At 45.9% G+C, this 127,828-nt stretch overlaps 1 protein-coding gene across 1 annotated transcript; it reads right to left on the bottom strand.

Moving 5' to 3' along the window:
* Nucleotides 1–22,962: 22,962 nt before the first annotated feature.
* On the bottom strand, nt 22,963–103,336 carry LOC106591870 (bone morphogenetic protein receptor type-2). Its single transcript, XM_082963230.1, has 14 exons — nt 102,146–103,336; nt 90,591–90,770; nt 58,346–58,525; nt 56,498–56,602; nt 55,690–55,781; nt 49,061–49,291; nt 43,679–43,793; nt 41,282–41,439; nt 39,145–39,272; nt 38,981–39,000; nt 36,605–36,741; nt 29,946–30,127; nt 28,617–29,776; nt 22,963–26,563 (listed from the first exon to the last, which is right to left on the bottom strand). The coding sequence occupies exons 1-14, from the start codon at nt 102,234–102,236 to the stop codon at nt 26,355–26,357; spliced, it is 2,988 nt and encodes a 995-aa protein (XP_082819356.1). The 5' UTR covers nt 102,237–103,336; the 3' UTR covers nt 22,963–26,354.
* Between the last annotated feature and the right edge of the window lie 24,492 nt (nt 103,337–127,828).

The following is a 127,828-nucleotide window of genomic DNA, read 5'->3' as shown; positions in this document are numbered from 1 at the left end:
CTCATTACACACCACAGACCAACAAATATTATTTACATCATCAACATAGGAATCACTACAAAACTTATTGTATGACCTCTTATACACTATATTAGTCCCAGCCTGTGGAACTTTGGTTTTCCTAGATATGGCTGCTATATTGTGATCACTACATCCTATGGATCTGGATACTGCTTTAAAACAAATATCTGCAGAGTTAGTAAATATGTGATCAATACATGTTGATGATTTCATTCCTGTGCTGTTTGTAACTACCCTGGTAGGTTGACTGATAACCTGAACCAGGTTACAGGCACTGGTTACTGTTTAAAGCTTTGTCTTGAGTGGGCAGCTTGATGAGAGCCAGTCAATATTTAAATCACCCAGAAAATATACCTCTCTGTTGATATCACATACATTATCAAGCATTTCAAGCATTTCCAAGGGGTTAGGGTTAACCCTCCAAGGGGTTAGGGTTTAGGGCTAACCCTCCAAGGGGTTAGGGTTAGGATTAACCCTCCAAGGGGTTAGGGTTAGGATTAACCCTCCAAGTGGTTAGGATTAACTCTCCAAGGGGTTAGGGTTAGGATTAACCCTCCAAGGGGTTAGGGTTAGGATTAACCCTCCAAGTGGTTAGGATTAACTCTCCAAGGGGTTAGGGTTAGGATTAACCCTCCAAGGGGTTAGGGTTTAGGGCTAACCCTCCAAGTGGTTAGGATTAACTCTCCAAGGGGTTAGGGTTAGGATTAACCCTCCAAGGGGTTAGGGTTAGGATTAACTCTCCAAGGGGTTAGGGCTAACCCTCCAAGGGGTTAGGGTTAGGATTAACCCTCCAAGGGGTTAGGGTTAGGATTAACCCTCCAAGTGGTTAGGATTAACTCTCCAAGGGGTTAGGGTTAGGATTAACCCTCCAAGGGGTTAGGGTTAGGATTAACCCTCCAAGTGGTTAGGATTAACTCTCCAAGGGGTTAGGGTTAGGATTAACCCTCCAAGGGGTTAGGGTTAGGATTAACCCTCCAAGGGGTTAGGGTTTAGGGCTAACCCTCCAAGTGGTTAGGATTAACTCTCCAAGGGGTTAGGGTTAGGGTTAGGATTAACTCTCCAAGGGGTTAGGGCTAACCCTCCAAGGGGTTAGGGTTAGGATTAACCCTCCAAGGGGTTAGGGTTAGGATTAACTCTCCAAGGGGTTAGGATTAACTCTCCAAGGGGTTAGGATTAGGATTGACCCTCCAAGTGGTTATGGTTAGGGCTAACCCTCCAAGGGGTTAGGATTAACTCTCCAAGGGGTTAGGATTAACTCTCCAAGGGGTTAGGATTATGATTAACCCTCCAAGGGGTTAGGGTTAGGATTAACTCTCCAAGGGGTTAGGATTAACTCTCCAAGGGGTTAGGATTAACCCTCCAAGTGGTTAGGGTTAGGATTGACCCTCCAAGTGGTTAGGGTTAGGATTAACTCTCCAAGGGGTTAGGATTAACTCTCCAAGGGGTTAGGATTAACTCTCCAAGGGGTTAGGATTAACTCTCCAAGGGGTTAGGATTAACTCTCCAAGGGGTTAGGATTAACTCTCCAAGGGGTTAGGATTAACTCTCCAAGGAGTTAGGATTAACCCTCCAAGGGGTTAGGATTAACCCTCCAAGGGGTTAGGGTTAGGATTAACCCTCCAAGGGGTTAGGATTAACTTTCCAAGGGGTTAGGATTAACTTTCCAAGGAGTTAGGATTAACTCTCCAAGGGGTTAGGGTTAGGATTAACCCTCCAAGGGGTTAGGATTAACTCTCCAAGGAGTTAGGATTAACTCTCCAAGTGGTTAGGGTTAGGATTAACTCTCCAAGGAGTTAGGGTTAGGATTAACTCTCCAAGGGGTTAGGATTAACTCTCCAAGGGGTTAGGATTAACTCTCCAAGGAGTTAGGATTAACTCTCCAACTGGTTAAGGTTAGGATTAACTCTCCAAGGGGTTAGGATTAACTCTCCAAGGGGTTAGGATTAACTCTCCAAGGGGTTAGGATTAACTCTCCAAGGGGTTAGGATTAACTCTCCAAGGGGTTAGGATTAACCCTCCAAGGGGTTAGGGTTTAGGGCTAACCCTCCAAGTGGTTAGGATTAACTCTCCAAGGGGTTAGGGTTAGGATTAACCCTCCAAGGGGTTAGGGTTAGGATTAACTCTCCAAGGGGTTAGGATTAACTCTCCAAGGGGTTAGGATTAGGATTAATCCTCCAAGTGGTTAGGGTTAGGATTGACCCTCCAAGTGGTTAGGGTTAGGGCTAACCCTCCAAGGGGTTAGGATTAACTCTCCAAGGGGTTAGGATTAACTCTCCAAGGGGTTAGGATTATGATTAACCCTCCAAGGGGTTAGGGTTAGGATTAACTCTCCAAGGGGTTAGGATTAACTCTCCAAGGGGTTAGGATTAACCCTCCAAGTGGTTAGGGTTAGGATTGACCCTCCAAGTGGTTAGGGTTAGGATTAACTCTCCAAGGGGTTAGGATTAACTCTCCAAGGGGTTAGGATTAACTCTCCAAGGGGTTAGGATTAACTCTCCAAGGGGTTAGGATTAACTCTCCAAGGGGTTAGGATTAACTCTCCAAGGAGTTAGGATTAACCCTCCAAGGGGTTAGGATTAACCCTCCAAGGGGTTAGGGTTAGGATTAACCCTCCAAGGGGTTAGGATTAACTTTCCAAGGGGTTAGGATTAACTTTCCAAGGAGTTAGGATTAACTCTCCAAGGGGTTAGGGTTAGGATTAACCCTCCAAGGGGTTAGGATTAACTCTCCAAGGAGTTAGGATTAACTCTCCAAGTGGTTAGGGTTAGGATTAACTCTCCAAGGAGTTAGGGTTAGGATTAACTCTCCAAGGGGTTAGGATTAACTCTCCAAGGGGTTAGGATTAACTCTCCAAGGAGTTAGGATTAACTCTCCAACTGGTTAAGGTTAGGATTAACTCTCCAAGGGGTTAGGATTAACTCTCCAAGGGGTTAGGATTAACTCTCCAAGGGGTTAGGATTAACTCTCCAAGGGGTTAGGATTAACTCTCCAAGGGGTTAGGATTAACCCTCCAAGGGGTTAGGGTTTAGGGCTAACCCTCCAAGTGGTTAGGATTAACTCTCCAAGGGGTTAGGGTTAGGATTAACCCTCCAAGGGGTTAGGGTTAGGATTAACTCTCCAAGGGGTTAGGATTAACTCTCCAAGGGGTTAGGATTAGGATTAATCCTCCAAGTGGTTAGGGTTAGGATTGACCCTCCAAGTGGTTAGGGTTAGGGCTAACCCTCCAAGGGGTTAGGATTAACTCTCCAAGGGGTTAGGATTAACTCTCCAAGGGGTTAGGATTATGATTAACCCTCCAAGGGGTTAGGGTTAGGATTAACTCTCCAAGGGGTTAGGATTAACTCTCCAAGGGGTTAGGATTAACCCTCCAAGTGGTTAGGGTTAGGATTGACCCTCCAAGTGGTTAGGGTTAGGATTAACTCTCCAAGGGGTTAGGATTAACTCTCCAAGGGCTTAGGATTAACTCTCCAAGGGGTTAGGATTAACTCTCCAAGGGGTTAGGATTAACTCTCCAAGGGGTTAGGATTAACTCTCCAAGGAGTTAGGATTAACCCTCCAAGGGGTTAGGATTAACCCTCCAAGGGGTTAGGGTTAGGATTAACCCTCCAAGGGGTTAGGATTAACTTTCCAAGGGGTTAGGATTAACTTTCCAAGGAGTTAGGATTAACTCTCCAAGGGGTTAGGGTTAGGATTAACCCTCCAAGGGGTTAGGATTAACTCTCCAAGGAGTTAGGATTAACTCTCCAAGTGGTTAGGGTTAGGATTAACTCTCCAAGGAGTTAGGGTTAGGATTAACTCTCCAAGGGGTTAGGATTAACTCTCCAAGGGGTTAGGATTAACTCTCCAAGGAGTTAGGATTAACTCTCCAACTGGTTAAGGTTAGGATTAACTCTCCAAGGGGTTAGGATTAACTCTCCAAGGGGTTAGGGTTAGGATTAACTCTCCAAGGGGTTAGGATTAACTCTCCAAGGGGTTAGGATTAACTCTCCAAGGGGTTAGGATTAACTCTCCAAGGGGTTAGGATTAACCCTCCAAGGGGTTAGGGTTAACCCTCCAAGGGGTTAGGATTAACCCTCCAAAGGGTTAGGGTTAACCCTCCAAGGGGTTAGGATTAACTCTCCAAGAGGTTAGGGTTAGGATTAACTATCCAAGGGCTTAGGGTTAGGATTAACCCTCCAAGGGGTTAGGATTAACCCTCCAAGGGGTTAGGATTAAGTCTCCAAGGGGTTAGGATTAACCCTCCAAGGGGTTAGGATTAACCCTTCAAGGGGTTAGGATTAACTCTCCAAGGAGTTAGGATTAACTCTCCAAGGGGTACTATAGACACACACATCAAACGTTCAATTTATAATTTGTCCATTATGTGAGACATTCTAGTTGTGCAAATGTAAAGTTCATAATGCTGTAACCGCCCTGGCTAGCTACCATACCTAATCACCTTCTAACAGGGGAAGGGAGAGGAGATACCTGTTTATACAGTTATTACCACTATAACTATACCACTATACCCCTATAACTATACCACTATAACTATACCACTATAACTATACCACTATAACTATACCACTATAACTATACCACTATAACTATACCACTATACCACTATAACTATACCACTATATCTATACCACTATAACTATACCACTATATCTATACCACTATAACTATACCACTATAACTATACCACTATATCTATACCACTATAACTATACCACTATAACTATACCACTATATCTATACCACTATAACTATACCACTATATCTATACCACTATAACTATACCACTATAACTATACCACTATATCTATACCACTATAACTATACCACTATACCACTATAACTATACCACTATATCTATACCACTATAACTATACCACTATAACTATACCACTATACCACTATAACTATACCACTATAACTATACCACTATACCACTATAACTATACCACTATATCTATACCACTATAACTATACCACTATAACTATACCACTATACCACTATAACTATACCACTATAACTATACCACTATATCTATACCACTATAACTATACCACTATAACTATACCACTATACCACTATAACTATACCACTATAACTATACCACTATAACTATACCACTATATCTATACCACTATAACTATACCACTATAACTATACCACTATAACTATACCACTATACCACTATAACTATACCACTATAACTATACCACTATACCACTATAACTATACCACTATAACTATACCACTATACCACTATAACTATACCACTATAACTATACCACTATAACTATACCACTATAACTATACCACTATAACTATACCACTATACCACTATACTATACCACTATAACTATACCACTATAACTATACCACTATAACTATACCACTATATCTATACCACTATAACTATACCACTACACTATACACTATACCACTATAACTATACCACTATAACTATACCACTATACCACTATAACTATACCACTATAACTATACCACTATAACTATACCACTATACCACTATAACTATACCACTATAACTATACCACTATAACTATACCACTATACCACTATAACTATACCACTATAACTATACCACTATACCACTATAACTATACCACTATAACTATACCACTATATCTATACCACTATAACTATACCACTATATCTATACCACTATAACTATACCACTATAACTATACCACTATATCTATACCACTATAACTATACCACTATACCACTATAACTATACCACTATACCACTATAACTATACCACTATAACTATACCACTATAACTATACCACTATAACTATACCACTATAACTATACCACTATACCTATACCACTATAACTATACCACTATAACTATACCACTATATCTATACCACTATAACTATACCACTATACCACTATAACTATACCACTATATCTATACCACTATAACTATACCACTATAACTATACCACTATAACTATACCACTATACCACTATAACTATACCACTATAACTATACCACTATACCACTATAACTATACCACTATATCTATACCACTATAACTATACCACCTATAACTATACCACTATATCTATACCACTATAACTATACCACTATAACTATACCACTATAACTATACCACTATACCACTATAACTATACCACTATACCACTATAACTATACCACTATAACTATACCACTATAACTATACCACTATAACTATACCACTATATCTATACCACTATAACTATACCACTATAACTATACCACTATATCTATACCACTATAACTATACCACTATACCACTATAACTATACCACTATATCTATACCACTATAACTATACCACTATAACTATACCACTATAACTATACCACTATACCACTATAACTATACCACTATAACTATACCACTATATCTATACCACTATATCTATACCACTATAACTATACCACTATACCACTATAACTATACCACTATAACTATACCACTATAACTATACCACTATACCACTATAACTATACCACTATAACTATACCACTATAACTATACCACTATAACTATACCACTATAACTATACCACTATAACTATACCACTATAACTATACCACTATACCACTATAACTATACCACTATATCTATACCACTATAACTATACCACTATAACTATACCACTATAACTATACCACTATACCACTATACCACTATAACTATACCACTATAACTATACGACTATAACTATACCACTATATCTATACCACTATAACTATACCACTATAACTATACCACTATAGCACTATAACTATACCACTATAACTATACCACTATAACTATACCACTATACCACTATAACTATACCACTATAACTATACCACTATAACTATACCACTATATCTATACCACTATACCACTATAACTATACCACTATAACTATACCACTATAACTATACCACTATAACTATACCACTATAACTATACCACTATACCACTATAACTATACCACTATAACTATACCACTATAACTATACCACTATATCTATACCACTATACCACTATAACTATACCACTATAACTATACCACTATAACTATACCACTATACCACTATAACTATACCACTATAACTATACCACTATAACTATACCACTATATCTATACCACTATAACTATACCACTATAACTATACCACTATACACTATAACTATACCACTATAACTATACCACTATAACTATACCACTATAACTATACCACTATACCACTATAACTATACCACTATAACTATACCACTATAACTATACCACTATACCACTATAACTATACCACTATAACACTATACCACTATAACTATACCACTATACCACTATATCTATACCACTATAACTATACCACTATAACTATACCACTATAACTATACCACTACCACTATACCACTATACCACTATATCTATACCACTATATCTATACCACTATACCACTATAACTATACCACTATAACTATACCACTATATCATACCACTATACCACTATAACTATACGACTATATCTATACCACTATAACTATACCACTATACCACTATAACTATACCACTATAACTATACCACTATACCAATATATCTATACCACTATAACTATACCACTATATCTATACCACTATATCTCTACCACTATATCTATACCACTATAACTATACCACTATAACTATACCACTATATCTATACCACTATAACTATACCACTATACCACTATACCACTATAACTATACCACTATAACTATACCACTATACCAATATATCTATACCACTATAACTATACCACTATAACTATACCACTATATCTATACCACTATAACTATACCACTATAACTATACCACTATATCTATACCACTATAACTATACCACTATAACTATACCACTATATCTATACCACTATAACTATACCACTATAACTATACCACTACAACTATACCACTATACCACTATAACTATACCACTATAACTATACCACTATACCACTATATCTATACCACTATATCTATACCACTATAACTATACCACTATAACTATACCACTATAACTATACCACTATAACTATACCACTATACCACTATATCTATACCACTATAACTATACCACTATATCTATACCACTATAACTATACCACTATAACTATACCACTATAGCACTATAACTATACCACTATAACTATACCACTATAACTATACCACTATACCACTATATCTATACCACTATAACTATACCACTATAACTATACCACTATATCTATACCACTATAACTATACCACTATAACTATACCACTATAACTATACCACTATACCACTATATCTATACCACTATAACTATACCACTATATCTATACCACTATAACTATACCACTATAACTATACCACTATAGCACTATAACTATACCACTATATCTATACCACTATAACTATACCACTATACCACTATAACTATACCACTATATCTATACCACTATAACTATACCACTATAACTATACCACTATAGCACTATAACTATACCACTATAACTATACCACTATAACTATACCACTATATCTATACCACTATACCACTATAACTATACCACTATAACTATACCACTATAACTATGATCCACTATCTACCACTATAACTACTACCACTATAACTATACCACTATACCACTAATACCACTATACCACTATATCTATACCACTATAACTATACCACTATAACTATACCACTACCACTATACCACTATACCACTATATCTATACCACTATATCTATACCACTATACCACTATAACTATACCACTATAACTATACCACTATATCTATACCACTATACCACTATAACTATACGACTATATCTATACCACTATAACTATACCACTATACCACTATAACTATACCACTATAACTATACCACTATACCAATATATCTATACCACTATAACTATACCACTATATCTATACCACTATATCTCTACCACTATATCTATACCACTATAACTATACCACTATAACTATACCACTATATCTATACCACTATAACTATACCACTATACCACTATAACTATACCACTATAACTATACCACTATACCAATATATCTATACCACTATAACTATACCACTATATCTATACCACTATAACTATACCACTATAACTATACCACTATATCTATACCACTATAACTATACCACTATACCACTATAACTATACCACTATATCTATACCACTATAACTATACCACTATATCTATACCACTACAACTATACCACTATACCACTATAACTATACCACTATAACTATACCACTATACCACTATATCTATACCACTATATCTATACCACTATAACTATACCACTATAACTATACCACTATACCACTATAACTATACCACTATAACTATACCACTATACCACTATATCTATACCACTATAACTATACCACTATAACTATACCACTATAACTATACCACTATACCACTATATCTATACCACTATAACTATACCACTATATCTATACCACTATAACTATACCACTATAACTATACCACTATATCTATACCACTATAACTATACCACTATACCACTATAACTATACCACTATATCTATACCACTATAACTATACCACTATAACTATACCACTATAGCACTATATCTATACCACTATAACTATACCACTATAACTATACCACTATATCTATACCACTATAACTATACCACTATACCACTATAACTATACCACTATAACTATACCACTATAACTATACCACTATATCTATACCACTATATCTATACCACTATACCACTATAACTATACCACTATAACTATACCACTATAACTATACCACTATACCACTATAACTATACCACTATAACTATACCACTATACCACTATAACTATACCACTATATCTATACCACTATAACTATACCACTATAACTATACCACTATAACAATACCACTATACCACTATATCTATACCACTATAACTATACCACTATATCTATACCACTATAACTATACCACTATAACTATACCACTACCACTATACCACTATATCTATACCACTATATCTATACCACTATACCACTATAACTATACCACTATAACTATACCACTATAACAATACCACTATACCACTATATCTATACCACTATAACTATACCACTATATCTATACCACTATAACTATACCACTATAACTATACCACTATATCTATACCACTATACCACTATAACTATACGACTATATCTATACCACTATAACTATACCACTATACCACTATAACTATACCACTATAACTATACCACTATACCAATATATCTATACCACTATAACTATACCACTATATCTATACCACTATATCTATACCACTATATCTATACCACTATAACTATACCACTATAACTATACCACTATATCTATACCACTATAACTATACCACTATACCACTATATCTATACCACTATAACTATACCACTATAACTATACCACTATAACTATACCACTATACCACTATATCTATACCACTATAACTATACCACTATATCTATACCACTATAACTATACCACTATAACTATACCACTATATCTATACCACTATAACTATACACTATACCACTATAACTATACCACTATATCTATACCACTATAACTATACCACTATAACTATACCACTATAGCACTATAACTATACCACTATAACTATACCACTATAACTATACCACTATATCTATACCACTATACCACTATAACTATACCACTATAACTATACCACTATAACTATGCCACTATACCACTATAACTACACCACTATAACTATACCACTATACCACTATAACTATACCACTATATCTATACCACTATAACTATACCACTATAACTATACCACTATAACAATACCACTATACCACTATAACTATACCACTATACCTATACCACTATAACTATACCACTATAACTATACCACTATATCTATACCACTATAACTATACCACTATACCACTATATCTATACCACTATAACTATACCACTATAACTATACCACTATAACTATACCACTATACCACTATATCTATACCACTATACCTATACCACTATAACTATACCACTATAACTATACCACTATACCACTATACCACTATAACTATACCACTATACCACTATAACTATACCACTATAACTATACCACTATAACTATACCACTATATCTATACCACTATACCACTATAACTATACGACTATATCTATACCACTATAACTATACCACTATACCACTATAACTATACCACTATAACTATACCTATACCAATATATCTATACCACTATAACTATACACTATATCTATACCACTATACCACTATAACTATACCACTATAACTATACCACTATACAATATCTATACCTCTATAACTATACCACTATAACTATACCACTATATCTATACCACTATAACTATACCACTATAACTATACCACTATACCACTATAACTATACCACTATAACTATACCACTATACCACTATATCTATACCACTATAACTATACCACTATATCTATACCACTATAACTATACCACTATATCTATACCACTATAACTATACCACTATATCTATACCACTATAACTATACCACTATACCACTATAACTATACCACTATATCTATACCACTATAACTATACCACTATAACTATACCACTACAACTATACCACTATAACTATACCACTATATCTATACCACTATAACTATACCACTATAACTATACCACTATACCACTATAACTATACCACTATAACTATACCACTATATCTATACCACTATAACTATACCACTATATCTATACCACTATAACTATACCACTATAACTATACCACTATATCTATACCACTATAACTATACCACTATAACTATACCACTATATCTATACCACTATAACTATACCACTATATCTATACCACTATAACTATACCACTATAACTATACCACTATATCTATACCACTATAACTATACCACTATACCACTATAACTATACCACTATAACTATACCACTATAACTATACCACTATAACTATACCACTATACCACTATAACTATACCACTATAACTATACCACTATACCACTATAACTATACCACTATATCTATACCACTATAACTATAACACTATAACTATACCACTATACCACTATAACTATACCACTATAACTATACCACTATACACTATAACTATACCACTATAACTATACCACTATACTACACCACTATAACTATACCACTATAACTATACCACTATAGCACTATAACATACACTATAACTATACCACTATAACTATACCACTATAACTATACCACTATACCACTATAACTATACCACTATAACTATACCACTATAACTATGCCACTATACCACTATAACTACACCACTATAACTATACCACTATACCACTATAACTATACCACTATATCTATACCACTATAACTATACCACTATAACTATACCACTATAACAATACCACTATACCACTATATCTATACCACTATAACTATACCACTATAACTATACCACTACCACTATACCACTATACCACTATATCTATACCACTATATCTATACCACTATACCACTATAACTATACCACTATAACTATACCACTATATCTATACCACTATACCACTATAACTATACGACTATATCTATACCACTATAACTATACCACTATACCACTATAACTATACCACTATAACTATACCACTATACCAATATATCTATACCACTATAACTATACCACTATATCTATACCACTATATCTATACCACTATATCTATACCACTATAACTATACCACTATAACTATACCACTATATCTATACCACTATAACTATACCACTATACCACTATAACTATACACTATACCACTATATCTATACCACTATAACTATACCACTATATCTATACCACTATAACTATACCACTATAACTATACCACTATACTATACCACTATAACTATACCACTATAACTATACCACTATATCTATACCACTATAACTATACCACTATACCACTATAACTATACCACTATATCTATACCACTATAACTATACCACTATAACTATACCACTATAACTATACCACTATACCACTATAACTATACCACTATAACTATACCACTATACCACTATAACTATACCACTATATCTATACCACTATAACTATACCACTATACCACTATAACTATACCACTATATCTATACCACTATAACTATACCACTATAACTATACCACTATAACTATACCACTATACCACTATAACTATACCACTATACCACTATAACTATACCACTATAACTATACCACTATATCTATACCACTATAACTATACCACTATATCTATACCACTATAACTATACACTATAACTATACCACTATAACTATACCACTATAACTATACCACTATACCACTATAACTATACCACTATATCTATACCACTATAACTATACCACTATAACTATACCACTATAACTATACCACTATACCACTATAACTATACCACTATAACTATACCACTATATCTATACCACTATATCTATACCACTATATCTATACCACTATAACTATACCACTATAACTATACCACTATACCACTATAACTATACCACTATAACTATACCACTATAACTATACCACTATAACTATACCACTATACCACTATAACTATACCACTATAACTATACCACTATAACTATACGACTATAACTATACCACTATATCTATACCACTATAACTATACCACTATAACTATACCACTATAGCACTATAACTATACCACTATATCTATACCACTATAACTATACCACTATAACTATACCACTATAACTATACCACTATACACTATAACTATACCACTATAACTATACCACTATAACTATACGACTATAACTATACCACTATATCTATACCACTATAACTATACCACTATAACTATACACCTATAGCACTATAACTATACCACTATAACTATACCACTATAACTATACCTCTATAACTATACCACTATAGCACTATACCACTATAACTATACCACTATATCTATACCACTATACCACTATAACTATACCACTATAACTATACCACTATAACTATGCCACTATACCACTATAACTACACCACTATAACACTATACCACTATAACTATACCACTATATCTATACCACTATATCTATACCACTATAACTATACCACTATAACAATACCACTATACCACTATATCTATACCACTATAACTATACCACTATAACTATACCACTACCACTATACCACTATACCACTATATCTATACCACTATATCTATACCACTATACCACTATAACTATACCACTATAACTATACCACTATATCAATACCACTATACCACTATAACTATACGACTATATCTATACCACTATAACTATACCACTATACCACTATAACTATACCACTATAACTATACCACTATACCAATATATCTATACCACTATAACTATACCACTATATCTATACCACTATATCTCTACCACTATATCTATACCACTATAACTATACCACCATAACTATACCACTATATCTATACCACTATAACTATACCACTATACCACTATACCACTATAACTATACCACTATAACTATACCACTATACCAATATATCTATACCACTATAACTATACCACTATAACTATACCACTATATCTATACCACTATAACTATACCACTATAACTATACCACTATATCTATACCACTATAACTATACCACTATACCACTATAACTATACCACTATACCACTATAACTATACCACTATAACTATACCACTACAACTATACCACTATAACTATACCACTATAACTATACCACTATACCACTATAACTATACCACTATAACTATACCACTATACCACTATATCTATACCACTATATCTATACCACTATAACTATACCACTATAACTATACCACTATAACTATACCACTATACCACTATATCTATACCACTATAACTATACCACTATATCTATACCACTATAACTATACCACTATAACTATACCACTATAGCACTATAACTATACCACTATAACTATACCACTATAACTATACCACTATACCACTATATCTATACCACTATAACTATACCACTATAACTATACCACTATATCTATACCACTATAACTATACCACTATAACTATACCACTATAACTATACCACTATACCACTATATCTATACCACTATAACTATACCACTATATCTATACCACTATAACTATACCACTATAACTATACCACTATATCTATACCACTATAACTATACCACTATACCACTATAACTATACCACTATATCTATACCACTATAACTATACCACTATAACTATACCACTATAGCACTATAACTATACCACTATAACTATACCACTATAACTATACCACTATATCTATACCACTATACCACTATAACTATACCACTATAACTATACCACTATAACTATGCCACTATACCACTATAACTACACCACTATAACTATACCACTATACCACTATAACTATACCACTATATCTATACCACTATAACTATACCACTATAACTATACCACTATACCACTATATCTATACCACTATAACTATACCACTATAACTATACCACTACCACTATACCACTATACCACTATATCTATACCACTATATCTATACCACTATACCACTATAACTATACCACTATAACTATACCACTATATCTATACCACTATACCACTATAACTATACGACTATATCTATACCACTATAACTATACCACTATACCACTATAACTATACCACTATAACTATACCACTATACCACTATATCTATACCACTATAACTATACCACTATATCTATACCACTATATCTCTACCACTATATCTATACCACTATAACTATACCACTATAACTATACCACTATATCTATACCACTATAACTATACCACTATACCACTATACCACTATAACTATACCACTATAACTATACCACTATACCACTATATCTATACCACTATAACTATACCACTATATCTATACCACTATAACTATACCACTATAACTATACCACTATATCTATACCACTATAACTATACCACTATACCACTATAACTATACCACTATATCTATACCACTATAACTATACCACTATATCTATACCACTACAACTATACCACTATACCACTATAACTATACCACTATAACTATACCACTATACCACTATATCTATACCACTATATCTATACCACTATAACTATACCACTATAACTATACCACTATACCACTATAACTATACCACTATAACTATACCACTATACCACTATATCTATACCACTATAACTATACCACTATAACTATACCACTATAACTATACCACTATACCACTATATCTATACCACTATAACTATACCACTATATCTATACCACTATAACTATACCACTATAACTATACCACTATATCTATACCACTATAACTATACCACTATACCACTATAACTATACCACTATATCTATACCACTATAACTATACCACTATAACTATACCACTATAGCACTATAACTATACCACTATAACTATACCACTATAACTATACCACTATATCTATACCACTATACCACTATAACTATACCACTATAACTATACCACTATAACTATGCCACTATACCACTATAACTACACCACTATAACTATACCACTATACCACTATAACTATACCACTATATCTATACCACTATACCACTATAACTATACCACTATACCACTATATCTATACCACTATAACTATACCACTATATCTATACCACTATAACTATACCACTATAACTATACCACTATACAATACCACTATACCACTATATCTATACCACTATAACTATACCACTATAACTATACCACTATATCTAGACCACTATAACTATACCACTATACCTATACCACTATACTATACCACTATAACTATACCACTATAACTATACCACTATATCTATACCACTATACCACTATAACTATACCACTATAACTATACCACTATAACTATACCACTATAACTATACCACTATAACTATACCACTATACCACTATATCTATACCACTATACTATACCACTATAACTATACCACTATAACTATACCACTATAACTATACCACTATATCTATACCACTATAACTATACCACTATAACTATACCACTATATCTATACCACTATAACTATACCACTATAACTATACCACTATAACAATACCACTATAACTATACCACAATACCACTATAACTATACCACTATACCACTATATCTATACCACTATACCACTATAACTATACCACTATAACTATACCACTATACACTATACCTATACCACTATAACTATACCACTATACCACTATAACTATACCACACTATAACTATACCACTATACCACTATAACTATACCACTATAACTATACCACTATAACTATACCACTATAACTATACCACTATAACTATACCACTATAACTATACACTACCACTATACCACTATACCACTATATCTATACCACTATATCTATACCACTATAACTATACCACTATAACTATACCACTATATCTATACCACTACTACACTATCTATCCACTATAACTATACACTCACTACCACTATACCACTATATCTATACCACTATATCTATACCACTATAACTATACCACTATATCTATACCACTATAACTATACCACTATAACCTATAACTATACCACTATAACTATACCACTACCACTATACCACTATACCACTATATCTATACCACTATATCTATACCACTATACCACTATAACTATACCACTATAACTATACCACTATACCACTATAACTATACCACTATATCTATACCACTATAACTATACCACTATAACTATACCACTATAACAATACCACTATACCACTATATCTATACCACTATAACTATACCACTATAACTATACCACTATATCTATACCACTATACCACTATAACTATACGACTATATCTATACCACTATAACTATACCACTATAACTATACCACTATAACTATACCACTATACCAATATATCTATACCACTATAACTATACCACTATATCTATACCACTATATCTATACCACTATATCTATACCACTATAACTATACCACTATATCTATACCACTATAACTATACCACTATACCACTATACCACTATAACTATACCACTATAACTATACCACTATACCAATATATCTATACCACTATAACTATACCAATATATCTATACCACTATAACTATACCACTATATCTATACCACTATAACTATACCACTATACCTATACCACTATATCTATACCACTATAACTATACCACTATAACTATACCACTACAACTATACCACTATAACTATACCACTATAACTATACCACTATACCACTATATCTATACCACTATATCTATACCACTATAACTATACCACTATAACTATACCACTATACCACTATAACTATACCACTATAACTATACCACTATACCACTATATCTATACCACTATAACTATACCACTATATCTATACCACTATAACTATACCACTATAACTATACCACTATAGCACTATAACTATACCACTATAACTATACCACTATAACTATACCACTATACCACTATAACTATACCACTATAACTATACCACTATACCACTATACCACTATAACTATACCACTATAACTATACCACTATAACTATACCACTATAACTATGCCACTATACCACTATAACTACACCACTATAACTATACCACTATAACTATACCACTATATCTATACCTCTATAACTATACCACTATAACAATACCACTATACCACTATATCTATACCACTATAACTATACCACTACCACTATACCACTATAACTATACCACTATATCTATACCACTATACCACTATAACTATACGACTATATCTATACCACTATAACTATACCACTATAACTATACCACTATAACTATACCACTATACCAATATATCTATACCACTATAACTATACCACTATATCTATACCAATATATCTATACCACTATATCTATACCACTATAACTATACCACTATAACTATACCACTATATCTATACCACTATAACTATACCACTATACCACTATAACTATACCACTATATCTATACCACTATACCACTATAACTATACCACTATAACTATACCACTATACCACTATATCTATACCACCTTAACTATACCACCATATCTATACCATAATAACTATACCACTATAACTATACCTCTATAACTATACCACTATAACTATACCACTATAACTATACCACTATACCACTATAACTATACCACTATAACTATACCACTATACCACTATACCACTATAACTATACCACTATACCACTATAACTATACCACTAAAGCTATACCACTATATCTATACCACTATATCTATACCACTATACCACTATAACTATACCACTATATCTATACCACTATAACTATACCACTATAACTATACCACTATAATTATACCACTATATCTATACCACTATACCACTATAACTATACCACTATATATACCACTATAACTATACCACTATACCACTTTAACTATACCACTATAACTATACCACTATACCACTATAACTATACCACTATATACTATACCACTATAACTATACCACTATAACTATACCACTATAACTATACCACTATATCTATACCACTATAACTATACCACTATATCTATACCACTATATCTATACCACTATAACTATACCACTATATCTATACCACTATAACTATACCACTATACCACTATAACTATACCACTATATCTATACCACTATAACTATACCACTATACCACTGTAACTATACCACTATAACTATACCACTGTAACTATACCACTATAACTATACCACTATAACTATACCACTATACCACTATATCTATACCACTATAACTATACCACTATATCTATACCATAATAACTATACCACTATATCTATACCACTATAACTATACCACTATAACTATACCACTATACCACTATATCTATACCACTATAACTATACCACTATATCTATACCACTATATCTATACCACTATAACTATACCACTATACCACTATAACTATACCACTATATCTATACCACTATAACTATACCACTATACCACTGTACCACTATACCACTATAACTACACCACTGTAACTATACCACTATAACTATACCACTATAACTATACCACTATAACTATACCACTATACCACTATATCTATACCACTATAACTATACCACTATAACTATACCACTATAACTATACCACTATATCTATACCACTATATCTATACCTCTATAACTATACCACTATAACTATACCACTATAACAATACCACTATACCACTATATCTATACCACTATACCACTATAACTATACCACTATAACTATACCACTATAACTATACCACTATAACTATACCACTATAACTATACCACTATATCTATACCACTATACCACTATAACTATACCACTATAACTATACCACTATAACTATACCACTATATCTATACCACTATACCAATATATCTATACCACTATAACTATACCACTATAACTATACCACTATACCACTATAACTATACGACTATATCTATACCACTATAACTATACCACTATAACTATACCACTATAACTATACCACTATACCAATATAACTATACCACTATAACTATACCACTATATCTATACCACTATATCTATACCACTATATCTATACCACTATAACTATACCACTATAACTATACCACTATATCTATACCACTATAACTATACCACTATACCACTATACCTATACCACTATATCTATACCACTATAACTATACCACTATACCACTATAACTATACCACTATAACTATACCACTATATCTATACCACTATACCACTATACCACTATAACTATACCACTATACCACTATAACTATACCACTATAACTATACCACTATAACTATACCACTATATCTATACCACTATAACTATACCACTATATCTATACCACTATAACTATACCACTATACCACTATAACTATACCACTATACCACTATAACTATACCACTATATCTATACCACTATATCTATACCACTATAACTATACCACTATATCTATACCACTATAACTATACCACTATACCACTATAACTATACCACTATACCACTATAACTATACCACTATAACTATACCACTATATCTATACCACTATAACTATACCACTATAACTATACCACTATAACTATACCACTATACCACTATAACTATACCACTATAACTATACCACCATAACTATACCACTATAACTATACCACTATAACTATACCACTATACGACTATAACTATACCACTATATCTATACCACCATAACTATACCACTATACCACTATAACTATACCACTATAACTATACCACTATAACTATACCACTATAACTATACCACTATAACTATACCACTATAACTATACCACTATAACTATACCACCATAACTATACCACTATAACTATACCACTATAACTATACCACTATACCACTATAACTATACCACTATAACTATACCACTATATCTATACCACCATAACTATACCACTATACCACTATAACTATACCACTATAACTATACCACTATAACTATACCACTATAACTATACCACTATAACTATACCACTATAACTATACCACTATAACTATACCACTATACCACTATATCTATACCACTATACCACTATAACTATACCACTATAACTATACCACCATAACTATACCACTATAACTACACCACTATATCTATACCACTATAACTATACCACTATAACTATACCACTATAACTATACCACTATAACTATACCACTATAACTATACCACTATAACTATACCACTATAACTATACCACTATAACTATACCACTATATCTATACCACTATACCACTATAACTATACCACTATATCTATACCACTATAACTATACCACTATAACTATACCACTATAACTATACCACTATAACTATACCACTATACCACTATATCTATACCACTATATCTATACCACTATAACTATACCACTATAACTATACCACTATACCACTATAACTATACCACCATAACTATACCACTATAACTATACCACTATAACTATACCACTATATCTATACCACTATATCTATACCACTATACCACTATATCTATACCACTATAACTATACCACTATAACTATACCACTATAACTATACCACTATAACTATACCACTATATCTATACCACTATAACTATACCACTATAACTATACCACTATAACTATACCACTATAACTATACCACTATACCACTATATCTATACCACTATAACTATACCACTATAACTATACCACTATACCACTATATCTATACCACTATACCACTATAACTATACCACTATAACTATACCACTATATCTATACCACTATAACTATACCACTATATCTATACCACTATATCTATACCACTGTGAGGGTTAGGGTTACCAGGTATTAACTGTGAGGGTTAGGGTTACCAGGTATTAACTGTGAGGGTTAGGGTTACCAGGTATTAACTGTGAGGGTTAGGGTTACCAGGTATTAACTGTGAGGGTTAGGGTTACCAGGTATTAACTGTGAGGGTTAGGGTTACCAGGTATTAACTGTGAGGGTTAGGGTTACCAGGTATTAACTGTGAGGGTTAGGGTTACCAGGTATTAACTGTGAGGGTTAGGGTTACCAGGTATTAACTGTGAGGGTTAGGGTTACCAGGTATTAACTGTGAGGGTTAGGGTTACCAGGTATTAACTGTGAGGGTATTACCGAACCCTGAGTTCTTAATAAATACACCATTGTGTTTTGATACATTTATTAAAATGTTTTTGTTTTGTGTCAAACCTGTAGTGTTCATCATATTAACATAGCAGAGGTCAGAGTTCACCCTTACAGAGCATAGCAGAGGTCAGAGTTCACCCTTACAGAGCATAGCAGAGGTCAGAGTTCACCCTTACAGAACACTGAAACAGACAGTCCCTGACACACACTTCAGGGCCTGCATGGCACCCACCCACACACCCACCCACCCACACACATCCACACGGGACAGATTCACAAGACAGGGTAAAACCAGTTCCAGCATGATTCAGAAGGTTTGCTTTAAAAGACAGAGTTGGATTCCGAGCAGACAGAATTGTGGGAATCGGAGTTTCTCTGTTGAAAGAGTGAGGTGTAGTTCGTCCATTTCTGAACAGATCCATCCTGCTTCTCTTGATGTCGTCCCAGAATCCCAGTGTTCTCTGGCGATTAGTCCCTCAGTCCTGTCTGGCGATTAGTCCCTCAGTCCTGTCTGGCAATTAGTCCCTCAGTCCTGTCTGGCGATTAGTCCCTCAGTCCTGTCTGGCGATTAGTCCCTCAGTCCTGTCTGGCGATTGTAGTCCCCCCCAGTCCTGTCTGGCGATTAGTCCCTCAGTCCTGTCTGGCGATTGTAGCCCCCCCAGTCCTGTCTGGTGATTGTAGTCCTCCCCAGTCCTGTCTGGTGATTGTAGTCCTCCCCAGTCCTGTCTGGTGATTGTAGTCCCCCCCAGTCCTGTCTGGTGATTGTAGTCCTCCCCAGTCCTGTCTGGTGATTGTAGTCCTCCCCAGTCCTGTCTGGTGATTGTAGTCCCCCCCAGTCCTGTCTGGCGATTGTAGCCCCCCCAGTCCTGTCTGGTGATTGTAGTCCTCCCCAGTCCTGTCTGGTGATTGTAGTCCCCCCCAGTCCTGTCTGGTGATTGTAGTCCCAGTCCTGTCTGGCGATTGTAGTCCCCCAGTCCTGTCTGGCGATTGTAGTCCCAGTCCTGTCTGGTGATTGTAGTCCCCCCCAGTCCTGTCTGGTGATTGTAGTCCCCCCCAGTCCTGTCTGGTGATTGTAGTCCCCCCCAGTCCTGTCTGGTGATTGTAGTCCCCCCAGTCCTGTCTGGTGATTGTAGTCCCAGTCCTGTCTGGTGATTGTAGTCCCCCCCAGTCCTGTCTGGTGATTGTAGTCCCCCCCAGTCCTGTCTGGTGATTGTAGTCCCCCCCAGTCCTGTCTGGTGATTGTAGTCCCAGTCCTGTCTGGCGATTGTAGTATCCCCAGTCCTGTCTGGTGATTGTAGTCCCAGTCCTGTCTGGCGATTGTAGTCCCCCCAGTCCTGTCTGGCGATTGTAGTCTCCCCCAGTCCTGTCTGGTGATTGTAGTCCCCCCCAGTCCTGTCTGGTGATTATAGTCCCAGTCCTGTCTGGCGATTAGTCCCTCAGTCCTGTCTGGTGATTGCAGTCCTCCCCAGTCCTGTCTGGTGATTGTAGTCCCCCAGTCCTGTCTGGTGATTGTAGTCCCCCCAGTCTTGTCTGGTGATTGTAGTCCCAGTCCTGTCTGGTGATTGTAGTCTCCCCAGTCCTGTCTGGTGATTGTAGTCTCCCCAGTCCTGTCTGGTGATTGTAGTATCCCCAGTCCTGTCTGGTGATTGTAGTATCCCCAGTCCTGTCTGGTGATTGTAGTATCCCCAGTCCAGTCCGGTGATTGTAGTCCCCCCAGTCCTGTCTGGTGATTGTAGTCCTCCCCAGTCCTGTCTGGTGATTGTAGTCCTCCCCAGTCCTGTCTGGTGATTGTAGTCCTCCCCAGTCCTGTCTGGTGATTGTAGTCCCCCCAGTCCTGTCTGGTGATTGTAGTCCCAGTCCTGTCTGGTGATTGCAGTCACCCCAGTCCTGTCTGGTGATTGCAGTCCCCCCAGTCCTGTCTGGTGATTGTAGTCCCCCCAGTCCTGTCTGGTGATTGTAGTCCCAGTCCTGTCTGGTGATTGCAGTCACCCCAGTCCTGTCTGGTGATTGCAGTCCCCCCAGTCCTGTCTGGTGATTGTAGTATCCCCAGTCCTGTCTGGTGATTGTAGTATCCCCAGTCCTGTCTGGTGATTGTAGTCCCAGTCCAGTCCGGTGATTGTAGTCCCACCAGTCCTGTCTGATGATTGTAGTCCCAGTCCTGTCTGGTGATTATAGTCCCAGTCCTGTCTGGTGATTGTAGTCCTCCCCAGTCCTGTCTGGTGATTGTAGTCCCCCCAGTCCTGTCTGGTGATTGTAGTCCCAGTCCTGTCTGGTGATTGCAGTCACCCCAGTCCTGTCTGGTGATTGCAGTCCCCCCAGTCCTGTCTGGTGATTGTAGTCCCCCCAGTCCTGTCTGGTGATTGTAGTATCCCCAGTCCTGTCTGGTGATTGTAGTCCCAGTCCAGTCCGGTGATTGTAGTCCCACCAGTCCTGTCTGATGATTGTAGTCCCAGTCCTGTCTGGTGATTATAGTCCCAGTCCTGTCTGGTGATTGTAGTCCCCCCAGTCCTGTCTGGTGATTGTAGTCCCCCCCAGTCCTGTCTGGTGATTGTAGTCCCAGTCCTGTCTGGTGATTGTAGTCCCCCCAGTCCTGTCTGGTGATTGTAGTCCCAGTCCAGTCCGGTGATTGTAGTCCCAGTCCAGTCCGGTGATTGTAGTCCCAGTCCAGTCCGGTGATTGTAGTCCCAGTCCAGTCCGGTGATTGATTTGAGGAGAGGGTTGTTGTCCGATAGATTCCTCTACTAAATAGACTGTTTACAGACTGAATAAAATATTGACTTGGTGTCCATTTATAAGTGCAACACAGAGATTATATTAAAAAATGAAACAAGAATACAACAGAAGGGTTAAAAACAAACGAAAGCACCTAAAAGCTGTATCCTTTTGCACAATTTAAATCATGATACAAAAAAGGGGGGGGGACACAATCAATGAACAGCGCATGTAAAAAGTGGAAGTGGATAATTGAGTCTTTAAGACCATAGTTAGTCATTTCTGAAGCAAACTCCTTCTGGTGCTGAAAGACAGAGAAAATACAATGATTGTTTTACATTCTCAGAGCAGCCTCCCTCATGGTCACAGACTGGGATTAACTGGAGTAGACGACTAAACCCCAGTAAACACACAGACAAATGGAATGACTAAACCCCAGTAAACACACAGACAAATGGAATGACTAAACCCCAGTAAACACACAGACTAATGGAACCACGAGGAAGGGACGGCTGCATAGCTGGATTCAATTTAAAGCGAAAATCATCAAAAGACGCAAAGCGAGAGACAGAAACTGGACCGACTGCGGTTACAACACTCTGGATCGCTTCCTGCTGCCGTTACCCGGGAAACACTTCGCTTTCTGTTGTCATAGCAACACGACTGTCTGTGTTGTCCCTTCCCGAAAGGTCAGAGTTCAGAGGCGGGTGTCGCTGGGTTCAGAGGTCAGATAGACAGCGGAGCTGGACTTGGGTCGGGCCTGACCTTCTCCCCTGTTGTTGTTCACCTCTGACCCCCTGGTATCCGTGGAGATGACCCAGGTGGCTGGTCGCCAGCGCTTCAGGGAGTACGGAGTCTTCACACGCTTCTTAATCTTCTCCCCTGTTCCCTGGACCAACACCTCCCCTGGAACACAAACACAGGGTTGGGGTCAGGCTGAGGGTTAGGGTCAGGCCGTGAGAATTAGGGTCAGGCCGAGAGGGTTAGGGTCAGGCCGTGAGGGTTAAGGTCAGGCCGAGAGGGTTAGGGTCAGGCCGAGAGGGTTAAGGTCAGGCTGAGGGTTAGGGTCAGGCCGTGAGGGTTAAGGTCAGGCCGTGAGGGTTAAGGTCAGGCTGAGGGTTAGGGTCAGGCCGTGAGGGTTAGGGTCAGGCCGTGAGGGTTAGGGTCAGGCCGAGAGGGTTAGGGTCAGGCCGTGAGGGTTAAGGTCAGGCCGAGAGGGTTAGGGTCAGGCCGAGAGGGTTAGGGTCAGGCCGAGAGGGTTAGGGTCAGGCCGAGAGGGTTAGGGTCAGGCCGAGAGGGTTAGGGTCAGGCCGAGAGGGTTAAGGTCAGACTGTGAGGGTTAAGGTCAGGCCGAGAGGGTTAGGGTCAGGCCGTGAGGGTTAGGGCCAGACCGTGAGGGTTAGGGCCAGGCCGTGAGGGTTAAGGTCAGGCCGTGAGGGTTAAGGTCAGGCCGAGAGGGTTAGGGTCAGGCCGAGAGGGTTAGGGTCAGGCCGTGAGGGTTAGGGTCAGGCCGTGAGGGTTAGGGTCAGGCCGTGAGGGTTAAGGTCAGGCCGTGAGGGTTAAGGTCAGGCCGTGAGGGTTAAGGTCAGGCCGAGAGGGTTAGGGTCAGACTGTGAGGGTTAAGGTCAGGCCGAGGGGGTTAGGGTCAGGCCGTGAGGGTTAAGGTCAGGCCGTGAGGGTTAAGGTCAGGCCGTGAGGGTTAAGGTCAGGCCGTGAGGGTTAAGGTCAGGCCGTGAGGGTCAAGGTCAGGCCGAGAGGGTCAGGGTCAGGCCGAGAGGGTTAGGGTCAGGCCGTGAGGGTTAAGGTCAGGCTGTGAGGGTTAGGGTCAGGCCGTGAGGGTTAAGGTCAGACCGTGAGGGTCAGACTGTGAGGGTTAGGGTCAGGCCGTGAGGGTTAGGGTCAGGCCGTGAGGGTTAAGGTCAGGCCGAGAGGGTTAAGGTCAGGCTGTGAGGGTTAGGGTCAGGCCGAGAGGGTTAAGGTCAGGCCGAGAGGGTTAGGGTCAGACTGTGAGGGTTAAGGTCAGGCCGAGAGGGTTAGGGTCAGGCCGAGAGGGTTAAGGTCAGGCCGAGAGGGTTGGGGTCAGACTGTGAGGGTTAAGGTCAGGCCGAGAGGGTTAGGGTCAGGCCGTGAGGGTTAGGGCCAGACCGTGAGGGTTAGGGCCAGACCGTGAGGGTTAGACTGTGAGGGTCAGGCCGTGAGGGTTAAGGTCAGGCCGAGAGGGTTAAGGTCAGGCCGAGAGGGTTGGGGTCAGACTGTGAGGGTTAAGGTCAGGCCGAGAGGGTTAGGGTCAGGCCGTGAGGGTTAGGGCCAGACCGTGAGGGTTAGGGCCAGACCGTGAGGGTTAGACTGTGAGGGTCAGGCCGTGAGGGTTAGGGTCAGGCCGTGAGGGTTAGGGTCAGGCCGTGAGGGTTAGGGTCAGGCCGTGAGGGTTAGACCGTGAGGGTTAAGGTCAGGCCGTGAGGGTTAGGGTCAGGCCGCGAGGGTTAGGGTTAGGCCGTGAGGGTTAGGGTCAGACCGTGAGGGTTAGGGTCAGACCGTGAGGGTTAGGGTCAGGCCGTGAGGGTTAGGGTCAGGCCGTGAGGGTTAGGGTCAGGCCGTGAGGGTTAGGGCCAGGCCGTGAGGGTTAGGGCCAGGCCGTGAGGGTTAGGGTCAGGCCGTGAGGGTTAGGCTCAGACTGAGAGGGTTAGGGTCAGGCCGTGAGGGTTAAGGTCAGACTGTGAGGGTTAGACTGTGTGGGTCAGGCCGTGAGGGTTAGGGTTAGACCGTGAGGGTTAGGGTCAGACTGTGAGGGTTAGGGTCAGGCCGTGAGGGTTAGGGTCAGACTGTGAGGGTTAGGGTCAGGCCGTGAGGGTTAGACTGTGAGGGTCAGGCCGTGAGGGTTAGGGTCAGACTGTGAGTGTTAGACTGTGAGGGTCAGGCCGTGAGGGTTAGGGTCAGACCGTGAGGGTGCTCTGCTCACCCAGTGAGACCAGGTCTCTGGTGGTGAAGGACAGGTCCAGGGAGCTGGGTCTCTCCGGCCGTCGGCCTCCTTTAGGCTCCCTGAGCAGGGCTTCACCTCTCATGGGGACAGGGTTGGGCTCAGGTCCAGACACAGAGCTCTCCCCCAGGGTGCAGGGGGTCTCTCCACTGGTACTTCCTCCTGCTCCCTCCTCCTCTTCCTCTCCTCCCCCATCACTCTCCCCCTCTCCCTCCCCCAGTACCAGTCCATTGTTGTTATTGTTGTTGTTGGGCCGTGCGTTAGAGGACTGAACATCTGCTTGTCCCGTCTCTCTGCTCAGCAGTGGTTGGTGTTCGTCTGGGCTGGCGGTGATGAGCCCCAGCTGTCCGTCCTCAGAGCCCTGAGTTAGAGCGAGTCCCGCCGCGCCGCTGGCGCCCCCTGCTGGCGAGGACCCGGCCGCGTGCCCGTTCACGGAGAGGTCCCGTAGGACCAGCAGGTTGTTGGTGGCGCTGACCCGGTGGGGCTCGGACACGGCGTTGGTCTTAGCTCCGCCCTCTACCTGTCGTAGGTTGGACTTGCCGTGGCGACCGAATTTAAACCTCAGAGAGGATGAGTCTTTCTTCGGCGGCTTGGTGCGGAGCAGCAGGCTGGAGGGTCGTTTGGGGAGGTTCTGCTGCTTGGGGAGAGGGAACGCGGCGGGGGGAGACTCCTCGGCAGCCATCTTGATGAAGGGGAGGAGCAGGGAGGAGGAGGCGGGGCTCAGCAGGTCCGGACAACAGAACTGTTTCTGGCTGTGTTCCATCAGGTTCTCATCAGAACTCTCCTTCAGGTTCTTATCCACCTCCCTGGGGTCCAGCTTGGTGGTCTCCAGATCCTCCTGGGTCAGGGTCAGGTGGAGGTTGGGGTCATGACCCTGGCTGGACTCGGAGATGAAGGTCATGGTGGTGAGGGCAGAGGAGGTTCCAGCGGAGGGGCTGCTGGGTAGACGGGCGTGAGCCGCCTGCTGCCGCTCGTAGTTTATCGAGTTCCTGTTCCTCTCTCCCGCCGCCACGCCTCCATCTCTCGTCCGGCCAATCAAAGCGGAGGAGGAAGCGTCGCTCTGTGTGTTCTTAGCCGTGCCTTCCTGCTCCTCGATGTAGGACGAGGCGGGGTCAGGGCCGGACTTTGGCCCCATGCGGTTTCTGTTGGGGCCACAGAAGCGTTAACAACACAACATGTACTTACTACCAAGGAGGAATACATGGTGGGTGTCGTTGTGGAGTGAGGTGCAGCTGGTATTAGTAGGTATGAGTGTAAGGTTAGGGTGTGTGTGTGTGTGTGTGAGAGAGTAAACAACAGGTGGAGACTAACCTATCATTATACAGTGAGGTACAGCTGCTACCAGTGGGGTTAACCGTGGGGCTGACGGACTTGGTCTGGTCCCAGATCAGCAGGAGTTCAGCCATTCGCTCCTCTGAACACTGAGCCGTCAGCCTGGCCTCAGCATCCTGGTCCCAACAGTCCTCCATGGTCTCCTTCAGGGAACGAACCGCCTGGGAGGAGGAGGAGGAGGTTAACACCACACCACACCACACCACAATACACCACACCACACCACACTACACCACACCACACCACACCACACCACAATACACCATACCACACCACACTACACCACACCACAATACACCACACCACACTACACCATACCACACCACACTACACCATACCACACCACACCACAATACACCACAATACACCACACCACAATACACTACACTACACCACAATACACCACACCACAATACACTACACCACAATACACCATACCACACCACACCACAATACACCATACCATACCACACCACACCACAATACACCACACCACACCACACTACACCACAATACACCATACCACACCACAATACACCACAATACACCATACCACACCACACTACACTACACCATACCACACTATACCACACCACACCACAATACACCATACCATACCACACCACAATACACCATACCACACCACACCACAATACACCACAATACACCACACCACAATACACCACAATACACCACACCACAATACACTACACTACACCACAATACACCACACCACAATACACTACACCACACCACAATACACCATACCACACCACACCACACTACACTACACCACACCACACTATACCACACCACACCACAATACACCATACCATACCACACCATACCACACTACACCACACTACACCACACTACACCACACCACAATACACCATACCATACCACACCACACCACAATACACCATACCACAATACACCACACTACACCATACCACACCACAATACACCATACCACACTACACTACACCACACCACACTACACTACACCACACCACACTATACCATACCACACCACACCACACTACACTACACCACACCATACCACAATACACCATACCATACCACACCACAATACACCATACCACACCACACCACACTACACTACACTATACCACACCACACTCCACCACACCATACCACACCATACCACAATACACCATACCATACCACACCACACCACAATACACCATACCACACCACACCACACTACACTACACCACACCATACCACACCATACCACAATACACCATACCACACCACACCACAATACACTACACCACACTATACCACACCACACCACAATACACCATACCACACCAGACCACACCACACTACACCACACCACACTATACCACACCACACTATACCACACCACACCACAATACACCATACCATACCACAATACACCATACCACAATACACCACACCACACCACAATACACCACAATACACCATACCACACCACACCACAATACACCATACCACACCACAATACACCATACCACACCACACCACAATACACCATACCACACCACACCACAATACACTATACCACACCACACCACACTACACCACACTATACCACACCACACCACACCACACCACAATACACCATACCACACCACACCACACTACACTACACCACACCACACCACAATACACCATACCACACCACACTACACCACACCACAATACACCACAATACACCACACCATAACACACCACAATACACCATACCACAATACACCACACCGCACCACACTACACCACACCACACTATACCACACCACACTATACCACACCACACCACAATACACCATACCATACCACAATACACCATACCACAATACACCACACCACACCACAATACACCACAATACACCATACCACACCACACCACAATACACCATACCACACCACAATACACCATACCACACCACACCACAATACACCATACCACACCACACCACAATACACTATACCACACCACACCACACTACACCACACTATACCACACCACACCACACCACACCACACAATACACCATACCACACCACACCACACTACACTACACCACACCACACCACAATACACCATACCACACCACACTACACCACACCACAATACACCACAATACACCACACCATAACACACCACAATACACCATACCACAATACACCACACCGCACCACACTACAATACACCACACCACAATACACCACAATAGACCATACCACACAATACCACACCACAATACACCACAATACACCACCACACCACACCTCAATACACCTCACCACACCATACCACACCACACCACAATACACCACACCTCAATACACCATACCACACCACACAATACCACACCACAATACACCACAATACACCTCACCACACCACACCACACCACACCTCAATACACCTCACCACACCACACCTCAAAACACCTCACCACACCTCAATACACCTCACCACACCATACCACAATACACCACCACACCTCAATACACCTCACCACACAATACCACACCACAATACACCACAATACACCATACCACACCACACACCACACCATACCATAACACACCATACCACACCACACCACAATACACACCACACCATAACACACACCACACCACAATACACACACCACACCACAATACACCACACCACACCATACCACAATACACACCACAACACAACACCACACCTCACCACAATACCACACCATACCACACCACAATACACACCACAATACACACCACACATACCATACCACACCAAAATACACACACCACAACACAATACACACACCACACCATACCACAATACACACCACACCACACACAATACACACCACACCACAACACACCACACCATACCATACCACACCACAATACACCACACACCACACACCACACAATACACACCACAACACACCATACCACACCACACCACAATACACCACACACAATACACACCACACCATACCACACAACACACCATACCACACCACAATACACCACACATACCATACCACACCACAATACACACCACACACAATACACACCACACCATACCACACCACACACAATACACACCACACATACCATACCACACCACAATACACACACCACACCATAACACACACCACAACACACCACAATACACACCACAACACACCACACCATACCACACCACAATACACCACACACAATACACACCACAACACACCTTACCACACCACACCACACTACACCACACCACAATACACCACAATACACCACACCATAACACACCACAATACACCATACCACAATACACCACACCGCACCACACTACAATACACCACACCACAATACACCACAATAGACCATACCACACAATACCACACCACAATACACCACAATACACCACCACACCACACCTCAATACACCTCACCACACCATACCACACCACACCACAATACACCACACCTCAATACACCATACCACACCATACCACACCACACAATACCACACCACAATACACCACAATACACCTCACCACACCACACCTCAATACACCTCACCACACCACACCTCAATACACCTCACCACACCACACCTCAAAACACCTCACCACACCTCAATACACCTCACCACACCATACCACAATACACCACCACACCTCAATACACCTCACCACACAATACCACACCACAATACACCACAATACACCATACCACACCACACACCACACCATACCATAACACACCATACCACACCACACCACAATACACACCACACCATAACACACACCACACCACAATACACACACCACACCACAATACACCACACCACACCATACCACAATACACACCACACCACAACACAACACCACACCTCACCACAATACCACACCATACCACACCACAATACACACCACACCACAATACACACCACACATACCATACCACACCAAAATACACACACCACAACACAATACACACACCACACCATACCACAATACACACCACACCACACACAATACACACCACAACACACCACACCATACCACAATACACCACACACCACACACCACACAATACACACCACAACACACCATACCACACCACACCACAATACACCACACACAATACACACCACACCATACCACACCACACAACACACCATACCACACCACAATACACCACACATACCATACCACACCACAATACACACCACACACAATACACACCACACCATACCACACCACACACAATACACACCACACATACCATACCACACCACAATACACACACCACACCATAACACACACCACAACACACCACAATACACACCACAACACACCACACCATACCACACCACAATACACCACACACAATACACACCACAACACACCTTACCACACCACACCACACATACCATACCATACCACAATACACACCACACCACACACAATACACACCACACCACACCAAACCACACCACACACAATACACACCACAATACACCACACCACACATACCATACCACACCACACCACAATACACACACCACACCATAACACACACCACACCACACCACAATACACACCACAACCCACAATACACACCACAATACACCACACACAATACACACCACCACACACCATACCACACACCACACCACACACAATACACACCACACCATACACAATACACACCACAATACACACCACAACACAATACACACCACAATACACACCACACACACCATACCACACCACACCATACCACACCACAATACACACCACACCATACCACACACCACACACACAACACACACCACAATACACACCACACACCACAATACACACACCACACCACAATAGACCACACCACACACACCACACACAATACACACCATACCACACCACAATACACAACACACCACACACACCATACCACACCACACCACAATACACACCACACACACCATACCACACCACACACACCACCACACACACCACACCACACCACACACACACCACACCACCACCACCCCACAACACACACACCACCACACCACACTACACACCACACCACAATACACACCACACCACCACACACACAATACACACCACACCACAACACACACCACACCACAATACAATACACACCACATTCCACAACACAATACACACCACACACACCACAATACACACCATACCACACCACACCATACCACACCACAATACACACCACACACACCACACCACACACACCACAACACAATACACACCACACACACCACAATACACACCACACCATACCACACCACACACAATACACACCACAATACACCACACATACCATACCACACCACAATACACACACCACACCACACCATACCACCACACACACAATACACACCACAACACACACCACACCACAATACAATACACACCACATACCACAACACAATACACACCACACACACCACAATACACACCACACCACACACACCACACCACACACACCACAACACACACCACCACACCACAACACACCACACCACACCACCATACACACCACACCACACCACCACACCACACCACACCACCACACCACAACACACCACACCACACCACACCACCATACACACCACCACACCACACCACCACACCACCATACACACCACCACACCACACCACACCACAATACACACCACACCACACCACACCACCACACCACACCACCATACACACCACACCACACCACACCACCATACACACCACCACACCACACCACACCATACCACCACACCACCACACCACCACACACCACACCACCATACACACCACAACACACCACACCACACCACCACACCACCATACACACCACACCACACCACACCACACCACCATACACACCACACCACCACACCACACCACCACACCACACCACACCACCACACCACACCACCATACACACCACCACACCACACCACACCACCACACCACACCACACCACACCACACCACCACACCACCACACCACACCACCACCACACACCACCACACCACACCACACCACACCACACCACCACACCACACCACACCACCATACACACCACCACACCACACCACACCACACCACCACACCACCACACCACCATACACACCACCACACCACCATACACACCACCACACCACACCACCACACCACCACACCACCACACCACAACACACCACCACACCACCATACACACCACCACACCACACCACACCACCACACCACACCACCACACCACACCACACCACCACACCACCACACCACACCACCACACCACACCACACCACCACACCACACCACCACACCACAACACACCACCACACCACCATACACACCACCACACCACACCACACCACCACACCACACCACACCACCACACCACCACCACACCACACCACCACACCACACCACCACACCACCACACCACCACACCACACCACCACACCACACCACCACACCACACCACCACACCACACCACACCACCACACCACCACACCACCACACCACACCACCACACCACACCACCACACCACACCACCACACCACCACAGGTCTCACCAGGCTGTTCTCCTTCCAGGCCTCGGGGAACTTGGGTCTCTGCTTCTCCCTGGACACCAGGACCTGCATGTCCTCAAAGGAAGGGTGGTTCCCTGCCTCGGCCTGGAATGCTACCTGGAAGTCTGGAACGGATTCTCCTGGAGAGGAACGAGGAACCCAAGCAGAGAGAACGTTAAGGTGGACGTTCAATACTGTGATTTCACAACTAACTGTTAAGTTTCTCTGGGCTCCCGAGATCGGTCTGTCACTACAGACCCTGGTTCGATTCCAGGCTGTATCACAGCGGTCCTAAGATGGGTCTGTCCACTACAGACCCTGGTTAGATTCCAGGCTGTATCGCAGCGGTCTAAGGCACTGCATCTCAGTGCTAGAGGCGTCACTACAGACCCTGGTTAGATTCCAGGCTGTATCGCAGCGGTCTAAAGCACTGCATCTCAGTGCTAGAGGCGTCACTACAGACCCTGGTTAGATTCCAGGCTGTATCGCAGCGGTCTAAAGCACTGCATCTCAGTGCTAGAGGCGTCACTACAGACCCTGGTTAGATTCCAGGCTGTATCACAGCGGTCTAAGGCACTGCATCTCAGTGCTAGAGGTGTCACTACAGACCCTGGTTAGATTCCAGGCTGTATCACAGCGGTCTAAGGCACTGCATCTCAGTGCTAGAGGTGTCACTACAGACCCTGGTTAGATTCCAGGCTGTATCACATCCGGACGTGACATGGACTCCCATAGGGCGGCGCACAATTTGGCCCAGTGTCGTCCGGGTTTGGCCGGGGGAGGCCGTCATTGTAAATAAGAATTTGTTCTTAACTGACTTGTCAAGTTAAATAAAGGTTAAATTTAAAAAAAATCCTGGGAAGAGGTCAGTACACCTCATGAAGGTCTCCCAGTAGACGAGGCCCAGGGTTATTACCTGGGTTATTACCTGGGTTATTACCTGGGTTATTACCCGGGTTATTACCCGGGTTATTACCTGGGAAGAGGTCAGTACACCTCATGAAGGTCTCCCAGTAGACGAGGCCCAGGGTTATTACCTGGGTTATTACCTGGGTTATTACCCGGGTTATTACCCGGGTTATTACCCGGGTTATTACCTGGGAAGAGGTCAGTACACCTCATGAAGGTCTCCCAGTAGACGAGGCCCAGGGTTATTACCTGGGTTATTACCAGGGTTATTACCTGGGTTATTACCTGGGAACAGGTCAGTACACCTCATGAAGGTCTCCCAGTAGATGAGGCCCAGGGTTATTACCTGGGATATTTCCTGGGTTATTACCTGGGTTATTACCTGGGTTATTACCAGGGTTATTACCTGGGAAGAGGTCAGTACACCTCATGAAGGTCTCCCAGTAGACGAGGCCCAGGGTTATTACCTGGGATATTACCTGGGTTATTTCCTGGGTTATTACCTGGGTTATTCCCTGGGTTATTACCTGGGTTATTACCTGGGAACAGGTCAGTACACCTCATGAAGGTCTCCCAGTAGATGAGGCCCAGGGTTATTACCTGGGATATTACCTGGGTTATTACCTGGGTTATTACCAGGGTTATTACCCGGGTTATTACCTGGGAAGAGGTCAGTACACCTCATGAAGGTCTCCCAGTAGACGAGGTCAGGGTTATTACCTGGGTTATTACCTGGGTTATTACCTGGGAAAAGGTCAGTACACCTCATGAAGGTCTCCCAGGATTAGAGGTCAGGGTTATTACCAGGGTTATTACCTGGGTTATTACCTGGGTTATTACCTGGGAACAGGTCAGTACACCTCATCAAGGTCTCCCAGTAGACGAGCCCCAGGGTTATTACCTGGGTTATTACCTGGGTTATTACCTGGGAAAAGGTCAGTACACCTCATGAAGGTCTCCCAGTAGATGAGGCCCAGGGTTATTACCTGGGTTATTACCAGGGTTATTACCTGGGTTATTACCTGGGAACAGGTCAGTACACCTCATGAAGGTCTCCCAGTAGATGAGGCCCAGGGTTATTACCTGGGTTATTACCAGGGTTATTACCTGGGTTATTACCTGGGAACAGGTCAGTACACCTCATGAAGGTCTCCCAGTAGATGAGGCCCAGGGTTATTACCTGGGATATTTCCTGGGTTATTACCTGGGTTATTACCTGGGTTATTACCTGGGAACAGGTCAGTACACCTCATGAAGGTCTCCCAGTAGATGAGGCCCAGGGTTATTACCTGGGATATTACCTGGGTTATTTCCTGGGTTATTACCTGGGTTATTACCTGGGTTATTACCTGGGAACAGGTCAGTACACCTCATGAAGGTCTCCCAGTAGATGAGGCCCAGGGTTATTACCTGGGATATTACCTGGGTTATTTCCTGGGTTATTACCAGGGTTATTACCTGGGTTATTACCTGGGAACAGGTCAGTACACCTCATGAAGGTCTCCCAGTAGATGAGGCCCAGGGTTATTACCTGGGATATTACCTGGGTTATTTCCTGGGTTATTACCAGGGTTATTTCCTGGGTTATTACCTGGGTTATTACCTGGGTTATTACCTGGGAAAGGTCAGTACACCTCATGAAGGTCTCCCAGTAGACGAGCCCCAGGGCGTACATGTCCACCTGCTTCAGAGCCGACTCGCAGTCCCTCAGGTTCACCGCCCCTTCCAGAACCTCTGGGGCCATGTATCGGACCGTACCCACCTGGAGAGAGACAGAACCAGGGTTATAATACTACACTAACCCTCCAGAACCATGTAGTGGACTGTACCCACCTGGAGAGAGACAGAACCAGGGTTATAATACTACACTAACCCTCCAGAACCATGTAGTGGACTGTACCCACCTGGAGAGAGACAGAACCAGGGTTATAATACTACACTAACCCTCCAGAACCATATAGTGGACTGTACCCACGTGGAGAGAGACAGAACCAGGGTTATAATACTACACTAACCCTCCAGAACCATGTAGTGGACTGTACCCACCTGGAGAGAGACAGAACCAGGGTTATAATACTACACTAACCCTCCAGAACCATGTAGTGGACTGTACCCACCTGGAGAGAGACAGAACCAGGGTTATAATACTACACTAACCCTCCAGAACCATGTAGTGGACTGTACCCACCTGGAGAGAGACAGAACCAGGGTTATAATACTACACTAACCCTCCAGAACCATGTAGTGGACTGTACCCACCTGGAGAGAGACAGAACCAGGGTTATAATACTACACTAACCCTCCAGAACCATGTAGTGGACTGTACCCACCTGGAGAGAGACAGAACCAGGGTTATAATACTACACTAACCCTCCAGAACCATGTAGTGGACTGTACCCACCTGGAGAGAGACAGAACCAGGGTTATAATACTACACTAACCCTCCAGAACCATGTAGTGGACTGTACCCACCTGGAGAGAGACAGAACCAGGGTTATAATACTACACTAACCCTCCAGAACCATGTAGTGGACTGTACCCACCTGGAGAGAGACAGAACCAGGGTTATAATACTACACTAACCCTCCAGAACCATGTAGTGGACTGTACCCACCTGGAGAGAGACAGAACCAGGGTTATAATACTACACTAACCCTCCAGAACCATATAGTGGACTGTACCCACGTGGAGAGAGACAGAACCAGGGTTATAATACTACACTAACCCTCCAGAACCATGTAGTGGACTGTACCCACCTGGAGAGAGACAGAACCAGGGTTATAATACTACACTAACCCTCCAGAACCATGTAGTGGACTGTACCCACCTGGAGAGAGACAGAACCAGGGTTATAATACTACACTAACCCTCCAGAACCATGTAGTGGACTGTACCCACGTGGAGAGAGACAGAACCAGGGTTATAATACTACACTAACCCTCCAGAACCATGTAGTGGACTGTACCCACCTGGAGAGAGACAGAACCAGGGTTATAATACTACACTAACCCTCCAGAACCATGTAGTGGACTGTACCCACCTGGAGAGAGACAGAACCAGGGTTATAATACTACACTAACCCTCCAGAACCATGTAGTGGACTGTACCCACCTGGAGAGAGACAGAACCAGGGTTATAATACTACACTAACCCTCCAGAACCATGTAGTGGACTGTACCCACCTGGAGAGAGACAGAACCAGGGTTATAATACTACACTAACCCTCCAGAACCATGTAGTGGACTGTACCCACCTGGAGAGAGACAGAACCAGGGTTATAATACTACACTAACCCTCCAGAACCATGTAGTGGACTGTACCCACCTGGAGAGAGACAGAACCAGGGTTATAATACTACACTAACCCTCCAGAACCATGTAGTGGACTGTACCCACCTGGAGAGAGACAGAACCAGGGTTATAATACTACACTAACCCTCCAGAACCATGTAGTGGACTGTACCCACGTGGAGAGAGACAGAACCAGGGTTATAATACTACACTAACCCTCCAGAACCATGTAGTGGACTGTACCCACCTGGAGAGAGACAGAACCAGGGTTATAATACTACACTAACCCTCCAGAACCATGTAGCGGACTGTACCCACCTGGAGAGAGACCTGGTTCCAAAGGGTTCTATAGTCTCCCCTCACTGATGACATGGGTTCCAAAGGGTTCTATGGTCTCCCCTCACTGGTGACATGGGTTCCAAAGGGTTCTATGGTCTCCCCTCACTGGTGACATGGGTTCCAAAGGGTTCTATAGTCTCACCTCACTGATGGCAGCGTTCTCCTCCTCTCCCCGTACGGGCCGATTCCCCGTCAACTTCATGGAGAGACCAAAGTCGATGATGACACACGTTCCGTCGTTCTTCACCAGAATGTTCCGACTGTTCAGATCTCTGTGAGACACAGCTGGCTTGTAGAAGTCTGCAGGAGGAAGGGAGAGAGGAAGAGGAGGACAAGAAGGAGGAGGAGGAAGGGAGAGAGGAAGGGAGAGAGGAGGAGGACGAGGAGGAGGAAGGGAGAGGAGGAGGACGGGAGAGAGGAGGAGGAGGACGAGGAGAGGGGAAAGGAGGAGGAAGGGAGAGAGGAGGAGGACGAGGAGGAGGAGGACGGGAGAGAGGAGGAGGAGGAGGACGAGGAGGAGGAGGAGGAGGAATGGAGAGAGGAGGAGGACGAGGAGAGGGGAAAGGAGGAGGAAGGGAGAGAGGAGGAGGACGAGGAGGAGGAGGAGGAAGGGAGAGAGGAGGAGGATGAGGAGGAGGAGGACGGGAGAGAGGAGGAGGAGGAGGACGAGGAGGGGAAAGGAGGAGGAATGGAGAGAGGAGGAGGACGAGGAGGAGGAGGAGGAATGGAGAGAGGAGGAGGACGAGGAGAGGGGAAAGGAGGAGGAATGGAGAGAGGAGGAGGACGAGGAGGAGGAGGAGGAGGAGGAATGGAGAGAGGAGGAGGACGAGGAGAGGGGAAAGGAGGAGGAATGGAGAGAGGAGGAGGACGAGGAGGAGGAGGAGGAAGGGAGAGAGGAGGAGGAGGAGGAGGAGGAGGGGGGAAAGAGGAGGAAGGGAGAGACGAGTGGGAGGACGAGGAGGAGGAGAAGGGAAAGGAGGAGGAGGAGGAGGAGGGAAAGGAGTTACCAGATAATATTTATAACCGGGATCGTTGTAATAGATGAGGAGAACAGATCCTCTACCAGTTATTACTGACAACCAGGGCCCAGGGACCTCTATTGGCTTGGTGCAGTATCACAGTATCCACCAGAGGGCAGTGAGAGTCCTGGACAACAGAGATAATATTTAGAACTAGGACCAGTGTTGTTCTGATAGATGATCCTCTACCAGTTAGGAGGACAGGGAGTGGAGGACAGGGTGTGGAGGTCAGGGTGTGGAGGTCAGGGTGTGGAGGACAGGGTGTGGAGGTCAGGAGGTCAGGGTGTGGAGGTCAGGGTGTGGAGGACAGGGTGTGGAGGTCAGGAGGTCAGAGTGTGGAGGACAGGGGGTCAGAGTGTGGAGGTCAGGGTGTGGAGGTCAGGGTGTGGAGGTCAGGGTGTGGAGGACAGAGTGTGGAGGTCAGGAGGTCAGGGTGTGGAGGTCAGGGTGTGGAGGTCAGGAGGTCAGGGTGTGGAGGTCAGGGTGTGGAGGTCAGGAGGTCAGGGTGTGGAGGTCAGAGTGTGGAGGTCAGGGTGTGGAGGTCAGAGTGTGGAGGACAGGTGTGGAGGTCAGGAGGTCTGGGTGTGGAGGTCAGGGTGTGGAGGTCAGAGTGTGGAGGACAGGTGTGGAGGTCAGGAGGTCAGAGTGTGGAGGACAGGTGTGGAGGTCAGGAGGTCAGGGTGTGGAGGTCAGGGTGTGGAGGTCAGAGTGTGGAGGACAGGGTGTGGAGGTCAGGGTGTGGAGGACAGGGTGTGGAGGTCAGGGAGTGGAGGACAGGGTGTGGAGGTCAGGGTGTGGAGGACAGGGTGTGGAGGTCAGGGTGTGGAGGACAGGGTGTGGAGGTCAGGGTGTGGAGGTCAGGGTGTGGAGGTCAGGGTGTGGAGGTCAGGAGGTCAGGGTGTGGAGGACAGGAGGTCAGGGTGTGGAGGTCAGGAGGTCAGGGTGTGGAGGTCAGGGTGTGGAGGACAGAGTGTGGAGGTCAGGAGGTCAGGGTGTGGAGGTCAGGAGGTCAGGGTGTGGAGGTCAGGGTGTGGAGGTCAGGGTGTGGAGGACAGGAGGTCAGGGTGTGGAGGTCAGGAGGTCAGGGTGTGGAGGTCAGGAGGTCAGGGTGTGGAGGTCAGAGTGTGGAGGTCAGGAGGTCAGGGTGTGGAGGTCAGGGTGTGGAGGTCAGGAGGTCAGGGTGTGGAGGTCAGAGTGTGGAGGTCAGGGTGTGGAGGTCAGGAGGTCAGAGTGTGGAGGACAGGTGTAGAGGTCAGGAGGTCTGGGTGTGGAGGTCAGGGTGTGGAGGTCAGAGTGTGGAGGTCAGGGTGTGGAGGTCAGGAGGTCAGGGTGTGGAGGACAGGAGGTCAGGGTGTGGAGGTCAGGGTGTGGAGGTCAGGAGGTCAGAGTGTGGAGGACAGGTGTGGAGGTCAGGAGGTCTGGGTGTGGAGGTCACGAGGTCAGGGTGTGGAGGTCAGAGTGTGGAGGTCAGGGTGTGGAGGTCAGGAGGTCAGAGTGTGGAGGACAGGTGTGTGTCTCACCTCCTTTAAGCAGCTCAGTATGCAGGTAGGCCAGGCCTCTGGTGATGGAATGGGCCAGACGACAGCTACTCATCCAGTCTCCTGTCTGCAGCCCCAGGTAGCGATACAACGAGCCCTGAGAGAGAGATACTGTATTAATACATCATAATACACCAGGACACAGAGAGAGATACTGTATTAATACAGCATAATACACCAGGACACAGAGAGAGATACTGTATTAATACATCATAATACACCAGGACACAGAGAGAGATACTGTATTAATACATCATAATACACCAGGACACAGAGAGAGAGAGCAGAGAGCGCTGAGGTGGTTTGTCACTTTAGATAAAAGGGAATCGGCTGCCTAAGCCGTCTGGTACCAGCAGAACCCAGTAGAAGGTACTCCACTCAGCCCCCAGCCGTCTGGTACCAGCAGAACCCAGTAGAAGGTACTCCACCCAGCCCCCAGCCGTCTGGTACCAGCAGAACCCAGTAGAAGGTACTCCACCCAGCCCCCAGCCGTCTGGTACCAGCAGAACCCAGTAGAAGGTACTCCACTCAGCCCCCAGCCGTCTGGTACCAGCAGAACCCAGTAGAAGGTACTCCACCCAGCCCCCAGCCGTCTGGTACCAGCAGAACCCAGTAGAAGGTACTCCACTCAGCCCCCAGCCGTCTGGAACCAGCAGAACCCAGTAGAAGGTACTCCACCCAGCCCCCAGCCGTCTGGAACCAGCAGAACCCAGTAGAAGGTACTCCACCCAGCCCCCAGCCGTCTGGAACCAGCAGAACCCAGTAGAAGGTACTCCCCTCGGCCCCCAGCCGTCTGGTACCAGCAGAACCCAGTAGAAGGTACTCCACCTCAGCCCCCAGCCGTCTGGAACCAGCAGAACCCAGTAGAAGGTACTCCACCCAGCCCCCAGCCGTCTGGTACCAGCAGAACCCAGTAGAAGGTACTCCCCTCAGCCCCCAGCCGTCTGGAACCAGCAGAACCCAGTAGAAGGTACTCCCCTCAGCCCCCAGCCGTCTGGTACCAGCAGAACCCAGTAGAAGGTACTCCCCTCAGCCCCCAGCCGTCTGGAACCAGCAGAACCCAGTAGAAGGTACTCCACCCAGCCCCCAGCCGTCTGGTACCAGCAGAACCCAGTAGAAGGTACTCCCCTCAGCCCCCAGCCGTCTGGAACCAGCAGAACCCAGTAGAAGGTACTCCACTCAGCCCCCAGCCGTCTGGTACCAGCAGAACCCAGTAGAAGGTACTCCCCTCAGCCCCCAGCCGTCTGGAACCAGCAGAACCCAGTAGAAGGTACTCCACCCAGCCCCCAGCCGTCTGGTACCAGCAGAACCCAGTAGAAGGTACTCCACCCAGCCCCCAGCCGTCTGGTACCAGCAGAACCCAGTAGAAGGTACTCCCCTCAGCCCCCAGCCGTCTGGTACCAGCAGAACCCAGTAGAAGGTACTCCCCTCGGCCCCCAGCCGTCTGGTACCAGCAGAACCCAGTAGAAGGTACTCCCCTCAGCCCCCAGCCGTCTGGAACCAGCAGAACCCAGTAGAAGGTACTCCACTCAGCCCCCAGCCGTCTGGAACCAGCAGAACCCAGTAGAAGGTACTCCACTCAGCCCCCAGCCGTCTGGAACCAGCAGAACCCAGTAGAAGGTACTCCACCCAGCCCCCAGCCGTCTGGTACCAGCAGAACCCAGTAGAAGGTACTCCCCTCAGCCCCCAGCCGTCTGGAACCAGCAGAACCCAGTAGAAGGTACTCCACTCAGCCCCCAGCCGTCTGGAACCAGCAGAACCCAGTAGAAGGTACTCCCCTCAGCCCCCAGCCGTCTGGAACCAGCAGAACCCAGTAGAAGGTACTCCACCCAGCCCCCAGCCGTCTGGTACCAGCAGAACCCAGTAGAAGGTACTCCACCCAGCCCCCAGCCGTCTGGAACCAGCAGAACCCAGTAGAAGGTACTCCACTCAGCCCCCAGCCGTCTGGTACCAGCAGAACCCAGTAGAAGGTACTCCCCTCAGCCCCCAGCCGTCTGGAACCAGCAGAACCCAGTAGAAGGTACTCCCCTCAGCCCCCAGCCGTCTGGAACCAGCAGAACCCAGTAGAAGGTACTCCACCCAGCCCCCAGCCGTCTGGTACCAGCAGAACCCAGTAGAAGGTACTCCCCTCAGCCCCCAGCCGTCTGGAACCAGCAGAACCCAGTAGAAGGTACTCCACTCAGCCCCCAGCCGTCTGGAACCAGCAGAACCCAGTAGAAGGTACTCCCCTCAGCCCCCAGCCGTCTGGTACCAGCAGAACCCAGTAGAAGGTACTCCACCCAGCCCCCAGCCGTCTGGAACCAGCAGAACCCAGTAGAAGGTACTCCACCCAGCCCCCAGCCGTCTGGTACCAGCAGAACCCAGTAGAAGGTACTCCACCCAGCCCCCAGCCGTCTGGAACCAGCAGAACCCAGTAGAAGGTACTCCACCCAGCCCCCAGCCGTCTGGAACCAGCAGAACCCAGTAGAAGGTACTCCACTCAGCCCCCAGCCGTCTGGAACCAGCAGAACCCAGTAGAAGGTACTCCACCCAGCCCCCAGCCGTCTGGTACCAGCAGAACCCAGTAGAAGGTACTCCACCTCAGCCCCCAGCCGTCTGGTACCAGCAGAACCCAGTAGAAGGTACTCCACCCAGCCCCCAGCCGTCTGGAACCAGCAGAACCCAGTAGAAGGTACTCCACCCAGCCTCCAGCCGTCTGGAACCAGCAGAACCCAGTAGAAGGTACTCCACCCAGCCCCCAGCCGTCTGGAACCAGCAGAACCCAGTAGAAGGTACTCCACCCAGCCCCCAGCCGTCTGGAACCAGCAGAACCCAGTAGAAGGTACTCCACCCAGCCCCCAGCCGTCTGGAACCAGCAGAACCCAGTAGAAGGTACTCCACCCAGCCCCCAGCCGTCTGGAACCAGCAGAACCCAGTAGAAGGTACTCCACCCAGCCCCCAGCCGTTTGGAACCAGCAGAACCCAGTAGAAGGTACTCCACCCAGCCCCCAGCCGTCTGGAACCAGCAGAACCCAGTAGAAGGTACTCCACTCAGCCCCCAGCCGTCTGGTACCAGCAGAACCCAGTAGAAGGTACTCCACCCAGCCCCCAGCCGTCTGGTACCAGCAGAACCCAGTAGAAGGTACTCCACCCAGCCTCCAGCCGTCTGGAACCAGCAGAACCCAGTAGAAGGTACTCCACCCAGCCTCCAGCCGTCTGGAACCAGCAGAACCCAGTAGAAGGTACTCCACTCGGCCCCCAGCCGTCTGGAACCAGCAGAACCCAGTAGAAGGTACTCCACCCAGCCCCCAGCCGTCTGGAACCAGCAGAACCCAGTAGAAGGTACTTACAGTGGGGGAAAAAAGTATTTGATCCCCTGCTGATTTTGTACGTTTGCCCACTGATAAAGAAATGATCAGTCTATAATTTTAATGGTAGGTTTATTTGAACAGTGAGAGACAGAATAACAACAAAACAATCCAGAAAAACGCATGTCAAAAATGTTATAAAATGATTTGCATTTTAATGAGGGAAATAAGTATATGACCCCTCTGCAAAACACGTTTCTTGTAGTTGGCCACCAGGTTTGCACACATCTCAGGAGGGATTTTGTCCCACTCCTCTTTGCAGATCTTCTCCAAGTCATTAAGGTTTCGAGGCTGACGTTTGGCAACTCGAACCTTCAGCTCCCTCCACAGATGTTCTATGGGATTAAGGTCTGGAGACTGGCTAGGCCACTACAGGACCTTAATGTGCTTCTTCTTGAGCCACTCCTTTGTTGCCTTGGCCGTGTGTTTTGGGTCATTGTCATGCTGGAATACCCATCCACGACCCATTTTTAATGCCCTGGCTGAGGGAAGGAGGTTCTCACCCAAGATTTGACGGTACATGGCCCCGTCCATCGTCCCTTTGATGCGGTGAAGTTGTCCTGTCCCCTTAGCAGAAAAACACCCCCAAAGCATAATGTTTCCACCTCCATGTTTGACGGTGGGGATGGTGTTCTTGGGGTCATAGGCAGCATTCCTCCTGCTCCAAACACAGCGAGTTGAGTTGATGCCAAAGAGCTCCATTTTGGTCTCATCTGACCACAACACTTTCACCCAGTTGTCCTCTGAATCATTCAGATGTTCATTGGCAAACTTCAGACGGGCATGTATATGTATTCTTGAGCAGGGGGACCTTGCGGGCGCTGCAGGATTTCAGTCCTTCACGGCGTAGTGTGTTACCAATTGTTTTCTGGGTGACTATGGTCCCAGCTGCCTTGAGATCATTGACAAGATCCTCCCATGTAGTTCTGGGCTGATTCCTCACCGTTCTCATGATCATTGCAACTCCACGAGGTGAGATCTTGCATGGAGCCCCAGGCCGAGGGATATTGACAGTTCTTTTGTGTTTCTTCCATTTGCGAATAATCGCACCAACTGTTGTCACCTTCTCACCAAGCTGCTTGGCGATGGTCTTGTAGCCCATTCCAGCCTTGTGTAGGTCTACAATCTTGTCCCTGACATCCTTGGAGAGCTCTTTGGTCTTGGCCATGGTGGAGAGTTTGGAATCTGATTGATTGATTGCTTCTGTGGACAGGTGTCTTTTATACAGGTAACAAGCTGTGGTTAGGAGCACTCCCTTTAAGAGTGTGCTCCTAATCTCAGCTCGTTACCTGTATAAAAGACACCTGGGAGCCAGAAATCTTTCTGATTGAGAGGGGATCAAATACTTATTTCCCTCATTAAAATGCAAATCATTTTATAACATTTTTGACATGCGTTTTTCTGGATATTTTTGTTGTTATTCTGTCTCTCACTGTTCAAATAAACCTACCATTAAAATTATAGACTGATCATTTCTTTGTCAGTGGGCAAACGTACAAAATCAGCAGGGGATCAAATACTTTTTTAGTACTGTAGCAGTAGTACTCCATGACCAGAAGGTACTCCACTCGGCCCCCAGCCGTTTGGAACCAGCAGAACCCAGTAGAAGGTACTCCAGCCAGCCCCCAGCCGTCTGGAACCAGCAGAACCCAGTAGAAGGTACTCCCCTCAGCCCCCAGCCGTCTGGAACCAGCAGAACCCAGTAGAAGGTACTCCACCCAGCCCCCAGCCGTCTGGTACCAGCAGAACCCAGTAGAAGGTACTCCACCCAGCCCCCAGCCGTCTGGTACCAGCAGAACCCAGTAGAAGGTACTCCACCCAGCCCCCAGCCGTCTGGTACCAGCAGAACCCAGTAGAAGGTACTCCACTCAGCCCCCAGCCGTCTGGTACCAGCAGAACCCAGTAGAAGGTACTCCACTCAGCCCCCAGCCGTCTGGTACCAGCAGAACCCAGTAGAAGGTACTCCACTCGGCCCCCAGCCATATGGAACCAGCAGAACCCAGTAGAAGGTACTTACGTGGGGGTAGTACTCCATGACCAGAAGGTACTCCACTCGGCCCTCGGTCCCCAGCCGTTCGTCGGCAGCGATGAAGTGTGCAATGTTGTCGTGCTCCAGCAGGGGCAGACAATAAATGGAACACTCGTTCAGGAAGTTCTGCCGATTGGCTGAGCTGAACACCTTCACAGCCACCTGTCGCTCGTCCAACGAACCACAGAACACCGAGCCGTACCGGCCTCGACCTATCAGCTGACAGAGAGAAAAACAGGGAGAAGAAAGGTTGAGAAAAGACGACTGGATCTCAATTCCATTTTGGTCCGATTCTCTGAAACCGATTCTCTCTATGCTGTAGCAGCTGGGGTAGGTGTAGATGTGTAGTAGGTAGAATAGCCGTAGCAGCTGGGGTAGTTGTAGATGTGTAGTAGGTAGAATAGCCGTAGCAGCTGGGGTAGTTGTAGATGTGTAGTAGGTAGAATAGCTGGGGTAGGTGTAGATGTGTAGTAGGTAGAATAGCTGTAGCAGCTGGGGTAGTTGTAGATGTGTAGTAGGTAGAATAGCTGTAGCAGCTGGGGTAGTTGTAGATGTGTAGTATGTAGAATAGCTGTAGCAGCTGGGGTAGTTGTAGATGTGTAGTAGGTAGGATAGCTGTAGCAGCTGGGGTAGTTGTAGATGTGTAGTAGGTAGAATAGCTGTAGCAGCTGGGGTAGTTGTAGATGTGTAGTAGGTAGAATAGCTGTAGCAGCTGGGGTAGTTGTAGATGTGTAGTATGTAGAATAGCTGTAGCAGCTGGGGTAGTTGTAGATGTGTAGTAGGTAGGATAGCTGTAGCAGCTGGGGTAGTTGTAGATGTGTAGTAGGTAGAATAGCTGTAGCAGCTGGGGTAGTTGTAGATGTGTAGTAGGTAGAATAGCTGTAGCAGCTGGGGTAGTTGTAGATGTGTAGTAGGTAGAATAGCCGTAGCAGCTGGGGTAGTTGTAGATGTGTAGTAGGTAGAATAGCCGTAGCAGCTGGGGTAGTTGTAGATGTGTAGTAGGTAGAATAGCTGGGGTAGTTGTAGATGTGTAGTAGGTAGGATAGCTGTAGTAGTTGTAGATGTGTAGTAGGTAGAATAGCTGTAGCAGCTGGGGTAGTTGTAGATGTGTAGTAGGTAGAATAGCTGGGGTAGGTGTAGATGTGTAGTATGTAGAATAGCTGTAGCAGCTGGGGTAGTTGTAGATGTGTAGTAGGTAGAATAGCCGTAGCAGCTGGGGTAGTTGTAGATGTGTAGTAGGTAGAATAGCCGTAGCAGCTGGGGTAGTTGTAGATGTGTAGTAGGTAGAATAGCCGTAGCAGCTGGGGTAGTTGTAGATGTGTAGTAGGTAGAATAGCTGTAGCAGCTGGGGTAGTTGTAGATGTGTAGTAGGTAGAATAGCTGTAGCAGCTGGGGTAGTTGTAGATGTGTAGTAGGTAGAATAGCTGTAGCAGCTGGGGTAGTTGTAGAAGTGTAGTAGGTAGAATAGCTGTAGCAGCTGGGGTAGTTGTAGATGTGTAGTAGGTAGAATAGCCGTAGCAGCTGGGGTAGTTGTAGATGTGTAGTAGGTAGAATAGCTGTAGTAGTTGTAGATGTGTAGTATGTAGAATAGCCGTAGCAGCTGGGGTAGTTGTAGATGTGTAGTAGGTAGAATAGCTGTAGCAGCTGGGGTAGTTGTAGATGTGTAGTAGGTAGGATAGCTGTAGTAGTTGTAGATGTGTAGTATGTAGAATAGCCGTAGCAGCTGGGGTAGTTGTAGATGTGTAGTAGGTAGAATAGCTGTAGCAGCTGGGGTAGTTGTAGAAGTGTAGTAGGTAGAATAGCTGTAGCAGCTGGGGTAGTTGTAGATGTGTAGTAGGTAGAATAGCTGGGGTAGGTGTAGATGTGTAGTAGGTAGAATAGCTGTAGCAGCTGGGGTAGTTGTAGATGTGTAATAGGTAGAATAGCTGTAGTAGTTGTAGATGTGTAGTAGGTAGAACAGCTGTAGCAGCTGGGGTAGTTGTAGATGTGTAGTAGGTAGAATAGCTGGGGTAGGTGTAGATGTGTAGTAGGTAGAATAGCTGTAGTAGTTGTAGATGTGTAGTAGGTAGAATAGCTGTAGCAGCTGGGGTAGGTGTAGATGTGTAGTAGGTAGAATAGCCGTAGCAGTTGGGGTAGGTGTAGATGTGTAGTAGGTAGAATAGCCGTAGCAGCTGGGGTAGTTGTAGATGTGTAGTAGGTAGAATAGCTGTAGCAGCTGGGGTAGGTGTAGATGTGTAGTAGGTAGAATAGCCGTAGCAGCTGGGGTAGTTGTAGATGTGTAGTGGGTAGAATAGCCGTAGCAGCTGGGGTAGTTGTAGATGTGTAGTAGGTAGAATAGCCGTAGCAGCTGGGGTAGGTGTAGATGTGTAGTAGGTAGAATAGCTGTAGCAGCTGGGGTAGTTGTAGATGTGTAGTAGGTAGAATAGCTGTAGCAGCTGGGGTAGTTGTAGATGTGTAGTAGGTAGAATAGCTGTAGCAGATGGGGTAGTTGTAATAACTGTAATAACTGTAATAACTGTAGTAGCTGTAATAACTGTAATAACTGTAGTAGCTGTAATAACTGTAATAACTGTAATAACTGTAGCAGCTGTAATAACTGTAGTAGCTGTAATAACTGTAATAACTGTAATAACTGTAGCAGCTGTAATAACTGTAGTAGCTGTAATAACTGTAATAACTGTAAGTAGCTGTAATAACTGTAATAACTGTAATAACAGTAGTAGCTGTAATAACTGTAGTAGCTGTAATAACTGTAATAACTGTAATAACTGTAATAACTGTAGCAGCTGTAATAACTGTAATAACTGTAATAACTGTAGTAGCTGTAATAACTGTAATAACTGTAATAGCTGTAATAACTGTAGTAGCTGTAATAACTGTAATAGCTGTAAAACTGTAGTAGCTGTAATAACTGTAGTAGCTGTAATAACTGTAATAACTGTAGTAGCTGTAATAGCTGTAATAACTGTAATAGCTGTAATAGCTGTAATAACTGTGGTAGCTGTAACAGCTGAAATAACTGTAGTAGCTATAATAACTGTAATAACTGCAATAACTGTAGTAGCTGTAATAACTGTAGTAGCTGTAATAACTGTAGTAGCTGTAATAACTAATAACTAATAACTGTAGTAGTTGTAATAACTGTAATAACTGTAGTGGCTGTAATAACTGTAGCAGCTGTAATAACTGTAATAACTGTAGCAGCTGTAATAACTGTGGTAGCTGTAACAGCTGAAATAACTGTGGTAGCTGCAATAACTGTAACAGCTGTAATAACTGTAGCAGCTGTAATAACTGTAGCAGCTGTAATAACTGTAGCAGCTGTAATAACTGTAGCAGCTGTAATAACGGTAGTAGCTGTAATAACTGTAATAACTGTAGCAGCTGTAATAACTGTAGCAGCTTAATAACTGTGATAACTGTAGTAGCTGTAATAACTGTAGTAGCTATAATAACTGTAATAGCTGTAATAACTGTAGTAGCTGTAATAACTGTAGTAGCTGTAATAACTAATAACTAATAACTGTAGTAGTTGTAATAACTGTAATAACTGTAGTGGCTGTAATAACTGTAGCAGCTGTAATAACTGTAATAACTGTAGTAGTTGTAATAACTGTAATAACTGTAGTAGCTGTAATAGCTGTAATAACTGTAGTAGCTGTAATAACTGTAGTAGCTGTAATAACTGTAATAACTGTAGTAGCTGTAATAACTGTAATAGCTGTAGCAGCTGTAATAACTGTAATAACTGTAATAGCTGTAAAACTGTAGTAGCTGTAATAACTGTAGTTGCTGTAATAACTGTAGTAGCTGTAATAACTGTAATAACTGTAATAGCTGTAATAACTGTAGTAGCTGTAGCAGCTGTAATAACTGTAGTAGCTGTAATAGCTGTTATAACTGTAATAGCTGTAGTAGCTGTAATAACTGTAGTAGCTGTAATAACTGTAATAACTGTAGTAGCTGTAATAACTGTAATAACTGTAATAACTGTAGTAGCTGTAATAACTGTAGTTGCTGTAATAACTAATAACTGTAGTAGTTGTAATAACTGTAATAACTGTAGTGGCTGTAATAACTGTAGCAGCTGTAATAACAGTAGTAGCTGTAATAACTGTAATAACTGTAGCAGCTGTAATAACTGTAGTAGTTGTAAAAACTGTAATAACTGTAGCAGCTTAATAACTGTGATAACTGTAGTAGCTGTAATAACTGTAGTAGCTATAATAACTGTAATAACTGCAATAACTGTAGTAGCTGTAATAACTGTAGTAGCTGTAATAACTGTAATAACTGTAGTAGCTGTAATAACTGTAATAACTGTAGTAGCTGTAATAACTGTAGTAGCTGTAATAACTAATAACTAATAACTGTATTGGCTGTAATAACTGTATTGGCTGTAATAACAGTAGTAGCTGTAATAGCTGTAATAACTGTAGTAGCTGTAATAACTGTAGTAGCTGTAATAACTGTAATAACTGTAGTAGCTGTAATAACTGTAATAGCTGTAGTAGCTGTAATAACTGTAATAACTGTAGCAGCTGTAATAACTGTAATAACTGTAGTAGCTGTAATAGCTGTAATAACTGTAGTAGCTGTAATAGCTGTAATAGCTGTAATAGCTGTAAAACTGTAATAGCTGTAATAATTGTAGTAGCTGTAATAACTGTAATAACTGTAGTAGCTGTAATAACTGTAATAGCTGTAGTAGCTTTAATAACTGTAGTAGCTGTAATAACTGTAATAACTGTAGCAGCTGTAATAACTGTAATAACTGTAATAACTGTAATAGCTGTAATAACTGTAACAGCTGTAATAACTGTGGTAGCTGTAATAACTGTGGTAGCTGTAACAGCTGAAATAACTGTGGTAGCTGCAATAACTGTAACAGCTGTAATAACTGTAGCAGCTGTAATAACTGTAGCAGCTGTAATAACTGTAGCAGCTGTAATAACGGTAGTAGCTGTAATAACTGTAATAACTGTAGCAGCTGTAATAACTGTAGCAGCTTAATAACTGTGATAACTGTAGTAGCTGTAATAACTGTAGTAGCTGTAATAACTGTAGTAGCTGTAATAACTAATAACTAATAACTGTAGTAGTTGTAATAACTGTAATAACTGTAGTGGCTGTAATAACTGTAGCAGCTGTAATAACAGTAGTAGCTGTAATAACTGTAGTAGCTGTAATAACTGTAATAACTGTAGTAGCTGTAATAACTAATAACTGTAATAGCTGTAAAACTGTAATAACTGTAATAGCTGTAATAACTGTAGTAGCTGTAATAACTGTAATAACTGTAAAACTGTATTAGCTGTAATAATTGTAGTTGCTGTAATAACTGTAGTAGCTGTAATAACTAATAACTGTAATAACTGAAATAACTGTAGTAACTGTAGCAGCTGTAATAACTGTAATAACAGTAATAGCTGTAATAACTGTAGTAGCTGTAATAGCTGTAATAACTGTAATAGCTGTAGTAGCTGTAATAACTGTAGTAGCTGTAGTAGCTGTAATAACTGTAATAACTGTAGTAGCTGTAATAACTGTAGTAGCTGTAATAACTGTAATAACTAATAACTGTAATAACTGAAATAACTGTAGTAACTGTAGCAGCTGTAATAACTGTAATAACAGTAATAGCTGTAATAACTGTAGTAGCTGTAATAACTGTAATAACTGTAGCAGCTGTAATAACTGTAGCAGCTGTAATAACTGTAATATCTGTAATAACTGTAGTAGCTGTAATAACTGTAATAACTGTAGCAGCTGTAATAACTGTAATAACTGTAATAACGAATAACTGTAGCAGCTGTAATAACTGTAATAGCTGTAATAACTGTAATAACTGTAGTAGCTGTTATAACTGTAATAACTGTAATAGCTGTAATAACCATAATAACTGTAATAGCTAATAACTGTAGTAGCTGTAATAACTGTAATAACTGTAGTAGCTGTAATAACTGTAGTAGCTGTAATAACTGTAATAGCTGTAATAACTGTAATAACTGTAGTAGCTGTAATAGCTGTAATAACTGTAGTAGCTGTAATAACTGTAATAGCTGTAATAACTGTAATAACTGTAGTAGCTGTAATAGCTGTAATAACTGTAATAACTGTAGTAGCTGTAATAGCTGTAATAACTGTAGTAGCTGTAATAACTGTAATAACTGTAATAGCTGTAATAACTGTAGTAGCTGTTATAACTGTAATAACTGTAATAGCTGTAATAACCATAATAACTGTAATAGCTGTAATAACTGTAATAGCTGTAATAACTGTAATAACTGTAGTAGCTGTAATAACTGTAATAACTGTAGTAGCTGTAATAGCTGTAATAACTGTAGTAGCTGTAATAGCTGTAATAACTGTAGTAGGTGTAATAACTGTAATAGCTGTAATAACCATAATAACTGTAATAACTGTAATAACTGTAGTAGCTTTAATAACTGTAATAACTGTAGTAGCTGTAATAACTGTAATAACTGTAGTAGCTGTAATAGCTGTAATAACTGTAGTAGCTGTAATAACTGTAATAACTGTAATAGCTGTAATAACTGTAGTAGCTGTAATAACTGTAATAGCTGTAGTAGCTGTAGTAGTTGAAGCCGTCTGACCTCCAGCTGTTTGAGGTTATCCAGGTCCAGAGAGCTCTCAGAACCAGCTCCCTCCATCATGTTGAGGTTATGAAGGCCCTGTTTACCACCTCCTGAGAAAATACACACAGTCAGAGACACAGTCCACAGACAGACAGAGGCTTAGGGCCCGGGGATAAACAGAGGCTTAGGGCACGGGAATAAACAGAGGCTTAGGGCCCGGGAATAAACAGAGGCTTAGGGCACGGGGATAAACAGAGGCTTAGGGCCCGGGAATAAACAGAGGCTTAGGGCCCGGGAATAAACAGAGGCTTAGGGCCCGGGGATAAACAGAGGCTTAGGGCACGGGGATAAACAGAGGCTTAGGGCACGGGGATAAACAGAGGCTTAGGGCACGGGGATAAACAGAGGCTTAGGGCACGGGGATAAACAGAGGCTTAGGGCACGGGGATAAACAGAGGCTTAGGGAACGGGGATAAACAGAGGCTTAGGGCACGGGGATAAACAGAGGCTTAGGGCACGGGGATAAACAGAGGCTTAGGGCACGGGGATAAACAGAGGCTTAGGGCACGGGGATAAACAGAGGCTTAGGGCACGGGGATAAACAGAGGCTTAGGGCACGGGGATAAACAGAGGTTTAGGGCACGGGGATAAACAGAGGCTTAGGGAACAGGGATAAACAGAGGCTTAGGACACGGGGATAAACAGAGGCTTAGGGAACGGGGATAAACAGAGGCTTAGGGCACGGGGATAAACAGAGGCTTAGGGAACGGGGATAAACAACAGATAAGCATCATATTATTGTCTAGTCATCGCCATGGTTACTCACTGTGCATCATGCGGTAACCGAAGAAGGCAGCGAAGATGATGACAGCCAGGACAGAGACAACAGCCAAGGAGATGACTACGGTCTCTTCACACCGCAACTGGTGGTCTACAGCGGGACATAAACAACCTGTTAGTCTGTAACCTAGTAGTATTCTGGTGGTCTACAGCGGGACATAAACAACCTGTTAGTCTGTAACCTAGTAGTATTCTGGTGGTCTACAGCGGGACGTAAACAACCTGTTAGTCTGTAACCTAGTAGTATTCTGGTGGTCTACAGCGGGACGTAAACAACCTGTTAGTCTGTAACCTAGTAGTATTCTGGTGGTCTACAGCGGGACATAAACAACCTGTTAGTCTGTAACCTAGTAGTATTCTGGTGGTCTACAGCGGGACATAAACAACCTGTTAGTCTGTAACCTAGTAGTATTCTGGTGGTCTACAGCGGGACGTAAACAACCTGTTAGTCTGTAACCTAGTAGTATTCTGGTGGTCTACAGCGGGACGTAAACAACCTGTTAGTCTGTAACCTAGTAGTATTCTGGTGGTCTACAGCGGGACGTAAACAACCTGTTAGTCTGTAACCTAGTAGTATTCTGGTGGTCTACAGCGGGATGCTGGCCTTCCAGGCAGAGTTCCTCTGTCCAGTGTCTGTGTTCTTTTCCCCATCTTAATCTTTTCTTTTCATTGGCCAGTCTGAGATATGGCTTTTATCTTTGTAACTCTGCCTAGATCCACACAGAAATAACCCATTCTGTCTGGGTTAGGAGGAGGGGACTGAATATAATATAATACAAAATAATATAATATAAAATAATATTAGGAGGAGAGGACTGAATATATTGATTTATATGTTATATGTCATAGAGACTCACATAGCGGCTGGGCTGTAGTGGGACTGGGCTGTAGTGGGACTGGGCTGTAGTGGGACTGGGCAGGTTAGGGTCAGAGGTTAACTTACATAGCGGCTGGGCTGTAGTGGGACTGGGCTGTAGTGGGACTGGGCTGTAGTGGGACTGGGCAGGGGGGGAACGGTTAGGGTCAGAGGTTAACTTACATAGCGGCTGGGCTGTAGTGGGACTGGGCAGGGGGGGGGAACGGTTAGGGTCAGAGGTTAACTTACATAGCGGCTGGGCTGTAGTGGGACTGGGCAGGGGGGGGGGGACGGTTAGGGTCAGAGGTTAACTTACATAGCGGCTGGGCTGTAGTGGGACTGGGCAGGGGGGGGGAACGGTTAGGGTCAGAGGTTAACTTACATAGCGGCTGGGCTGTAGTGGGACTGGGCAGGGGGGGGGGACGGTTAGGGTCAGAGGTTAACTTACATAGCGGCTGGGCCATAGTGGGACTGGGCAGGGGGGGAACGGTTAGGGTCAGAGGTTAACTTACATAGCGGCTGGGCTGTAGTGGGACTGGGCAGGGGGGGGGAACGGTTAGGGTCAGAGGTTAACTTACATAGCGGCTGGGCCGTAGTGGGACTGGGCAGGGGGGGGAACGGTTAGGGTCAGAGGTTAACTTACATAGCGGCTGGGCCGTAGTGGGACTGGGCAGGTTAGGGTCAGAGGTTAACTTACATAGCGGCTGGGCTGTAGTGGGACTGGGCAGGTTAGGGTCAGAGGTTAACTTACATAGCGGCTGGGCCGTAGTGGGACTGGGCAGGGGGGGGAACGGTTAGGGTCAGAGGTTAACTTACATAGCGGCTGGGCCGTAGTGGGACTGGGCAGGTTAGGGTCAGAGGTTAACTTACATAGCGGCTGGGCTGTAGTGGGACTGGGCAGGTTAGGGTCAGAGGTTAACTTACATAGCGGCTGGGCCGTAGTGGGACTGGGCAGGTTAGGGTCAGAGGTTAACTTACATAGCGGCTGGGCCGTAGTGGGACTGGGCAGGGGAAAGTCCTCAGTGAAGTTGACGTTACACATGTCAGTACTGCAGCAGCAGAAGTGATAAGTCCCATTCTGGATCTGAGGAGGCAAGTTGGTTACCACGCAACGGTCGTCACGACACTCCTGCTGGTCGCCAAGGTGAGTCCAGCAACCTGGAGGGGACAGGAAGGAGGGAAGATGAAATGCTGGGGAGAAAGAGAGGCAGTATTTCTGGGATTCAACCGACCTTGCTGATCCAGCAGATAGATATCCACTACCAGTCAAAAATGTGGACTCTCCTACTCATTCAAGGGTTTTCTTTATTTTTACTATTTTCTACGTTGTAGAATAATAGTGAAGACATCAGAACTATGAAATAACACATATGGAATCACGTAGTAACCAAAAAAAGTGTTAAACAAATCAAAATATATTTTATATTTGAGATTCTTCAAATAGCCACCCTTTGCCTTGATGACAGCTTTGCACACTCTTGGCATTCTCTCAACCAGCTTCACCTGGAATGCTTTTCCAACAGTCTTGAAGGAGTTCCCACATATGCTGAGCACTTGTTGGCTGCTTTTCCTTCAATCTGCGGTCCAACTCATCCCAAACCATCTCAATTGAGTTGAGGTCGTGGTGATTGTGGAGGCCAGGTCATCTGATGCAGCATTCCATCACTCTCCTTCTTGGTCAAATAGCCCTTACACAGCCTGGAGGTGTGTTGGGTCATTGTCCTGTTGAAAAACAAATGATAGTCCCACTAAGCCCAAACCAGATGGGATGGCGTATCGCTACAGAATGCTGTGGGAGCCATGCTGGTTAAGTGTGCTGTGAATTCTAAATAAATCACAGACAGTGTCACCAGGAAAGCACCCCCACACCATCAAACCTCCTCCTCCATGCTTCACGGTGGGAATCAAACCTCCTCCTCCATGCTTCACGGTGGGAACCACACGTGCGGAGATCATCCGTTCACCTACTCTGCATCTCACAAAGACACGGCGGTTGGAACCAAAAATCACGAAATTGGACTCATCAGACCAAAGGACAGATTTCCACCGGTCTAATGTCCATTGCTCATGTTTCTTGGCCAAAGCAAGTCACTTCTTCTTATTGGTGTCCTTTAGTAGTGGTTTCTTTGCGGCAATTCAACAGTTAATTGAAATGCATTCCAGGTGACTACCTCATGAAGCTGGTTGAGAGAATACCAAGAGTGTGCAAAGCTGTCATCAAGGCAAAGGGTGGCTATTTGAAAAATCTAAAATCTAAAATATATTTTGATTTGTTTAACACTTTTCTGGTTACTACATGATTCCATATGTGTTATTTATTCGTTTTGATGTCTTCACTATTATTCTACAATGTAGAAAATAGAAAAAATAAAGAAAAACCCTTGAATGAGTCGGTGTTTCCAGACTTTTGACTGGTACTGAATATATATATATACACACACTGGTTCTGTATGATAATCAGAGTAGCAGCAGCGATATACAGGGTCAGTATGTATAGGGACCAGGGGACTATATACAGGGTCAGTAGATACAGTATGTATAGGGGTCAGGGGACTATATACAGGGTCAGTATGTACAGGGACCAGGGGACTATATACAGGGTGAGTATGTATAGGGGTCAGGGGACTATATACAGGGTCAGTATGTACAGGGACCAGGGGACTATATACAGGGTCAGTATGTATAGGGACCAGGGGACTATATACAGGGTCAGTAGATACAGTATGTATAGGGGTCAGGGGACTATATACAGGGTCAGTATGTATAGGGACCAGGGGACTATATACAGGGTCAGTATGTATAGGGACCAGGGGACTATATACAGGGTCAGTATGTATAGGGGTCAGGGGACTATATACAGGGTCAGTATGTATAGGGACCAGGGGACTATATACAGGGTCAGTATGTATAGGGGCCAGGGGACTATATACAGGGTCAGTATGTATAGGGACCAGGGGACTATATACAGGGTCAGTATGTATAGGGGCCAGGGGACAATATATACAGGGTCAGTATGTATAGGGGCCAGGGGACAATATATACAGGGTCAGTATGTATAGGGGCCAGGGGACTATATACAGGGTCAGTATGTATAGGGACCAGGGGACTATATACAGGGTCAGTATGTATAGGGACCAGGGGACTATATACAGGGTCAGTATGTATAGGGGCCAGGGGACTATATACAGGGTCAGTATGTATAGGGGCCAGGGGACTATATACAGGGTCAGTAGATACAGTATGTATAGGGGTCAGGGGACTATATACAGGGTCAGTATGTATAGGGGCCAGGGGACTATATACAGGGTCAGTAGATACAGTATGTATAGGGGCCAGGGGACTATATACAGGGTCAGTATGTATAGGGGCCAGGGGACTATATACAGGGTCAGTATGTATAGGGGTCAGGGGACTATATACAGGGTCAGGATGTATAGGGACCAGGGGACTATATACAGGGTCAGTATGTATAGGGGCCAGGGGACTATATACAGGGTCAGTATGTATAGGGGTCAGGGGACTATATGCAGGGTCAGTATGTATAGGGGTCAGGGGACTATATGCAGGGTCAGTATGTATAGGGACCAGGGGACTATATACAGGGTCAGTATGTATAGGGACCAGGGGACTATATACAGGGTCAGTAGATACAGTATGTATAGGGACCAGGGGACTATATACAGGGTCAGTAGATACAGTATGTATAGGGGTCAGGGGACTATATACAGGGTCAGTATGTATAGGGGCCAGGGGACTATATACAGGGTCAGTATGTATAGGGGTCAGGGGACTATATACAGGGTCAGTATGTATAGGGGCCAGGGGACTATATACAGGGTCAGTAGATACAGTATGTATAGGGACCAGGGGACTATATACAGGGTCAGTATGTATAGGGGCCAGGGGACTATATACAGGGTCAGTATGTATAGGGACCAGGGGACTATATACAGGGTCAGTATGTATAGGGGCCAGGGGACTATATACAGGGTCAGTATGTATAGGGGCCAGGGGACTATATACAGGGTCAGTATGTATAGGGGCCAGGGGACTATATACAGGGTCAGTATGTATAGGGACCAGGGGACTATATACAGGGTCAGTATGTATAGGGGTCAGGGGACTACATACAGGGTCAGTATGTATAGGGGCCAGGGGACTATATACAGGGTCAGTATGTATAGGGACCAGGGGACTATATACAGGGTCAGTATGTATAGGGACCAGGGGACTATATACAGGGTCAGTATGTATAGGGACCAGGGGACTATATACAGGGTCAGTAGATACAGTATGTATAGGGGTCAGGGGACTATATACAGGGTCAGTATGTACAGGGACCAGGGGACTATATACAGGGTCAGTATGTATAGGGGTCAGGGGACTATATACAGGGTCAGTATGTACAGGGACCAGGGGACTATATACAGGGTCAGTATGTATAGGGACCAGGGGACTATATACAGGGTCAGTAGATACAGTATGTATAGGGGTCAGGGGACTATATACAGGGTCAGTATGTATAGGGGTCAGGGGACTATATACAGGGTCAGTATGTATAGGGACCAGGGGACTATATACAGGGTCAGTATGTATAGGGACCAGGGGACTATATACAGGGTCAGTATGTATAGGGGTCAGGGGACTATATACAGGGTCAGTATGTATAGGGACCAGGGGACTATATACAGGGTCAGTATGTATAGGGGCCAGGGGACTATATACAGGGTCAGTATGTATAGGGACCAGGGGACTATATACAGGGTCAGTATGTATAGGGGCCAGGGGACAATATATACAGGGTCAGTATGTATAGGGGCCAGGGGACAATATATACAGGGTCAGTATGTATAGGGGACAGGGGACTATATACAGGGTCAGTATGTATAGGGACCAGGGGACTATATACAGGGTCAGTATGTATAGGGACCAGGGGACTATATACAGGGTCAGTATGTATAGGGGCCAGGGGACTATATACAGGGTCAGTATGTATAGGGGCCAGGGGACTATATACAGGGTCAGTAGATACAGTATGTATAGGGGTCAGGGGACTATATACAGGGTCAGTATGTATAGGGGCCAGGGGACTATATACAGGGTCAGTAGATACAGTATGTATAGGGGCCAGGGGACTATATACAGGGTCAGTATGTATAGGGGCCAGGGGACTATATACAGGGTCAGTATGTATAGGGGTCAGGGGACTATATACAGGGTCAGTATGTATAGGGGTCAGGGGACTATATACAGGGTCAGGATGTATAGGGACCAGGGGACTATATACAGGGTCAGTATGTATAGGGGCCAGGGGACTATATACAGGGTCAGTATGTATAGGGGTCAGGGGACTATATACAGGGTCAGTATGTATAGGGACCAGGGGACTATATACAGGGTCAGTAGATACAGTATGTATAGGGACCAGGGGACTATATACAGGGTCAGTAGATACAGTATGTATAGGGGTCAGGGGACTATATACAGGGTCAGTATGTATAGGGGCCAGGGGACTATATACAGGGTCAGTATGTATAGGGGTCAGGGGACTATATACAGGGTCAGTATGTATAGGGGCCAGGGGACTATATACAGGGTCAGTAGATACAGTATGTATAGGGACCAGGGGACTATATACAGGGTCAGTATGTATAGGGGCCAGGGGACTATATACAGGGTCAGTATGTATAGGGACCAGGGGACTATATACAGGGTCAGTATGTATAGGGGCCAGGGGACTATATACAGGGTCAGTATGTATAGGGGCCAGGGGACTATATACAGGGTCAGTATGTATAGGGGCCAGGGGACTATATACAGGGTCAGTATGTATAGGGACCAGGGGACTATATACAGGGTCAGTATGTATAGGGGTCAGGGGACTACATACAGGGTCAGTATGTATAGGGGCCAGGGGACTATATACAGGGTCAGTATGTATAGGGACCAGGGGACTATATACAGGGTCAGTATGTATAGGGACCAGGGGACTATATACAGGGTCAGTATGTATAGGGACCAGGGGACTATATACAGGGTCAGTATGTATAGGGACCAGGGGACTATATACAGGGTCAGTATGTATAGGGGCCAGGGGACTATATACAGGGTCAGTATGTATAGGGGCCAGGGGACTATATACAGGGTCAGTATGTATAGGGACCAGGGGACTATATACAGGGTCAGTATGTATAGGGACCAGGGGACTATATACAGGGTCAGTATGTATAGGGGCCAGGGGACTATATACAGGGTCAGTATGTATAGGGGCCAAGGGACTATATACAGGGTCAGTAGATACAGTATGTATAGGGGTCAGGGGACTATATACAGGGTCAGTATGTATAGGGGCCAGGGGACTATATACAGGGTCAGTAGATACAGTATGTATAGGGGCCAGGGGACTATATACAGGGTCAGTATGTATAGGGGCCAGGGGACTATATACAGGGTCAGTAGATACAGTATGTATAGGGGCCAGGGGACTATATACAGGGTCAGTATGTATAGGGGCCAGGGGACTATATACAGGGTCAGTATGTATAGGGACCAGGGGACTATATACAGGGTCAGGATGTATAGGGACCAGGGGACTATATACAGGGTCAGTATGTATAGGGACCAGGGGACTATATACAGGGTCAGTAGATACAGTATGTATAGGGACCAGGGGACTATATACAGGGTCAGTAGATACAGTATGTATAGGGGTCAGGGGACTATATACAGGGTCAGTATGTATAGGGACCAGGGGACTATATACAGGGTCAGTATGTATAGGGGTCAGGGGACTATATACAGGGTCAGTATGTATAGGGGCCAGGGGACTATATACAGGGTCAGTATGTATAGGGACCAGGGGACTATATACAGGGTCAGTATGTATAGGGACCAGGGGACTATATACAGGGTCAGTATGTATAGGGGCCAGGGGACTATATACAGGGTCAGTATGTATAGGGGCCAGGGGACTATATACAGGGTCAGTAGATACAGTATGTATAGGGGTCAGGGGACTATATACAGGGTCAGTATGTATAGGGGCCAGGGGACTATATACAGGGTAGGTAGATACAGTATGTATAGGGGCCAGGGGACTATATACAGGGTCAGTATGTATAGGGGCCAGGGGACTATATACAGGGTCAGTATGTATAGGGGTCAGGGGACTATATGCAGGGTCAGTATGTATAGGGACCAGGGGACTATATACAGGGTCAGTATGTATAGGGACCAGGGGACTATATACAGGGTCAGTAGATACAGTATGTATAGGGACCAGGGGACTATATACAGGGTCAGTAGATACAGTATGTATAGGGGTCAGGGGACTATATACAGGGTCAGTATGTATAGGGGCCAGGGGACTATATACAGGGTCAGTATGTATAGGGGTCAGGGGACTATATACAGGGTCAGTATGTATAGGGGCCAGGGGACTATATACAGGGTCAGTAGATACAGTATGTATAGGGACCAGGGGACTATATACAGGGTCAGTATGTATAGGGGCCAGGGGACTATATACAGGGTCAGTATGTATAGGGGCCAGGGGACTATATACAGGGTCAGTATGTATAGGGGCCAGGGGACTATATACAGGGTCAGTATGTATAGGGGCCAGGGGACTATATACAGGGTCAGTATGTATAGGGACCAGGGGACTATATACAGGGTCAGTATGTATAGGGGTCAGGGGACTACATACAGGGTCAGTATGTACAGGGATCAGGGGACTATATACAGGGTCAGTATGTATAGGGACCAGGGGACTATATACAGGGTCAGTATGTATAGGGACCAGGGGACTATATACAGGGTCAGTATGTATAGGGACCAGGGGACTATATACAGGGTCAGTATGTATAGGGACCAGGGGACTATATACAGGGTCAGTATGTATAGGGACCAGGGGACTATATACAGGGTCAGTATGTATAGGGACCAGGGGACTATATACAGGGTCAGTATGTATAGGGGCCAGGGGACTATATACAGGGTCAGTATGTATAGGGGCCAGGGGACTATATACAGGGTCAGTATGTATAGGGGCCAGGGGACTATATACAGGGTCAGTATGTATAGGGACCAGGGGACTATATACAGGGTCAGTATGTATAGGGGCCAGGGGACTATATACAGGGTCAGTATGTATAGGGGCCAAGGGACTATATACAGGGTCAGTAGATACAGTATGTATAGGGGTCAGGGGACTATATACAGGGTCAGTATGTATAGGGGCCAGGGGACTATATACAGGGTCAGTAGATACAGTATGTATAGGGGCCAGGGGACTATATACAGGGTCAGTATGTATAGGGGCCAGGGGACTATATACAGGGTCAGTAGATACAGTATGTATAGGGGCCAGGGGACTATATACAGGGTCAGTATGTATAGGGGCCAGGGGACTATATACAGGGTCAGTATGTATAGGGACCAGGGGACTATATACAGGGTCAGGATGTATAGGGACCAGGGGACTATATACAGGGTCAGTATGTATAGGGACCAGGGGACTATATACAGGGTCAGGATGTATAGGGACCAGGGGACTATATACAGGGTCAGTATGTATAGGGACCAGGGGACTATATACAGGGTCAGTAGATACAGTATGTATAGGGACCAGGGGACTATATACAGGGTCAGTATGTATAGGGACCAGGGGACTGTATACGGGGTCAGGAGAGACAGTATGTATAGGGTCCAGGGGACTATGTACAGGGTCAGTAGATACAGTATGTATAGGGGTCAGGGGACTATATACAGGGTCAGTATGTATAGGGACCAGGGGACTATATACAGGGTCAGTATGTATAGGGACCAGGGGACTATATACAGGGTCAGTATGTATAGGGGCCAGGGGACTATATACAGGGTCAGTATGTATAGGGACCAGGGGACTATATACAGGGTCAGTATGTATAGGGGCCAGGGGACTATATACAGGGTCAGTATGTATAGGGACCAGGGGACTATATACAGGGTCAGTATGTATAGGGGCCAGGGGACTATATACAGGGTCAGTATGTATAGGGGCCAGGGGACAATATATACAGGGTCAGTATGTATAGGGGCCAGGGGACTATATACAGGGTCAGTATGTATAGGGACCAGGGGACTATATACAGGGTCAGTATGTATAGGGACCAGGGGACTATATACAGGGTCAGTATGTATAGGGGCCAGGGGACTATATACAGGGTCAGTATGTATAGGGGCCAGGGGACTATATACAGGGTCAGGTAGATACAGTATGTATAGGGGCCAGGGGACTATATACAGGGTCAGTATGTATAGGGGCCAGGGGACTATATACAGGGTCAGTAGATACAGTATGTATAGGGGCCAGGGGACTATATACAGGGTCAGTATGTATAGGGGCCAGGGGACTATATACAGGGTCAGTATGTATAGGGGTCAGGGGACTATATACAGGGTCAGGATGTATAGGGACCAGGGGACTATATACAGGGTCAGTATGTATAGGGGCCAGGGGACTATATACAGGGTCAGTATGTATAGGGGTCAGGGGACTATATGCAGGGTCAGTATGTATAGGGACCAGGGGACTATATACAGGGTCAGTAGATACAGTATGTATAGGGACCAGGGGACTATATACAGGGTCAGTAGATACAGTATGTATAGGGGTCAGGGGACTATATACAGGGTCAGTATGTATAGGGGCCAGGGGACTATATACAGGGTCAGTATGTATAGGGGTCAGGGGACTATATACAGGGTCAGTATGTATAGGGGCCAGGGGACTATATACAGGGTCAGAAGATACAGTATGTATAGGGACCAGGGGACTATATACAGGGTCAGTATGTATAGGGGCCAGGGGACTATATACAGGGTCAGTATGTATAGGGACCAGGGGACTATATACAGGGTCAGTATGTATAGGGGCCAGGGGACTATATACAGGGTCAGTATGTATAGGGGCCAGGGGACTATATACAGGGTCAGTATGTATAGGGGCCAGGGGACTATATACAGGGTCAGTATGTATAGGGACCAGGGGACTATATACAGGGTCAGTATGTATAGGGGTCAGGGGACTACATACAGGGTCAGTATGTACAGGGACCAGGGGACTATATACAGGGTCAGTATGTATAGGGACCAGGGGACTATATACAGGGTCAGTAGGTATAGGGACCAGGGGACTATATACAGGGTCAGTATGTATAGGGACCAGGGGACTATATACAGGGTCAGTATGTATAGGGACCAGGGGACTATATACAGGGTCAGTATGTATAGGGACCAGGGGACTATATACAGGGTCAGTATGTATAGGGACCAGGGGACTATATACAGGGTCAGTATGTATAGGGGCCAGGGGACTATATACAGGGTCAGTATGTATAGGGGCCAGGGGACTATATACAGGGTCAGTATGTATAGGGTCCAGGGGACTATATACAGGGTCAGTATGTATAGGGACCAGGGGACTATATACACGGTCAGTATGACTATATACAGGGTCAGTATGTATAGGGACCAGGGGACTATATACACGGTCAGTATGTATAGGGGCCAGGGGACTATATACAGGGTCAGTATGTATAGGGGCCAGGGGACTATATACAGGGTCAGTATATATACAGGGTCAGTATGTATAGGGGCCAGGGGACTATATACAGGGTCAGTATGTATAGGGGCCAGGGGACTATATACAGGGTCAGTATGTATAGGGGCCAGGGGACTATATACAGGGTCAGTATGTATAGGGACCAGGGGACTATATACAGGGTCAGTATGTATAGGGGTCAGGGGACTACATACAGGGTCAGTATGTACAGGGACCAGGGGACTATATACAGGGTCAGTATGTATAGGGACCAGGGGACTATATACAGGGTCAGTATGTATAGGGACCAGGGGACTATATACAGGGTCAGTATGTATAGGGACCAGGGGACTATATACAGGGTCAGTATGTATAGGGACCAGGGGACTATATACAGGGTCAGTATGTATAGGGACCAGGGGACTATATACAGGGTCAGTATGTATAGGGACCAGGGGACTATATACAGGGTCAGTATGTATAGGGGCCAGGGGACTATATACAGGGTCAGTATGTATAGGGGCCAGGGGACTATATACAGGGTCAGTATGTATAGGGACCAGGGGACTATATACAGGGTCAGTATGTATAGGGACCAGGGGACTATATACAGGGTCAGTATGTATAGGGGCCAGGGGACTATATACAGGGTCAGTATGTATAGGGGCCAAGGGACTATATACAGGGTCAGTAGATACAGTATGTATAGGGGTCAGGGGACTATATACAGGGTCAGTATGTATAGGGGCCAGGGGACTATATACAGGGTCAGTAGATACAGTATGTATAGGGGCCAGGGGACTATATACAGGGTCAGTATGTATAGGGGCCAGGGGACTATATACAGGGTCAGTAGATACAGTATGTATAGGGGCCAGGGGACTATATACAGGGTCAGTATGTATAGGGGCCAGGGGACTATATACAGGGTCAGTATGTATAGGGACCAGGGGACTATATACAGGGTCAGGATGTATAGGGACCAGGGGACTATATACAGGGTCAGTATGTATAGGGACCAGGGGACTATATACAGGGTCAGTAGATACAGTATGTATAGGGACCAGGGGACTATATACAGGGTCAGTAGATACAGTATGTATAGGGGTCAGGGGACTATATACAGGGTCAGTATGTATAGGGACCAGGGGACTATATACAGGGTCAGTATGTATAGGGGTCAGGGGACTATATACAGGGTCAGTATGTATAGGGGCCAGGGGACTATATACAGGGTCAGTATGTATAGGGACCAGGGGACTATATACAGGGTCAGTATGTATAGGGACCAGGGGACTATATACAGGGTCAGTATGTATAGGGGCCAGGGGACTATATACAGGGTCAGTATGTATAGGGGCCAGGGGACAATATACAGGGTCAGTAGATACAGTATGTATAGGGGTCAGGGGACTATATACAGGGTCAGTATGTATAGGGGCCAGGGGACTATATACAGGGTAGGTAGATACAGTATGTATAGGGGCCAGGGGACTATATACAGGGTCAGTATGTATAGGGGCCAGGGGACTATATACAGGGTCAGTAGATACAGTATGTATAGGGGCCAGGGGACTATATACAGGGTCAGTATGTATAGGGGCCAGGGGACTATATACAGGGTCAGTATGTATAGGGGTCAGGGGACTATATACAGGGTCAGGATGTATAGGGACCAGGGGACTATATACAGGGTCAGTATGTATAGGGGCCAGGGGACTATATACAGGGTCAGTATGTATAGGGGTCAGGGGACTATATGCAGGGTCAGTATGTATAGGGACCAGGGGACTATATACAGGGTCAGTATGTATAGGGGTCAGGGGACTATATGCAGGGTCAGTATGTATAGGGACCAGGGGACTATATACAGGGTCAGTATGTATAGGGACCAGGGGACTATATACAGGGTCAGTAGATACAGTATGTATAGGGGTCAGGGGACTATATACAGGGTCAGTATGTATAGGGGCCAGGGGACTATATACAGGGTCAGTATGTATAGGGGTCAGGGGACTATATACAGGGTCAGTATGTATAGGGGCCAGGGGACTATATACAGGGTCAGTAGATACAGTATGTATAGGGACCAGGGGACTATATACAGGGTCAGTATGTATAGGGGCCAGGGGACTATATACAGGGTCAGTATGTATAGGGGCCAGGGGACTATATAAGGGTCAGTATGTATAGGGGCCAGGGGACTATATACAGGGTCAGTATGTATAGGGGCCAGGGGACTATATACAGGGTCAGTATGTATAGGGACCAGGGGACTATATACAGGGTCAGTATGTATAGGGGTCAGGGGACTACATACAGGGTCAGTATGTACAGGGACCAGGGGACTATATACAGGGTCAGTATGTATAGGGACCAGGGGACTATATACAGGGTCAGTAGGTATAGGGACCAGGGGACTATATACAGGGTCAGTATGTATAGGGACCAGGGGACTATATACAGGGTCAGTATGTATAGGGACCAGGGGACTATATACAGGGTCAGTATGTATAGGGACCAGGGGACTATATACAGGGTCAGTATGTATAGGGGTAAGGGGACTATATACAGGGTCAGTATGTATAGGGGCCAGGGGACTATATACAGGGTCAGTAGATACAGTATGTATAGGGACCAGGGGACTATATACAGGGTCAGTATGTATAGGGGCCAGGGGACTATATACAGGGTCAGTATGTATAGGGGCCAGGGGACTATATACAGGGTCAGTATGTATAGGGGCCAGGGGACTATATACAGGGTTAGTATATGTATAGGGGCCAGGGGACTATATACAGGGTCAGTATGTATAGGGGCCAGGGGACTATATACAGGGTCAGTATGTATAGGGGCCAGGGGACTATATACAGGGTCAGTATGTATAGGGGCCAGGGGACTATATACAGGGTCAGTATGTATAGGGACCAGGGGACTATATACAGGGTCAGTATGTATAGGGGCCAGGGGACTATATACAGGGTCAGTAGATACAGTATGTATAGGCACCAGGGGACTATATACAGGGTCAGTAGATACAGTATGTATAGGGACCAGGGGACTATATACAGGGTCAGTATGTATAGGGACCAGGGGACTATATACAGGGTCAGTAGATACAGTATGTATAGGGACCAGGGGACTATATACAGGGTCAGTATGTATAGGGACCAGGGGACTATATACAGGGTCAGTATGTATAGGGACCAGGGGACTATATACAGGGTCAGTAGATACAGTATGTATAGGGACCAGGGGACTATATACAGGGTCAGTATGTATAGGGACCAGGGGACTATATACAGGGTCAGTATGTATAGGGGCCAGGGGACTATATACAGGGTCAGTAGATACAGTATGTATAGGGACCAGGGGACTATATACAGGGTCAGTATGTATAGGGGCCAGGGGACTATATACAGGGTCAGTAGATACAGTATGTATAGGGACCAGGGGACTATATACAGGGTCAGTATGTATAGGGGTCAGGGGACTATATACAGGGTCAGTATGTATAGGGGCCAGGGGACTATATACTGGGTCAGTAGATACAGTATGTATAGGGACCAGGGGACTATATACAGGGTCAGTATGTATAGGGGCCAGGGGACTATATACAGGGTCAGTATGTATAGGGGCCAGGGGACTATATACAGGGTCAGTATGTATAGGGGCCAGGGGACTATATACAGGGTCAGTATGTATAGGGACCAGGGGACTATATACAGGGTCAGTAGATACAGTATGTATAGGGGCCAGGGGACTATATATAGGGTCAGTAGATACAGTATGTATAGGGGCCAGGGGACTATATAAAGGGTCAGTATGTATAGGGGCCAGGGGACTATATACAGGGTCAGTAGATACAGTATGTATAGGGGCCAGGGGACTATATACAGGGTCGGTAGATACAGTATGTATAGGGGTCAGGGGACTATATACAGGGTCAGTAGATACAGTATGTATAGGGGCCAGGGGACTATATACAGGGTCAGCAGATACAGTATGTATAGGGACCAGGGGACTATATACAGGGTCAGTAGATACAGTATGTATAGGGACCAGGGGACTATATACAGGGTCAGTATGTATAGGGACCAGGGGACTATATACAGGGTCAGTAGATACAGTATGTATAGGGACCAGGGGACTATATACAGGGTCAGTATGTATAGGGGCCAAGGGAACTATATACAGGGTCAGTATGTATAGGGGTCAGGGGACTATATACAGGGTCAGTATGTATAGGGGCCAGGGGACTATATACAGGGTCAGTAGATACAGTATGTATAGGGGTCAGGGGACTATATACAGGGTCAGTAGATACAGTATGTATAGGGGCCAGGGGACTATATACAGGGTCAGTATGTATAGGGGCCAGGGGACTATATACAGGGTCAGTATGTATAGGGGCCAGGGGACTATATACAGGGTCAGTATGTATAGGGGTCAGGGGACTATATACAGGGTCAGTATGTATAGGGACCAGGGGACTATATACAGGGTCAGTAGATACAGTATGTATAGGGACCAGGGGACTATATACAGGGTCAGTATGTATAGGGGCCAGGGGACTATATACAGGGTCAGTATGTATAGGGGCCAGGGGACTATATACAGGGTCAGTATGTATAGGGACCAGGGGACTATATACAGGGTCAGTAGATACAGTATGTATAGGGGCCAGGGGACTATATACAGGGTCAGTATGTATAGGGGCCAGGGGACTATATACAGGGTCAGTAGATACAGTATGTATAGGGACCAGGGGACTATATACAGGGTCAGTATGTATAGGGACCAGGGGACTATATACAGGGTCAATAGATACAGTATGTATAGGGGCCAGGGGACTATATACAGGGTCAGTATGTATAGGGACCTGGGGACTATATACAGGGTCAGTAGATACAGTATGTATAGGGACCAGGGGACTATATACAGGGTCAGTATGTATAGGGACCAGGGGACTATATACAGGGTCAGTAGATACAGTATGTATAGGGACCAGGGGACTATATACAGGGTCAGTATGTATAGGGGTCAGGGGACTATATACAGGGTCAGTATGTATAGGGACCAGGGGACTATATACAGGGTCAGTATGTATAGGGGCCAGGGGACTATATACAGGGTCAGTATGTATAGGGGTCAGGGGACTATATACAGGGTCAGTATGTATAGGGGTCAGGGGACTATATACAGGGTCAGTATGTATAGGGACCAGGGGACTATATACAGGGTCAGTATGTATAGGGGTCAGGGGACTATATACAGGGTCAGTATGTATAGGGGTCAGGGGACTATATACAGGGTCAGTATGTATAGGGGTCAGGGGACTATATACAGGGTCAGTATGTATAGGGGTCAGGGGACTATATACAGGGCCAGTAGATACAGTATGTATAGGGGCCAGGGGACTATATACAGGGTCAGTATGTATAGGGACCAGGGGACTATATACAGGGTCAGTATGTATAGGGACCAGGGGACTATATACAGGGTCAGTATGTATAGGGGTCAGGGGCCTATATATAGAGTCAGTAGATACAGTATGTATAGGGGCCAGGGGACTATATACAGGGTCAGTATGTATAGGGGCCAGGGGACTATATACAGGGTCAGTATGTATAGGGGTCAGGGGACTATATACAGGGTCAGTAGATACAGTATGTATAGGGACCAGGGGACTATATACAGGGTCACTATGTATAGGGGTCAGGGGACTATATACAGGGTCAGTATGTATAGGGGTCAGGGGACTATATACAGGGTCAGTATGTATAGGGGTCAGGGGACTATATACAGGGTCAGTATGTATAGGGGCCAGGGGACTATATACAGGGTCAGTATGTATAGGGGCCAGGGGACTATATACAGGGTCAGTATGTATAGGGGACCAGGGGACTATATACAGGGTCAGTATGTATAGGGGCCAGGGGACTATATACAGGGTCAGTAGATACAGTATGTATAGGGGCCAGGGGACTATATACAGGGTCAGTATGTATAGGGACCAGGGGACTATATACAGGGTCAGTATGTATAGGGGCCAGGGGACTATATACAGGGTCAGTATGTATAGGGACCAGGGGACTATATACAGGGTCAGTATGTATAGGGGCCAGGGGACTATATACAGGGTCAGTATGTATAGGGGCCAGGGGACTATATACAGGGTCAGTATGTATAGGGGCCAGGGGACTATATACAGTGTCAGTATGTATAGGGGCCAGGGGACTATATACAGGGTCAGTATGTATAGGGACCAGGGGACTATATACAGGGTCAGTATGTATAGGGGCCAGGGGACTATATACAGGGTCAGTAGATACAGTATGTATAGGCACCAGGGGACTATATACAGGGTCAGTAGATACAGTATGTATAGGGACCAGGGGACTATATACAGGGTCAGTATGTATAGGGACCAAGGGACTATATACAGGGTCAGTATGTATAGGGACCAGGGGACTATATACAGGGTCAGTAGATACAGTATGTATAGGGACCAGGGGACTATATACAGGGTCAGTATGTATAGGGGTCAGGGGACTATATACAGGGTCAGTAGATACAGTATGTATAGGGACCAGGGGACTATATACAGGGTCAGTATGTATAGGGGCCAGGGGACTATATACAGGGTCAGTATGTATAGGGACCAGGGGACTATATACAGGGTCAGGAGATACAGTATGTATAGGGGCCAGGGGACTATATACAGGGTCAGTATGTATAGGGGTCAGGGGACTATATACAGGGTCAGTATGTATAGGGGCCAGGGGACTATATACAGGGTCAGTATGTATAGGGGCCAGGGGACTATATACAGGGCCGAGTAGGGACCGGGGCTTACAGGGTCAGTGTACGTAGGGGCCAGGGGACTATATACAGGGTCAGTATGTATAGGGGCAGGGCCAGGGCGAGGGGGCGGGGCTATATACAGGGTCAGTATGTATAGGGGTCAGGGGACTATATACAGGGTCAGTATGTATAGGGACGGGGCCAGGGCGAGGGGGCCGGGGCTATATACAGGGTCAGTATGTATAGGGCCGGGGCCAGGCGGAGGGGCGGGGCTATATACAGGGTCAGTATGTATAGGGGTCAGGGGACTATATACAGGGTCAGTATGTATAGGGAACAGGGGACTATATACAGGGTCAGTATGTATAGGGGCCAGGGGACTATATACAGGGCCAGTATGTATAGGGGCCAGGGGACTATATACAGGGTCAGTATGTATAGGGGCCAGGGGACTATATACAGGGTCAGTATGTATAGGGACCAGGGGACTATATACAGGGTCAGGAGATACAGTATGTATAGGGGCCAGGGGACTATATACAGGGTCAGTATGTATAGGGACCAGGGGACTATATACAGGGTCAGTATGTATAGGGACCAGGGGACTATATACAGGGTCAGTATGTATAGGGGCCAGGGGACTATATACAGGGTCAGTAGATACAGTATGTATAGGGGCCAGGGGACTATATACAGGGTCAGTATGTATAGGGACCAGGGGACTATATACAGGGTCAGTATGTATAGGGGCCAGGGGACTATATACAGGGTCAGGAGATACAGTATGTATAGGGGCCAGGGGACTATATACAGGGTCAGTATGTATAGGGGCCAGGGGACTATATACAGGGTCAGTATGTATAGGGACCAGGGGACTATATACAGGGTCAGTATGTATAGGGACCAGGGGACTATATACAGGGTCAGTATGTATAGGGACCAGGGGACTATATACAGGGTCAGTATGTATAGGGACCAGGGGACTATATACAGGGTCAGTATGTATAGGGACCAGGGGACTATATACAGGGTCAGTATGTATAGGGGCCAGGGGACTATATACAGGGTCAGTAGATACAGTATGTATAGGGGCCAGGGGACTATATACAGGGTCAGTATGTATAGGGACCAGGGGACTATATACAGGGTCAGTATGTATAGGGGTCAGGGGACTATATACAGGGTCAGTATGTATAGGGACCAGGGGACTATATACAGGGTCAGTATGTATAGGGACCAGGGGACTATATACAGGGTCAGGGGACTATATACAGGGTCAGTATGTATAGGGGCCAGGGGACTATATACAGGGTCAGTATGTATAGGGGCCAGGGGACTATATACAGGGTCAGTATGTATAGGGGCCAGGGGACTATATACAGGGTCAGTATGTATAGGGGTCAGGGGACTATATACAGGGTCAGTATGTATAGGGGCCAGGGGACTATATACAGGGTCAGTATGTATAGGGACCAGGGGACTATATACAGGGTCAGTATGCATAGGGACCAGGGGACTATATACAGGGTCAGTATGTATAGGGGTCAGGGGACTATATACAGGGTCAGTATGTATAGGGGTCAGAGGACTATATACAGGGTCAGTATGTATAGGGACCAGGGGACTATATACAGGGTCAGTATGTATAGGGAACCAGGGGACTATATACAGGGTCAGAAGATACAGTATGTATAGGGACCAGGGGACTATATACAGGGTCAGTATATATAGGGGTCAGGGGACTATATACAGGGTCAGTATGTATAGGGGTCAGGGGACTATATACAGGGTCAGTAGATACAGTATGTATAGGGGCCAGGGGACTATATACAGGGTCAGTATGTATAGCGGCCAGGGGACTATATACAGGGTCAGTATGTATAGGGACCAGGGGACTATATAAAGGGTCAGTATGTATAGGGGCCAGGGGACTATATACAGGGTCAGTATGTATAGGGGCCAGGGGACTATATACAGGGTCAGTATGTATAGGGAACAGGGGACTATATACAGGGTCAGTAGATACAGTATGTATAGGGGCCAGGGGACTATATACAGGGTCAGTATGTATAGGGGACAGGGGACTATATACAGGGTCAGTATGTATAGAACCAGGGGACTATATACAGGGTCAGTATGTATAGGGGTCAGGGGACTATATACAGGGTCAGTATGTATAGGGGTCAGGGGACTATATACAGGGTAGGTAGATACAGTATGTATAGGGGCCAGGGGACTATATACAGGGTCAATATGTATAGGGGCCAGGGGACTATATACAGGGTCAGTAGATACAGTATGTATAGGTGCCAGGGGACTATATACAGGGTCAGTATGTACAGGGACCAGGGGACTATATACAGGGTCAGTATGTATAGGGACCAGGGGACTATATACAGGGTCAGTATGTATAGGGGCCAGGGGACTATATACAGGGTCAGGGGACTATATACAGGGTCAGTAGATACAGTATGTATAGGGACCAGGGTACTATATACAGGGTCAGTAGATACAGTATGTATAGGGGTCAGGGGACTATATACAGGGTCAGTATGTATAGGGGTCAGGGGACTATATACAGGGTCAGTAGATACAGTATGTATAGGGACCAGGGGACTATATACAGGGTCAGTATGTATAGGGGCCAGGGGACTATATACAGGGTCAGTAGATACAGTATGTATAGGGACCAGGGGACAATATACAGGGTCAGTATGTATAGGGGTCAGGGGACTATATACAGGGTCAGTATGTATAGGGGCCAGGGGACTATATACTGGGTCAGTAGATACAGTATGTATAGGGACCAGGGGACTATATACAGGGTCAGTATGTATAGGGGCCAGGGGACTATATACAGGGTCAGTATGTATAGGGGCCAGGGGACTATATACAGGGTCAGTATGTATAGGGGCCAGGGGACTATATACAGGGTCAGTATGTATAGGGACCAGGGGACTATATACAGGGTCAGTAGATACAGTATGTATAGGGGCCAGGGGACTATATACAGGGTCAGTAGATACAGTATGTATAGGGGCCAGGGGACTATATACAGGGTCAGTATGTATAGAGGCCAGGGGACTATATACAGGGTCAGTAGATACAGTATGTATAGGGGCCAGGGGACTATATACAGGGTCGGTAGATACAGTATGTATAGGGGTCAGGGGACTATATACAGGGTCAGTAGATACAGTATGTATAGGGGCCAGGGGACTATATACAGGGTCAGCAGATACAGTATGTATAGGGACCAGGGGACTATATACAGGGTCAGTAGATACAGTATGTATAGGGACCAGGGGACTATATACAGGGTCAGTATGTATAGGGACCAGGGGACTATATACAGGGTCAGTAGATACAGTATGTATAGGGACCAGGGGACTATATACAGGGTCAGTATGTATAGGGGCCAGGGGACTATATACAGGGTCAGTATGTATAGGGGTCAGGGGACTATATACAGGGTCAGTATGTATAGGGGCCAGGGGACTATATACAGGGTCATTAGATACAGTATGTATAGGGGTCAGGGGACTATATACAGGGTCAGTAGATACAGTATGTATAGGTGCCAGGGGACTATATACAGGGTCAGTATGTACAGGGACCAGGGGACTATATACAGGGTCAGTATGTATAGGTACCAGGGGACTATATACAGGGTCAGTATGTATAGGGGCCAGGGGACTATATACAGGGTCAGGGGACTATATACAGGGTCAGTAGATACAGTATGTATAGGGACCAGGGTACTATATACAGGGTCAGTAGATACAGTATGTATAGGGGTCAGGGGACTATATACAGGGTCAGTATGTATAGGGGTCAGGGGACTATATACAGGGTCAGTAGATACAGTATGTATAGGGACCAGGGGACTATATACAGGGTCAGTATGTATAGGGGCCAGGGGACTATATACAGGGTCAGTATGTATAGGGGCCAGGGGACTATATACAGGGTCAGTATGTATAGGGGCCAGGGGACTATATACAGGGTCAGTATGTATAGGGACCAGGGGACTATATACAGGGTCAGTAGATACAGTATGTATAGGGGCCAGGGGACTATATACAGGGTCAGTAGATACAGTATGTATAGGGGCCAGGGGACTATATACAGGGTCAGTATGTATAGAGGCCAGGGGACTATATACAGGGTCAGTAGATACAGTATGTATAGGGGCCAGGGCACTATATACAGGGTAGGTAGATACAGTATGTATAGGGGTCAGGGGACTATATACAGGGTCAGTAGATACAGTATGTATAGGGGCCAGGGGACTATATACACAGGGTCAGCAGATACAGTATGTATAGGGACCAGGGGACTATATACAGGGTCAGTAGATACAGTATGTATAGGGACCAGGGGACTATATACAGGGTCAGTATGTATAGGGACCAGGGGACTATATACAGGGTCAGTATGTATAGGGGTCAGGGGACTACATACAGGGTCAGTATGTACAGGGACCAGGGGACTATATACAGGGTCAGTATGTATAGGGACCAGGGGACTATATACAGGGTCAGTAGGTATAGGGACCAGGGGACTATATACAGGGTCAGTATGTATAGGGACCAGGGGACTATATACAGGGTCAGTATGTATAGGGACCAGGGGACTATATACAGGGTCAGTATGTATAGGGACCAGGGGACTATATACAGGGTCAGTATGTATAGGGACCAGGGGACTATATACAGGGTCAGTATGTATAGGGGCCAGGGGACTATATACAGGGTCAGTATGTATAGGGGCCAGGGGACTATATACAGGGTCAGTATGTATAGGGACCAGGGGACTATATACAGGGTCAGTATGTATAGGGGCCAGGGGACTATATACAGGGTCAGTATGTATAGGGGCCAAGGGACTATATACAGGGTCAGTAGATACAGTATGTATAGGGGTCAGGGGACTATATACAGGGTCAGTATGTATAGGGGCCAGGGGACTATATACAGGGTCAGTAGATACAGTATGTATAGGGGCCAGGGGACTATATACAGGGTCAGTATGTATAGGGGCCAGGGGACTATATACAGGGTCAGTAGATACAGTATGTATAGGGGCCAGGGGACTATATACAGGGTCACTATGTATAGGGGCCAGGGGACTATATACAGGGTCAGTATGTATAGGGGTCAGGGGACTATATACAGGGTCAGGATGTATAGGGACCAGGGGACTATATACAGGGTCAGTATGTATAGGGGCCAGGGGACTATATACAGGGTCAGTATGTATAGGGACCAGGGGACTATATGCAGGGTCAGTATGTATAGGGACCAGGGGACTATATACAGGGTCAGTATGTATAGGGACCAGGGGACTATATACAGGATCGGTAGATACAGTATGTATAGGGACCAGGGGACTATATACAGGGTCAGTAGATACAGTATGTATAGGGGTCAGGGGACTATATACAGGGTCAGTATGTATAGGGGCCAGGGGACTATATACAGGGTCAGTATGTATAGGGGTCAGGGGACTATATACAGGGTCAGTATGTATAGGGGCCAGGGGACTATATACAGGGTCAGTATGTATAGGGGCCAGGGGACTATATACAGGGTCAGTATGTATAGGGGTAAGGGGACTATATACAGGGTCAGTATGTATAGGGGCCAGGGGACTATATACAGGGTCAGTAGATACAGTATGTATAGGGACCAGGGGACTATATACAGGGTCAGTATGTATAGGGGCCAGGGGATCTTGTAGTCATAGCAGATAATATTCTAATTTTTGGTGACTTTAACATTCACATGGAAAAGTCCACAGACCCACTCCAAAAGGCTTTCGGAGCCATCATCGACTCAGTGGGTTTTGTCCAACATGTCTCTGGACCTACTCACTGCCACAGTCATACTCTGGACCTAGTTTTGTCCCATGGAATAAATGTTGTGGATCTAAATGTTTTTCCTCATAATCCTGGACTATCGGACCACCATTTTATTACGTTTGCAATTGCAACAAATAATCTGCTCAGACCCCAACCAAGGAGCATTAAAAGTCGTGCTATAAATTCTCAGACAACCCAAAGATTCCTTGATGCCCTTCCAGACTGCCTCTGCCTACCCAAGGACGTCAGAGGACAAAAATCAGTTAACCACCTAACCGAGGAACTCAATTTAACCTTGCGCAATACCCTAGATGCAGTTGCACCCCTAAAAACTAAAAACATCTGTCATAAGAAACTAGCTCCCTGGTATACAGAAAATACACGAGCTCTGAAGCAAGCTTCCAGAAAATTGGAACGGAAATGGCGCCACACCAAACTGGAAGTCTTCCGACTAGCTTGGAAAGACAGTACCGTGCAGTATCGAAGAGCCCTTACTGCTGCTCGATCATCCTATTTTTCCAACTTAATTGAGGAAAATAAGAACAATCCGAAATTTCTTTTTGATACTGTCGCAAAGCTAACTAAAAAGCAGCCTTCGCAAATGGAGGATGGCTTTCACTTCAGCAGTAATACATTTATGAACTTCTTTGAGGAAAAGATCATGATCATTAGAAAGCAAATTACAGACTCCTCTTTAAATCTGGGTATTCCTCCAAAGCTCCATTGTCCTGAGTCTGCACAACTCTGCCAGGACCTAGGATCAAGGGAGATACTAAAGTGTTTTAGTACTATATCTCTTGACGCAATGATGAAAATAATCATGGCCTCCAAACCCTCAAGCTGCATACTGGACCCTATTCCAACTAAACTACTGAAAGAGCTGCTTCCTGTGCTTGGCCCTCCTATGTTGAACATAATAAACGGCTCTCTATCCACCGGATGTGTACCAAGCTCACTAAAAGTGGCAGTAATAAAGCCTCTCTTGAAAAAGCCGAATCTTGATCCAGAAATTATAAAAAACTATCGGCCTATATCGAATCTTCCATTCCTCTCCAAAATTTTAGAAAAAGCTGTTGCACAGCAACTGACTGCCTTCCTGAAGACAAACAATGTATACGAAACGCTTCAGTCTGGTTTTAGACCCCATCATAGCACTGAGACTGCACTTGTGAAGGTGGTAAATGACCTTTTAATGACGTCAGACCGAGGCTCTGCATCTGTCCTCGTGCTCCTAGATCTTAGTGCCGCTTTTGATACCATCGATCACCACATTCTTTTGGAGAGATTGGAAACCCAAATTGGTCTACATGGACAAGTTCTGGCCTGGTTTAGATCTTATCTGTCGGAAAGATATCAGTTTGTCTCTGTGAATGGTTTGTCCTCTGACAAATCAATTGTAAATTTCGGTGTTCCTCAAGGTTCCGTTTTAGGACCACTATTGTTTTCACTATATATTTTACCTCTTGGGGATGTCATTCGAAAACATAATGTTAAATTTCACTGCTATGCAGACGACACACAGCTGTACATTTCAATGAAACATGGTGAAGCCCCAAAATTGCCCTCGCTAGAAGCCTGTGTTTCAGACATAAAGAAGTGGATGGCTGCAAACTTTCTACTTTTAAACTCGGACAAAACAGAGATGCTTGTTCTAGGTCCCAAGAAACAAAGAGATCTTCTGTTGAATCTGACAATTAATCTGGATGGTTGTACAGTCGTCTCAAATAAAACTGTGAAGGACCTCGGCGTTACTCTGGACCCTGATCTCTCTTTTGAAGAACATATCAAGACTGTTTCAAGGACAGCTTTTTTCCATCTACGTAACATTGCAAAAATCAGAAATTTTCTGTCCAAAAATGACGCAGAAAAATTAATCCATGCTTTTGTTACTTCTAGGCTGGACTACTGCAATGCTCTACTTTCCGGCTACCCGGATAAAGCACTAAATAAACTTCAGTTAGTGCTAAATACGGCTGCTAGAATCCTGACTAGAACCAAAAAATTTGATCATATTACTCCAGTGTTAGCCTCCCTACACTGGCTTCCTGTTAAGGCAAGGGCTGATTTCAAGGTTTTACTGCTAACCTTCAAAGCATTACATGGGCTTGCTCCTACCTATCTTTCCGATTTGGTCCTGCCGTACATACCTACACGTACGCTACGGTCACAAGACGCAGGCCTCCTAATTGTCCCTAGAATTTCTAAGCAAACGGCTGGAGGTAGGGCTTTCTCCTATAGAGCTCCATTTTTATGGAATGGTCTGCCTACCAATGTGAGAGACGCAGACTCAGTCTCAACCTTTAAGTCTTTACTGAAGACTTATCTCTTCAGTAGGTCCTATGATTAAGTATAGTCTGGCCCAGGAGTGTGAAGGTGAACGGAAAGGCTGGAGCAACGAACCGCCCTTGCTGTCTATGCCTTGCCGGTTCCCCTCTTTCCACTGGGATTCTCTGCCTCTAACCCTTTTACAGAGGCTGAGTCACTGGCCTACTGGTGTTCTTCCATGCCGTCCATGGGAGGGGTGCGTCACTTGAGTGGGTTGAGTCACTGACGTGGTCTTCCTGTCTGGGTTGGCGCCCCCCCCCCCCCTTGGGTTGTGCCATGGCGGAGATCGTTGTGGGCTATACTCGGCCTTGTCTTAGGACGGTAAGTTGGTGGTTGGAGACATCCCTCTAGTGGTGTGGGGGCTGTGCTTTGGCAAAGTGGGTGGGGTTATATCCTGCCTGTTTGGCCCTGTCCGGGGGTATCATCGGATGGGGCCACAGTGTCTTCTGATCCCTCCTGTCTCAGCCTCCAGTATTTATGCTGCAGTAGTTTATGTGTCGGGGGGCTAGGGTCAGTCTGTTACATCTGGAGTATTTCTCTTGTCTTATCCGGTGTCCTGTGTGTATTTAAATATGCTCTCTCTAATTCTCTCTTTCTCTCTTTCTGTCTTTCTCTCGGAGGACCTGAGCCCTAGGACCATGCCTCAGGACTACCTGGTATGATGACTCCTTGCTGTCCCCAGTCCACCTGGCCGTGCTGCTGCTCCAGTTTCAACTGTTCTGCCTGCGGCTATGGAACCCTGACCTGTTCACCGGACGTGCTTGTTGCACCCTCGACAACTACTATGATTATTATTATTTGACCATGCTGGTCATTTATGAACATTTTAACATTTTAACATTTTGACCATGTTCTGTTATAATATCCACCCTGCACAGCCAGAAGAGGACTGGCCACCCCTCATAGCCTGGTTCCTCTCTAGGTTTCTTCCTAGGTTTTTGGCCTTTCTAGGGAGTTTTTCCTAGGGAGTTTTTCCTAGCCACCGTGCTTCTTTCACATGCTTTGCTTGCTGTTTGGGGTTTTAGGCTGGGTTTCTGTACAGCACTTTGAGAATATCAGCTGATGTACGAAGGGCTATATAAAAATAAATTTGATTTGATTTGATTTGATTTGACTATATACAGGGTTAGTATGTATAGGGGCCAGGGGACTATATACAGGGTCAGTATGTATAGGGGCCAGGGGACTATATACAGGGTTAGTATATGTATAGGGGCCAGGGGACTATATACAGGGTCAGTATGTATAGGGGCCAGGGGACTATATACAGGGTCAGTATGTATAGGGGCCAGGGGACTATATACAGGGTCAGTATGTATAGGGGCCAGGGGACTATATACAGGGTCAGTATGTATAGGGACCAGGGGACTATATACAGGGTCAGTATGTATAGGGGCCAGGGGACTATATACAGGGTCAGTAGATACAGTATGTATAGGCACCAAGGGACTATATACAGGGTCAGTAGATACAGTATGTATAGGGACCAGGGGACTATATACAGGGTCAGTATGTATAGGGACCAGGGGACTATATACAGGGTCAGTATGTATAGGGACCAGGGGACTATATACAGGGTCAGTAGATACAGTATGTATAGGGACCAGGGGACTATATACAGGGTCAGTATGTATAGGGGTCAGGGGACTATATACAGGGTCAGTAGATACAGTATGTATAGGGACCAGGGGACTATATACAGGGTCAGTATGTATAGGGGCCAGGGGACTATATACAGGGTCAGTATGTATAGGGACCAGGGGACTATATACAGGGTCAGTAGATACAGTATGTATAGGGGCCAGGGGACTATATACAGGGTCAGTATGTATAGGGGCCAGGGGACTATATACAGGGTCAGTATGTATAGGGGTCAGGGGACTATATACAGGGTCAGTATGTATAGGGGCCAGGGGACTATATACAGGGTCAGTATGTATAGGGACCAGGGGACTATATACAGGGTCAGTAGATACAGTATGTATAGGGACCAGGGGACTATATACAGGGTCAGTATGTATAGGGGTCAGGAGACTATATACAGGGTCAGTATGTATAGGGGTCAGGGGACTATATACAGGGTCAGTATGTATAGGGGTCAGGGGACTATATACAGGGTCAGTATGTATAGGGAACAGGGGACTATATACAGGGTCAGTATGTATAGGGGCCAGGGGACTATATACAGGGTCAGTATGTATAGGGGCCAGGGGACTATATACAGGGTCAGTATGTATAGGGGTCAGGGGACTATATACAGGGTCAGTATGTATAGGGGTCAGGGGACTATATACAGGGTCAGTATGTATAGGGAACAGGGGACTATATACAGGGTCAGTATGTATAGGGGCCAGGGGACTATATACAGGGCCAGTATGTATAGGGGCCAGGGGACTATATACAGGGTCAGTATGTATAGGGGCCAGGGGACTATATACAGGGTCAGTATGTATAGGGACCAGGGGACTATATACAGGGTCAGGAGATACAGTATGTATAGGGGCCAGGGGACTATATACAGGGTAAGTATGTATAGGGACCAGGGGACTATATACAGGGTCAGTATGTATAGGGACCAGGGGACTATATACAGGGTCAGTATGTATAGGGGCCAGGGGACTATATACAGGGTCAGTAGATACAGTATGTATAGGGGCCAGGGGACTATATACAGGGTCAGTATGTATAGGGACCAGGGGACTATATACAGGGTCAGTATGTATAGGGGCCAGGGGACTATATACAGGGTCAGTATGTATAGGGACCAGGGGACTATATACAGGGTCAGTATGTATAGGGACCAGGGGACTATATACAGGGTCAGTATGTATAGGGACCAGGGGACTATATACAGGGTCAGTATGTATAGGGACCAGGGGACTATATACAGGGTCAGTATGTATAGGGACCAGGGGACTATATACAGGGTCAGTATGTATAGGGACCAGGGGACTATATACAGGGTCAGTATGTATAGGGACCAGGGGACTATATACAGGGTCAGTATGTATAGGGGCCAGGGGACTATATACAGGGTCAGTAGATACAGTATGTATAGGGGCCAGGGGACTATATACAGGGTCAGTATGTATAGGGACCAGGGGACTATATACAGGGTCAGTATGTATAGGGGTCAGGGGACTATATACAGGGTCAGTATGTATAGGGACCAGGGGACTATATACAGGGTCAGTATGTATAGGGACCAGGGGACTATATACAGGGTCAGGGGACTATATACAGGGTCAGTATGTATAGGGGCCAGGGGACTATATACAGGGTCAGTATGTATAGGGGCCAGGGGACTATATACAGGGTCAGTATGTATAGGGGCCAGGGGACTATATACAGGGTCAGTATGTATAGGGGTCAGGGGACTATATACAGGGTCAGTATGTATAGGGGCCAGGGGACTATATACAGGGTCAGTATGTATAGGGACCAGGGGACTATATACAGGGTCAGTATGTATAGGGACCAGGGGACTATATACAGGGTCAGTATGTATAGGGGTCAGGGGACTATATACAGGGTCAGTATGTATAGGGGTCAGAGGACTATATACAGGGTCAGTATGTATAGGGACCAGGGGACTATATACAGGGTCAGTATGTATAGGGAACCAGGGGACTATATACAGGGTCAGAAGATACAGTATGTATAGGGACCAGGGGACTATATACAGGGTCAGTATATATAGGGGTCAGGGGACTATATACAGGGTCAGTATGTATAGGGGTCAGGGGACTATATACAGGGTCAGTAGATACAGTATGTATAGGGGCCAGGGGACTATATACAGGGTCAGTATGTATAGGGGCCAGGGGACTATATACAGGGTCAGTATGTATAGGGACCAGGGGACTATATACAGGGTCAGTATGTATAGGGGCCAGGGGACTATATACAGGGTCAGTATGTATAGGGGCCAGGGGACTATATACAGGGTCAGTATGTATAGGGAACAGGGGACTATATACAGGGTCAGTAGATACAGTATGTATAGGGGCCAGGGGACTATATACAGGGTCAGTATGTATAGGGGACAGGGGACTATATACAGGGTCAGTATGTATAGAACCAGGGGACTATATACAGGGTCAGTATGTATAGGGGTCAGGGGACTATATACAGGGTCAGTATGTATAGGGGTCAGGGGACTATATACAGGGTCAGTATGTATAGGGACCAGGGGACTATATACAGGGTCAGTATGTATAGGGGCCAGGGGACTATATACAGGGTCAGTAGATACAGTATGTATAGGGGTCAGGGGACTATATACAGGGTCAGTATGTATAGGGACCAGGGGACTATATACAGGGTCAGTATGTATAGGGACCAGGGGACTATATACAGGGTCAGTAGATACAGTATGTATAGGGGTCAGGGGACTATATACAGGGTCAGTATGTATCGGGGCCAGGGGACTATATACAGGGTCAGTAGATACAGTATGTATAGGGGTCAGGGGACTATATACAGGGTCAGTATGTATAGGGGCCAGGGGACTATATACAGGGTCAGTAGATACAGTATGTATAGGGACCAGGGGACTATATACAGGGTCAGTATGTATAGGGGTCAGGGGACTATATACAGGGTCAGTAGATACAGTATGTATAGGGGTCAGGGGACTATATACAGGGTCAGTATGTATAGGGACCAGGGGACTATATACAGGGTCAGTAGGTATAGGGACCAGGGGACTATATACAGGGTCAGTATGTATAGGGGCCAGGGGACTATATACAGGGTCAGTATGTATAGGGGTCAGGGGACTATATACAGGGTCAGTATGTATAGGGGTCAGGGGACTATATACAGGGTCAGTATGTATAGGGACCAGGGGACTATATACAGGGTCAGTATGTATAGGGGCCAGGGGACTATATACAGGGTCAGTATGTATAGGGGCCAGGGGACTATATACAGGGTCAGTATGTATAGGGGCCAGGGGACTATATACAGGGTCAGTATGTATAGGGGCCAGGGGACTATATACAGGGTCAGTAGATACAGTATGTATAGGGGCCAGGGGACTAGACATTTTAGGGTTAGGAGCTAGGGTTAGGAGCTAGGGTTAGGAGCTAGGGTTAGGAGCTAGGTTTAGGGTTAGGAGCTAGGTTTAGGGTTAGGAGCTAGAGTTAGGAGCTAGGGATAGGGTTAGGAGCTAGAGTTAGGAGCTAGGGTTCGGAGCTAGGGTTAGGGATAGGAGCTAGGGATAGGAGCTAGGGATAGGAGCTAGGGTTAGGAGCTAGGGTTAGGAGCTAGGGTTAGGAGCTAGGGATAGTTTTAGGGTTAGGAGCTAGGGTTAGGGTTAGGAGCTAGGGTTAGGAGCTAGGGTTAGGAGCTAGGGTTTAGGAGTTAGGGTTAGGGTTAGGAGCTAGGGTTAGGAGCTAGGGTTAGGAGCTAGGGTTAGGAGCTAGGGTTAGGAGCTAGGGTTAGGAACTAGGGTTAGGAACTAGGGTTAGGGTTAGGAGCTAGGTTTAGGAGCTAGGGTTAGGAGCTAGGTTTAGGAGCTAGGGTTAGGAGCTAGGGTTAGGAGCTAGGGTTAGGAGCTAGGGTTAGGGTTAGGAGTTAGGAGCTAGGGTTAGGAGCTAGGGTTAGGAGCTAGGGTTAGGGTTAGGAGCTAGGGTTAGGAGCTAGGGTTAGGGTTAGGAGCTATGGTTAGGAGCTAGGGTTAGGAGCTAGGGTTAGGAGCCAGGGTTAGGAGCTAGGGTTAGGAGCCAGGGTTAGGAGCTAGGGTTAGGGTTAGGAGTTAGGAGCTAGGGTTAGGAGCTAGGGTTAGGATCTAGGGTTAGGAGCTAGGGTTAGGAGCTAGAGTTAGGAGCTAGGGTTAGGAGCTAGGGTTAGGAGCTAGGGTTAGGATCTAGGGTTAGGAGCTAGGAGCTAGGGTTAGGGTTAGGGTTAGGAGCTAGGGTTAGGAGCTAGGGTTAGGAGCTAGGGTTAGGAGCTAGGGTTAGGAGCTAGGGTTAGGGTTAGGGTTAGGAGCTAGGGTTAGGAGCTAGGGTTAGGAGCTAGGGTTAGGAGCTAGGGTTAGGGTTAGGAGCTAGGGTTAGGGTTAGGGTTAGGAGCCAGGGTTAGGAGCTAGGGTTAGGAGCTAGGGTTAGGGTTAGGGTTAGGAGCTATGGTTAGGAGCTAGGGTTAGGAGCTAGGGTTAGGAGCCAGGGTTAGGAGCTAGGGTTAGGAGCCAGGGTTAGGAGCTAGGGTTAGGGTTAGGAGTTAGGAGCTAGGGTTAGGAGCTAGGGTTAGGATCTAGGGTTAGGATCTAGGGTTAGGAGCTAGGGTTAGGAGCTAGGGTTAGGAGCTAGGGTTAGGAGCTAGGGTTAGGAGCTAGGAGCTAGGGTTAGGAGCTAGGGTTAGGGTTAGGGTTAGGAGCTATGGTTAGGAGCTAGGGTTAGGAGCTAGGGTTAGGAGCTAGGGTTAGGAGCTAGGGTTAGGAGCTAGGGTTAGGGTTAGGGTTAGGAGCTAGGGTTAGGGTTAGGGCTAGGAGCCAGGGTTAGGAGCTAGGGTTAGGAGCTAGGGTTAGGAGTTAGGAGCTAGGGTTAGGAGCTAGGGTTAGGATCTAGGGTTAGGAGCTAGGGTTAGGAGCTAGGGTTAGGAGCTAGGGTTAGGAGCCAGGGTTAGGAGCTAGGGTTAGGAGCCAGGGTTAGGAGATAGGGTTAGGAGCTAGGGTTAGGAGCTAGGGTTAGGAGCTAGGGTTAGGAGCTAGGGTTAGGAGCTAGGGTTAGGAGCTAGGGTTAGGAGCTAGGGTTAGGAGCTAGGGTTAGGGCTAGGGTTAGGAGCTAGGGTTAGGAGCTAGGGTTAGGAGCTAGGGCTAGGGTTAGGAGCTAGGGTTAGGAGCTAGGGTTAGGGTTAGGGTTAGGAGCTAGGGTTAGGAGCTAGGGTTAGGAGCTAGGGTTAGGAGCTAGGGTTAGGAGCTAGGGTTAGGAGCCAGGGTTAGGAGCTAGGGTTAGGAGTTAGGAGCTAGGGTTAGGAGCTAGGGTTAGGAGCAGGGTTAGGAGCTAGGGTTAGGAGCTAGGGTTAGGAGCTAGGGTTAGGATCTAGGGTTAGGAGCTAGGGTTAGGAGCTAGGGTTAGGAGCTAGGGTTAGGAGCTAGGGTTAGGATCTAGGGTTAGGAGCTAGGGTTAGGAGCTAGGGTTAGGAGCTAGGGTTAGGAGCTAGGGTTAGGAGCTAGGGTTAGGGTTAGGAGCTATGGTTAGGAGCTAGGGTTAGGATCTAGGGTTAGGATCTAGGGTTAGGAGTCTAGGGTTAGGAGCTAGGGTTAGGAGCTAGGGTTAGGAGCTAGGGTTAGGAGCTAGGGTTAGGAGCCAGGGTTAGGAGCCAGGGTTAGGAGCCAGGGTTAGGAGCTAGGGTTAGGAGCTAGGGTTAGGAGCTAGGGTTAGGAGCTAGGGTTAGGAGCTAGGGTTAGGAGCCAGGGTTAGGAGCTAGGGTTAGGAGCCAGGGTTAGGAGCTAGGGTTAGGGTTAGGGTTAGGAGCCAGGGTTAGGAGCTAGGGTTAGGAGCTAGGGTTAGGAGCTAGGGTTAGGAGCTAGGGTTAGGAACTATGGTTAGGAGCTAGGGTTAGGAGCTAGGGTTAGGATCTAGGGTTAGGAGCTAGGGTTAGGGTTCGCTGTACCAGACCGTGTGTGGTGCTGTCACCTTGTTTGACCAGCCTGACGTCTCCAGGAGAACTCTTCTCCCAGAGGCCGAAGCAGTGAGATCCTTTAGAGCAGTGGATCGTGGTGTTCTCAGGAGAAACCCGTCCTTCTCCCATCGCCACGCGCTCCATCTCCCACTGCTGCTCAGTGAAGGCACATTCCCTCTCCTTCTGCTGGTCAGCTGAGAGGAGGAAGACCGGTGGTCATTCTACATTCAGCAAACACAGAAACAGCACACAGTGTGCAATCAGACCGCTACAGCCTCCCCACTACAGCCTCCCCACTACAGCCTCCCCCTGACCTCCCCCTACAGCCTCCCCACTACAGCCTCCACCTACAGCCTCCACCTACAGCCTCCCCCCTACAGCCTCCCCCCTACAGCCTCCCCACTACAGACTCCCCCCTAAGCCTCCCCACTACAGCCTCCCCCTGACCTCCCCCTACAGCCTCCCCACTACAGCCTCCACCTACAGCCTCCACCTACAGCCTCCCCCCTACAGCCTCCCCCTGACCTCCCCCTACAGCCTCCCCACTACAGCCTCCACCTACAGCCTCCACCTACAGCCTCCCCCCTACAGCCTCCCCCCTACAGCCTCCCCACTACAGACTCCCCCCTAAGCCTCCCCACTACAGCCTCCCCACTACAGACTCCCCCCTAAGCCTCCCCACTACAGCCTCCCCCTGACCTCCCCCCTACAGCCTCACCCCTACAGCCTCCCCACTACAGCCTCCCCCCTGACTTCCCCACTACAGCCTCCCCCCTACAGCCTCCCCCTGACCTCCCCCTACAGCCTCCCCCACTACAGCCTCCCCACTACAGCCTCCCCCACTACAGCCTCCCCCACTACAGCCTCCCCCCCCTACAGCCTCCCCCCTACAGCCTCCCCACTACAGCCTCCCCACTACTACATTAACCCTGGTCTACTGTATTCCATACCCACTACTACATTAACCCTGGTCTACTGTATTCCAGACCCACTACATTAACCCTGGTCTACTGTATTCCAGACCCACTACTACATTAACCCTGGTCTACTGTATTCCAGACCCACTACTACATTAACCCTGGTCTACTGTATTCCAGACCCACTACTACATTAACCCTGGTCTACTGTATTCCAGACCCACTACTACATTAACCCTGGTCTACTGTATTCCAGACCCACTACTACATTAACCCTGGTCTACTGTATTCCATACCCACTACTACATTAACCCTGGTCTACTGTATTCCAGACCCACTACATTAACCCTGGTCTACTGTATTCCAGACCCACTACTACATTAACCCTGGTCTACTGTATTCCAGACCCACTACTACATTAACCCTGGTCTACTGTATTCCAGACCCACTACTACATTAACCCTGGTCTACTGTATTCCAGACCCACTACTACATTAACCCTGGTCTACTGTATTCCAGACCCACTACTACATTAACCCTGGTCTACTGTATTCCAGACCCACTACATTAACCCTGGTCTACTGTATTCCAGACCCACTACTACATTAACCCTGGTCTACTGTATTCCAGACCCGCTACTACATTAACCCTGGTCTACTGTATTCCAGACCCACTACTACATTAACCCTGGTCTACTGTATTCCAGACCCACTACTACATTAACCCTGGTCTACTGGTCTACTGTATCCAGACCCGCTACTACATTAACCCTGGTCTACTGTATTCCAGACCCACTACATTAACCGTGGTCTACTGTATTCCAGACCCACTACTACATTAACCCTGGTCTACTGTATTCCAGACCCACTACTACATTAACCCTGGTCTACTGTATTCCAGACCCACTACTACATTAACCCTGGTCTACTGTATTCCAGACCCGCTACTACATTAACCCTGGTCTACTGTATTCCAGACCCACTACATTAACCGTGGTCTACTGTATTCCAGACCCACCACTACATTAACCCTGGTCTACTGTATTCCAGACCCACTACTACATTAACCCTGGTCTACAGGGTTAGAGACAGGGTTAAGGGTCAGGGTCAGGGTCAGAGACAGGGTTAGAGACAGGGTTAGGGACAGGGTCAGGGTTAGAGACAGGGTTAGAGACAGGGTCAGGGTTAGAGACAGGGTTAGGGTTAGAGACAGGGTCAGAGACAGGGTTAGAGACAGGGTTGAGGTTAGAGACAGGGTTAGAGACAGGGTTAGGGTTAGAGACAGGGTTAGGGGACAGGGTTAGAGACAGGGTCAGGGTTAGAGACAGGGTTAGAGACTGGGTTAGAGACAGGGTTAGAGACAGGGTTAGAGACAGGGTTAGAGACAGGGTTAGAGACAGGGACAGGGTTAGAGACAGGGTTAGGGTTAGAGACAGGGTTAGAGACAGGGACAGGGTTAGAGACAGGGTTAGGGTTAGAGACAGGGTTAGAGACAGGGTTAGGGACAGGGTTAGGGTTAGAGACAGGGTTAGAGACAGGGTTAGAGACAGGGTCAGAGACAGGGTTAGGGTTAGAGACAGGGTTAGAGACAGGGACAGGGTTAGAGACAGGGTTAGAGACTGGGTTAGAGACAGGGTTAGAGACAGGGTTAGGGTTAGAGACAGGGTTAGGGTTAGAGACAGGGTTAGGGTTAGAGACAGGGTTAGGGGTTAGAGACAGGGTTAGGGGTTAGAGACAGGGTCAGAGACAGGGTTAGAGACAGGGTTAGAGACAGGGTTAGAGACAGGGTCAAAGACAGGGTTAGAGACAGGGTCAGAGACAGGGGATGTTCATTGGACCAGAGCAGCGGTGTGTTTACCCATGGCCCAGTTATTTGCTAATCTCCCCTCCCCCATCGCTCCCCCGTCCCCCATCCCTCCCCCTCCTCCCCCGTCCCCCTCCGTCCCCCATCCCTCCCCCTCCTCCCCCGTCCCCCTCCGTCCCCCATCCCTCCCCCTCCTCCCCCAGCGCTCAGCCAGACTGTCCTCCCCATCCCTCCCCCGTCCCCCTTCTCCCCCAGCGCTCAGCCAGACTGTCCTCCCCATCCCTCCCCCGTCCCCCTCCTCCCCCAGCGCTCAGCCAGACTGTCCTCCCCATCCCTCCCCCGTCCCCCTCCTCCCCCAGCGCTCAGCCAGACTGTCCTCCCCATCCCTCCCCCGTCCCCCTCCTCCCCCAGCGCTCAGCCAGACTCTCCTCCCCATCCCTCCCCCGTCCCCCTCCTCCCCCAGCGCTCAGCCAGACTCTCCTCCCCATCCCTCCCCCGTCCCCCTCCTCCCCCAGCGCTTAGCCAGACTCTCCTCCCCATCCCTCCCCCGTCCCCCTCCTCCCCCAGCGCTCAGCCAGACTCTCCTCTCGCTGCTCTCCTCTACAAGGACCTCTGACCCCTGACCCCATTATGGACCCCTGGATCCACACTGGAAACACAGTAGGCCCTGAAATGTCCTACTGGAAATACATATTATGGACCCCTGAAATGTCCTACTGGAAATACATCCCATTATGGACCCCTGAAATGTCCTACTGGAAATACAGTAGGACCCTGAAATGTTCTACTGGAAATACAGTAGGACTCTGAAATGTCCTACTGGAAATACATACATCCCATTATGGACCCCTGAAATGTCCTACTGGAAATACATCCCATTATGGACCCCTGAAATGTCCTACTGGAAATACATCCCATTGTGGACCCCTGAAATGTCCTACTGGAAATACATCCCATTATGGACCCCTGAAATGTCCTACTGGAAATACATCCATTATGGACCCCTAAAATGTCCTACTGGAAATACATCCCATTATGGACCCCTAAAATGTCCTACTGGAAATACATCCCAATATGGACCCCTGAAATGTCCTACTGGAAATACATATTATAGACCCCTGAAATGTCCTACTGGAAATACATACATCCCATTATAGACCCCTGAAATGTCCTACTGGAAATACATCCCAATATGGACCCCTGAAATGTCCTACTGGAAATACATATTATAGACCCCTGAAATGTCCTACTGGAAGTACATATTATGGACCCCTGAAATGTCCTACTGGAAATACATCCCATTATGGACCCTTGAAATGTCCTACTGGAAATACATATTATAGACCCCTGAAATGTCCTACTGGAAGTACATATTATAGACCCCTGAAATGTCCTACTGGAAGTACATATTATGGACCCCTGAAATGTCCTACTGGAAATACATACATCCCATTATAGACCCCTGAAATGTCCTACTGGAAATACATACATCCCATTATAGACCCCTGAAATGTCCTACTGGAAATACATCCCATTATGGACCCCTGAAATGTCCTACTGGAAATACATCCCATTATGGACCCCTGAAATGTCCTACTGGAAATACATCCCATTGTGGACCCCTGAAATGTCCTACTGGAAATACATCCCATTATGGACCCCTGAAAAGTCCTACTGGAAATACATCCCATTATGGACCCCTGAAATGTCCTACTGGAAATACATCCCATTATGGACCCCTGAAATGTCCTACTGGAAATACATCCCATTATAGACCCCTGAAATGTCCTACTGGAAATACATCCCATTATGGATCCCTGAAATGTCCTACTGGAAATACATATTATAGACCCCTGAAATGTCCTACTGGAAATACATCCCATTATGGACCCCTGAAATGTCCTACTGGAAATACATCCCATTATGGACCCCTGAAATGTTCTACTGGAAATACATCCCATTATGGACCCCTGAAATGTTCTACTGGAAATACATCCCATTATGGACCCCTGAAATGTTCTACTGGAAATACATCCCATTATGGACCCCTGAAATGTTCTACTGGAAATACATCCCATTATAGACCCCTGAAATGTCCTACTGGAAATACATCCCATTATGGACCCCTGAAATGTCCTACTGGAAATACATCCCATTATAGACCCCTGAAATGTCCTACTGGAAATACATACATCCCATTATGGACCCCTGAAATGTCCTACTGGAAATACATCCCATTATGGACCCCTGAAATATCCTACTGGAAATACATATTATAGACCCCTGAAATGTCCTACTGGAAATACATATTATGGACCCCTGAAATGTCCTCCTGGAAATACATATTATGGACCCCGGAAATGTCCTACTGGAAATACATCATATTATAGACCCCTGAAATGTCCTACTGGAAATACATACATCCCATATTAGACCCCTGAAATGGCCTACTGGAAATACATCCCATTATGGACCCCTGAAATGTCCTACTGGAAATACATCCCATTATGGACCCCTGAAATGTCCTACTGGAAATACATCCCATTATAGACCCCTGAAATGTCCTACTGGAAATACATACATCCCATTATGGACCCCTGAAATGTCCTACTGGAAATACATCCCATTATAGACCCCTGAAATGTCCTACTGGAAATACATCCCATTATGGACCCCTGAAATGTCCTACTGGAAATACATCCCATTATGGACCCCTGAAATGTCCTACTGGAAATACATATTATAGACCCCTGAAATGTCCTACTGGAAATACATATTATGGACCCCTGAAATGTCCTACTGGAAATAGATATTATAGACCCCTGAAATGTCCTACTGGAAATACATCCCATTATGGACCCCTGAAATGTCCTACTGGAAATACACATCCCATTATGGACCCCTGAAATGTCCTACTGGAAATACATCCCATTATGGACCCCTGAAATGTCCTACTGGAAATACATCCTATTATAGACCCCTGAAATGTCCTACTGGAAATACATACACCATATTATAGACCCCTGAAATGTCCTACTGGAAATACATCCCATTATAGACCCCTGAAATGTCCTACTGGAAATACATACATCCCATTATGGACCCCTGAAATGTCCTACTGGAAATACATCCCATTATGGACCCCTGAAATGTCCTACTGGAAATACATATTATAGACCCCTGAAATGTCCTACTGGAAATACATCCCATTATGGACCCCTGAAATGTCCTACTGGAAATACATATTATAGACCCCTGAAATGTCCTACTGGAAATCTACATCATTATGGACCCCTGAAATGTCCTACTGGAAATACATACATCGCATTATGGACCCCTGAAATGTCCTACTGGAAATACATCCCATTATAGACCCCTGAAATGTCCTACTGGAAATACATCCCATTATGGACCCCTGAAATGTCCTACTGGAAATACATCCCATTATGGACCCCTGAAATGTCCTACTGGAAATACATATTATGGACCCCTGAAATGTCCTACTGGAAATACATATTATGGACCCCTGAAATGTCCTACTGGAAATACATACATCCCATTATAGACCCCTGAAATGTCCTACTGGAAATACATCCCATTATAGACCCCTGAAATGTCCTACTGGAAATACATCCCATTATAGACCCCTGAAATGTCCTACTGGAAATACATACATCCCATTATGGACCCCTGAAATGTCCTACTGGAAATACATCCCATTATGGACCCCTGAAATGTCCTACTGGAAATACATCCCATTATAGACCCCTGAAATGTCCTACTGGAAATACATACATCCCATTATGGACCCCTGAAATGTCCTACTGGAAATACATCCCATTATGGACCCCTGAAATGTCCTACTGGAAATACATCCCATTATAGACCCCTGAAATGTCCTACTGGAAATAAATACATCCCATTATGGACCCCTGAAATGTCCTACTGGAAATAAATACATCCCATTATGGACCCCTGAAATGTCCTACTGGAAATACATCCCATTATAGACCCCTGAAATGTCCTACTGGAAATACATCCCATTATAGACCCCTGAAATGTCCTACTGGATAATGGTAGGGGAGAGGGGGATAATGGTAGAGGAGATTGGGAGAGGGGGAGAGGGGGATAATGGTAGGGGAGAGGGGGATAATGGTAGGGGAGAGGGGGAGAGGGGGATAATGGTAGGGGAGAGGGGGATAATGGTAGGGGAGAGGGGGAGAGGGGGATAATGGTAGGGGCGAAGGGCTGGGGGTGTTTAATCTGTCCCTCTGCTCTCTCTGGGGTCTGTCTGGGTTCAGGCTGTCCTGCAGACACGATAATCCTCCTGATTAAAGCCAGAATCGACCTAAACCAGACTGAGCCCCAGGGAAAACTGGGCTCCTTCACGGTAGTGGAGAGACAGACAGGGTACGGAAGTGGAGAGAGTACGGTAGTGGAGACAGACAGGGTACGGTAGTGGAGACAGACAGGGTACGGTAGGTGGAGACAGACAGGGTACGGTAGTGGAGACAGACAGGGTACGGTAGTGGAGACAGACAGGGTACGGTAGTGGAGATACAGACAGGGTACGGTAGTGGAGATACAGACAGGGTACGGTAGTGGAGATACAGACAGGGTACGGTAGTGGAGACAGACAGGGTACGGTAGTGGAGACAGACAGGGTACGGTAGTGGAGACAGACAGGGTACGGTAGTGGAGACAGACAGGGTACGGTAGTGGAGACAGACAGGGTACGGTAGTGGAGAGACAGACAGGGTACGGTAGTGGAGAGACAGACAGGGTACGGTAGTGGAGACAGACAGGGTACGGTAGTGGAGACAGACAGGGTACGGTAGTGGAGACAGACAGGGTACGGTAGTGGAGACAGACAGGGTACGGTAGTGGAGACAGACAGGGTACGGTAGTGGAGACAGACAGGGTACGGTAGTGGAGACAGACAGGGTACGGTAGTGGAGACAGACAGGGTACGGTAGTGGAGAGACAGACAGGGTACGGTAGTGGAGACAGACAGGGTACGGTAGTGGAGAGACAGACAGGGTACGGTAGTGGAGAGACAGACAGGGTACGGTAGTGGAGACAGACAGGGTACGGTAGTGGAGAGACAGACAGGGTACGGTAGTGGAGACAGACAGGGTACGGTAGGTGGAGACAGACAGGGTACGGTAGTGGAGACAGACAGGGTACGGTAGTGGAGACAGACAGGGTACGGTAGTGGAGACAGACAGGGTACGGTAGTGGAGACAGACAGGGTACGGTAGTGGAGACAGACAGGGTACGGTAGTGGAGACAGACAGGGTACGGTAGTGGAGACAGACAGGGTATTGTAGTGTAAAACCTGCAGAACGAGACAGTGGGTGGCCCTGGAGGCACTTCAAGGTAATGTACTGTTTGGTTTACATAATCATAGGCAAATCACACACACACACACACACACACACACACACACACACACACACACACACACACACACACACACACACACACACACACACACACACACACACACACACACACACACACACACACACACACAGCACACACACACACACTCCGCTGTCATCCTCCCACGCTTCATCAAAGAGCAGGCAAAATTACAGGACAGGAAATGGGAGGAGATATTCTGAGAGTTTTCCATCACCTGATCACTACTCCATTCTTAAACTAGTTTTATATTTCTCATTTCCTCTCTCTCTCTTTCCCATCTACCCTCTCGGTCTCTCTCTCTCTCTCTCTTTCCCATCTACCCTCTCGGTCTCTCTCTCTCTCTCTTTCCCATCTACCCTCTCGGTCTCTCTCTCTCTCTCTTTCCCATCCACTCTCTCGGTCTCTCTCTCTCTCTCTTTCCCATCTACCCTCTCGGTCTCTCTCTCTCTCTCTTTCCCATCTACCCTCTCGGTCTCTCTCTCTCTCTCTTTCCCATCTACCCTCTCGGTCTCTCTCTCTCTCTCTTTCCCATCCACTCTCTCGGTCTCTCTCTCTCTCTCTCTCTCTCTTTCCCATCCACCCTCTCGGTCTCTCTCTCTCTCTCTTTCCCATCTACCCTCTCGGTCTCTCTCTCTCTCTCTCTTTCCCATCTACCCTCTCGGTCTCTCTCTCTCTCTCTTTCCCATCTACCCTCTCGGTCTCTCTCTCTTTCCCATCTACCCTCTCGGTCTCTCTCTCTTTCCCATCTACCCTCTCGGTCTCTCTCTCTCTCTCTTTCCCATCCACTCTCTCGGTCTCTCTCTCTCTCTCTTTCCCATCCACTCTCTCGGTCTCTCTCTCTCTCTCTTTCCCATCCACTCTCTCCCTCTCGGTCTCTCTCTCTCTCTCTCTCTCTTTCCCATCCACTCTCTCGGTCTCTCTCTCTCTCTCTTTCCCATCTACCCTCTCGGTCTCTCTCTCTTTCCCATCTACCCTCTCGGTCTCTCTCTCTTTCCCATCTACCCTCTCTCTCTCTCTCTCTTTCCCATCTACCCTCTCGGTCTCTCTCTCTCTCTCTTTCCCATCCACTCTCTCCCTCTCGGTCTCTCTCTCTCTTTCCCATCCACTCTCTCCCTCTCGGTCTCTCTCTCTCTTTCCCATCCGCCCTCTCGGTCTCTCTCTCTCTCTCTTTCCCATCCACCCTCTCGGTCTCTCTCTCTCTCTCTTTCCCATCTACCCTCTCGGTCTCTCTCTCTCTCTCTCTTTCCCATCTACCCTCTCGGTCTCTCTCTCTCTCTCTTTCCCATCCACTCTCTCCTCTCTCTCTTATCTGTCAAGGTGTTTCAGAAGCTGGGCATCAACCCAAAGTCTAGAGCAGGGAAGACACTCCTAGTATGTTTCTACATCCAACCCATTAGGAGAACACAGGGTGTCCTGTAGGTCTACAATAGCAGATTGTTACACCAGATAATAATGCAATTTAACCAAAGATGTTTTGGTTTCCGTTACCGGGATTACAGGATAGCTACTGTTTGGTGCAGTAGAGAATTTACGATCAACTTTAACTTGGCGATACTATCTTCGTTCTTGATTTGGCCAAACACAGATCGTCTAAAATGTCTGTCCAGTTGCAGAGTTTGAATTTAGAAAAATTCTCAGTTAAAAAAACATATTTTGTTTTTGCTCCATGAAGTAATCCAACAATGTGTAAGCCGCCATCTTGTCTATTTAAAATCTTCTCTCATCGATCGAGACATGGGGGTATATTCATACGCCAATTCTGTTGCGAAACGTTTTGTCTGTTTTAAAAACATTTTTTTTTGCAACAGAAACCGTTGACTCCAAACCCTCTTCGACGTAACATCAAAGCTGTTGGTTCTTAAACGAAAAGGTGTAGTTCATTTTTAACTGTATGGATTCCACGTGTTGCGATTACAATCTGAACAGTCTGCGAAGTGTTTGGCACCAAGCTGCACAACTATAAATGATATATTATAACTACGCTCCAGAGTGGAGGGAAGTCTGCAGGGTTCCTTCCAACTTCTTACATATGCTTGTTTATTTATTTTTTTAATATAGAGACACGATTGAACTACGATTTCCGTTTAAGAACAGAACGGGACTCAACAGCGTTTGAAGTAAATGGTTTCGTAATGAATACACCCCCAGGTGTTATTATGACATGCAGCACCGTCGGGGTGGACACAGCTGTCTCAAGCAAGAGACAAGATTTGAAATAGACCAGATTGTGTCGTGGAGCAAAAAAAAGTTAAAAAAAATATAGATTTATTTTAATAATGGGGAATATTCTCAAATAAAATAGACCGCCTGCAACTGGACATTTTTTTTTTTTAGAAGATATATACGTTTGGCCGAATCGAGAATGAAGATTGTATCGCCAAGTTAAGGTTAGTCTAAAAGTATCTGTACTACATCAAACACAACCTATCGTGTAAACTCCCAGTAATAAAAAGTATTTTGTTTAAATCCAGATGATGTGGTGGAACAACCTGTAGCTAGACAGACCAGTATAGCTGATATGGACCCCAGTGGACTGTCTGTATCCCAGCTAATAGGACTGTTGTACTAGTTAACTATCCAGAAGAGACACAAACAGGGTCCAACAACAACAACAGGGTCCAACAACAACAACAACAACAGGGTCCAACAACAACAACAGGGTCCAACAACAGGGTCCAACAACAACAACAGGGTCCAACAACAACAACAACAACAGGGTCCAACAACAACAACAGGTCCAACAACAGGGTTCGACAACAACAACAGGGTCCAACAACAACAACAGGGTCCAACAACAACAACAGGGTCCAACAACAACAACAGGGTCCAAACAACAACAACAGGGTCCAACAACAACAACAGGGTCCAAACAACAACAACAGGGTCCAACAACAACAACAGGGTCCAAACAACAACAACAGGGTCCAAACAACAACAACAGGGTTCGACAACAACAACAACAACAGGGTCCAACAACAACAACAACAACAGGGTCCAACAACAACAACAGGGTCCAAACAACAACAACAGGGTCCAAACAACAACAACAGGGTTCGACAACAACAACAGGGTTCGACAACAACAGGGTTCGACAACAACAACAGGTCCTACAACAACAACAGGGTCCAAACAACAACAACAGGGTTCGACAACAACAACAGGTCCTACAACAACAACAGGGTCCAAACAACAACAACAGGGTTCGACAACAACAACAGGGTCCTACAACAACAACAGGGTCCAAACAACAACAACAGGGTCCAAACAACAACAACAGGGTCCAAACAACAACAACAGGGTCCAAACAACAACAACAGGGTCCAAACAACAACAACAGGGTCCAACAACAACAACAGGGTTCGACAACAACAACAACAGGTCCAACAGGTTGAAACCTTTATCTCATAGTGTTGTTTACTCACCGGTTACCGGACGGAGGACCATCCCGTACAGACACAACGACAGCATCGTGATTTGTTTCAGCAACGCCATTGACTTCACTCTGTTGTACATTTTTTTGATTTAACTCCCAACAAAAAAACTTAATGTATTTATATGTCTTTCACGTCAGCTCAATAAGTTGAAGTGAAATGTCCAGTATGGAAGAAGGCATTGAAAAGTAAATGATCAGTGATGAAGACGGCGTCAGATTGTCCTGCTAACAGCTAGCTAACGTTAGCCAACACAACGTTAGCTGAAAATTACCTCACTAACATTAACAATACACTGGTAGCGTTACTACAGGTAGCTAACTATGTTAAAATAAACTTGTTTGGGGGGGGGGGGGGACGGTCTTATGCCTACAAAGTCCAACTTTGCCGTATTTTTTGTCCCCCTTTTCAAGGTAACTAGCTAACGTTAGCTAGCTAGCTCCTTTGCTAACGTTAGGCAGCCTTTGATAGCTAACCGTCCAAGCTAGCTAGCTAGCTAACGTTAGGTATTTATTATATACAAAAAGGTCCGTCAAATCCAAATTCCATGTTGACTATTCCCATTCCATAGGTCTTTGTCTTAACAACGTCCATCCATTCAGGGTTTATTTGGTCTATTCAGGGGTTTAGTAAATAGGTTTTAGTCCCGTCGGGGTGGATAGCCGTCTCTTTCTGCATTTGGCATTGACCGTGGAGGCTCCGGGCAGGGCAGGGCACCGGACAGCGAGGCTCCGGACAGCGAGGCTCCGGGCAGCGAGGCTCCGGGCAGCGAGGCACCGGACAGCGAGGCACCGGGCAGGGCAGGGCACCGGACAGCGAGGCTCCGGGCAGGACAGGGCACCAGACAGCGAGGCTCCGGGCAGCGAGGCACCGGACAGCGAGGCTCCGGGCAGGGCAGGGCACCGGACAGCGAGGCTCCGGGCAGGACAGGGCACCAGACAGCGAGGCTCCGGGCAGGGCAGGGCAGCAGACAGCGAGGCTCCGGGCAGGACAGGGCACCAGACAGCGAGGCTCCGGGCAGGACGGCGGCGGCGGGGGGAAACGCCTGGTTGTGTCTCCACTATCAGGTTTGGTGGATTTGTTTGGGTGGATGATGAACTGGAAGCTCCCTATCTGCAGACAGGGCTAACTACAACAATACATTCCTGCTGGAAGCTGTTGTTCAACTGTATCGCCACCCTGTGGACATAACTCAGTTGGTAGAGCACGGTGTTTGCAACGCCAGCATGGTGTTTGCAACGCCAGGGTTGTGGGTTCGATTCCCACGGGGGGCCAGTACAAAACAAAAACAAAAAATAATGTATGAAATGTATTCACTACTGTAAGTCGCTCTGGATAAGAGCGTCAGCTAAATGACTAAAATGTAAAATGTCTTACAGACAGCAGGTCCAGAAAAACACTTCTACTGAAATATATATATAGTTGTCCATCAGATGGCAATATGTCTGGTGAAAGACCCGCACACAGTTACATCAACTCATGTAACAACATGCCAAAAACAATATTGGAATATGAGTCGCATTTTCCTAGTGGCTTGTTTCTGCGTTTTCTTTTGAATTTTCCCATCATGATCCAGTGTTGTGATGTGTTGATGCAGACAAATTAATCCATGCTTTTGTTACTTCTAGGCTGGACTACTGCAATGCTCTACTTTCCGGCTACCCGGATAAAGCACTAAATAAACTTCAGTTAGGGCTAAATACGGCTGCTAGAATCCTGACTAGAACCAATAATATTTGATCATATTACTCCAGTGTTAGCCTCCCTACACTGGCTTCCTGTTAAGGATGAGGCTGATTTCAAGGTTTTACTGCTAACCTACAAAGCATTACATGGGCTTGCTCCTACCTATCTTTCCGATTTGGTCTTGCCGTACATTTAAAAATATATATATATATATTTCACCTTTATTTAACCAGGTAGGCTAGTTGAGAACAAGTCCTTTATTTAACCAGGTAGGCTAGTTGAGAACAAGTCCTTTATTTAACCAGGTAGGCTAGTTGAGAACAAGTCCTTTATTTAACCAGGTAGGCTAGTTGAGAACAAGTCCTTTATTTAACCAGGTAGGCCAGTTGAGAACAAGTCCTTTATTTAACCAGGTAGGCTAGTTGAGAACAAGTTCTCATTTACAACTGCGACCTGGCCAAGATAAAGCATAGCAATTCGACACATACAACAACACAGAGTTACACATGGAGTAAAACAACACATACAGTCAATAATACAGTAGAAAAATAAGTCTATATACAATGTGAGCAAATGAGGTGAGATAAGGGAGGTTAAGGCAATAAATAGGCCATGGTGGCAAAGTAAATACAATATAGCAAGTAAAACACTGGAATGGTAGATTTGCAGTGGAAGAAAGTGCAAAGTAGAAATAGAAATAATGGGGTGCAAAGGAGCAAAATAAATAAATACAGTAGGGGAAGAGGTAGTTGTTTGGGCTAAATTATAGATGGGCTATGTACAGGTGCAGTGATCTGTGAGCTGCTCTGACAGCTGGTGCTTAAAGTTAGTGAGGGAGATAAGTGTTTCCAGTTTCAGAGATTTTTGCAGTTCGTTCCAGTCATTGGCAGCAGAGAACTGGAAGGGGAGGCGGCCGAAGGAGGAATTGGCTTTAGGGGTGACCAGAGAGATATACCTGCTGGAGCGCGTGCTACAGGTGGGTGCTGCTATGGTGACCAGCGAGCTGAGATAAGGCGGGGCTTTACCTAGCAGGGTCTTGTAGATGACCTGGAGCCAGTGGGTTTGGCGACGAGTAGGACCAGCCAACGAGAGCGTACAGGTCGCAGTGGTGGGTAGTATATGGGGCTTTGGTGACAAAACGGATGGCACTGTGATAGACTGCATCCAGTTTGTTGAGTAGAGTGTTGGAGGCTATTTTGTAAATGACATCGCTGAAGTCGAGGATTGGTAGGATGGTCAGTAGTGGTAGTGGGGGGGGGGGGGGGGGTGTAGCTACAGATCAGATGGCTGTGGGTACTCGGGGTAGTGTGTCTGTTCTGCAGGGTACTCGGGGTAGTGTGTCTGTTCTGCAGGGTACTCGGGGTAGTGTGTCTGTTCTGCAGCGTACTCGGGGTAGTGTGTCTGTTCTGCAGAGTACTCGGGGTAGTGTGTCTGTTCTGCAGGGTACTCGGGGTAGTGTGTCTGTTCTGCAGGGTACTCGGGGTAGTGTGTCTGTTCTGCAGCGTACTCGGGGTAGTGTGTCTGTTCTGCAGAGTACTCGGGGTAGTTTGTCTGTTCTGCAGGGTACTCGGGGTAGTGTGTCTGTTCTGCAGGGTACTCGGGGTAGTGTGTCTGTTCTGCAGCGTACTCGGGGTAGTGTGTCTGTTCTGCAGGGTACTCGGGGTAGTGTGTCTGTTCTGCAGGGTACTCGGGGTAGTGTGTCTGTTCTGCAGGGTACTCGGGGTAGTGTGTCTGACTGTCCTGGACACACTCAGCCTTTTCATCATTGGATTCAAGGTACTCGATTCGGTCTGTTTTAGCTCAGAGTTGCTCCTCTCTTGATCTGATCTCAGACCTACTACCTGTCTGTTTCTCCTCTCCTGACCCAGCTGAGACCTGTCTGTTTCTCCTGACCCTGAGGTAGGCTTCATACAGCTGACACCTGACCCTGAGGTAGGCTTCATACTGCTGACCCCTGACCTGAGGTAGGCTTCATACAGCTGACCCCTGACCCTGAGGTAGGCTTCATACAGCTGACCCCTGACCCTGAGGTAGGCTTCATACAGCTGACACCTGACCCTGAGGTAGGCTTCATACAGCTGACCCCTGACCCTAAGCTAGAGGTTATTGTTTTATTATGTTGGTTATGACGGCCATCTTTGTCTGTTTGTGTCGTCTGCAGGCAGCCATGTATAATGTCCATGTGGCGTCTCTGGTGAGGGAGCAGTGAGGAGGAAAGGAGAGCGTTCATGTTGCTACGCTGCTGCTGCATTTACACCTGCTGTCCACACGGTGGCGCCACCCCCTGGGTCTTCTGGAAAATATCCTCTTCTTCAAAACTATAAATCAAGTTTTATGTCACGTGTGCCGAATACCTACTGTTTGTAGACTTTAACATTGTTTTATATTTTATTTTTATTTTACCGTTATTTTACCAGGTAAGTTGACTGAGAACACGTTCTCATTTACAGCAACGACCTGGGGAATAGTTACAGGGGAGAGGAAGGGGATGAATGAGCCAATTGGAAGCTGGGGATGATTAGGTGGCCATCTTGGGAATTTAGCCAGGACACCAGGGGTTAACGCCCCTACTCTTACGATAAGCGCCATGGGATCTTTAGTGACCTCAGAGAGTCAGGACACCCATTTAACATCCCATCTGAAAGACAGCACCGTACACAGGGCAATGTCCCCAATGTAATGATTGGTTACTAGCCCTTCTCAACGATGCAGAGTTAAAACATTAAATAATGTAAAACGGGGAATAATACTAAATACACTGGAGTATACGGAAGTACAGGCTCAATGTGGAGCTATATACAGGGAGTACCAGATCAATGTGGAGCTGTATACAGGAAGTACCAGATCAGTGTGGAGCTATATACAGGAAGTACCAGATCAATGTGGAGCTATATACAGGAAGTACCAGATCAATGTGGAGCTATATACAGGAAGTACCAGATCAATGTGGAGCTATATACAGGAAGTACCAGATCAATGTGGAGCTGTCTTTGTCCGGCCGGTACATCCTCCATTAATCCGGACGACGCTGGGCCAATTGTGCGTCGCCTCATGGGTCTCCCGGTCTCGGAGCCATGCAGTCATTGGTGAACAGGGAGTACAGGAGGGGACTGAGGGGCCCCTGTGTTGAGGATCAGCGTGGCAGATGTGTTGTTGCCTTCCCTCACCACCTGGGGGCGGCCCGTCAGGAAGTCCAGGATCCAGTTGCAGAGGGAGGTGATTCCGTTCCAAGGTCTTTAGCTCAGTGACGAGCATTCAGGGCTCTATGGTGATGACCTTTGAGGGCTCTATGGTGATGACCTTTGAGGGCACTATGGTGATGACCTTTGAGGGCTCTATGGTGATGACCTTTGAGGGCACTATGGTGATGACCTTTGAGGGCTCTATGGTGTTGAGCTTTCAGGGCTCTATGGTGATGACCTTTGAGGGCTCTATGGTGTTGACCTTTGAGGGCACTATGGTGTTGACCTTTGAGGGCTCTATGGTGTTGACCTTTGAGGGCTCTATGGTGATGACCTTTGAGGGCACTATGGTGTTGAGCACTGAGCTGTAGTGTATGAACAGCGTTCTCACATAGTTATTTCCCCTCTTGTCCAGGTGGGAGAGGGCAGTGGGGATCCTCTTGTCCAGGTGGGAGAGGGCAGTGGGGATCCTCTTGTCCAGGTGGGAGAGGGCAGTGGGGAGCCTCTTGTCCAGGTGGGAGAGGGCAGTGGGGATCCTCTTGTCCAGGTGGGAGAGGGCAGTGGGGAGGGAGCCTCTTGTCCAGGTGGGAGAGGGCAGTGGGGATCCTCTTGTCCAGGTGGGAGAGGGCAGTGGGGAGGGATCCTCTTGTCCAGGTGGGAGAGGGCAGTGGGGATCCTCTTGTCCAGGTGGGAGAGGGCAGTGGGGAGGGATCCTCTTGTCCAGGTGGGAGAGGGCAGTGGGGAGGGAGACTCTTGTCCAGGTGGGAGAGGGCAGTGGGGAGGGAGCCTCTTGTCCAGGTGGGAGAGGGCAGTGGGGATCCTCTTGTCCAGGTGGGAGAGGGCAGTGGGGAGGGAGCCTCTTGTCCAGGTGGGAGAGGGCAGTGGGGAGGGAGCCTCTTGTCCAGGTGGGAGAGGGCAGTGGGGAGGGATCCTCTTGTCCAGGTGGGAGAGGGCAGTGGGGATCCTCTTGTCCAGGTGGGAGAGGGCAGTGGGGGGGAGCCTCTTGTCCAGGTGGGAGAGGGCAGTGGGGAGGGTCCTCTTGTCCAGGTGGGAGAGGGCAGTGGGGATCCTCTTGTCCAGGTGGGAGAGGGCAGTGGGGAGGGATCCTCTTGTCCAGGTGGGAGAGGGCAGTGGGGAGGGATCCTCTTGTCCAGGTGGGAGAGGGCAGTGGGGATCCTCTTGTCCAGGTGGGAGAGGGCAGTGGGGAGGGAGACTCTTGTCCAGGTGGGAGAGGGCAGTGGGGAGGGAGACTCTTGTCCAGGTGGGAGAGGGCAGTGGGGAGGGAGACTCTTGTCCAGGTGGGAGAGGAGCAGTGGGGAGGGATCCTCTTGTCCAGGTGGGAGAGGGCAGTGGGGAGGGAGACTCTTGTCCAGGTGGGAGAGGGCAGTGGGGAGGGAGACTCTTGTCCAGGTGGGAGAGGGCAGTGGGGAGGGAGACTCTTGTCCAGGTGGGAGAGGGCAGTGGGGATCCTCTTGTCCAGGTGGGAGAGGGCAGTGGGGACCTCTTGTCCAGGTGGGAGAGGGCAGTGGGGAGCCTCTTGTCCAGGTGGGAGAGGGCAGTGGGAGATCCTCTTGTCCAGGTGGGAGAGGGCAGTGGGGAGGGAGCCTCTTGTCCAGGTGGGAGAGGGCAGTGGGGAGGGAGACCTCTTGTCCAGGTGGGAGAGGGCAGTGGGGAGGGATCCTCTTGTCCAGGTGGGAGAGGGCAGTGGGGAGGGACCTCTTGTCCAGGTGGGAGAGGGCAGTGGGGACCTCTTGTCCAGGTGGGAGAGGGCAGTGGGGAGCCTCTTGTCCAGGTGGGAGAGGGCAGTGGGGAGGGAGCCTCTTGTCCAGGTGGGAGAGGGCAGTGGGGAGCCTCTTGTCCAGGTGGGAGAGGGCAGTGGGGACCTCTTGTCCAGGTGGGAGAGGGCAGTGGGGATCCTCTTGTCCAGGTGGGAGAGGGCAGTGGGGAGGGAGACTCTTGTCCAGGTGGGAGAGGGCAGTGGGGAGGGAGACTCTTGTCCAGGTGGGAGAGGGCAGTGGGGAGGGATCCTCTTGTCCAGGTGGGAGAGGGCAGTGGGGATCCTCTTGTCCAGGTGGGAGAGGGCAGTGGGGGATCCTCTTGTCCAGGTGGGAGAGGGCAGTGGGGAGCCTCTTGTCCAGGTGGGAGAGGGCAGTGGGGAGGGATCCTCTTGTCCAGGTGGGAGAGGGCAGTGGAGAGGGATCCTCTTGTCCAGGTGGGAGAGGGCAGTGGGGAGCCTCTTGTCCAGGTGGGAGAGGGCAGTGGGGAGGGAGCCTCTTGTCCAGGTGGGAGAGGGCAGTGGGGAGGGAGCCTCTTGTCCAGGTGGGAGAGGGCAGTGGGGAGGGAGACTCTTGTCCAGGTGGGAGAGGGCAGTGGGGAGGGAGCCTCTTGTCCAGGTGGGAGAGGGCAGTGGGGAGGGATCCTCTTGTCCAGGTGGGAGAGGGCAGTGGGGATCCTCTTGTCCAGGTGGGAGAGGGCAGTGGGGAGGGAGCCTCTTGTCCAGGTGGGAGAGGGCAGTGGAGAGGGATCCTCTTGTCCAGGTGGGAGAGGGCAGTGGGGATCCTCTTGTCCAGGTGGGAGAGGGCAGTGGGGAGCCTCTTGTCCAGGTGGGAGAGGGCAGTGGGGAGGGATCCTCTTGTCCAGGTGGGAGAGGGCAGTGGGGAGGGATCCTCTTGTCCAGGTGGGAGAGGGCAGTGGGGAGGGAGCCTCTTGTCCAGGTGGGAGAGGGCAGTGGGGGGGAGCCTCTTGTCCAGGTGGGAGAGGGCAGTGGGGAGGGAGACTCTTGTCCAGGTGGGAGAGGGCAGTGGGGAGGGATCCTCTTGTCCAGGTGGGAGAGGGCAGTGGGGAGGGAGCCTCTTGTCCAGGTGGGAGAGGGCAGTGGGGATCCTCTTGTCCAGGTGGGAGAGGGCAGTGGGGAGGGAGCCTCTTGTCCAGGTGGGAGAGGGCAGTGGGGAGGGAGACTCTTGTCCAGGTGGGAGAGGGCAGTGGGGAGCCTCTTGTCCAGGTGGGAGAGGGCAGTGGGGAGGGAGCCTCTTGTCCAGGTGGGAGAGGGCAGTGGGGAGCCTCTTGTCCAGGTGGGAGAGGGCAGTGGGGAGGGAGACTCTTGTCCAGGTGGGAGAGGACAGTGGGGAGGGAGACTCTTGTCCAGGTGGGAGAGGGCAGTGGGGAGCCTCTTGTCCAGGTGGGAGAGGGCAGTGGGGAGGGAGCCTCTTGTCCAGGTGGGAGAGGGCAGTGGGGATCCTCTTGTCCAGGTGGGAGAGGGCAGTGGGGATCCTCTTGTCCAGGTGGGAGAGGGCAGTGGGGAGGGATCCTCTTGTCCAGGTGGGAGAGGGCAGTGGGGAGCCTCTTGTCCAGGTGGGAGAGGGCAGTGGGGAGGGATCCTCTTGTCCAGGTGGGAGAGGGCAGTGGGGAGGGAGCCTCTTGTCCAGGTGGGAGAGGGCAGTGGGGAGGGATCCTCTTGTCCAGGTGGGAGCAGGGCAGTGGGGAGGGAGACTCTTGTCCAGGTGGGAGAGGGCAGTGGGGAGGGAGCCTCTTGTCCAGGTGGGAGAGGGCAGTGGGGAGGGAGACTCTTGTCCAGGTGGGAGAGGGCAGTGGGGATCCTCTTGTCCAGGTGGGAGAGGGCAGTGGGGAGCCTCTTGTCCCAGGTGGGAGAGGGCAGTGGGGAGGGAGCCTCTTGTCCAGGTGGGAGAGGGCAGTGGGGATCCTCTTGTCCAGGTGGGAGAGGGCAGTGGGGAGGGATCCTCTTGTCCAGGTGGGAGAGGGCAGTGGGGGGGAGCCTCTTGTCCAGGTGGGAGAGGGCAGTGGGGAGGGATCCTCTTGTCCAGGTGGGAGAGGGCAGTGGGGATCCTCTTGTCCAGGTGGGAGAGGGCAGTGGGGAGGGAGCCTCTTGTCCAGGTGGGAGAGGGCAGTGGGGAGGGATCCTCTTGTCCAGGTGGGAGAGGGCAGTGGGGAGCCTCTTGTCCAGGTGGGAGAGGGCAGTGGGGAGGGATCCTCTTGTCCAGGTGGGAGAGGGCAGTGGGGAGGGAGCCTCTTGTCCAGGTGGGAGAGGGCAGTGGGGAGGGACCTCTTGTCCAGGTGGGAGAGGGCAGTGGGGAGCCTCTTGTCCAGGTGGGAGAGGGCAGTGGGGAGGGATCCTCTTGTCCAGGTGGGAGAGGGCAGTGGGGAGCCTCTTGTCCAGGTGGGAGAGGGCAGTGGGGGGATCCTCTTGTCCAGGTGGGAGAGGGCAGTGGGGAGGGAGACTCTTGTCCAGGTGGGAGAGGGCAGTGGGAGGGAGCTCTTGTCCAGGTGGGAGAGGGCAGTGGGGACTCTTGTCCAGGTGGGAGAGGGCAGTGGGGAGGGATCCTCTTGTCCAGGTGGGAGAGGGCAGTGGGGAGGGAGCCTCTTGTCCAGGTGGGAGAGGGCAGTGGGGAGGGATCCTCTTGTCCAGGTGGGAGAGGGCAGTGGGGAGGGAGCCTCTTGTCCAGGTGGGAGAGGGCAGTGGGGAGGGAGCCTCTTGTCCAGGTGGGAGAGGGCAGTGGGGATCCTCTTGTCCAGGTGGGAGAGGGCAGTGGGGAGGGATCCTCTTGTCCAGGTGGGAGAGGGCAGTGGGGAGCCTCTTGTCCAGGTGGGAGAGGGCAGTGGGGAGGGATCCTCTTGTCCAGGTGGGAGAGGGCAGTGGGGAGGGAGCCTCTTGTCCAGGTGGGAGAGGGCAGTGGGGATCCTCTTGTCCAGGTGGGACAGGGCAGTGGGGAGGGAGCCTCTTGTCCAGGTGGGAGAGGGCAGTGGGGAGGGAGACTCTTGTCCAGGTGGGAGAGGGCAGTGGGGGGGGAGCCTCTTGTCCAGGTGGGAGAGGGCAGTGGGGGGATCCCCTTGTCCAGGTGGGAGAGGGCAGTGGGGAGGGAGACTCTTGTCCAGGTGGGAGAGGGCAGTGGGGAGGGATCCTCTTGTCCAGGTGGGAGAGGGCAGTGGGGAGGGAGCCTCTTGTCCAGGTGGGAGAGGGCAGTGGGGAGCCTCTTGTCCAGGTGGGAGAGGGCAGTGGGGAGGGATCCTCTTGTCCAGGTGGGAGAGGGCAGTGGGGAGGGATCCTCTTGTCCAGGTGGGAGAGGGCAGTGGGGAGCCTCTTGTCCAGGTGGGAGAGGGCAGTGGGGAGGGAGCCTCTTGTCCAGGTGGGAGAGGGCAGTGGGGAGGGAGCCTCTTGTCCAGGTGGGAGAGGGCAGGGGGGAGGGATCCTCTTGTCCAGGTGGGACAGGGCAGTGGGGAGGGAGCCTCTTGTCCAGGTGGGAGAGGGCAGTGGGGAGGGATCCTCTTGTCCAGGTGGGAGAGGGCAGTGGGGAGGGATCCTCTTGTCCAGGTGGGAGAGGGCAGTGGGGAGCCTCTTGTCCAGGTGGGAGAGGGCAGTGGGGAGGGAGCCTCTTGTCCAGGTGGGAGAGGGCAGTGGGGAGGGAGACTCTTGTCCAGGTGGGAGAGGGCAGTGGGGAGGGAGCCTCTTGTCCAGGTGGGAGAGGGCAGTGGGGATCCTCTTGTCCAGGTGGGAGAGGGCAGTGGGGAGGGATCCTCTTGTCCAGGTGGGAGAGGCGTCCAGTGGGGAGGGCATGACTCTTGTCCAGGTGGGAGAGGGCAGTGGGGAGGGATCCTCTTGTCCAGGTGGGAGAGGGCAGTGGGGATCCTCTTGTCCAGGTGGGAGAGGGCAGTGGGGATCCTCTTGTCCAGGTGGGAGAGGGCAGTGGGGAGGGATCCTCTTGTCCAGGTGGGAGAGGGCAGTGGGGAGGGATCCTCTTGTCCAGGTGGGAGAGGGCAGTGGGGAGGGAGACTCTTGTCCAGGTGGGAGAGGGCAGTGGGGAGCCTCTAAACCACCTGTCCAAGGGTTCAGGGTTGTCTCTCTGATACCTAGGGAGGGGTGGTGGTGGTGCTGTGGACTAAAACACCTGGTTAAGGGTTCAGGGTTGTGTCTCTGCTCACGGTACATTTCTTAGATAAGATCCCCTCAGAGGTTCCTGATAACAGCTCTTTCCTCCTAGTCTTCTCCTGATAACAGCTCTAATACTGGAGTCTGACTGGAGGTCACACGTTATGCAATGTGACAGGATCGTCACATCGCCCTCCAGGACATCTACAGCACCTGGTGTCACAGGAAGGCCAACAAGATCACCAGGGACGTCAGCCACCCGAGCCACGCCCTGTTCAGCCCGCTACCTTCCAGATCACCAGGGACGTCAGCCACCCGAGCCACGCCCTGTTCAGCCCGCTACCTTCCAGATCACCGAGGACCTCAGCCACGCCCTGTTCAGCCCGCTACCTTCCAGATCACCAGGGACGTCAGCCTCCCGAGCCACGCCCTGTTCAGCCCGCTACCTTCCAGATCACCGAGGACCTCAGCCACCCGAGCCACGCCCTGTTCAGCCCGCTACCTTCCAGATCACCAGGGACGTCAGCCACCCGAGCCACGCCCTGTTCAGCCCGCTACCTTCCAGATCACCAGGGACGTCAGCCACCCGAGCCACGCCCTGTTCAGCCCGCTACCTTCCAGATCACCAGGGACGTCAGCCACCCGAGCCACGCCCTGTTCAGCCCGCTACCTTCCAGATCACCGAGGACCTCAGCCACGCCCTGTTCAGCCCGCTACCTTCCAGATCACCAGGGACGTCAGCCTCCCGAGCCACGCCCTGTTCAGCCCGCTACCTTCCAGATCACCGAGGACCTCAGCCACCCGAGCCACGCCCTGTTCAGCCCGCTACCTTCCAGATCACCAGGGACGTCAGCCACCCGAGCCACGCCCTGTTCAGCCCGCTACCTTCCAGATCACCAGGGACGTCAGCCTCCCGAGCCACAGCCTGTTCAGCCCGCTACCTTCCAGATCACCAGGGACGTCAGCCACCCGAGCCACAGCCTGTTCAGCCCGCTACCTTCCAGATGGCGAGGTCAGTACATGTGCATCAAAGCTGGGACCGAGAGAAGCTGTTTTTCAGTGTATCTCCAGACCATCAGACTGTTAACTAGCCATCCCAAGCCGGCCTCCACCCAGTACCCTGTCCTGAACCTTAGTTACTGTTACTAGCCTCCACCCGGTACCCTGCCCTGAACCTTAGTTACTGTTACTAGCCAGCCTCCACCCAGTACCCTGCCCTGAACCTTAGTTACTGTTACTAGCCTCCACCCAGTACCCTGCCCTGAACCTTAGTTACTGTTACTAGCCAGCCTCCACCCAGTACCCTGTCCTGCACCTTAGTTACTGTCACTAGCCAGCCTCCACCCAGTACCCTGCCCTGAACCTTAGTTACTGTTACTAGCCAGCCTCCACCCAGTACCCTGCCCTGCACCTTAGTTACTGTCACTAGCCAGCCTCCACCCAGTACCCTGCCCTGAACCTTAGTTACTGTTACTAGCCAGCCTCCACCCAGTACCCTGCCCTGAACCTTAGTTACTGTTACTAGCCTCCACCCAGTACCCTGCCCTGATCCTTAGTCCCTGTTACTAGCCTCCACCCAGTACCCTGAACTTTAGTCCCTGTTACTAGCCGGATACCACCCGGTAATCTGCCCTGCACTTTAGAGACTTCTGCATTATGTACATATAGTCATTGAACACTGGTCACTTTAATAATGTTTACATACTGTTTTACCCACTTCATATGTTTATACTGTATTCTAGTCCTGGTTCATCCCATATAACTACTGCTGTCCACTTCATATGTATATCCAGTATTGTAGTCCTGGTTCATCCTATATAACTACTGCTGTCCACTTCATATGTTTATACTGTATTCTATATAACTACTGCTGTCCACTTCATATGTATATACTGTATTCTATATAACTACTGCTGTCCACTTCATATGTATATACTGTATTCTAGTCCTGGTTCATCCTATATAACTACTGCTCTCCACTTCATATGTATATACTGTATTCTATATAACTACTGCTGTCCACTTCATATGTATATACTGTATTCTAGTCCTTGTTCATCCTATATAACTACTGCTGTCCACTTCATATGTATATACTGTATTCTATATAACTACTGCTGTCCACTTCATATGTATATACTGTATTCTAGTCCTGGTTCATCCTATATAACTACTGCTGTCCACTTCATATGTATATACTGTATTGTAGTCCTGGTTCATCCTATATAACTACTGCTGTCCACTTCATATGTATATACTGTATTCTAGTCCTGGTTCATCCCATATAACTACTGCTGTCCACTTCATATGTATATACTGTATTCTATATAACTACTGCTGTCCACTTCATATGTATATCCAGTATTCTATATAACTACTGCTGTCCACTTCATATGTATATACTGTATTCTAGTCCTGGTCCATCCTATATAACTACTGCTGTCCACTTCATATGTATATACTGTATTCTATATAACTACTGCTGTCCACTTCATATGTATATACTGTATTCTAGTCCTGGTCCATCCCATATCCAGTGTGTGTATATATATATATTCACTACCAGCCAAAAGTCTGGACACACCGACTCATTCAAGGGTTTTTATTTGTACTATTTTCTACAATGTAGAATAATAGTGAAGACATCAACTATTTTTCATTTTATTTTTTTCACCTTTGTTTAAACAAGTAGGCTAGTTGAGAACAAGTCCTTTATTTAACCAGGTAGGCCAGTTGAGAACAAGTCCTTTATTTAACCAGGTAGGCCAGTTGAGAACAAGTCCTTTATTTAACCAGGTTAGGCTAGTTGAGAACAAGTCCTTTATTTAACCAGGTAGGCTAGTTGAGAACAAGTCCTTTATTTAACCAGGTAGGCAAGTTGAGAACAAGTCCTCATTTACAACTGCGACCTGGCCAAGATAAAGCAAAGCAGTTCGACAACATACAACAACACAGAGTTACACATGGAATAAACAAAACATACAGTCAATAATACAGTAGAAAAATAAGTCTATATACAGTGAGTACAAATGAGGTAAGATAAGGGAGTTAAGGCAATAAATAGGCCATGGTGGCGAAGTAATTACAATATAGCAATTAAACACTGGAATGGTAGATGTGCAGAAGATGAATGTCCAAGTAGAGATACTGGGGTGCAAAGGAGCAAGATAAATAAATACAGTATGGGGATGAGGTAGTTGGATGGGCTGTTTACAGATGGGCTATGTACAGGTGCAGTAATCTGTGAGCTGCTCTGACAGCTGGTGCTTAAAGCTAGAGGGAGATATGAGTCTCAGAGATTTGGAGCGCGTGCTACGACTGGGTGAGGGAGATATGACTATGAAATAGCACCTATTGAATGATGTAGTAACCCCCCCAAAAAAATATTTAATATTTGAGATTCTACAAATAGCCACCCTTTGCCTTGGTGACAGCTTTGTGCACTGTGGAGGATGAATCAGAATTAGTTGGGTAACATAGATAATTAAGATGTTTAATTTGCATAATATGCTTATGTGAGATACTTGTCATATGTGAATGTATCTGTTAAACCATGTGAAGGGATGGCGTGATTAATAGGGAACCAATTACTTGTCTCCACAATGTCTGTGTGCAAGTCACTCCCTCCTTTGGCATTGGGGGAAGGTGTATGGCAGTGTCTGGAACCATTGTATGTCCTCTCTGATGTTGCACTTATCCTGGGATAGTGTATGACCTAGAGAGTCACTCCCCTCAGTGAGATTGTCCAGGAGTGGAGTCAAGAGGGGGTTTTACTCGAGATGGGAGTATCTAGAGCTAATGTTTCTGTTCTATACCGTACCAGGGAGGGACGGTTTGGAGTAGGAGGACCAGACACTGGTCTGTTCTATACCGTACCAGGAAGAGACGGGTCCAGTTTGGAGTAGGAGGACCAGACACTGGTCTGTTCTATACCGTACCAGGGAGAGACGGGTCCAGTCTGGAGTAGGAGGACCAGACACTGGTCTGTTCTATACCGTACCAGGGAGAGACGGATCCAGTTTGGAGTAGGAGGACCAGACACTGGTCTGTTCTATACCGTACCAGGGAGAGACGGGTCCAGTTTGGAGTAGGAGGACCAGACACTGGTCTGTTCTATACCGTACCAGGGAGAGACGGGTCCAGTCTGGAGTAGGAGGACCAGGCACTGGTCTGTTCTATACCGTACCAGGGAGAGACGGGTCCAGTTTGGAGTAGGAGGACCAGACACTGGTCTGTTCTATACCGTACCAGGGAGAGACGGGTCCAGTTTGGAGTAGGAGGACCAGACACTGGTCTGTTCTATACCGTACCAGGGAGAGACGGGTCCAGTTTGGAAGAGGAGGACCAGACACTGGTCTGTTCTATACCGTACCAGGGAGAGACGGGTCCAGTTTGGAGTAGGAGGACCAGGCACTGGTCTGTTCTATACCGTACCAGGGAGGGACGGGTCCAGTTTAGAGTAGGAGGACCAGACACTGGTCTGTTCTACACCGTACCAGGGAGGGACGGGTCCAGTTTGGAGTAGGAGGACCAGACACTGGTCTGTTCTATACCGTACCAGGGAGAGACGGGTCCAGTTTGGAGTAGGAGGACCAGACACTGGTCTGTTCTATACCGTACCAGGGAGGGACGGGTCCAGTCTGGAGTAGGAGGACCAGACACTGGTCTGTTCTATACCGTACCAGGGAGAGACGGGTCCAGTTTGGAGTAGGAGGACCAGACACTGGTCTGTTCTATACCGTACCAGGGAGGGACGGGTCCAGTTTGGAGTAGGAGGACCAGACACTGGTCTGTTCTATACCGTACCAGGGAGAGACGGGTCCAGTCTGGAGTAGGAGGACCAGACACTGGTCTGTTCTATACCGTACCAGGGAGAGACGGTTCCAGTTTGGAGTAGGAGGACCAGACACTGGTCTGTTCTATACCGTACCAGGGAGAGACGGTTCCAGTTTGGAGTAGGAGGACCAGACACTGGTCTGTTCTATACCGTACCAGGGAGAGACGGGTCCAGTCTGGAGTAGGAGGACCAGACACTGGTCTATACAATGAAAACTGTTGTCACAGCAGTTGCTGTCTGATATGTTTTACTGTCATACAAAACGTAACCTTGGGACCCATTCTATGTATCTGTGATTCGTCATGTACATTGAGAGGGGTGTATCTTGGCTATAAAAGATCTTTGTACTTTTGTGTAATCACTTTTTCAATGGTTCATTAGAGATGGCGCATCATTGAAAGTCAAAGGGATTTTGCAAAAAGCATCTTAATTATTAAAGATGTAGTTATAAGTATAACTCTGACTGGTGTGTGAAGTTTGTAACTCTCCTCATTTGGTAATGCAGAAATTAGCCACCACAACACTCTTGGCATTCTCTCAACCAGGTTCATGAGGTAGTCACCTGGAATGCATTTGAATTAACTGGTGTGCCTTGGAATTTCTTTCCTTAATGTGTGTGAGCCAATCAGTTGTGTTGTGACAAGGTAGGGGGATGTACAGAAGATGGTCTTTTATCAAATAGGGCCAAGTCCATATTATGGCAAGAACAGCTCCAATAAGCAAAGAGGAATGACAGTCCATCATTACTTTAAGACATGAAGGTCGGTCAATATGGAACATTTCAAGATAGTTTGAAAGTTTCTTCAAGTGCCGTCGCAAAAACCACCAAGCGCTATAATGAAACTGGCTCTCATGAAGTCCGCCACAGGAAAGGAAGACCCAGAGTTACCTCTGCTGCAGAGGTTTGTAACAGTAGAGTTACCAGCCTGTCTAAACACACCATTATATACTGTTTATACACATACGCACTATATACTGTCTATACACACCATTATATACTGTCTGTACACACCATTATATACTGTCTGTACACACCATTATATACTGTCTATACACACCATTATAAACTGTCTATACACACCATTACATCCTGTTTATACACACCATTATATACTGTCTATACACACCATTACATCCTGTTTATACACACCATTATATACTGTCTATACACACCATTATAAACTGTCTATACACACCATTATATACTGTCTATACACACCATTATATACTGTCTATATACACCATTACATCCTGTTTATACACACCATTATATACTGTCTATACACACCATTATAAACTGTCTATACACACCATTATATACTGTCCATAATGTCTATATACACCATTACATACTGTCTATACACACCATTATATACTGCCTATACACACCATTATATACTGTCCATACTGTCTATATACACCATTATATATAGCTGTATATACACACCATTATATACTGTCTATACACACCATTATATACTGTCTATACACACCATTATATACTGTCTATACACACCATTATATACTGTCTATACACACCATTATATACTGTCTATACACACCATTATATACTGTCTATACACACCATTATATACTGTCTATACACACCATTATATACTGTATACACACCATTATATACTGTCTATACACACCATTATAAACTGTCTATACACACCATTATAAACTGTTTATACACACCATTATATACTGTCTATACACACCATTATATACTGCCTATACACACCATTATATACTGTCCATACTGTCTATATACACCATTATATATAGCTGTCTATACACACCATTATATACTGTCTATACACACCATTATATACTGTCTATACACACCATTATATACTGTCTATACACACCATTATATACTGTCTGTACACACCATTATATACTGTCTATACACACCATTATATACTGTCTATACACACCATTATATACTGTCTATACACACCATTATATACTGTATACACACCATTATATACTGTCTATACACACCATTATATACTGTCTATACACACCATTATATACTGTATACACACCATTATATACTGTCTATACACACCATTATAAACTGTCTATACACACCATTATAAACTGTTTATACACACCATTATATACTGTCTATACACACCATTATAAACTGTCTATACACACCATTATATACTGTCCATACTGTCTATATACACCATTACATACTGTCTATACACACCATTATATACTGTCTATACACACCATTATATACTGTCTATACACACCATTATATACTGTCTGTACACACCATTTTATACTGTCTATACACACCATTATATACTGTCTGTACACACCATTATATACTGTCTATATACACCATTATATACTGTCTATACACACCATTATATACTGTCTATACACACCATTATATACTGTCTGTACACACCATTTTATACTGTCTATACACACCATTATATACTGTCTGTACACACCATGATATACTGTCTATACACACCATTATATACTGTCTATACACACCATTATATACTGTCTATACACACCATTATATACTGTACACACCATTATATACTGTACACACCATAATATACTGTCTGTACACACCATTATATACTGTCTATACACACCATTATATACTGTCTGTACACACCATTATATACTGTCTATACACACCATTATATACTGCCTATACACACCATTATATACTGTCCATACTGTCTATATACACCATTATATATAGCTGTATATACACACCATTATATACTGTCTATACACACCATTATATACTGTCTATACACACCATTATATACTGTCTATACACACCATTATATACTGTCTATACACACCATTATATACTGTCTATACACACCATTATATACTGTCTATACACACCATTATATACTGTCTATACACACCATTATATACTGTATACACACCATTATATACTGTCTATACACACCATTATAAACTGTCTATACACACCATTATAAACTGTTTATACACACCATTATATACTGTCTATACACACCATTATATACTGCCTATACACACCATTATATACTGTCCATACTGTCTATATACACCATTATATATAGCTGTCTATACACACCATTATATACTGTCTATACACACCATTATATACTGTCTATACACACCATTATATACTGTCTATACACACCATTATATACTGTCTGTACACACCATTATATACTGTCTATACACACCATTATATACTGTCTATACACACCATTATATACTGTCTATACACACCATTATATACTGTATACACACCATTATATACTGTCTATACACACCATTATATACTGTCTATACACACCATTATATACTGTATACACACCATTATATACTGTCTATACACACCATTATAAACTGTCTATACACACCATTATAAACTGTTTATACACACCATTATATACTGTCTATACACACCATTATAAACTGTCTATACACACCATTATATACTGTCCATACTGTCTATATACACCATTACATACTGTCTATACACACCATTATATACTGTCTATACACACCATTATATACTGTCTATACACACCATTATATACTGTCTGTACACACCATTTTATACTGTCTATACACACCATTATATACTGTCTGTACACACCATTATATACTGTCTATATACACCATTATATACTGTCTATACACACCATTATATACTGTCTATACACACCATTATATACTGTCTGTACACACCATTTTATACTGTCTATACACACCATTATATACTGTCTGTACACACCATGATATACTGTCTATACACACCATTATATACTGTCTATACACACCATTATATACTGTCTATACACACCATTATATACTGTACACACCATTATATACTGTACACACCATAATATACTGTCTGTACACACCATTATATACTGTCTATACACACCATTATATACTGTCTGTACACACCATTATATACTGTCTGTACACACCATTATATACTGTCTATACACACCATTATATACTGTCTGTACACAAACAATAAAATGTTTTCACTTTGCCATGGGGTATTGTGTGTAAATGGGTGAAATAAAATATAGATTTTAATCCATTTTGAAATCAGGCTGCAACCAGATGTGAAATAGTTGAAGGGTGTGAATAGATTCTGAAGTCCCTGTAAATCACTTCCTTGTTTGATTGAAGTGTATAAATGCAGTATCATCTTCGACTGATACTTCTGGATTTGGTCGCCAATTTAAAACTGGATTGGAAATCACAGGTTTTCCTCCGTTGTAGCAACAGGAAATGCCTCCTATCTGGGACAAAACGGATAAATCCTTTTCCCGTCTTTGTCTGGATTATGACAGACGATCTGTCTTCTCTAAGGAGGGCCAAGCACTGAATATCCACAACAAGATATTCTGTTACAGTCAGAGAAGCTTTTTCAAACTGTCCTTCAGTGGACCAGCTGGACTGCTTGTTTTGATGGTGCTTGTTTTGTCTGTAGGACATTGAACATTGACATGTAAAGGAGAATTTTATGAATGGATCAACAGAAAGATCTGGTATCATGCAAGAAGAAGTAAGCAAGCAGTAGTTTTGGTAAGTGATATGTTTACTGTCGTGCTATTTGTGTGTGTGTGTGTGTGTGTGTGTGTGTGTGTCTGTCTGTCTGTGTGTGTGTGTTTACTTTAGCGCTCACCAGCGGATGGACCAATCCAGTCGCTTCCTGTTAGTAGCTGGCTTAGACAGTAGTTAGCCTGTAATAACGCCTCTAACATTCATTTGACAGCTGCATACCCAGCTAACAACAAACGTTCCCACACCTTTAGAGAACATTCCCTTTAAGAGTGTCATTAGGTCATTATATTACGTTTTCGTAGGAATGTTTCCAAGAGACCGTTCCCTTAATGTCAAATAGAACTATCCCAGAATGTGGCTGCCGTGTTCTCAGAACTAAAGATATTAATGTCCTAGACAACCTTCCTGTTCTGTGGGTTAGGAGACTGTCCCATCAACGTTCCACCAAACATACCCAGAACATGGTTACTGTGTTCTCAGAACTAAAGATATTAATGTTTAAATGAGAACCTTCCTGTTCTGTGGGTTAGGAGACTGTCCCATCAACGTTCCACCAAACATACCCAGAACATGGTTGCTGTGTTCTCAGAACATATTGATGTTCTAGACCAGGGGTTCCATCAACGTTCCACCAAACATACCCAGAACATGGTTGCTGTGTTCTCAGAACATATTGATGTTCTAGACCAGGGGTTCCATCAACGTTCCACCAAACATACCCAGAACATGGTTGCTGTGTTCTCAGAACATATTGATGTTCTAGACCAGGGGTTCCATCAACGTTCCACCAAACATACCCAGAACATGGCTGCCGTGTTCTCAGAACATATTGATGTTCTAGACCAGGGGTTCCATCAACGTTCCACCAAACATACCCAGAACATGGTTGCTGTGTTCTCAGAACATATTGATGTTCTAGACCAGGGGTTCCATCAACGTTCCACCAAACATACCCAGAACATGGTTGCTGTGTTCTCAGAACATATTGATGTTCTAGACCAGGGGTTCCATCAACGTTCCACCAAACATACCCAGAACATGGTTGCTGTGTTCTCAGAACATATTGATGTTCTAGACCAGGGGTTCCATCAACGTTCCACCAAACATACCCAGAACATGGCTGCCGTGTTCTCAGAACATATTGATGTTCTAGACCAGGGGTTCTTAAACTTTCTCAGCCTGGAACCCAAATGAGAAATTCTCTGTTTTCCTGGGACCGAAGCTTAGGAACATCTGCAACTATACATAAATATATATATATATTTTGTCATTTAGCAGACGCTCTTATCCAGAGCGACTTACAGTAGTGAATGCATACATTTCAATTTTTTTCCCCCCATACTGGTCCACCCGTGTGAATCGAACCCACAACCCTGGCGTTGCAAACACCATGCTCTACCAACTGAGCCACACGGGAAATATTGGTATATTTCATTGCCCTTTATGCCTAAAGCAAATGCAATATAGACAAAACAAATAAACAATGAAATTAAATACTTATTCATGTTTATTTTCTCCCCATTTAACTTTTCTGAACAGTTCATTCTGGACTGGAACAAACTGATTGATCAGGCAGATGCATAACAGCTCACAGGCTTTTTGATAGTTCAACACTAAGTAACGGTAGAGGTTAAAAATGATCAGGAGGACTGTACATCTTACTGAAGAAAATATTGTTGAAACGAAAGTCTAGTTTGGAGCTGTTGCTGTTAAAATAGAAGTCATCGTTTTCATTCTGATCTGGAATAAACGGATTTATTCCAGGCTGTATCACATCCGGCTGTGATTTGGAGTTCCATAAGGCGGCGCACAATTATCCCAGCGTCGTCCGGGTTTTTGCCCGGGGGAGGACGTCATTGTAAATAAGAATTTGTTCTTAACTGACTTGACCAGTTAAATGAAGGTTAAATTTAAAATAAATATTTAAAAAACAATCACATGGATGTAGACAAGAAAACACACATTTTAGTCATTTAGCAGACGCTCTTATCCAGAGCAACTTACAGTAGTGAATGCATACATTTCATTTCATGCATTTTTAATTTTTTTTTTGTACTGGCCCTCCGTGGTAATCGAACCCACAACCCTGGCATTGCAAACACCATGCTCTACCAACTGAGCTACAGGGAAGCCACATAGTCCTAATGAGAGGTGGTTGAAGGTTTAAACAATTACTGCATGTCTATTCTGGGATCAGTTTTTGACAGTGCGACGCTGAGGTCATGCTCAGCATTGAGACTGTTTCTGTACTCCAGAGTTGAGAACCCTGATTGATATGGGCATGTGGTGCCAAACTGGATCAGAACATCTACTGCTTTCTCAGTCAGGCAGGAGACCACTTCCTGTTGTAGATGAACAACCCAGAACTGTGTGAGTGGGTTCTCAGTCAGGCAGGAGACCACTTCCTGTTGTAGATGACCACTTCCTGTTGTAGATGAACAACCCAGAACTGTGTGAGTGAGTTCTCAGTCAGGCAGGAGACCACTTCCTGTTGTAGATGAACAACCCAGAACTGTGTGAGTGGGTTCTCAGTCAGGCAGGAGACCACTTCCTGTTGTAGATGACCACTTCCTGTTGTAGATGAACAACCCAGAACTGTGTGAGTGAGTTCTCAGTCAGGCAGGAGACCACTTCCTGTTGTAGATGAACAACCCAGAACTGTGTGAGTGGGTTCTCAGTCAGGCAGGAGACCACTTCCTGTTGTAGATGACCACTTCCTGTTGTAGATGAACAACCCAGAACTGTGTGAGTGAGTTCTCAGTCAGGCAGGAGACCACTTCCTGTTGTAGATGAACAACCCAGAACTGTGTGAGTGGGTTCTCAGTCAGGCAGGAAACCACTTCCTGTTGTAGATGAACAACCCAGAACTGTGTGAGTGGGTTCTCAGTCAGGCAGGAGACCACTTCCTGTTGTAGATGACCACTTCCTGTTGTAGATGAACAACCCAGAACTGTGTGAGTGGGTTCTCAGTCAGGCAGGAGACCACTTCCTGTTGTAGATGACCACTTCCTGTTGTAGATGAACAACCCAGAACTGTGTGAGTGGGTTCTCAGTCAGGCAGGAGACCACTTCCTGTTGTAGATGAACAACCCAGAACTGTGTGAGTGGGTTCTCAGTCAGGCAGGAGACCACTTCCTGTTGTAGATGACCACTTCCTGTTGTAGATGAACAACCCAGAACTGTGTGAGTGGGTTCTCAGTCAGGCAGGAAACCACTTCCTGTTGTAGATGAACAACCCAGAAGTTGGAGTTTGCCAAAAGGCACCTAAAGACTCTCAGACCATGAGAAACAAGATTCTCTGGTCTGATGAAACCAAGATTGAACTCTTTGGCCTGAATGCCAAGCGTCACGTCCGGAGGAAACCTGGCACCATCCCTATGGTGAAGCATGGTGGTGGCAGCATCATGCTGTGGGATGTTTTTCAGCGGCAGGGACTGGGAGACTAGTCAGGATCGAGGAAAAGATGAACGGAGCAAAGTACAGAGAGATCCTTGATGAAAACCTGCTCCAGAGCGCTCAGGACCTCAGACTGGGGTGAAGGTTCACCTTCCAACAGGACAACGACCCTAAGCACACAGCCAAGACAACGCAGGAGTGGCTTCGGGACAAGTCTCTGAATGTCCTTGAGTGGCCCAGTAAGAGCCCAGACTTGAATCCGATCGGACATCTCTGGAGAGACCTAAAAATAGTTGTGCAGCGACGCTCCCCATCCAAACTGACAGAGCTGGAGAGGATCTGCAGAGAAGAATGGGAGAAACTCCCCAAATACAGGTGTGCCAAGCTTGTAGTGTCATACCCAAGAAGACTCAAGGCTGTAATCGCTGGCAAAGGTGCTTCAACAAAATACTGAGTAAAGGGTCTGAATACTTATGTAAATAGTTTTTCATTTGTAATAAATTTGCAAAAAATCTAAAAACCTATTTTTTGCTTTGTCATTATGGGGTATTGTGTGTAGATTGATGAGGGAAAAAACGATTTAATCAATTTTAGAATAAGGCTGTAACGTAACAAAATGTGGAAAAAGTAAAAGCGCCTGAATACTTTTCGAAAGCACTGTATTTTTTATTTTCCAATTTACTAAAGTGATGACATCTTTAATCCACACAAAATGAGAAGGCGATTTCCACCAAGATAAAATTAACTTTCTTGCCAACAAACAAAAATAGGCTACAAAGTCTAATAATAGCTAATAGTTTAGCTAAGAGCTTAACGTCCACATAGCTAAGGTTTAGCTAAGAGCTTAACATCCACATAGCTAATAGTTTAGCTAAGAGCTTAACATCCACATAGCTAATAGTTTAGCTAAGAGCTTAACATCCACATAGCTAATAGTTTAGCTAAGAGCTTAACATCCACATAGCTAATAGTTTAGCTAAGCGCTTAACATCCACATCGCTAATAGTTTAGCTAAGAGCTTAACATCCACATAGCTAATAGCTTAGCTAAGAGCTTAACATCCACATAGCTAATAGTTTAGCTAAGAGCTTAACATCCACATAGCTAATAGTTTAGCTAAGCGCTTAACATCCACATAGCTAATAGTTTAGCTAAGAGCTTAACATCCACATAGCTAATAGTTTAGCTAACAGCTTAACATCCACATAGCTAATAGTTTAGCTAAGAGCTTAACATCCACATAGCTAATACTTTAGCTAAGCGCTTAATATTCACATAGCTAATAGTTTAGCTAAGAGCTTAACATCCACATAGCTAATAGTTTAGCTAAGAGCTTAACATCCACATAGCTAATAGTTTAGCTAAGAGCTTAACATCCACATAGCTAATAGTTTAGCTAAGAGCTTAACATCCACATAGCTAATAGTTTAGCTAAGAGCTTAACATCCACATAGCTAATAGTTTAGCTAAGAGCTTAACATCCACATAGCTAATAGTTTAGCTAAGAGCTTAACATCCACATAGCTAATAGTTTAGCTAAGAGCTTAACATCCACATAGCTAATAGTTTAGCTAAGAGCTTAACATCCACATAGCTAATAGTTTAGCTAACAGCTTAACATCCACATAGCTAATAGTTTAGCTAAGAGCTTAACGTCCACATAGCTAATAGTTTAGCTAAGAGCTTAACATCCACATAGCTAATAGTTTAGCTAAGAGCTTAACGTCCACATAGCTAATAGTTTAGCTAAGAGCTTAACATCCACATAGCTAATAGTTTAGCTAAGAGCTTAACATCCACATAGCTAATAGTTTAGCTAAGAGCTTAACATCCACATAGCTAATAGTTTAGCTAAGAGCTTAACATCCACATAGCTAATAGTTTAGCTAAGAGCTTAACATCCACATAGCTAATAGTTTAGCTAAGAGCTTAACATCCACATAGCTAATAGTTTAGCTAACAGCTTAACATCCACATAGCTAATAGTTTAGCTAAGCGCTTAATATTCACATAGCTAATAGTTTAGCTAAGAGCTTAACGTCCACATAGCTAATAGCTTAGCTAAGAGCTTAACATCCACATAGCTAATGGTTTAGCTAAGAGCTTAACATCCAAATAGCTAA

This window comes from Salmo salar, chromosome 16, assembly GCF_965601325.2.
Source record: "Salmo salar chromosome 16, fSalSal1, whole genome shotgun sequence".
Lineage (NCBI taxonomy): Eukaryota > Metazoa > Chordata > Actinopteri > Salmoniformes > Salmonidae > Salmo > Salmo salar.
This window is presented reverse-complemented; position numbering and strand designations above follow the sequence as displayed.

What these genes read in the sequence shown, in the direction of transcription:
- LOC106591870 (XM_082963230.1), bottom strand. Translation starts at nt 102,236, where the DNA reads ATGTACAACAGAGTGAAGTCAATGGCGTTGCTGAAACAAATCACGATG. An exon ending in TACTGAGCTGCTTAAAGGAG is followed by an intron (nt 41,440 to 43,678) that starts GTGAGACACACA and finishes TTCCTCCTGCAG; the next exon opens with ACTTCTACAAGCCAGCTGTG. An exon ending in TACTGGGAGACCTTCATGAG is followed by an intron (nt 39,001 to 39,144) that starts GTGTACTGACCT and finishes GACCTTCATGAG; the next exon opens with GTGTACTGACCTGTTCCCAG.